The sequence below is a fragment of the Meriones unguiculatus genome, chromosome 2 (assembly GCF_030254825.1).
Source record: "Meriones unguiculatus strain TT.TT164.6M chromosome 2, Bangor_MerUng_6.1, whole genome shotgun sequence".
NCBI lineage: Eukaryota > Metazoa > Chordata > Mammalia > Rodentia > Muridae > Meriones > Meriones unguiculatus.
Genome location: NC_083350.1, coordinates 12309589 through 12431484, shown reverse-complemented (window position 1 = coordinate 12431484; position 121896 = coordinate 12309589). Strand labels below are relative to the sequence as shown.

Genomic DNA, 121896 nt, shown 5'->3' with positions numbered 1-121896 from the left:
GAAGTGAGTGATCTCCATGGATTAGATCTCCCTGGATCTGGAAGAGGGGTGACTCTCCAAGGAAACCTCCAGACTAGCTCCTATATGACTTTCATTCTGATGTCCGTGACATCAGAAGGCATCACCTGAGCAATGGGCAAAGAGCTGTGGGCAGGCCCAGCACAAAAGAAAGCAGACCACCTCACAACTCCTTCAGGACATCAAGCCAGAGTCAGGCTTCAGAGCAGGAAACTGACAAAGGAAGATGGGGGTGGGGGAGGAAGAAAAACCTGAACAGTGAGGCTGATTTTCAGAGCTAAGTTTCACCATGTCTTCAAAGTCCAGGTACCAGAGCTGTGCAGCTACGGTTTTCAGCAAGAGAATGGAATCTCATGCTCAACTAGGAGAAACTGTCAGGTGCTTCCACTGACAGCAAAGTCTGTCGGTTCTGTTGATGGCCAAATATCAAACTCAAAGCAAACGATGATGGTTTTTGGAGGCTGGTGACAGGAAGCAGAGCTGCCATCAGTGTGATAACAGGCCTGAGAGTGGAAATGAAAGCAGAGCTCTGTGGGCTGAGGACCAGAAAGGGCTTTCTCTTCAATTGCGTGGAGCATTATTAGTTCAAGGATCCAAAAGTGTGTGTGCTGAGCCAAGCTCTGGCCAATCTAAAGTATCCAATTAGTTTCCTTACAAAGAAGGGGGATTGGGGGACAACACATCTACCCTTCCATAGCAAACCTGCTCCATTTATCATGAAGAGCCTACAAAAACCCCTGACGTGGCCCTGGAACTCAAACTTTTTTTCCCCCACAAATCCACTTTTAGTTATTTACTTTTCATTAGTTTAAATCCGGGAAGGGTACAGCAGCACATGGCTTTTGTGTCCAAGGGCCTTCGTAGGAAGGTTGTTTTGAAATTTGGCACGAACCAGGCCACTGTTTCCATGGGCCTGAGTTACTTTTCCCCAGATCACTCTGGTTTTGTTTGGTTTGCTCACTGTATTGTTTTTTGCTTCATACACATAAGCACATATCTCTTGCCTAAGTAGAATTTAGTTTTATCTTGGGCATAAACACCTTCAGTTTTAAGAAGAGCTGTGTGTTCTCTTTGGTTCCGGAGACGTTGCTTGTAGTCAGCAACCATGGCCTTGCACCACGGCCTTCCGGAAACATCTGCTGCTTAGAAGTCCTGCTCCCAGCAGGCCTCCACAGGCGCCAAGATGGTGGAAGGAGCAGACTCAAACTCTTAAGGTTCTACTCTTCCGATGGATACACCTAGCCAATCCAAGTGTCCCACCCGCTGATGGACTAGAAGTCCCTGCTGTTGAGCTTGGTTCTAGGGGATGGGAAGACAACACAGGGTCCCTAAAAAATGGAAATTTCATCCTTCCTCTGGTGGGTCCTGTGCCGGCTGACACAATGCAGCCAGTTAGTTATATGCACAAACCTGAGATTCATGGGCTTTCATGGAGCTGGGATGCTAACAGCCCTTAGGCAATTTACCAAAATGCTCAGCCTTTCAGCGCTGTGCTCCCAAGACCATAATGCCCCCGCAGTCTCTGTAGAAGGTCCAGTGCAGTATAAGACCTCCTGGATGGCATCAGTCCTGCTGGGGCTCTCAACTGCAGCACAACACTTCCAGAGATGGAGAGGGGCTTTCTTCTCAAGAATCAGGATTGCTGTGAGAATTCATCTCTGCTCACTGAAGAGAACAGAAGCTGTCCGCAACCTTCACAGCTGTGTTTGCAAGAGCCAAAACAGAACTTTACAGCACTGGAACAGTCTGTGTGCTTCTAACGTGTGTGAGCAACGAACACAGTAGAAATGCTGTCGTCTCCAAGTGAACTGTGTCAGGCTCCACAGGTTCCACTCCATCGCTGACCCCTTCAAAGGCAAAGCTTCCTGGAAACAGCAATAGCGTTTAGGGATGCGTGCAGTCGGTTTCCTGTGTATCTTTCTATTAAATCTGATTATCTTGACTCTGTTGACCCATTGTAATCTGACTCATTACAAAGCACTGAAATGCTGTACAAGAGATATTTCTTAAAGCTATATTTAATCTTTCTTAATAGATACTGTAGAAATCTGCATACAGCTTTGAACACAGAACTCAAGAAATACTTTTTTAAACAACTACTTTGAATCTAGATCCTTGGGATAACATTTAAAAAATAAAACAACATGTATTTTAGCTTGCTCTAAAACTGTTGCCCCAACCCCTCAAATTTTTAACCTAGGCCCTAAACTGCAATGGACTGGACAGCTATCACTTTTTTTATTAGTACACATCTCAGAATCTCACCAATTTCCTCCTGTTTCTGCCATTTTGTTTCAGGAAAACTAAAGACAATGGAGAAATGGGCTGACCATTTAATGGTACTTAAAACTAGGGCAGGAGCTTAAAGATGTGGCTCAACCCATAGAGGGCTTACCAGGCAGTCACAGAAGGCCTGGGCTTGACCCCAGGATCACCTAAGCCAAGTGTGGTGATGCTCACCTGTAATCTCAGTGTTCAGGGGATGATGACAAGGGAGCAGAAGTTCAAAGTCATCCTCAGCTACATGGAAAGAGTGAGGCCAGCCTAGACACATGAGACCCTGTCTGGAGCAAATGTACTGGGACATTTAGCATCCATTTCATGACCAAAGGCACAGACACCCATCCTCTAACCCCAGTCTCAGTGTTTTTGGTCCTTTGACTCTGGGGTGGCTGTCACGCAGCTTCTGTGTGCTCCATCTTCCCAGATGCAAGGGATGTGCTGCTGGGGACACGGGGACTCACTGGCCCTGCTGTGCTCAGCAGCAGGTGTAAGGCCTTTTGAAGTCCATCTGCAGCCAGGACTGACATGTGATGACGTCTCAGGCTGCTCCTCACTGGGAAGGTTCCCAGTTGAAGCTGTTTAGATGGTCTTCTTCTGGCATTCATCTTTTATAGAATATAGTAGGTGACTATTGCCACACTTCTTGGGCCACTACAATGCCCATGTGAAAACTACGCCAGTTACTTATAGCATCTGTGATCTTTAAAAAGAGTGTTGTGTGACTTTCATAGTTTCGAATACTTCCCTTTTTCAGTGAAAACAAATTCAAATTTGTGGTAAATAAAAATCAGTAATGTCTTCCAAACATTCTATTGTCCCACAGTTACTGAAACTCTGAGAAAGCTTTGGGTGCTTCAGGAAGATACAGCTGTGCTAACTGGAGGCTTGCTTTTGTGTTAGCTGTGCACCTTGTGTTTGAATGGCAAAAAGTACGAGCTCTAGCATGGTTGTTCCTTCTGTTGCAAGTTGAAGCTTTAAGGTTTTGAAGTCCCAATGTCAAAACCTTAAAATGAAGGCAACATGCATTTGGTTAGTGAATATAACAAGGTTTTATGTGTGTGATGAATCTAACCCCATTTTAATGAGTTGGCAATGATGTTGTGAGGAAAACATAAAAGCAGTGGATTTAGACACTCCACAGAGACCCAGAGTTCTGACAGGTCTGAGCTTCTGATTTAGACTGCATGGAAGCCAAGAGATAAAAGTGTAGCTTAGGGCATTCATTCTAGTTTGTAAACTATGATTCCATGACCAAACCGCACAATTTAGCTTGTGGTGGTCAAAGCTTATGCTGCTCCAAAAATATAGACATCAACAGTAGCAGACAAGTAGATTCATATATGCAACACACACAGAGACAGAACATTTTTATGCCATCTATGTCATTTCTTTTCTGTGTATTTATTTGATGTGAATGTTTTTAATGTGTTAAAAAAAAGGTTAGGAAGTATTTTTAAAGGCCAATGAAGCAGATACTATTAATTATCCCAATTTTAATCAATGGAGAAGTGAAGAATAGAGGGTTTAAGCATCTTTCCCAAAATCACATTGTTGACATGGAGGTGATTCTGCTGGCCTGCCCTCAGGGACCCAGCAATTGCTTAACTCATCACCTGGTCTCTGCCAGGTACGCCAAGTGTATGCCTGATAAAAGGACCTGCCTGCCACCCCAGCTCTCTCTGTTCTAGCTCTCTCTCTTTCCGTGTCCTAGGCACTCCCCTTTCTCTTCCTTCCTGCCCCCCCTCCTTTATGGCTAGATTGCTGCATTTCCCCTATTCCAGGTCCTCACTCTTCTCCCTTCCTCCAATAAACTTTCTTATACTGGATCTGCTGCATTGCATAATTCCTCGGGGGCATACCTTGGCATGGGCCCACCATGATACCCCCTTGCTGCATTATATTTTATAACATACATAGCTACCAGGTAGTATGGAAGCCCACAGGAGGGCAGGGCTTCTCTTCAAATGAAATGTAGGAAATAAGTTCCATCCATAGTTCCAAAACTAGGAAAAGACAGTAGCTGTGGTGGGCTGGGGAATAAGGAGAAGCTGCCAGGAAAAGAGGGCCATTCAACGCTATGGATGGGTGGGCAAAGTCATGCATTTGATACAAGACAGCTTGGAAATGGGAAGGGATCCTGGGCCAGGAGAGCTGGGGCAGCAGCAGCTGGAGGCAGGATGTGCTGCTTCTGGTGTGTCCTGGAGGCACCCAGGAGGCCCAGGACTGAGAAAAGGCTTTGCTCCTCCTCAGTCTGAGGATCATTATAGTGGCCAGAGTCCAGGGAGCTGGAGAGAATTCTCCCACGTGCATCCTGAGACACCGCTTTCCTCCTCACAGTGCACTGGGGGAGCAGGAGGAAAGGCCAGGAAGACTGAATGGGTGTTGAGTAGGCGCCAAGTCCAGAGGGAAAGCTGCTCCCTATTCCACCCACCACCACAACCACACTCTACCCTGCTTCTCTTAAAATATAAACGGGAGCTAGAAGGAGCTGGGACTGTGTAGACAGAGAGCTAGAGCTAGTTGGTGACCCACATTGGCAAAACTGAGACTATGACAAATGACAAAACACAGCAGGCACGGCAGCTGGTAAGACAAGGACTAAGCAGCTTGGCTCATGGTTTCAAAGAAAAGAAATGCAGAAAAACCTCCAGGTAGAGCTTGCTCAAATGGCTCATTGGCACAATGTAATGTATGGACTTTAATAACAATGTGTCAATAGTGGCTCATGTGTTGCACTAATGAGCCATGTTAACACCAGAGCTGGGCAGTGAAGTAAGGGAGAGTACATAGACAATTCTGTACAGCTTACCTGAATGTTTCTATTAACCTAAATCCAGTCTTTCAAGAGAAAAAAAAGTCTGCTGCTTTTTTAAGGCACTTGCTATGGTCTATTTGTAGCTTATGAAATAAAGTGATTTTTCAATTCTCTGAGATCACACATTTTTGAGACTATTCCCTGACCCATGAGCGTGGGCTCTTCTGATGGGGTAGAAACCCGCCCCAGCTATGTAAATCAAGGTCAGTTTTTCTGCAGAACAAGTAAATAGCCCTCGGTTCAAACACAGAAGAGGCTATGTTTGAAAGTTGATCAAAACTTGGAGCTTCCCCCCTTGAAAACCTACAAAGGTTGGTAAACAGGCCAATTAGATGACTGATCCTTGGCTATAGGAAAAAGACTACACCGAGAGACAAAGAAAAAGGGGAAACTGTGTTAACCAGCTCTGTTTTGCTGTGTCAAAATGCCTAGGTAAACAGCACACAAGAAGGGAAGTTTCTTTGAGTTCATGGTTTCGGGGGAGTTGGTCCACAGTTGACAGCCTGCTGCTTTGGGGCCTGCAGAGGAGTAGGATAGTACCAGAGGAGAGAGTGGCTGAGGAGGTTACTGCAAGCACGGAGGCCAGCAGGTAAAGAGAAGGAGACGAGGTTCCCAGGTCACTGTTGGAGGATCTAGACACAGTAACCTAATACCCTGCACTAGGCCCCACCTCATAAAGGCTCCTACATCTCAGCGCACCTACTAGGGGACCAAGCAACCCCTGAGCCTTTGGGGACACTGGCCAACTGAAGTTCTTCTGAAGCTTCTACACATGCACCGAAACAAAACAGGCTGCACTCGTGAGCTGTAGTTAGCAATGCAGTTCATTTTTATTAGTTATAAATAAAGTACAAAAAAATCCACCCAAAGTGAATCTAAGCAGTTACACAATTCCTAACGTCTCCGCCTGTTCATTGATGCACTATTGCTTTAATAGTCATAATAAATATTTTTTCTAGCTTTCTGCTATAAAATAGTCTATGTAGCAAAATGTTGCACAGCACAACAGAACAGAACAGCAGGAAGATTACAAAAAAAGGACAATCAACACTGGGGATAATCCCTTCACTTACCAGGGGCAACAAACGGCCCCTTGGAGAGCCTAGTGTGGCCCTCTCCACAGCTGACGGGAGAAGACCTTATCCCACTGAGTGGGGAGGCTCCAGGGTAGGGCATTGCCAGCCAGAGCATAGGGCCCGTCCTACTCTGGCCCTACACAACAGTGTAGCCCATGCGGAGCCCTGCAGGGGGCAGTGTCTGCCAGGCCTGGCAGTGTGCTGATTGTGCTCCACTAGCATGGTGGGGGACTCCACAGGCCATCTCCGAGAAAAGCAAGGCTCCAGGGCAGAGGCAGAAGAGAAGCTGGGCAGCAGCAAGCAAGACGCCTCATCAGAAGGATGGGGCTGAGGGACCACACCCGGTCTAGCCACACAGGTAGGTGGTGTGGCTACCCAGGGTCTCCATTCCCTCCTCTGTGCCAGAGCTATGCAAACCCATGGGGCCTCCCGTGGAGGGTGGAGCTACCCACCAGGCAAAGGCAGTGATGTCAAGAGCCAAAAAGGGGGAGGGATGAGTTAGGAGAAGAAGGAAAGAGGAGGGTCAGCATGCCAGGGGTCCAGCCCACTCCCCAGGCTTAATCCAGGGCCCACTTCCTCCAGGCCTTCTCACTGTCACTCTCACACAGATAAGTGAGGCTGAAGTCATAGCTCTCTAAGTCCCCAGCAGCCCCTGTCTACAACCCCTGTCTGCAGCCCCTGTGGAACATAGGCAAAGGGAGAATGCTGAGGAGAAGGCATGATACAATTCTGGGTCCCAAGTTCTTGTCCAGACAAAATAGGGGTGGGAGTGGAGATCCATAGAACACCATAGTCTAGTTCTAGCAGCTACTCTCTCAGGTAATACGAAATGGATCTCAGCTCAGTCTCAGAACGACCGACTAACCTTGAGAAAGTCCACGTTTCATACGAAAGGACATATTTACCTAACTGGCCTCCTTGCCACCTGCAGGATGCCATATTTAAGAGGACCCTGCTGGTGGCTGCTTTGACCAGATCACTAAGGTAACTCTTAACTGGCTCCCTCTGCTCTCTATTTCTCTTCTCGCCTTCCTTCCATCCTTTCCTCTTCCATCTCTGCTGTGATAAATGAGAGACCCATCCTTGTGGTCTCCCTGGGACTGTGACATATTCCTTCTAAATCAGGAGGACCCAAGAGATCACCCTTCTTGCCTCCCTCTATCAGAAGAGGCATTCAGGAGTCCAGGGACTCCCTTGATCACAGGGAGGATGCTGTGGGGCTGGTCTGGAAACCCAAGCCTTCTGGCCACCACCTAATGGAGCAGGCTTTCTGATCAAAAGATCATGCTCAATTCGTCCGAAGGACCCCAATTCTGGAACCTTAGTGAGTGGGAGCCCAGATATGTCTCAGTAACCTCCAGCGCCCTGAAACTGTCCTCAGGGGATGGAGGATGAGTGGGCTTGAGAATGTAAGAAGGGGAGGGAAGATGGAAAGCAGGTTTCAGGTGGAAAAGGGGCTGGGGGAGGGGGCCAAGGGTGGCAAGTGAAAGGATTACCCCAGTCTGCTGACAAGTGCAAATTATATTTATATATGTGCTAAATACAGTCACTATATTGGAGCTTTTCACTAGATCACAGCATACAGAATCAAAGGTTTGCATTTCGTATGGAATGTATCCAAAGAGGCCAGCACCACAGTAGGACAGCTTGCAATCACACACCCTGATAGTTTGGACAAAATAAAGTTTCGCAGACTTTTATTTAAAATGGGTTTTTTTTTTTGTTTGTGTTTTCGCAGTTGTCATCGTACCAATGCATGCAAAGCATTCCACTCCCAGAAACGACGCCAAAATGAGGTAATAGGAGCAATAAAAAACATTAGTATCCTTTCTAAATAAATAAATTATAATTAAAAATGCAAAACAACTATAAAAATAATTAAATAAGAACCCACGGTATCTACAAGTTAGTCATAAATTATGATTGTTAAATATAAGGCATTTAAACTCACAAAAACCCTGTAAACTAGCAACGTGCCATGTTTTTTATTTTTTGTGTTTTTTTTTTCTTTTTTGTTTTTCTATCAGCTGAAATCGCTCTAGCATTTGCTCTACGCGCGCGCAGGAAATGAAACACAAGGGGACCTGACAGACGTTGCTACAGCCCCACAAGGGGAATGTTTGTCCCGCAAGGGGGGGAGGGGGGCTTGGGGGATTTCTTCAGGAAAAAAAGTCTGGTGCTTTTTTCTTCACCATTGAAAAACTGTGCTTGTTCGTTAGGCGTAAAGAGTTAAGAATGCTTGCACGGAGGCTAGGGGCCTTTGCAAAGAGGAGCTTGAGGCGTCACAGGTGGTGGCGAGGGTGACCGGGGAGCCTGGGGTCCTGGCCAGGTGGAGGAGTGTGCAGCCCCAGCTGCCCGTTGCCTGTGCCCAGCTGGATTCGTGGCGATGTGTTGATTGGTGTCCTCGGTGGGCCTGCTGCGCCATGGCTGCGGTTAGGAGGCCCGACTCGAACCTGGGGCCGCTGTCAAAGGCACTCATGCGTCTCTGTCAGAAAAGGGTCTGAGTCCCGTGAGTTGAGCAGGAGAACTGCATATGTCTCTCTCCTGGAGATGATGGATGTGAGATGCTGAGGCCTGGCCCTCTCCGTCACTGCTCTTCTCTGGCTCCTTCACCCTTCTAGGGACTTAGCAGAGGCACTGGCTTTTCTCCACCCAATCAGCTGCCCTGAAACAGGAGCTGGGAGGGCTCTAGGTGCTGCTCCAGTCCCCACCACCAGGGCGCAGGGTAGATGGGAAGGGGTGTGTGTGTGTGTGGCAGGATCAACCCCTTCCCTGCCCAGGCCCTAATGTTAGCCTGGGACATTCAAAGCGCCTGCACAAACGGGAGCAAGGAGAAACCATCCTGCCCTCTCTTGCTCAGCCTGTGTGCCTCAGCCTCTGAAGCAGGTATATTCGGGCACAGAGGCCTCTCCCCAGCATGGCTGGCACACAGCTCTGCAACTTGAAAGATGTGTTGACGCTAAGGAGAACCACAGGATGTGTGTTGGGAGAAAGTTATCGAGCATTTCATCCAACCTCATTGGGTCTCAGCTGAAGAAGCTGAGGCCCAGCAGACCAACGGGTGCGGGGAGAGGTTCCAGTCCACCTGTGGGGAGCCAGGACTAGAACCTGGGACATTGGTTCCAGTTCCCTCCTGGGTCTCCACCAATTCCCTTTCCCTGCAAGCCTTTCAGGACAGCCTCAAAGGAACAGAGAGTGAGTGGCCTCAGAGAGGAATGCCCTACCTCGACCACCCCAACTACTTCTGAGCCACAGCCATCTTCTGATGAAATCTTGGTTTTCGCAAGGTCACAGATGAAGCAGAGGACCATGAGGCTAAGAAAGACCATCGTCCTCCTCTCCTTCAGGGAGCAGCAGGAGAAAAGTCACAGTTCTTGTGGCTTTTTGTCAGCAGCAGCTCTCTGACATCCTGACTCGAACATTCTTTCCGCACCTGCTGGGTATCCAGCCTTTGCCCTTGGAGACACTGTTCATGATGGCGACCAGAGTCGTACAGGGCTCAACACAGCTGACCCGCGCTGTTCACCGTAAGCACGTTGGATGCGTGCTGCTCCTCTGCTCCTTTCCTAGTTCCACCAAGCCCAGCCAACACTTAGTGATCACCTTCCTCAGCACTCACCCCAGTAGGCACTCAGCAGAGACTTCATGAGATGCCAGAAGATGGATCCTGGGAGTAGCCTTTGTCTGGAGAGTGGACAGAGCGCCATTCCTTCATGATGGTGTCAGTTGTGCTAGAAGGATCTCTCTCTTAAGTCCAATCGGCCTCTGTCATTTTTCATCCTGATTCTTCCTCAGCTCACTTAACTTGGTGGAATCCCTCCATTTATCTGATCTGCATACTATTTCCTGGCCTTACTCATAGGAGGGCACTGAGATTGGCCAGTGTTTGGGTTCTGGGTAGATTCCAAGAGCAGTGCAAACGAGGGAGGGAGGAGGAGATCGAGGAACAGAAGAACAGTACAGGGTGGCAGGCAACCTAGCATTTTCTGCACATGATTAAGAGCTACACTTTGGATTAAAATTTGGCAGATCTTTTCTAATATTCTGTCCTCCCATCTCTCTGAAAAAAATTACAGAGTAGTACAAAAAGCATACTGCAATACAATGTCAGCTGGAACTTTTCGTCTCCTTTTCCTGCTCCAGCCACTAAACCCTCAGAGGCTTCCATGAGAGTAGAGCCCAGAGGGGCTGAGTGGTGTTAGTTCTCAGATCTAGGTGAAGGAGAAGGAATGGGGGAATGGGAACACACTGTTGTTTCTCCCCGCTGGAAGGAGAAGGAACTGAGGCACAGAGAAAGAAAGGAACTTTTGCAAGGTCACAGATGAAGCAGAGGACCATGAGGCTAAGGGAGACCATCGGCCTCCCACCAGTGGTCTCCCAGCCAGGGCCTTCTCCCAGGGACTGAATGGCAGGATCCTATAGGAAGCTCAAGTTACTCCCAAGGTTGTGAACTTGGCCTCACCCCAAACATGCTAGCTGAGAGCACTTTGGCCAAGGCCAAGCGCACACTGCCAATGCTGTTTTCTCTGTATCATCTGGTTAATTTTTTGCATAGGGAGGCAGTGGCTTCATTGCCTCTTTGTGGCAAAATGAGAGCTCAGGCTAAAGTTAGGAACTGGAGTGATCAGGGGAGCTGCTGGCTCCCAGCAACCTGGGGGCAGCTGGAGCTGGAGGCAGCGTCCTCCCTGGCTCAGTTTGGAGCCTAGGAAAACAGCTGGGGCCAAGCAATGAACCTTAGGACTGGGGAGCCCACACTGAGATGGACCCCCTTCAACTAGCTAGGGCTCTGCCCTCCTCACCTTGCCTGAAAGCCTCAGAGACCCAGTGAGACCCAATCTGCTCCTTTTAAGCCCCACCTCCTTCTCAGATGCCCCACCTACACTCCGTGCACTGTAAACATGAGAAAAACAAAGCCCAAGGAAAAAACAAAAACAACAAACGAAAACCCCCCCTCCCGCCTCCCAACCCGGGTGAAAAATTATCATCTTTGTTTTTTTCACCGTAAACAGGATTTGGCTTTTTTTTCTTTCACCTTTGATTTCTTTCTTTTTTTTTTTTCTTTCCTTTTTTTTTTTTTTCTTTTTGCTCATAAAGACGGGAAGATTGGGGCTGTCGTTGGTTGGTTGGTTCGTCAGGCACCAAAACAAGAAACTCAATGAGAAATATTTGGTGCAAGTTCAGTAATAGCGACATGTCCACCACAGATGACTAGAGCACCACACACGACATTTTTCTTAAGCTAACATGCTCCGGCTGCCGTCCACAGAATAGCTAGAGACCCCTACATGATTTCTACGTGGTCAAGAGGTATATACACAATCCTTCAAAGGACAGGATTGAGGGGCCGGTCTTCAGCTAGTACCCTCAAGATCACATCTAGTTCTCAGCAGCTGGGCCCCCCCTTCCCGCCCCTGCTCTGGGCACAGCCAGCTCCCTCCCCGCTGCACAGCAAGGCAATGAGGCAGTCACCATTCCAGATGGGTGGGTCCTCCCTACCCCTTCTCTCCCTCCAACACCGATATCAACTCCTCTTTCCACAAAAAAAAATGTGCTTGCAGGCTTCTTCTCTACGTCAAATGGCTCAGAAGGCAAAGTTTGGCTGCAAGGGCTATGGCCGTGGGGGGGACCTGGTGAAGGAAATGGGGCATCCACTGGCTAGCTCCTCCTTCAGCTGTCGGCTCCCAGTTGTGTCTCAATGTCCACTCGGCAGATGGGGCATTTCTTGCTCATGGCGAGCCACTGGTCCACACACAGTTGGTGGAAGAGATGCATACAAGGTAGGCGTCTGGAAAAGGAAAGAGTCAGGTGACCAGCAGCAGGGGCAAGCGGATGAAGACCACTGGGGACTTGACAAAGAGGGCTCTTAGAACCCAGACCCTGGACTGAGGTTGCGGCTCACGTTGGAAACCATGCCTGGAAGTAAGTCTCAAAGCTCCCTTCCATAAAGGCCTTTGCCTCATCTCAGATCCATCCAAGACAATATCACACTTTGTCTCCACGACTCCATGCTCATGGTTACACCTGTACAGTATTCCATACCTAACTTTACTAGTGCAGCCAGGAAACACAGGAGCGCACTTGCTACCTATCATCAAGCAAGTGCCTCCTTCCTTGAGCGTTCGGTGTAGTGACCAGCCCTAATGCCCATGAGAGTGGGGACCGGTGCTCAAAGGAGTGGCCTCTTACCTCACGTCCTCTCCATCCTCCAACATAGACAGACAAATTGTGCATTTCTCATCTGCATCTGACTCCTCCCCTTCATCTTTCTTGCCCTTGCTGTCCTGGGGTCTTCGCTGTGAATAGAGGGGGGAAAATTAGTTACCTGGTAAAGACTGCTACTGGAAATTTAGCTTTTGCCCACAGCCTCCTCCCACTTGGGTGGCCTCTCTGTTCCCTTGGATTCACCCCTAGCTCCTTACTCTTGCTTCTGGAAAGAGAAGGTAAAAATCAAGTGAGGAAGAGGCCGGCACTGCTGGTGGTTGTCAGGGGATCAGTGTTTGCAGGAGTCAGGGTCCTAGTCACTCTGCCTTTGCAGAGCTATATATGTGAATTTTGACATCCCCTGTCCCCCTCTCATTGTCCCCTCCCTCTCACACACGTTCAACATGTACCCCTGCCTCTAAGTCCGGAATGTTTCCTTCCTCGCTCTCTCTTTTTCTCCCTCCCTCCCTTCCTTCTTTCCTTTTTTCCTTCCTTCCCACATCCCTACATTCCTCTTTCCACTAATGTCTGTCCATCTACGCTCTCATTATTACATGAACACAAAATTTCTCCACCCACCATTAACCCCTGTGATTTGTACCACATGGTTCTCAACTGCTTTCTACAGCTGGGTTTCTCCGTATCCAGAAAGCCCCTCATGATAAGCAGTAGCTCTAGCATGAGGTTAAACGCCATGTAGCTACTGCGCACGCTTCCTGGTTTACACATTTCTATTCCTAATTCTATGTTAACTGTTTGACAGCAGTTAAGCACTATGCGGAAGTTTTCAAGTGTTACACGCGGCCAAGTACAAAGTGTACCATTGCTGCTTCATAAATATTCTGGGGAAGGAGACACCTACCCGTTTAATTAAATCAGCCCACTCTCCATACCCCTGTCCCCTTGCTTCAGATCTGATCGTAAGTCTGAGAGTAACCACAGGAAGCGAATCATCCATTCTGTCCTCTCTCCAGAAGCAAGCAAACTGCAAGGTGGTTTTGCAAAGAGGCTTGTGCAAACACAAGGTGAAGACCAGGGACTGACCTTGGGGCCGGAGCTAGTTGTCAGAACTACCTACTCCAGTTGTAAACTCAAAAGTTCCCTCCTCTGATTTGGTCTGGGGGTGCTCTGCCCCAGGTAGAGCACATGAAGAAACCTGTTGTTTCTGCTCTAGGCCTCTCTCGTGTGCCCCGTGTACCAGCTGCAAATGATGCCAGGCTCCCGCAAAGTCCTTTCATCCAGAAAAACAAGCTGTATCCCTTGTCCTGTGTGTTTGCCATGCATGATTTTCAGTATTAGCAGAGTTACGGCGATGTGCCTGCTGAAGGGCCAGCCGTGTCTGTGGGAGGACTGGCCCTGCAAGAAAAGGGATACCCAGGAAAACAGCGCTGAGCCCCAACCATGTGACTGGTTTCTGCTGCTTTTCTCCACCGCTTTTCATGATTTCCTTTTTGTGTCCTAATTTCAGTTCAACAGTATCGTGCATAGCTGCTTCTAATCTTTATTTCTCTGTTTTCACATCTTATTTTTTATTCTGTCTTTAATCTCTTAGGTCTTTCTCTCCATTATCTACAGAACTTTCATTTTAACTTCAGCTTTTTTTTAGCATTTATTTAATATTCACTATTTATCTACCTTCTCATTTCACCAACTTCTTTCTTTCTTTCTTTCTTTCTTTCTTTCTTTCCTACAATTTATCCCAACTGTAGACCCCTCCCTCCGTGCCTCCCCGTCCCACCCTCTTTTTAACTTTGATCATCTTGATATTTTCTGCTCCTTGGCTTTTCAATACAGGGTCTCACTGTATAGTGTTAGCTGTCCTGGAACTCACTATGTACACCAAGATGGACTCAAGCTCAGAGATCCACCTACCCCTACCTCCCGAGGTCTGGGATTAAAGGCTTGTGCCACCATACCCAGCTTGACAACCTTAATTTAAAATTTTATGTTTTGCTTTTATTCCTCTTCCTATTTCTTATTCCTTTCATATATTTCTATTTTAATGTCTACATTTTCTATTTTTATTATTAGTTAAAATATACTTTTGTTTTATATTGTTTTAGACTCTGTAAAAATTTTTTAAATTGTTTTGGCATTTTACTTGTGTCTCAAAGTTTATGAAAATTTCCTTATCTTACATTTTTTCCTATTCCTTCTCTACAATATTTTCCCCTTGATTTTCCCCTTGCGTTTTAATACTGTTTTCACCAGAGCCTTTTAGCTCACTGATTTAGCACCTAGAGCTCATATATTTAGATGGTTCCCACTCGGTGGAATTGTTTGGGATGGATTGGAAGGCACAGCCTTGCTGGATGAGATATGTCATTGGGGTTGAGCTTTGAGATTTCAGAATGGCATGTGCTGTTCCTGGTGTGCTCTCTCGGCCTCCTGATTTTGGATCAAGATGTGAGCTCTCAGAGGGTTCTGTGGCCGTGCCTCTGCTCTGTCACTGTGGACTCTAATGTCCTGGAACCATAGGCCCAATTAAACACTTTCTTTCATAAGCTGACTTGGTTTTGGTGTTTTATCACTACAACAGAAAAGCAGCAAATTTGATGATTCATGCTCTCTGATGCTGACGCCTGACGGGGGGAAAGAGTCTCCAGGAACGGAGGCTCACATTTGCCATTCCTGAGCACCACGTGGGTACCAGGCCCCGTGTATGGAATGACCTGAAGCAGCAGCCATGTTGAAAACATAAGGAAAGGGCCACAGCCCGCAGTCACTCAGCTATACTCAGAAGAACTGAAATGCAAAACTGGCCACCTGACTTCAGCGCCAAGTACTTTCCCTTACTGCTGTCTCGGGTCTTGTGAGAGCTGATGAAGGCCTCTGGGTACACCATGATAAGTCCTAAACCACCCAGAATTTCCCTAAATTTGCTTAATTTTGATTCAATATTAAACTTTTTGGGTACAGCAGTTCTAGGTTACAAAACACTAAGCAACAGCATGTGTTTCCAACCCCACTACAGGAACCAGAGGAAGCTCTGAGTGATAAAGTCCTTGGCAAGTGTGTATTACGACATATGCATACACAGCCATGTCAGGGATGCTGAAGACCCCAGGTCCATGGGACAACTGGCAAAGCTGTTACCCATGTGGCCCAGGCAAAGCTTCTCTTCACCAATGTATGCAAGGACTGCAGCGCCAGCCTCCTCTTCCTCTTCTATTTACTGCTTGAGCTGCTCACCTACAGAGGCCTTCTACTGACATCAGCCAGCCCCTCCCCCTGTGCATAGTAAACACACTGAGGTTCCAGGCTGGATGGTCATGTTAGAGGACCCCACCTAAGCCCAGCTTCACTATATGGGTGTCTGTCCTTCCTTCATTCCCTCACTCCCCAGGCAGGGGGACCCAAGCCATGAGCAAGATGTGGCCCTACCCCACAGCTTCTCCTTATATGAATATCTCACATTACACAGTAAAACTGTGACAAACGATGAAACAAAACTGACCATTATTAGCCAAAGTCCTTTAGTTTCCATGAGTTACAGTTTGGATCTGAAATGTTAAAGGTTTGACTGCACACTGATGGCTTTGAGAATCGACGGGACCCTCGGGGAGTTGGGCTTATTAATTGATTAATCCATCGATGCACTCCTAATTTGATGGCATTATTCGGTGGGTGACTAGGAGGTAGGACCTGGTTGGAGGAAGTGGGTCGTTGAGGTGTTCCCTGGAAGGGTATGTTCCCTCCCCAGCATCTCTGTGCTCTCTCTGCTTCCTAATAACAGGCCTCAGCACAAGCCCAGAAACAGAGCCAAGGATCCATGGACAAAGTTCTGAAACTCTGAGCCCAAATGAATCTGCCGTCATTAAAGTAGTTTTTAACCAACCTGCCAGGTTTTGGTTTTTTTTGTTGTAAATGCATAATGTCACCTGTTTAGATCACGGTGGCACACAAAATAACTTTCTACACTAAAACAATTCCTGGCACTCTTCCTGTCCTTCCTCCCAAAGTGGCAGTCACTGATTTTCTGATTTTTTGAAAACTTCTTCTGCAGTGTTGTTCTCCAGAACATCACACAGTTCAACGTATACCATTTACAGCCCGTGGGCCTCTCTTCTTTCACTCTCTAGTTTATATTTAAGCGCCCTCCACATCTTTTCACAGCTTATTTCTTTTTGTTGTAAAATAATAAATCACTGTGAATGTTTACTTATTCACCTCTTAAGGAGCATTTGGCTTTTTCCCAAGTATTCACTTGTTTCAATTGAAATAATGTCTTAAGTGCTCAGATTCCTGGGTAATAGCCCTACACACAGATTCTACTTGTCAGGTCAGTGGGGACAGCCATAACTCTGCAACTTTCAAGTGTCCCCAGAAGAGCCTGGCCCCACACAGTTCAGAGGTCCTCTCTGCCTATTCGTCCTTATGCTATTAGGCTTGGAATTACTTTCTAGGGTGAATGTGAGCCTTGTGCGCAGGAGCAGCAGTGCCCACGGGACTGATACAAGCACTGATGTATCTGTTCACCTACACACGCACAGCTACATGCGTGACCACTCTAGCCAACCCCTGAACACTCAGCCTTTGTCCCTTCCCTGTAGAGAGGCCTGACCACATCAGATGTGGGCCAAGGAGAAGATCCTGAGGCACCTGCTCAGCTGTAGAGCATCTAACCAGAGCAAAGGCTCCTGGGCCTGCAGAGTGTCCCCTGCAGACAGCCAGGCTGGCTCAAGCAGACAGCTGACAACCCCCTCCCCTCCCCCAACCGTGCAGCGAGCCTGACTGAAGCCTCACCTTCTTGTACTTGTGGGGGAAGGTGAACCTCTCAATGGTGTTCTGAACAGCTCCTCGGGTCACGTTTCCCAACCTGTCCTCGAGCTGCAGCAGCTCCTGTAAAAAGGAGAAACACAGGCACATGCGCTCAGTGTGTACAAGTACACATCAACACACATGGACACACATGGAAAGGATGAGCAAGGGAGAGGTGAGTGCAGGGAGCAGTCACACTGCCAGCGTGAAAGGACAGAAATTTCTCTCTGTGCTCTCTTTCTCTCTTGCTTTCGAGCCCAGGGCTTCCCACCACCCCCATCCACCCACCAGCAGGGACAGGCAGAGAGAATGGCAATGAACGGTAACAGCTGTCAACTAGTCAGTGTCGGTATCATACAGGGCAGCATACCTCATAGCTCTCGCGAACAGCAGAGGTGTGTCGGCTAGGATTTAGTCCCTGGAGAGCAAGGAAGTGAAGCTGGGGATAAGGGTAGTTTCGAATTTCATGGACAACCTGAGAAGGAGGAGAAAACAGTTTGGATGGAGCGAAGATCCTGGCTTCTCCTAGGACCCAAGGGCAAGTCCTCCCGCCAGAGCCACAAGCCAGCACAGCCTTGACCTGCTGCAGTCAGCAGGGCTGTCCCTCCCCCTCCTGTGTTCTACCCTATTCATGAAGAGCCAGGCTTGCGCATAGACGCTTCGGGAAGGGACGCTGACCCTTACTGGGCACCAGCTACATGGCAGCAATGTTCTGAGCCCTTCCCTGACCTCACCTGACGGCAACTGCTGTGCAATCATAACCCATTGTGATCCCCATTTTACTGATGGATGACTAGGCACACACGTAGATTAACTAATCAGCTCATGCCACAGAAGCAAGTGACAGAGCCAAGGTGCTTGGCTCTGACCCAGGCAGCTGAGTGAAGGCAGCCTGCTGTACTATCTCTAAGAGCAGCAGGATGCTCAGGTCAGCTCCAGGGCCGAAGACAAAACAAGTCAGCAACTGAAGTAAATAGCACTGTAATTCAGTGTCTCTCAGTAAAAACAACATTCTACAAACCCACAATGAGCAAATATTAGTCTGTTAAGTCTACAAACTCTGGTGGTTTGAATAGGAATGGCCGTCAGTAAGCTCAAGCTAGGCCTGGTGCTCACTAGATCCTGGTTCCTGCTGCTGCCTGAGGATCAAGATGTGAACTCTCAGCTCCTTCTCCAGCATCTGCTTGCACACCGTCATGTTTCCTGCCATGACGGTAATGGACTAAACCTCTGAAACTGTAAGCCAGCCCCAAATAAATGTTTTCCTCTATAAGAGTTGCCATGATCTCTTCATATCAATAGAACCCTACCTGAGACACAGACTCCAGTCGCTAACTTGCTTAGTTATTCCATCGCTGTTTTATTCACCTGGCTAGGAGCCAGCCCACCTTCCACCGAGCTGCTCACCTCATGCACTGGGTGCATCTAACCTCTCTGGGCCTCAGTTTGCCAATGTTCAAGGTGGGTGTAATGCCTGACTGTATGGGGTTACTGGAGAAGGAAGGAAGATAGGAAGTAAGGAAGTACTGACAAGGCAAGGCTGGCTAGCCACTAGCGGCAGTAGGTAGAGAGGACGTTCAACCCCCTGACTTGGGCACTCACCATCTGCGTAGACGAGGAGTTCCTGGGGAAGTGGTGCATTCGAGGAGTTGCTAGGTAATGCTGATAGTGCTGAGGGATGGGCCGCACCTGGAACTGGGCAGGACTCAAGCCGGCGTCCACACTGAGATCCCTGCAGGGACACAGCCAGTGAGCCACGAGGTGGGTGAGGCACCACCACGGGGCAAAGTCACAACACACGCTGCCAGCTTTGCCCCTCTGCGTGGGAGAAAAGGCGCCAATAACCCCTCTAACAAGCTGCTTGCCTGCAACCAGCCGTCTCCTTGTCCCTCCTGAACCCTCGTGGAAGACTTTTCATTCTGAGGCACCTGGAACAGCTCAGACCATTAAGCTCTCTCCAAGGGAAAGTCTAAAGTCTAAATGGAGCAGGTCAGGGACACAGCGCAAAAGAAGCAAGCGCCAGGTTGAGGATGGGAAGCAACCATATTTTCACCTCTCGTTAAAGCCACAGCAGAGGGACCCCTCAATCCCTCATCCTACAGGCTGGAAAGTTATCCTATCCCACCCAGTCACATTCCTAAAAGTCTGAGGAAACTCACTTCACTTAAACATAAGTTTCACTAAAACATTTTAAAATTTGATGGAAACTATAAACCCACTGGCCCAAAATGATCAAAAATGTCAAAGAGTAACACAAAGGAAACCACCTCAAAGTACATAATAATCAAAATTTTTAAAAATTAATACAGTATAAACCCAAGATTAAAGAGAAAGGTCCCTCTGGTATAGAAGGTGGGTACAAACTATCACAGACTTCCCATTTAAATGAAGTAGCCGGGAGAGAAAGAGATGGCATCAATAAGAAAAAAAAAAAAAAACCTATCAGACACAAAGTCTGCACCCAGCAAAATTTATTTTCAAAATGAAGATGAAGTAAAGTTTTTTTTCAGATGAGCAAGGCTAAGGAGAAGTAATGGACCAGCACCACAAAAAAAATAGTAGAGAACAGTCTACAGACAGAAGAAAAATGGTGCCAGGCAAAGGCTTAGGTGAACACAAAGAACAAAGAGGAATTGGTGGCTAATGAGAAATGGAGATAATTTGGGGTCTGTGGAGAAAATGCACAGAGATAAAATAGAACATTCTGTCATAACCAAAAGCAGAAACGTTATTAATGTGTGCCAGGGTCATGGAAGAAGGAGCCCTCCAGAAGAGGCTTTCCCCAGCAGTCTTGGTCAACGCACATGTCAGTAACTATTACTGCAAAAAGATAATGAAGCCCATGAAACACATTTATATGAGGGCTGAGCTGAAGCTGAACAAAAACCATCCTCTCTGAAGGATTCCAGGGGACCAGCTCTTTACTCGGAAGACTAAATAGAAGGAATAAAAGCAAGCCCCAAGCAGCTGTCTGTCTTCCTTTCCCTGACTAAGGTACTTCAGGGTAACCAAATAGTTGTTCAGGGTCATTTCTCATATTGAAGTTTCCCAGCAAGCATATAAATAAAGAATTATTAAATTACCTGTCACCAATTTGCATTCTCTAAAGAAATAAAAGACCCAGACAGAGATCATCAATTGCTGCCAACATTACAGAAGGACAGACAACCACACGGTGTACTTTCTGGTAGAAAACACAGTGGTATCTCTGAAGCATTTCTGCTAAGAAAGCAGGGGAAAAGAGAGGTAGGAAGAGGAAAAGAGGGAAACAAAGAGGGACAGAGAGAGAGAAAGAAGAGAGAAAGAGAGAAACTGGGATTCTTTTTATAGTTTCTTAAGACAGGGGCATAATCTGTCACCCAGGCCAAAAGAGCACTCAGTCTTCCTGCCTCATCCTCCAGAATGTTAGGATTGCAGGCATGAGCCGCCATGTGCCACTTTTGAGGAACATATGAAGTGGCATCAGGATGTAACAGTAAAATCCAGATAAGGGGAACGCTATAGGGGGAGAGTCCTGTCACACTGTAAAATCCAGATAAGGGGAACGCTATAGGGGGAGAGTCCTGTCACACTGTAAAATCCAGATAAGGGGAACGCTATAGGGGGAGAGTCCTGTCACACTGTAAAATCCAGATAAGGGGAACGCTATAGGGGGAGAGTCCTGTCACACTGTAAAATCCAGATAAGGGGAACGCTATAGGGGGAGAGTCCTGTCACACACAGTCCTGTCACACTGTAAAATCCAGATAAGGGGAACGCTATAGGGGGAGAGTCCTGTCACACACAGTCTTGTCACACTGTAAAATCCAGATAAGGGGATGTCACACTGTAAAATCCAGATAAGGGGAACGCTATAGGGGGAGAGTCTTGTCACACACAGTCTTGTCACACTGTAAAATCCAGATAAGGGGAATGCTATAGGGGGAGAGTCTTGTCACACACAGTCTTGTCACACTGTAAAATCCAGATAAGGGGAACGCTATAGGAGGAGAGTCCTGTCACACACAGTGAAATCTCACACACACACACCACATACACTACACCCCACATACACACACACACATACACACACACCACATATACACAACACACACACGAGAGAGAGAAAGAGAGAGAGAGAGGGAGGGAGGAGGGGAGAGGGAGAGAGAGAGGCATTTCTGCTTCCCACCAAGTTTTAAGGTAGCAGAGATTGTTTTTCTCCTCCACTGCGAGCCCCTGGAAAACTGGGCAGAATAGCTACAATATCTGCTTTCAGATACCACATGAACCAGTGTAGAACTTTGATCCAAATGACCCTGCAACTCCCTGACCAAGAAGGTCATCCAAACCAGAGATACGCCTGGCCCTTAAGCAGAGACCGGTGTTCTCTTGGGTTGGGGATGCACTCTGTATTGCAGGGATCTGGTTGTGCCACTGTATTCACCGCGCAGCGTTCTGAAGAGGAGGGAGCTGCATCAATGAGAACTCTGGAATTCTGCACTGTTCCCTCGAGTCTCTCCTGAATAACAAGTTATGTGTGTTTTCGGGCTGTGGGTCATGACCCTTTGGGGATCAAATGACCCTTTCACAGGACTCACCCAAGACCATCAGAAAACACAGACTCACAATAGTAGGAAAATTACAGTTATGAAGTAGCAACGAAAATAATTCTATGGTTGTCAGTCATCACAAGAAGAAGTCACAGCATTAGGGAGGTTGAGTGACAGCTCACAGGTTGAGTAAAAGGCACCCATGGAAACAGTGAGTGGTTCCCAGAATTCAGACAGGTCAAGAAACACTTGAATTCTATGTTTAAGAATGAGACTCGCAATTTGATCAGTAGACTCCAGAACAATCTTTTTAAAAAAATTTTTTTTTATTTATTTATTATTTATACAGCATTCTGCCTGCATGTGTGCCTGCAGGACAGAAGAGGGCACCAGATCTCACTATAGATGGTTATGAGAGCCATCATGTGGTTGCTGGGGATTGAACTAAGGATCTTTGGAAGAACAGTCAGTACTCTTAACCTCTGAGCCATCTCTCCAGACCCCCAGAGCAATCTTCTAATGGCAGCCCCTGAGCTCTGTTGGGGCAGATCTAGAGTAGTTGCTGATTTAGGGATATTTGAGATGTGCTGTAGTAAGACTCAACAAGCCTCTAAAGGCTCAAGCAGATCTGCAAGCGCTATTTACCAGAACAAAGCCCAACACCCCACAAATGACTGAAGCAAATCCAGTTACTCAACAATCCACAGCTCATGATATTCATTGTTCATCAGGAAATAGCTGGTCATGATAAAAAGAAGGATAATATGTCTTACAGCCAGGGGAAAATGAGATAATGAAACCCCCAGACACACAAGAGTGGCAATGACAGTGGAATTAGTAAGCAAAGATATCAAAATAGCCATTTTAACCCTAACCAAGCTGGAAACTTCACTGGGGTGGGTGAAGAGCAGATTAGGATCAGTGATTTAAACACACAGCAACAAAGACAATCTGAGTGAGGCATGCACACAAAAAGGAAGGAAAAGTAAACCGCAATGACAATGCTGGAGGAGCAGCCCAACGGGTAAACAGAGCCCCCTCCAGAGGGCTAAGGGAAGATGGGAGAAAGGAAACAGGTCAGAAAAACCTGCAGAAGAGTTTCCAAGACTGTTGAAAAGCAAAGGGCCGCTGATTCAAAGCCCTCTACATATTTCAAGCAAAAACAGAAAGAGGATCTCACCCCAAGATACATCAATTCCTAGAAAATGCTAACGAGCATAAAATTCTAAATCCAGCCCAAGGAAACAAAAGATCCATGAACAGAGATAAGAATTTCAGATTCCCCACTGGGCATAAAGCAAGCAGAAAACATTGTAATGATATTCTTAAACAAACAAACAAAAAAGACTGTCAACAGAGAAGCCTCTATCCAGCAAAAATGTCTTTCAGAACGAGGCAAAATAAGACATTTTAAGACAACCAAAATTGAGAGCATAGCTGACCAGTAAGACAAGAAATACTATAAGAAGTGCTCCAGACAGGGAGAAAAAAAAAGAACAGATAGAAACTTAGATCTACCCAGAGAAATAAAGCATTCTGGAGATGGGGAGCTTATAAGAAATATAGTAGTTTCTTTCCTCCCTTAATTTTTTCTTTGGCATCTGATTAAAAGCAGATACTAGCAAATATTTTCTATAAAGAATCACATAGTGAATATTTTAGGTTTCAAGAATCATTCATTCTCTATTACAACTAATCTTACTAAAATGTAGTGACAAATCATTTGTAAACAAATAGTTCTAATAAAACTTTACTTTAAAACAAACAAAAACAAACAAACAAATAACAAGGATTGGGCTAATTTGACATATAGTCCATAGTTTTCCAGGACACTGTTTTAAATCAAAAATTAAAGTAATATATTGTATCAATTATAATATATGCACATATACACTTATGAATATATATATCTCTACCCATAGAAGAAGTAGCAAAGAACATAAAAGGAGAAATGTAAGTATAGAGTTATTAGCATATGGTTCCATTTCACACAGAGCAATTTACTCTATTTACAGTAGAATGACACTATACTTGTTTGTAAACTAAGTACACTAATAAAATAAGCAAAATAGTAACATAACTATGAACTAACGTTTATTCCTAACTATCAATCTAAAATAAGGTACACAACAGACAAAAAATGACAAGGCAAACAGAAACAAAGCACAAGACTAGATATAGCTCTAACTATATGGATAATTACAATAAATATAAATGTTCTATATATTTCTAGTAACACAGATGTTCATCTGGAAAACAACAGCCAACTATGTGTTATTTATTACATAAAAAAGTAAAAGGCAGCTGGGAATGTGACATGTCTTTAATACCAGAGCTCAGGAGCAGAGGCTGGCCGATCTCTGTGAGTTTGAAGTCTACCTCGAAAGTTCCAGGCTAGCCAGAGCTATATAATAAAACTCTGCCCTAAGCACATTTTTTTTTAAGTTAGAAGAAAAGAAAAAGGAGGAAAAAGCAAGCACCATTGGAAGGAAGTCAGAATGGCTATGTTAATATCAGGCAAAGCAAATTTTGAACTAAGGAGCATAGATAGCCAAAGGTAGAGAAACAAGACTGTTGGGTCAATTCATTTTGAAGACATGACAATTACACATCTTAGTAGGTGAGAAATATATATTCTACTATTTACAAATAAAAGTAAGCGAAAACAAAAACTTAAAAACGCAAAGAAACAATAAGGGAGAGAGTGGCTAGAGTACTTGCTCCTCTTGTAGAGAGCCCAAGTTTAGCTCCTTCACCTACACATCAGCCAAAAACCATCTGACACTCCAGTTCTAGGGGATCTGACACCCTCTTCTGGCTGCCACGGACCCTGCACACATGTAAGCACAATATTCAGACACATAAAACAATCTTGTAAAAAAAAATACATAATTATAGTTGTAGACTACAACCTCCTCCCACAGTTCACAGAAAAAACTAGCGAAATTAATCATAATGAAAGTTAGAAAAAAAAATTCTGTCCTTAAATAGAAATTCACAACTTTATATCCTTATGCTAGAAAAGAAGGAGGATAAGGTGGGTCATAAAAGTCCACTCTAAGAAGCTACAAGGGAGAAAAGGGAGAAGGAAGAGAAAGAGGAGATGGTAAGAAACATCCTTTCGGGGTCGAGACTCACTCAGCCAGGGATGAAGTTCACAGGCTTTTTCTTGTCAATGTTTGAGTTATAGTACAGTTACATTTCTCTCTTCCCTTTCCTCCCTGAAAACTTTCCCCACTCTCCTTAAAATTCATGAGGATTTTTTCACTAATTTTTATTGTATTGATTTACTAAATCAGTATAGCTCCTAGCAATAACCTATAAGCGTTTGTCCTCATCCCCACAGATATGTGTAGTCTTTACCCCTTATCAAGGAAACTTCTCTTTACAACAGATGGAGACAGAAAGCCACAACCAATCAAAATGCAGTGTTGAGCCCAGTCCCAGCAGCTACATCTACAAAGTCAGGCTCTTGATAAGTGTGCAACTGACTTGTTCTCAGAGATAGCATTTCCTGTGGAAGCCGTCATATCCCTTTCTCCTGTTGCCACCATCCCATGACAGCCAAGTTTGGGGGTTCGCAGAAATAACCAAAGATGTCTTTTAGAGAATTTTTAATGGCCTCTGCTGCATATACATGATTCTTTTCCTTTGTATACACCCATCACGCTTAAGTGTATTTCCACCGTCAGTTTTTGTAAAACTTGATGTGGTCTGGTTGCTTACTATGCAGTCTTAAGTTCTTCCCAGAAACCTGTCCCTCAAAGTGCCAGTACCATCCTTGGGTGATTCCAGACTCCAGAGCTCTTGGGATAGGAAGAGGGCTGCCTCCGAGAGAGAACAGCAAGAGGCCTTCATGATCCATCATGCTTTACCTGTGGGGTCCAGGTGCCCGCAGAACTCACTATAGGTAGAGCTGGGAACAGCCCATCCTGGGAGTCAGAGATGCAACTGAGAGGCTAGACCTGACTCAGAGTAGGCCATGACAAAAATGGAGACCCCCGGCCGGTGGCTCAAGTTCAGGGCCAGGTTTTAAACATGGCAGACAATGGCGATCTCTGAGATTTATCTCCCAGGGCCTGATGCTCCCACTCACTCTTAGGCCAGGACATGCACTTGGAGAACTGTTGGGAAGGGTATGATATCCCAAAGTAAGACCTGTATACCTTAAACTTGGGGCTGGACCAGGCCTGGGGCCAAACCCTTAGAATGGCCCAGAGCAGAACTCAGGAGCTTCCGATGGTATAAAGGAAAGGCGTGGGGGGGGGGGGGTTTGGCTGTGGCAGAGAACCCCTTCCCTCTTAGGAGCTCCCTGCCGAGGATTAGAGGAGCCTGTGCTACACTGCACTTCCTATTGTCTGCTGGCAGGTGAGCTCACTTCATGGCTTCGTCGAAGAGGATGGGGGTACAGCTAGCACCGGTGATGGGGAAAGGGGGGAAAACCCTGCCTCACCACTGGGCCCATCCCTGCTAAAGCAGAGCTCATTACAAGAGAGAAGAACCCATTGCCCCAGCGGGGATTGGACACGCAGCATGAGCCCACAGGTGGGGCCACACAGGACAGTGAACAGTGTGGACCAGCCTTGCTGACCCTCAGTCTTCCTTTCTCAGGGCAGCAGGGAATGGGCCCCCTGGGGGTATGGAAAGGTTGGAATGAGAAAGATGAGTTTTGGATAAGGAAGGTAGGGACTGAGCTGATGCGCCACACTGGCCCTGGCTCTTCTGTCCCCTGTGTGCTCTCACACACCTCCTGGACCCCGTGCTTGTGTTGAAGTCGCTCAGCTGCGAACAAGGGTGCTCCGTGTGTGCTGAATTGAATCCAATTGAATTGACTTGACTGCTGAGGGACAGAATTTAATCCAGACTGCAATTAAATCTTCCTAATTTGAATCTGCTAATTAGGAAAAGGCTGGGCTGAAGTTGGCAGTAGTGTGATCCATCTTTTGAGATATTGTTCCAGTTTAACAGAGAGTAGCTGAGAGTGCTCAGAGGCTGTAAGACAACGGAGCATGCTTACAACACTCTCTCTGGCGCTGAGAAGCATGGGAGGTGGTCAGCCACCAAGAACTGTGCTGGGCATCATTCTCAGCTATGGCGGAAGGGGCACCCCAAGCCACCGTGACCTAACCAGCTTTCCTGGCCCGGTGGGTGAAAGGGGATACACTAGCATGTCAGCTTCTAAAAATACCATCCTTCTTTACCATTGAGGAATATCCCATCCTGCTCCCAACCATCTTGTATTCTTTATCTAAAAGTTGCAAGAAAAAAACATAAAGAATTCCAAAATATACTATATATATATATATATATATATATATATATCCCCAAAAGTCACCATTAGAGGCTCCCTGTTTCTCCCTGTGTGTCTCTCTATGTGCACATTAATACGTATATGTAAGTGTATGTACAAATGGGCACACGTATGTAGATATGTGCATCCCTCTTTACCAAACTATTGCTGCCTAGCATTATCCCCTGAACAAAACTGCTGCCATCTTCCTGGCACCAGCTGTGCATGCTTGCCCATCAGTCAGGAGGAGCTGTGGACATTCCCTCAGCAGGAGGATGGAAAGGATCAGTGACACTCCCAGTGCTGCCACTGTGGGGTCACCCGTGCCCCTGTAAGCATCTCCTTCCCTGTGCACTGTACAGAACCCCAGCAAACTCACTGGTTCTCAAGGGTAAACTTCGGTGAAACTTTTGATTTTTTTCTTTTGGATCCTGAAGGGAGAGGGGAGACGCAGCTGTACAGCTACTCAGAAGTCCGCTGCAGGCATGATGTCCTTTTCTAACAATACTCAGTGGGCTGCATGTGTTTGTAAAGCACCTGGGGGGTCTAGTCGTTCCCTGTTAAGAGCAGACCTTTCCTGGCTACAGCTGGTAGTCACCAATGCCTGGAGTCGTATCCACCATCAAGCCCAGCAGTTGTCAACCTGTCCCAAGCACCCTTAGAAGTCTCTGAAGAGGCGGCAAAGTCCCAAAAGTTCAGGCAATGGAAAGGCTACATAAGGACCTCCTATCTCTTAGACACAATATCCTGCATCTTTCTCTTTAACTGCTATCCACAGTCTTAAGCTTACCTCTCAAGCTCCAAGTCATCCTTCCTACACCACTTTGCTTATTTGTTCTATCATTTCTTCGTGAATTCTTCCCTCCTCCCCTTCCAGGAAGCCTTCCTGACTATCCCAGCATCTCTGAATTCTCCTCCCAAGCTTCTTCTAGAGTCCACTGAGCTTGGGAGATGCTTCATATCCCTTCATTCTGGCAGGAACATGAACTCTGGACCCCAGACCTGGGACAGGATAGCGTTCCGTTACACTGAGCTAACTCCTGCAACCAGGCCCAGTAGGTGACTGGAGTAGACTCCAAGGCTGAGTAGACTGAGGACTAACCCGCATCATTCAAAAGTGATGAAAAACTCTATGGATATGGTGAAATCTCCCTCCCTCCCTCTTTCCCTCCTTCCCTTTTTCCCTCCCTCCCTCCCTCTCTTCTTCCCTCCCTGCCTGCTTCCCTCCCTCTCTTTCCTGTTCTCCTGGGTGTCTGAAGACTCACCAGTCAGTGCCCTCAGCCAGATACCGGGGCTGAGGTGTCTGCAGTTGGTGGCCAAAGTCAAAGCTCGGGTGGAGGCGGTGGGGGTGGACAGACACTCGATCCTGACTCCGCCTGTACAGAAAGAAAGAAGGGCCATTGTGCCTGGGCCAGCCAAGTTCCCAGGAGCTCTGAGTGGCGCTGCCTCCACCCACTGAGGATGCCCACTCTGCTTCTCCCCTCAGAACTGAAGTTCCCAAACACCAAGGTATTTACCAGGGGAGCAGAAACTGACCACACCTATCAGGATCCTGGAAGAATTTTCTATCAGGCAACACACAGCCACACATTTGCCTCAGAACTAGAGAGGAAACAGAAACCAAGGAACAAAACCCCCATCTACCAAAGACAAGACCAGTTATCAGCACCTAGAGTTATAATCTTCTCAAACCCAGATGCCTAGAGACCAGGATGAAAACACAATCAGTAAAAGCTGGGACAGTATATCTCTACTGGAGTCCAGCAACCCTACCACAGCAGGCCCTGAGCAACCCAACATAGCTGGAGCACAAGAAGATGTCCTTAAAACAGCTTTTATGAGCATGATAGAGATCCTTAAAGAGGAAATGAATAAATCCCTTAAACAAACCTATGAAAAGACAAACAGCAGAAGGAAAGAAAAAAAGCCGTTCAAGACCTGAAAGTGAAAATAGAATCAATTAAGAAAACCCAAACTGAGGGAAATCTAGAAATGAAAAATTTAGGAACTGGAACAAAAGCAAGTTTATCAATAGAATACAAGAGATGGAAGAGAGAATCTCAGGCATTGAAGACACAATAGAAGAAATGGATACCTTGGTCAAAAAAAAAGTTAAAAAAAAAAAATCCTGGCACAAACCAACCAGGAACTAGCACACTGTGAAAAGATCAAATCTAAGAACAATAGGAATACAGAAAGGAGAAGAAACCCAGGTCAAAGGCACAGAAAACATTTTCAACAAAATCAAAGAAAAATTTCCTAATCTAAGAAGGAGACACCCATCAAGGGACAAGAAGCTCACAGACATCAAATAGAATGGAGCAGAAAGGAAATCCCCTCAGCACATAATAATCAAAACACTAAACATATAGAACAAAGAAAGAGGACCAAGTAACATATAAAGGTAGATCTATTAGCATGAAAGCTGACTTCTCAGTGGAGACTCTAAAAGCCAGAAGGGCCTGGACAGATGTGCTGCAGACTCTAAGACACCACGAATGTCATCCCAGACTACTACACCCAGCAAAACTTTCAACAACCGTAGATGGAGAAAATGAAACATTTCATGCTAAAACTAAATTAGGTAATATCTACCTACAAGTCCAGTCCTATAAAAGGTGCTAGAAGTTAAACTCCAACCTAGAGTTTAACCACACCCACGAAAACACAGGAATAAATAATCCCAGACCAGCAACTCAAAGAAGGAAAACACACACACACACATATACATTCATCCTTCATTCACCAACAAAATAACAGGAATCAACAAACTGCTCATTGATATCTTTTAACCTCAATGGTCTTGATTTTCAAATAAAGACACAGACTAACAGAATGGATGTGAAAACAGGATCTGTCCTTCTGCTGCTCCCAAGAAACACACTTTAACAACAAGAATAGACATCACCTCAAGGTAAAAGAAAGGGGAAAAGATATTCTAAGCAAACTGACCTAAAAGCAAGATTTCATAGATATTTTAAAAGCTGACAAAATGGATTTCAAACCAAAACCAATCAGAAGAAATAAGGAAGGATACTACATACTCATCAAAGGAAAAATCCACCAAAAGGACATTCCACTTCTTAACATCTATGTCCCACAGTTCAGAAACCTAGGAGCACCCAAGTTCAGAAAAGGGAAACTACTATAGCTTAAATCACATATTGACCTCACATACTGATACTGGGAGACCTCAACTCTCACCAGTAGCAGGGTCATACAGTCAAAAACTAAGCAGAGGAATTCTGGAACTAACAGACATTATAAAACAAATGGACCTAACAGATATGTACAGAGCATTTCACCCAAAGACAGAAGAAAATACCTTCTTTTCTACACCTCATAGAACTGTCTCCAAAACTGACCACATAGTAGGACACAAAGCAAGTTTCAACAGCTACAAGAAAGTTGGAATAACACCCTGCATCCTATCTGACCACCACAGACAAAAGCTGAATGTCAACAACTACAAAAATCTTGAAAACTCATAGAACCTGAACAGCTCATTACTGAATTTAAAAAAAAAATGGGTCAAGAAGGGTATTAAGAAATTAAGCTGGACATATTGATACAACCCTTTAATTCCAGCACTCAAGAGGCATAGGCAGGTGCATCTCTGTGAGTTCAAGGCCAGCCTGGTTTACATAGTGAATTCCAGGACAGCCAAAGACACATAGCGAGACCCTGTCTTGAAAAGGAGAAGAAAAAAAAGAAAGAAAGAAATTAAAGACTTTCTAGAATTGAATGAAAATAAATATGCAACTTACACAAACTTATGGGATACAATGAAGGAGGTTCTAAGACGCAAGTAAGTTCACAGAACTAAATGTCTGCATTAAAAAAAAAATTAGAGAGATCTCATAAGTAACAACAGCACACCAGGAAGCTCTGGAACAGAAAGAAGAAATAATAACCAAAGAAGAGCAGATGGTTAGAAACAATCAGATTCAAGGCTGAAATCAACAAAATACAAACAAACAAACAAACAAACAAAAAAACACAATTTAAGGAATTGATGAAACAAAGAGTTGGTTTTTTATGAAAATCATTAAGATTAACAAACCCTAATCTAAATTAACTAAAAGGCAAAGAGAATATCTAAATTTATAAAGTTAGAAAATCATAAGAGGAGACACCAAGAAAATCCATAGAATAATAAAGACATACTTTATGGTATGCCACCAAACTAGAAAATCTAAAAGAAACAGATAATTTTCTCAATAGGTACCATTTTCCAAAGTCAACTTAAAGCAACTTAGACAGACCTATAACACCTAGTAATATAGAAGCAGTAATTAAAAGTCCTCCAACCAAAGAAAGCCCAGGGTCAGATAGTTTTTAGCCATCTACAGATTAAAAATCCCAAAAGAATTCTACCATACTTTCAAAAAAAAGTTAATGTCAATACTCCTCAAATTATTCCACAAAATAGAAGCTGAAGGAGCATTGCCTAATTTGTTTTACAAGACCACAGTTACCCTGATATCTAAATTGCATAAAGACCCAAAAAAGAAAGAGAATTACAGACCAGTTTCTCTTATTTCAAGTTATACTACAAAGCTTTGGTAATAAAAACAGCATAGTATCTGCACACACACACACACACACACACACACACACACACAAAATAGATACATTGATCAATGCAATTGAAGACCAGACATAAATCCATACACCTATGGACACCCATTTTTTTTTTTTTTATAAAGAAGCCAGAAATACACATTGGAAAAAAGACAGCATCTTCAACAAATGGTGCTGATCAAACTGGATGGCTGCATGTGGTTAAATGCAAATGGATCTGTCTCCAAAACTGACCACATAGTAGGACACAAAGCAAGTTTCAACAGCTACAAGAAAGTTGGAATAACACCCTGCATCCTATCTGACCACCACAGACAAAAGCTGAATGTCAACAACTACAAAAATCTTGAAAACTCATAGAACCTGAACGCTTAGCATCCTGCACAAAACTCAGTTCCAAGTGGATCAAGGACCTCAACATAAAATGTGATATAATGAACCTGATAGAAAAGAAAATGGGGAATAGCCTTGAACTTATCAACACAAAAAAAGATTCCCTAACCAGAGCAGTTAGCAGAGGCTCTAAGGTCAACAGTTCATAAACGGGACCTAATGAAGCTGAAAAGTTTCTGTACAGCAAAGAAAACCATCATTTGAGCAAAGCAGCAGCCTAAAGAATGGGAAAAGATTTTCTTTTCAACTACACATCCAATTAAGGGCTAATATCCAATATATATAAAGAACTCAAAAAAACAGATTGTCAAAAAAATAAATAACCCAACTAAAAATGGGGTATAAATCTAAACAGAGAAATTTCAAAAAAGAAAATGCAAAAGGCTGAGAAACACTTAAACTTTGAACATCCTTAACCGTCAAGGAAATGTAAATCAAAGCTACTTTGAGATTCCATCTTACACCTGTCTAAATAGCTAAAATCAACAAAACAAGTGACAGCTCATGCTGGTGAGGATATGGAGTAAGAGGAACACTCATCCATTGGTGGTGGGAGTGCAAATTTGTACAGCCACTGTGGAAATAAATAAGTTCCTCGGGAGCTAGGAATCATTCTCTCTCAAGATCCAAGTCTACTTGGGCATGGATTCAAAGCATGCTTCACATCCTCTGCTACCACAGAGACACTTGCTCAGCTATGTTCATTGCTGCTCTATCCATAATGACCAGAAACTGGAAACAATCTAGATGTCCTTCAACAGAAGAATCAATAAAGAAAATGTGGTATGTTTATAAAGTGGAATGTTACTCGGTGTTTACAAAAATAAATAAATACATGAAATTTGCAGTTAAATGGATGAAAGTAGAAAAATTGCCCTAGGTGAGGTATCCCAGACCAACAAGACAAATAATCGCTTGTATGTGGACACTAGCAGTTATGTCACTGATAACTACAATACATAGAAACAGAGAGGTTAGGTATAGAGTAAGGGACTGGCTGGGGGGATGCAGATAGATCTCATTATGGATGGTAGGGTAGGGAGCTGGAAAAGGAGAATTGGGATGGGGGAGAAGGTAACAAGGGAGGAACACGGGGAGAAACAGCTAAAATTAAGGGTCATTTGAGGGGTAGTGTGGAAACCTAATACAGTAGAAGCTTCCTAAAACCTATATAAAGTTAGCTAAATGAATTGTCAAATAATGGGGGAGATAGACTTCCCCCCACCAACCGGACATCTCTTGTCACCAAATAAAGTTTTCAGCACCAGGATTGGGTTACATGTGATTGCGTTGTTGGCCAAAGGAATCCCATGAAAATCCCCAAACAATCCAGGCTGTTGCCAAGACTGTAGATTGCTCTCCACAAACTGACAGCAAGGCCTCATTACTGAGAACAACACCCACACAACTCATTGGACATTGAAAAATTGAGCTGGTGCCTATATTCTAATGTTTTTGGTACGGGAAGGTACTCAGCATCCTACCAAAACTGAAAAGTAAACACCAAACCAGCCACAAACCCTCTGATCTATAATGCTGTCCTGTCTACCAAATTTGCTAGGGCAAAGGTGTCACAAGGCTTGTGGGAGCAACCAACCAACATCTGAATTTATTTAAGGCCCACTCCATGAGCACTGCTTGGTGACCAAGAACCTGAGACTAGATAGCCTTGGACCTAGGGAAACCCAGATACTACTGTTCTAAAAAACAATAACAACAAAACAAAAACAAAAGCAACAGATAAACAAAACCAGCAATAAAAGGACTCCTAATGACATTCTGATATACTCATAGATGGTTGCCTTGCCTGGCCGTCATCAGAGATGGGAACATCAGCAGCAGATAGGGACAAATACAGAGAACTATTGCCAGCCATGAGAGAGACAGAGAGAGACAGAGAGACAGAGACAGAGCTTGGAACACAGCTCTAAATGGGATGTCTCCATCAAATCCCTTTCCTCAGACCTCAGGGACCTCCGTTGAAGAGGAAAATGTAAGAGCCAGAGGGAATCGAGGACAGCAGGAAAACAGGCCCTCTAAACCAACAAGAGCAAAGCTCACAAGAACGCACAAACTGAGGCAGCATGCACAGGGCCTGCACAGATCTGCACCAGGTCCTCTGAGCACACATCATGGCTTCCAGTTTAGTGTTTTTATGGGATTCCTGAGTGTGTGAACCAGTGGGTCTCTGATTCTTGTGCCTTTCCTTGTGCTCTTTCTTTTTCTGATGTTGGTTTGTTTTGTACAATTCCAACTGTTTGTTGTTGTTGTTGTTGTTTTATCGTATTATGTTTTATTTTGTTATTAGCCCGTAGAAGCCTGTTTGTTTTCTAATGAGACAGAAAGGGGGTGGATCCCAATAGGAGGGGAGCCTTGGGGGGTGGATTGGGAGGAGTAGAGGGAGGGGGAACCATAATTATGTGATTATATTACTGTGAGATATATTATGTGAAAAAAAATTTCTATTTTCACTAAAAGGAAAAGAATTAAAAATTAAAAAGAACATGTTATAAATTTAACATCAGTAGTTTTGGTATTTTTAATGAATTAATAGATACTTTCAAATTTCGGTAAATCCATATAAGCAGAGATTCTTTGCGGTCATTAACGTTTTAGTGTGAAAAAGGCCCTGACGCCCAGAAGACAGAGAAGCACCCAGCTGTGCTCGTCCATTTCTTCCTTACAGCTGAGGCTCAGCGATATCTGGTTATTGCCACGTCAGGATATCTGATTGCTGCTAATTTTATTCGGTTTCATGGGCATACAGCCACAATCTCCAACTAGAGGTTGGCCCTTTGGAGGACAGGACTGGAACCAGTCACTTCCTTTGATTCTGGTGTGGTTTGGGGAAAATCAGAATCAGGCGGCCCTGAGGGCTGGAGGGGACTCGAGAGGCCTCAAATCTCCCACGCTCCGAAAGTCCACCGTGAGCATCACTGGCCACTGGCCACCCAGCCCCTGACCCTGAGCTTGGGGGATATGAGGGGTCACGGTAGGCTCTGACCCGAAAAGAATGCCACTAACAGAGGCAAAAGCCATCCCTTGCAGAGCCGCTTTGTGACTGCAACCAATCCTGGCTGATAGAAGCACAGTCCCAAACCTTGCCCCTGCCGCCACGCCACACCCCTCCCGGGCCCCGCCCTCTTGCCTTGGCCCCACCCCTGCCTACCTGGGATGCGAGACGAGCCTGCGGTGCTGAGCTTCCAGGAGCTGCTGCTGCAGCAGGTATTGCTGGTGCAGGGCCTGAGGTAGGAAGGAGGGACCTGTGACGTCCTGGAACTGCAGGGTGGGCAGCGGGGTCAGCGACTGGTGCAGCGCGCCGCTGTGCTGGTGGGCCGGGGCCATGTGGGCGCTGAGGCCCGGCTGCGACTGCACGGGGTGCGCCAGCGGGAAGTCCGGGGCTAGCTGCTGCGGCTGCGGGGGGCCCAGGTGGAAGTGGCGGCAGGAGGTAGCGTGAGGATGCTGAGACCTTTGAAAGGGGGCACCTGTAGAGGCAAAAGACAGAGTTCTCCGTGAGGACCTGCGAAGGACCATCCCACCTGAGCTGGGTCTGCACCCCTGGACAGCCTGGAGCTGGAGCTTTAATACCTGTGCCACCACTTTTAATGCTCCCATGTAAAGGTTCTGTGCGCCTTAACAGAACATGTTTGCTTTCATGTACAGAGAAGCAGCCTTTTATATACACACGCGTTAAAAGGATTTCGGGGCACCTGAAGCCAGCCTGGCCTTCTTGAATTAGACTCCTCCCAGTCAATTTCTTATGTACACATATAGAAAATGTAGGGCGACCTAGCCAAGCCCTGAACTTTACGGAGGAAGTTCCATTCAAGCATAAGCAACTAGAAATTCTGTGTTGCAATTTTAAATGGGAAGGCATCACAGAAATGACCTTTAAAAATACCAGTCAAGCACGGCATTGTTGGCTCAGGCCTTTAATCCCAGCACTCGGGAGACAGGTGGATCTCTATGAGTTCCACACCAGCCTGGTCTACATAACGAGTTCCAGAACAGCCAGGGCTGCATAGAGAGACCTTGTATCAAAAGGGGGTGGGGGTGGGGGTAAGTTAAAAATTTTTCATCAAGAAATAAAACGTCAATCCATTTATCGTAAGATTAGAATTTAAAGCAAACAAATCCAGGTATAAACTGGATTCCGGTCATATTTAGCTTAGGCTCCAGTATTTTTGTGACTAGGACGAGCTTAATTACAAAGCTTTGCGGGTGCGGGGATACACAACACATCGTCAGCACTGGAAGAGCCCTCCCATGAGGCAACCGGCAGACCTGTCATTGCAGAACGATCCCCATTGACGCCAAGAGCGCAGGAGTAAGAAAAAGACAGGGTCAGAGGGAACAGGAGAGACGATGCCAGCAGGTGTCAACAGAATGGGGAAAACAGGTGGGGGAATTAGCAAAGCTAAGGAGTCAGAAACCCAGTCAGGATCGGAGGTGGCAGCTACTTCAGAAGGCAAGCGACAGTGTGGGTCTAAGCAGAAGGAGAGTGGTGTTAGTCTGCCCACTGCAAGCGGGGTCAGGAGAAAGTTTATTCCAAAGTCTATGGAACTTTGGGGCCACCTACATTCCTCTGTCACCGGGTATGTGACATTGCCCTGCCCTCTATAGAGGTACACTGGACTGGAATCTGGGGTGTGGTGGGGGTGCTTCTTCAAACAAAGTTATCGGTCCCAGAAGTGCACTACAGGTTCTTATGGTTCCAGAATCACCCTAATAAAATGTGTAGGTCCCCAGTGCTGGAGAGATGGCTCAGCAATTAAGAGCACTGGCTGCTCTTGCAGAGGACCCAGGGTCAATTCCCAGCACCCATATATGGCAGCTCACAAAGATCTGCAACTCCAGTTCTTGGAGACCTCACACCCTCACACAGACATGCGCGCAGGCAAAGCACCAATGCACATTAAATAAAAATAAATAAAAAAATTAAATGTGTAAGTCCTAAACAGCCACTGTATTTGGAAGCCCACTAGTTGAAAAGCTATTTCTTGTATATGTGCAAAGACTTTCTAAACAGCTGTTGGTGACTTCCTCTGACTTAAATCAGGCAACCCAAAGATGACCAGTCTTTTGAAAAGGGCTACAAAGTGAAGAGATAGAACATACCAACTTTTATATGAGAAAAAAAAATCCAAGAAAAAAAAAAAAAAAAAAACAAGCAACAAAATAGGAGACTATACTCTAAGGAAGTGAATGTTCCCACACACAAGGCTGATCAGGACTCCAAACAGGTCTGGGAATCTGAAAGTTTGTCTGGGAAAGAGGAGGGTGAGAAATAGTGTTTGAAGGAATTTTGCACACTGACAGAGACTTCGGTAAGAATGTGACCACCGTAAGAAGCAGAGGGGCACTGTTCATCGCCAGGGAAATAAAAAGTTGTGCAAGTGTCATTATTACACATGACTTGGTTCAACAACAAAAACAGTATGTATTAACCATAAAACAAGTAGCTGTTTTGGAACAAAAAAATAAATAATGTGAAGAACATAAACAATGGTCAGGAATTTTAAAATCAACAAAGAGTAATCTGATGGTTTAGTTTGAAATTTACAGGATGAGGTTCATGATACAGGAAGTACCTGCCCAGCTCTAAAGACTTGGAAGCAGAGGGCCACCGCCCTGAGGAATTTGACCGGGGCTGAGGGGGGAGGGGTGAAAGAGGCAGACAGTGAGTGTTTGGTTAAAGTTAGCTTGTATTGAAGTTTGTAAATGATGCACATTTCACAGATTTTTGTAACCTACATATATAAAAAGCGATGAATAAAAACAAAAACAATTTCTGCCCAACTCTAAGTCAATCAGAATAGATTTGTGTAAAATGAATTGATCCGAGAGTATTTGGATAAGTCAGGTCCCTCAGCCTTACCGGGGCATCCAGAAACTGAAGCCTGAGAAGGCAGACACTAGCTCCCCCTTCTCAAGCCACCATCTGTCATCACACACAACAAAAGAGGAGAGAATCAGCAAGACAGGAGAAAAGAAAAAGAAAAAAAAGCCTGCTCAGAAAAGATGCAGGAGCAGAAGATGGGTGGGACCACACTGGAAAGAAAGAAATGGAGCTGCTTGTTTCCAAAGGGTGATTTTGGCTCTGCCATAGAATTATGTGAGACACATACAGGCAATTTTGAATTTCAACATCAATAGAGACAGGTAAACTTAATTAATAATATGTAATAGGATGCCTAAAATGGTCTTTTTAACATGGTCAGTATACGAATGTTTTGAGCTTCATTCTGTCCTATTTCCATACAAGTCTCCACAGTCAGCTGTGCTCTTCCGATGTCTTCCATCCCATGTAGTAGGTGGTGCGTGGCTTCCTTGTGGACCCTGCAGCTGGCAGGAACAGGCCAACACCATCCATGGAGCACAGCTTTACAGGCTTTCCCTCATGATCTTCCCCCAGATGGAATAGGGAGTACTCCCCGTCTTACCTTCGAAACCCAAGCGCCATAGCCTGGTATTTAAGTTTCGTACTTCCCGATTTCCCTAAATCCTGAATGGTGTGGGTGCTCAGTAAATGCCTGGGTGTATGCCTGGTTATGGGAGAAAATGAGGGGAAACAGAGGGGCTGGGGCTGACTGAACTCAAACTGTCTCAAAACTGACTGAGATAGAGAGGAGTATGGAGACCCTGGATGAGCCCCGGGCTTAACAAGGGCAGGCACAGATGAGGCCAGCTGGCCAGTGACTTCTACCTCTGCCCTGCTGGGCCCTGTCTGGCTGCCAGGAGCAGCCACTGCCCCTCCCCTCCCACAGCCCCACTGGGGGAGTTTCACACTTTTGCAGCCTCTAGTTGGTGCAGAGCGAAAGGGACAACAAATGCCAGATACCCTCCTCCAGAATGGGCAGTGGAGGACTGTGGGCTAAAAGCACGTGTCTTCTAACACCAAAGGCAAGTTCAGCCTGCGTAGGCCTCTTCTGTTGTGGGACTAGACATTCCCAGTCACCTCTATCCCCAGGGAATTCCTGAGCCTCACCATCTATACACAAGCATAGAGGCTGGGAAGGGCCCAGCTCAGCCCTGTGTCTTTGCGACAGTGCTAGGTAACAGCTGCCCTTGTTCAGTCTCCAAAAACCAACAGCAAAACTCAGGGGAATGTGGAGTCTGACAAGCCAACAGCCAGCAATGTCTGAACAACCCTGACATCCCCAAGTCCCTCCGCCCTCACTCCCTTTAGTAGACAACCCGAGTTTTTTTCCCATTAGAGTCATTCCATCCCATTAAAAAATAATTTCCAGATGTCCCTGATTCTTCTATGCATTTATCATATTTCCCCAGGGTTAAAATGCCACCAACTGAAAGATTCATCATGAGCTAAACAACATTTCCAGTGAGCAGGGACATCAACAAAATAAACCCCACCATATTAAATAAACATATCAATTACAAGACACAAATTACTATCAGAAGGGGGGGAGATGTATGTCTTAGGAGTCGGAAAATTGATGGTGACAGTCACCACCCCTTGAGACTTGGGCCAGGAACTCGATAATAGGGCCTGGGCTCAGGCGATGCGGGTGCAAGGCTGGGGCTGGAAGGCTCAGGATATCCCTGCACACCTGGGACCAGGGAAGCCCACAGGTGTGTGGCCTACCTGGTACACATGGGACACGGGACAGGTGCTCCACAAATGCCTAGGAACTGGCTGCCTCGTGCCTCTCAGGCAAGGAGCCAAAGAAGTCGGCAGCTGGAGAGTCAGTAGCTCTGAGGACTGAAGAGCCCACGCAGCCCAGTCCGGGCAGGGAAAGAGAAGGGATAAGTGCTGCGGGGAAGGTACAGTGGCATAACAGTGACAACGCTCAAGTCTAAAAGGTTTGCTGATTTGCATAGGGCACACCCCTCTGAGTGAGTGACAGATGGAGATTTAAGTCTAGGTGGCTCCTTTGAAAACCCAAGATGAGAAGACAGGGCAGAGTCCAAGGAACTAGGAGCCTGGACTAGCCATGAAAGAGGCTGGGATCTGAATGCCTGTATGCTCAAATCCCAACCCCCAATGCGGTTGTATTAGGAGGTGTGGCCCTTGGGAGGTGATTAGCTCTCATAAAGGTATTAATATCTTTAGAAAAGAGACCCCAGAGTAAGGGGTCTCGCAGAGTAAGGACACAGCTGAGAGGCACCATCTGTGAAAAAGAGAGCCCTGGCTACACACTGGGTCTGCCGGCATCGTGAGCTTGGACTTCCAGACTCCAAAACTGGGAGTAATAAATGTTTGTTCTTTACAAGTTACGCAGTTTATAGTATTTTATTAGAGTAGTCCAAGGGGTTCTGGATGGGGTCTCCCTCAGGGGATAGTTGTGACAGTCCGTCTTTACTGTCAACCGATGGGACTGGGAATCACTGTGTAAGTAACTCCAGCGGTAGCTGTGAGGAGTTACCCAGACTGGCTTCACTGGGGTGGAAAGGCCTACGTGTGGGTATTACCATTCCACAGGCTTCCCAGGCTGAATACAAAGGAGAGAAGTGAGCTGGGTAAGGCATCTGTCTTTCCTGACCATCAGCACGATGTGCTGAGCCATCTATGTTCATAGCGCTATGCCTTTCCCTCCAGGCTGAACTGAGCCAGAATGACCCCTCCTCCACAAACTCCTTTTGTCGGGTGTTCTGTTGCGTTTACAAGATGATGTAACTAATACAAGGGTGATACAGAGACAGGTAGAGGATGCCCATAGGATGCCTTGCTGTGTCTGAGGACAGTGCAGTCAGAACTGGGCCTAGGTGGGAACAGAGTGCTAACTAACAGACGCCAGTACCAAAGTCCCAGAAGACCAGCAGAAGTTCCTCCAGGGAAGACACAGACAGACAGACGGATGGCTGCACACATCTGCAGTTCATTCTTACAGGCACCCACAAACTTCAGGGCTGAGACGCACAGCATTCAAGTCCTCAACGATGGAGCTGCCCACAGACACTCCAGGCACAAGTCAGTCTGAAGCCTTGTCACAAAATACCCAGCTGCCCTGGATGAGACTTCCTGAACTCCTCCCAGGAGTAGTCACAGGACCCTGGGGTGGGGGTGGGGGAATGGGAACCGGACCCTCCAGGGCCTTGTGGAAGCTGGCAGCCTGTCGCCTCCTGCCCAGGCTGGTTCTCAGGGTGTCTGGTTTCCTGCTGTTCCTAGCTCATTGATCCAGGTCACTCCCCATCAGCCCTGATACAAAACAGGGAGCAGGCACTGGAGCAGAACCCGTGGATGAGTCAGGTGGAGATGAAGGCCAGGGAGCCCCCTCCTCAGAGGCTCCATGCTGGGATGGAGAGGGGACAGGGCCAGCAGCAGGGAGAGAAGGGCCCAGCCTCATTCATGGAGCTCTGTGTATTCCTTTTTGTAAAGCTCACACAAGCGGCTGAGACTGGGTCCTCTACAGAGCTGATGTCTGTCCACAGAGGCCTCTTGGCAAGTCACTTCCAAGGACAGGCTCTGTCCAGTGTCAGGGCTCCATCTAAGATCTCTCCTCACAGTCACAGTGGACTGGGCCTCATTTTGACTTGTGGCCTGTGTATCCTGCTAACAGGGAGCTCCCAGGGAAACCCCATTTCAGCAGGCCTCTCTGCTTATTCACAGGAAAGCCAAGTAGAAGGCACAGGAAGATTCTGAAGAACCAAAAACATGTTGGCCTCCAGGGCCCCACAGCTGGACAGACCTGACCCGGCCCCATGCCACTGTCCCCTGCTGAAAGGAGCATATGATGCCGTGATATGGTACTGAGCATCTGAAGTGGTCACAGGCAGTGAGAGGCAAGAAAAGGCTGTGTTCTGGGGACTGCCACTTTCATCTTCCTGAAGCCCAATTCTGAGCATTCTAGCCACACCCACCTCTCTCCCTGCTCCTTTCCAGTCCCTCTAGGGTCCTTGCCTGCCCTCCATTTTGGCCTGCCCTATGCCTTGGCTGCTCTCTATCCCTGACAATGCCACCTTCCCCCACAGACTGTCACAGCTGATCCCCCCCTTGACTGCTCAGGGCACGTGACAAGAGCCCTCGGAGCCCACCAAGCTCTTCCCAGATGATGAAATCACCCTTGTGCTTGGCCTGGGGAGTCTGCCTGTTGTACTTGGCATTTGTACAAGAACTTTACCTCCAATAAGAGCCATGAAGTGAGCATTTTCAGGGCAAACATCATTCAGCAAATGTACTTTCTTTTTAGGGGCTTAGATGTATCCCATGAGGGACCAGGAAATAAGAAAAAGGAAGAAAAGGAGGTAGAAAAGAGAGAGAAGGAGGATTAAAAACATCCAGTACCTTAGAGAAGGAAAGGATTAAGTTACCATCTGGAAAGGAAATTGATTCTATATGATGTGGTCAAATATTCTAGCTAAAGATGGCGAGGCCTTCACTCCAAAGATGAAGAAGGACCTTGAGTCCATGAAAGCTGGGGTAGTGTGCCGTAGGGCTCTCCAGCACTTGAAACTAGACTTCAGACACTCTGAGTCCTAGTGTGATGTGATCTGCCCTGCTCTGCCTGTCACAGAATCCCTCCTCCCATTCCAGGATCTGCATACACCCATCCATGTTCACACATGGCCTTCCCAGAGATGAATCCTCCTGCAGACCTGGCTGCTTAACAAGAAAGCATGCCTTGACCCTGGGAGTCCATCTCCCTTTTGATTTCCCATGCATCTGCCAAGCACCCCTGGGAATGCACCTATTCCTGCCTCAGGAAGTAGCTGTGAGTTGGCGTATCAGTCTGCCACTGACATCCATGGGGAAAGACAAATTGTATGGCATCTCCAGAAATCCCCATAGAAAAGGCGTTGACACCTCACCATTGACAGAGTTTAACTGATGGGAGAAAAGGGCAGACAGGCCTAGAGTGCTGGGAACCGTTCAGACGCCTTGTATTAAGGTGAACTGGTCCCTGATGATGGGCTGTGAGGCCACTCAAATTACCTGGCATGAGGAATGGATGGAAATAGAGTTGTGAGCAAGGAAGCATTCTTGGAGGTCGTCAAAGGGATGAAGCCCTTCTGATAGGGAGGTTGGAGTCCTCCCAAGCTGATCGCTGAAGATGTCACAGAAAAGGAGAGCGGGTGCCAGCAGGGGAGGTCCTGTTTGGGCTTTCCACGAAGTAACACCAATTCTGTGCAACAAACACCCCCTCCGCCCCTTCCTGAGTGTGGTAGGTTGAGCACAGGTGAAGTTGCCACCTGGTCAGCCTCAACTAAGATGGCCTTTACTGGGGGAGGACAGAGAGAGCAGCTTGGGGTCCTCAGGACTGAAGGCCTGGCATGTGAGCCACAGTGCAAAGAGATGGAAGCTCCTCATTAGAGCTCCTCTGCATGGATTCCAGGAGCCCCCCTTTCCCTGAGACAGTGTAGCTTGGAATCCTATTTCCTATATTCTCCCTGCATCCCGGGAGACATTCAGACTTGGACTCCTTGGGATGAGGGAATGTATCCCTTGTGATTCATTCAGAAGTAGATGTTTGGGGAAGTGCCACAGGAAAGAGGGAGAAAGGTACCCCGCAGAGAGTTGTGAATGACAGCCTCAGGAGTCTGGGGTACATTTCTAAACAACTACTTGACCACAAACCAGGCAAATTGAAGATGAAGAAAATGAAAGTGGGCCATCTGCCCAGAGCCCAGCTGCCTGGGCCTTTCCTCTGGCTTCCCTTGCTTCTTCCAGGTAGCTCTGCTCAGCTGTTGTTCTGCTCTGATCAGCCCTAAGAGGCCGATTCCCAGGCTGAGCCTCTTGGGCAGCCAGATGTCTGCTTTCCTGCTTCTCCATGTTTTGGTTCCCTGTCCAGTGGAGGCTTAGACAGGAAGTGATATGCCCAAAGGGCTCCTTTACAGCCCAGAGCAGCTTTGTGATGCTTCCCCAGGGCCAGTCTTTGATCTCTGATGAAAAGCTCAGCTTCTCCCAAGGAGCTGGATTCCAGCTCTGAAAATGCTGCAGGGAGGGGACTGCAGTCTGAGGGAGCCAATTTGTCCATGGTTTTGAGGCAATTAAGCAGCAAGCCTCCAGCTAGTAGCAAGAGCCAGTGAAAGGAGTCTACAGAGGTGGATGGCCAGAGACAAGATGTAATCACAGAAAAGAAAATACCCTTTCCCCGTTTAATGCCATTTTAGGGTGTCTGTGAGCATTCGTTCCCACTATAGACACAAGAGTACATTTTCTGGAAAGCATCTGGAGTCCAGAGACCTGTGACATGAGCATAGAACTATGTCTACCTCCTTCACCTCCATCCAAGCACCTGACAACAGATACTAGTACACGAAAGCCTCACTAAATGAAGAGGTGAGTGACAACGTGGACGAATGGGCATGCTGATGTGCAGGAAGCAGCACTGGGCTACAAACCTCAGGAGAGTCCGAGCCGATGCCTCCCAGCATTTGAGCTATGTATGGATTTGCAGATGTCAGGGGAATGAAGATAACTCAAGCAGACACGGGCAAGGAGACTAACCTTGAAGAAATGTGGAAAGAAAGGGCAAATTCTTTGCAATGAGCACAGAGTCATGTGCCCAACATGAACCATCAGTCAGTGAGAGTAACCATCAAGTTAGCCCAGAGAAAGAAGTGATTTCAAAGGCAGAGAGGAAGCTCCCGGCAGCCACTCAGGGCAGAGGTAGTAAGGCTGTTCCACAAATGCATTATTGGTGTTATGGTTTAATGATGAAGTACCCCCCCAAAAAAAAAAGAAACCTTGTGCATGGGGGAGCCTTGTTCCCAAGGCAATGCTCAGAGATGCAACTTTAAGGAAGTGATTGGATGGTAAGTGTCTAGAAGCTGTGGGGAGGAGGGGCTGACTGGAGGAAGTGAATTGCTGGGTAGTGGGGGATTGCCTTTGAAGGGTGTATCTCTCTGCTTCCTGGATGACAGGAGATGAGCAGCCTCTGTCAGGAGCTCCTGCATCTGTGATGTTTTGTCTCACTGCAAGCCCAAAGCAACAAAGCCAACCAACCGTGGATGGAAACTTCTGAAACCATGAGCCAAAAATAAGCTTTTCCTGCCTTAAGATGTTTTTCTCAGACATTTGTCCCAACAATGAAAAGCCAGCATGGCCGGCTTACATAAATCAGGAAGTCTTCTCAGGTTGTGAGTTCAGAGAATTTCCTAACTTATACTTAATAAAGATGACTCAAGTTAAGGCTGGATGTGGAGGTACACACTTTCAAGAGGCAGAGGCAGGCTGGTCTCTGTTAGTTCGAGGCCAGCCGGGTCTACAGAGTGAGTCCTGGGGCAGCCAGGGCTACCTAGTAACACTATGTCTGAAAAACAACAAACAAACAAAAACACCCTTCCAAATCCCACACCTTCCCAGATGTGCCTACCTTATATAAACACTGCTCGCTTTACTGGGTGCCCGGAGAATAGAACATGCACAGATGCACTGACACACACACACACACACACACACACACACACACACACACACACCAGCCTCCCTGTGGAGGCTGCCGAGCATGGGTTACACACACACAGACCAAACTGACCCATGAAGGTGAATCAAGCTACAACATCCTCCCTTGGCCTCCACTGCTCCCAGAGAGTTGACATCAGGTTACTGTTCCCCTCTCTGCCTGGACCTGCCTGCTGTGCACTGATAAAGGGCAGCAGGGATGAGCCTTGGCTGTGGCTTTTCTCAGGAGCAGCTGTTTAAGAGACCATGTTCTGGGATTTCAGACAGTAGCCTGGTGAAGCTGCTGTTCCAGCCTCCCCTTCCCCCCTAAAGCAGCTGCAGGGTAGATGGGTATCTAGTTGCCTTTGGAGGGAGTCAGAGTCAGTTAAATTCTCAACCAGTACCTTCCTGGGATACTCCAGCTAGCACTCCAGAGTGTATGCGTGTCTTTGTAAGAGAGACAGCAACAGAGAGATGTTTATAGAAATAAAAGAGAAAGGAGGGTGGGAGAGAGATAAGGTTATAAAGAACCAGAAGGGTGATAACAAAGGCAAGAGAGAAGGAAGGGAGGAAAAGAGGGAGGGTGGAAAGGGAAGAGAATATCTGGGAGCCACAGAGCTGAAGGTTTCTCTGTTGGCAGATCCTGGAGGACAGTCTTGCAACCAGGCCCATTTCTGATCCTCTTGTGTGACTCCATCAGCCCTCTGGCTGTCTCTGTTTTGTCCTGTGACTAGCCCTGTCTTACCTCTCCCCAAGCAGACCTGGGTTAGCTGGACTTTGTTGCTTCTGCTAATCACTTGGAATTCTATGTAGTTATTTCAGGCCAGCATCCCTTCCAACAGGTCACCCAGCTGAACCAAAAGTGCCTCGGGTCCAGCCTTCCTGTTCCCCGGCAGGAAAGCCCTCAAGAGAAGTGAGGCTGCTTATCTCTAGTCCCAGCTGCTGATCTTCAGAGTTAGCCTCTGACATCCCAGTTGTCCTAGGTGGCAGGATCAATGTACCACCAAGTAGAAATGTTTTCAACCTCGGCTGGGCAGCCCAGAGCTAACTTCAGATAACTAGAGGTATCCCCCAGATTATGAGTTCACCCATTCCCCTCTGCCAGCCCCCACTCTTCCAGTCCAGCAGAGGGCAGTCTGCCAACAGCAGCACCCCCAAGCTGGCATCACCTTAGGGGAGAACCAGGGACTCTACTCTGGAAGCCATGGTGCAGTAAGAGCATTCCTGCTGGAGCCAAAACCCAGGAAGGGGGTTGCTGCTTCAGATTAACCACTGATCCTCTCATCCATTTTCAGAGTGGAGATGTGCAAAAGAGGGTAATACATTAAATCTCTACTTTGCAGGGTGGGGGAGCAGGAAACCATGGCAACGCCAAATGAGGTAGCAAGCCTAGGGCACAAAGTCTTGCTCCGCCCCAGCAGCTAGGGATCCAACAAAATGTGCAATAGGTCTCTCTGGGTCACACTGTCATGCCACAGAATTAGATGTCACTCAGAACTTGACTTATTCATTCAGAATAATAAGGTTAGAGGAACAGGGAGGGGCATGGTTGCGTGCCTACTATGTGCAAGTAATCTTCCAGGTGCAAGGAATCCAGCCACAAGCAAAACCAACACCATGAGAAATGTGACCTCCTTCTGCACTGCTCAGGTGGCTACTGCATGAGAAAGGTGCCTGGTTCAACTAATAAGCCATGCATATACCAGACACCAGAGACTTAATATGCACTTACGTAAAAATAAACAAAACCTCTTTAAATTGATTACATATTGAAATTCCATTTTAGATATATGTTGTATATTGTTAAAATCAATTTCAGCTGTTTCTTTTTACTTTTTTAGGTGGTTGCTAGAAAAGTTTAAATTGCAAAGGTATCTTGCATTATATCTTCATGGACTGTGGTCGAGACACTAAATAGATAGAGAAGAACATAAGTCACTTATTGATGATGCTGGTTTCGATGCTGGTGATGGGAGCTACCCAGAAACCTGAAGCAGGAAAGGATGGGGTAAAGGAAGTCTCACTGTAAACAGGCTGACCAGGAGAACCTTCACTGTGAAAGTACCTTTTGCATAAAAAAAAAAAAAAAAAAAAAAGAGCAGATGACTAAGCAGGAAGAAAACTAAGCAGAGGCAGATGAACTGCACATGCAAAAGTGTTATGGTGAGCTCGGGCCTGGCATCTGGCTTCTGGACTCATGCTAGGTGGGGTTTAGGTGAGACAAATCTTGGTGGTGGGTATGGCATCATTCGGGATCTCATTGGTCATTTACATACTGAAATGAGATAAGGAACCAAGAATGATAGAATTTGACAGTTTCCAAAGAAAAAGCAGCAACTGAACAGGACATAATGGTTTATTGGACCAGGGCAGTAATGGTCAAGGACTGGCCATGTCCAAAATATTCTTCTGTTCCAAGTAGAGAGAGCCAAGTTTGTATGTGGATTCAACATGGAACACGAGAGACAGAGGACAAGGAGAATTCTTGATCTCTTTGCTTGAGCAACTAAAACAATGGTGTAGTTGATAATTTGCAAACATGCCCTCCTCCTCCCATATAGTCACCCACCACATCTCTTCCTATCAATAGCTGTTTCCTACCTCTTGAAGCCTGCTTGGTCATGTGACTGAGTTTGGCCAAGAAAATACAGCAGAAATGACCCCATGTCAGTCCTGAGCCTAGATCTCAAAAGACTCTGAAGTTGTCCCTGTCTTTCAGTGTCTCCTGGTCTTCTGTCTCTCCACTCCTTACTCAGCCACCACCATGTGCATAAGCAAAGGCTAACCACTACAGGATGAGATGAAACAGTGCCCTGGCTGAGGCCACCTCAAGCCAGTCTGACCTTGCTACTTAACAGCTGAGCGCAGATTTGTAGGGAGACTCAGGTAAGACTGAAATCACTTTCTAGTCAGCCAAGTCCAAGCAAGCTGAACAGATAGCGGCTGTTTCTGGGTTAAACAACCATTCTGATGATGTTGCCATTTGGTGAGGTGGGTACTCTGTTTTGAATTCTGTGCTAATTGGTCTGAACGTTACATTAATCTAAATACTTAGCAAAAGCTTCATCTTCTCTCCCTAAACACCCAGATAGTTCTCAGGACGGAGCTAGATGGCAAGTGGGTAGGAGTGGATGAACAGGATAGATGGATGATGGATGGATGGATGATGGTGGGTTCATAAATAGATGGATGGATGAATGGGTTGTAGGTGAGTTGGGTGGATGGATGGAAGAATGGTTGGTGAGTTGGTGAACCGATGGGAAGATGAATGAATGGCAGGTGAGTGGATAGATAAAGAGAAGGGTGGATGGTGGGCTGTTTATGAATTGGAACTCTAAATCACAGGCTAGAGCCCTATCACTCTTCTCCTGAAAAAGTCAGAAGAGCAAGTACGTCTTGTCTCCCTGCCCACTGCTCTCTTGAATTTGCAGACAACCCTTGATTTCCTAGAACTTTTAGAACTCACGAAATAGCAACAGAATGTGAAACCTGCAGATCCATGTGTTTTTCTTTAAAACATGAAGTACTGATTTTTAACTTGTTTTGACATTCCACACCCGGCCTCTCCCAGATGTGCTAGCAAACAGACAAATCAATTGTTTTGAATTTTTCTCCCTTTCCACCCCCATGCCATTTTAATTGTTAGCAAAAATGCCAGCAGCAAAGTCAAGAAGGCTGAGGACAAACCCTAGTGCTCAGTAGCCAGCCAGCATGGCGCTGGACTCCCTAACTCTTCCTTCCAACAGTTATTGTGAGTCGCCAGTGCTCCGACACTGTTTCCTGCCTCCATGCTCATCATTCCTCCCGCCCTGGGAGACCAAGGCAAGCTCTGCTTCTGTCCACCCGTGATAGCCTCATTGGCTCACTTGACATCCTAGAAAGCTTCTCCAGCTCTTCTCCACAGCTACCTAAGGCAGCTCATCCCTATTTCAGGGGCAAGATACAGGCGGAAAGGGTCGGAGGTGTGGCCTGGAGCAGGGGCCTGAAACCTGCGGCTCTGATTCTAAGTCTGCCTTTCACTCACTGTCAGCACTGTCAAACCTGTGTCCTGCACAGAAGGTATGGTGCTCCTGGGGCTCCTGGAGCCAGTCACTGGAGGACTAAAGTGGACATTTTAATAGGCCACGTCAGATAAGCACCAGTAGGGCTACTCTCCCCAGACTGCTCCAGTACAATAGGGTAATGCAGCTTTCTCCCTCCCCTGCCCCATCCTTTGGGCTTAGGTTCCAGATGGTACCTGAAGCTATGGGATTCCTGTGAGCCACTTCCTGCTGGAAGTGTTACTTAGATGAGACGCTGATCACTCACATTCTTCTGCAGCCCTGGGTATCAGTCCTGGCTTCCCAGTTACAACATTGTGACAACAGAAAATGGACCCCAGCAGGCCCAGTGGCCTTTCTTACAGCCCTCCCAGCCTTCCCACCCTTCTGCTGAGACAGGATAAGCCCTGGTCCCACAAGCTGTCTGGAGTTAGAGAGAGAGAAGCTGAAGCTAGAGAGAAAGTGAACATGTGTGTGGTGTGGGCACAAGCAGTAAGTTGGTGGGTAGCCGGAGTATCCACCTATCCCACAGGAAAACTAGCCTGCCTAGCGGCAGAATCTTGGGACTTTTTGGTTTTTAGACAGAGTCTCATTAGCCCACACAGGTCTGGAATTCACAATCCTCCTGCCTCATCCTCCTGAGTCCTGAAGATGCCCCTGTACCTGGCTATAATAACTTTTTAATTAAGCAACTGCCCTATGCCAGCATAGTAGAGAGGCTTCCTCGAGGAAGCACTGGGCTGCTTCTGCCTGGGAAGCCAGGAGAGCTGCGTTCAAGTCTAGCCTTACTATGTGACTTTAGCAAATACCTCATCCTGGCTGAACCTCAGCTTCCCAGCCTACAAAACACACACAGTATTCCATCTTCTCTACCTCTAGGACTATTGTGCAGTCAAAAGAGGCATGCTACAGGAAACAACTTTGACATTTTAAGAGACTTACACAAATGAAGCCTGATATCACAGATCCTACCATGAACACTTACCACCCAAGAATGTGGCAGCCGTTGGATGAAGTTGTAGGATTCCCATTGAAGCATGTATGCAGGGAATACATGAGAAAGACCCCTGAGCTCTGGGCACAGTCGTTTCCATGAGGAGAGAAGCCAGTGGCTGGGAGAGGGGAATGTGGGTATCTCGGGAACTTATATATGCCCTTTCCTACTACAACTTTTGGATATATGATTTGGGTTTTAAAATGCTCTGCGTGGGTCTTCAAAACAATAAAAAAGTTGGAGCAAGAGAAATAGAAAAGGGTTTGTTTTCTTCCCTTCTTGCCCTCCCATGCCCTAGCCCAGGTGTCCAAGGTTTCCACAGCAGGCTCTTGACTCTTTCCCCAGACTGTAGCTCCCCACCTCACCCCTACCAATAGAGATAAACAAACTGAGGTTCAAGGGCTAGAGAACCTTGAACCTCAAAGTTCCACAGTAGCTCCACTTGCTGCTGCGCCTGAGGTCTGAGTTTGGTTCCTGTGACCCACACAATAAAAGGAGAGGGTTAACTCCCGCAAATTGTCCTCTGGCCTCTACCTGTACACATGTGGCTTGAGCACACATGCATACACACACACACATATATATGCATACACACATACCACACACATACATACGCACACACCACACACACATATCATTAATTTTAAAAGATAATGTGCTAGCCAGGAGGTGGTGCACACCTTTAATCCCAGCACTTGTGAGGCAGAGGCAGGAGGATCTCTAAATTTGAAGCCATCCTGGTCTCTAGAGTGAGTTCCAGGACAGCCAGGGCTACACAGAGAAAACCTGTCTCAAAAAAACAAAAAGCAAAACAAAACAAAATGCAGCAACAATTAAAAGATGATATACTGAAGTTCAAAGAAAGCAAATATCATTCCGTGACATACCAGTTCACAATGCTGGGTTGATCAGGAATCCAGGGACTTGGGGGTGCCAAAGACTGGGAGTGCCCCGCCCCTTTCAGATCTGATGAGGAAGTTAACGAAAGGCTGGCCCATGGGAGCGTGTGTTCAGACATGTATGCATGGCAGTCACCACAGAGTTCACTCCCTGACAGAGCTGTGCTGCCATGACACTGTTTATAAAGATGCAGCTCACTGTCTTGAGTCAGTCTGTGTATCCCCTCGGGAATAAAAGAGATCTTGCTGATTTAACCAAAGAACTTTGCACATCAACTTAGAGAGCTGTCATTCAAACTGACAAACATTAAAACGAGTCAGGTTTCCCTAACAAGAAGAATCCTGGTCACCTGAAAGCCCTGTGAGATGGGCTATGGGTTTGGAGTGAGTCTTTGTATCCAAAGGCCTCATAACTTCTGCTGGGTCTTCCGGGAGAGGAAGGAGTTCTTGTCAGGGAGAGGGAAGACCTGGCAAAGATCTTGGCCAAAGGCTCCTCTTCGGGCCTTTTTGACCTGCAGTAACAGAATGTGTTATTATATGGCTTATGTAAGGTAGTCACTCAGTGTCAGCCATGAGCCCCAACTCTGTTTCTGGGGAGGGTCCCCTCCAAGGAGGCATGTCTATATCAAAGAGTGGTGAGGGATGAGATAGTAAGATCCACCAGAAATTGCCCTCAGCTCTGCGTGCGCCCAGGCCCTGGGAACATCTCACAGATAAGATGAGAGGAGGTAGAGCTAGAAGAAAGGAAGGACAAGTGAGAAAAAAGCCAGGGGCAGCCTCATTATCCCAGACGGCACACTGACCCTCACGACCCTCTCCCCCTCCCAGGGGCAAATGCAGGACAGTGCTTAGCCCCCTGCAGGAGTGACACACGAAGGGTGGTGGCTGCTCTCTGCTCTGGGAGCCTGACAGGCAGCTGTGAACTGCCACCAAGAGCTGTACACAAAGAGGCAGGCCTGGACACATCTGCTCACAGGCTTCAGGGTGAGCCTCTGGGCCGCCAGTCAGGACCATGGCTTGCCTCCAAGCCAGCCAGGAAGCAAGCTCACATCTAGATGCGCCATATCACGGCCCCCAGGACACACCCCCACAGAGTCCACCCTTCCACAAACCAAGAACTGTGGTCTCTCAGGGTTCATGAGTGGTTGCCCAAATCGGGATCTGAATCTGAAGGATGGGAGGGAGAGCTGTGGGTTGGGAGAAGGGGCTGTGCTCTGATTCCCTAGGCTGAGAGATGAGCGGTTCTCTCCCGCTGAGCTGGAGCTCCACGCTTGGGGAGAGAGGGCGTTTAAAAATAGCCCTGACTGACTTGAATACCTCTGCGCCCTGCCTGCTTCAAGTCACGTCCTATTACTCTGCTGACAAGAGGCTTTTAGCCTGGAGAGCTTGGATCATTGGTGCCACTCCGGGGGACCGGGCCCCAGGGTGCACAGTGTTCCACCGAGCTGCCAGGGGTCCTGGACAGAGGGCTCAAGGAAGCAGAGTTCATGCACACGGCCCAGCCGTACACCATAGTCTCTGTAGACCAGAACCTCTTTTCCTCGCCTCTTTGTCTTGCATTGGGTGAGCAGCCCCAAAGAGAAGGCCCCTGACCGAGACTTCACTGACTGAGCCTCATGCCTATAGAATACAAAGTTTATCAAGGTATGCTTCTAATATCCAGTGCCCCTCGCCCGGTCACAGTCGGAGCTGTCAACAGCAGCTGCCGGAGTCCTGCAGGTGTGCTCACTTGCCTCAGTATGACCCCTGTCACTTTCCACACCGAGCTTTGTCACAAGGAGCCCTGTCTTAGAAAGCTCGCAGGGTAGTTCTCTGCAACCCCGGCCTGGAAAATGTGTCATAATAAGTAAATGTGGGAGTGCAGAGGGCATCTCCTCAGAGTTTCGCAGACATATAGAAAGGAGTCAGGGATCACTAGCTGGCCACTCTCCTGGGCATGGACAGCTGAGGAACTGGTGTAATAAGCAAACCTGCCTGCCATGAACCAGCCGCCTCGATGGCAGCAGAGGCTGCGTTGCCTTTGTGGTGGACTTTCATCTCCTTGTTGGTCATTATCACTCACCCTCCCACCATCAAAACCCAAAGACGTTGGTGATGCGTGATCTGGGTGTCTTAAGGCATAGCTTCAGAACTCAGCAAGGAACTACGGCCTACCAGCAACCTCCTGGAGCGAAATCCCCTTCAGGTGTCAGGAGCCTTGTGTGAGCTCACAAGTCGTGACACTCCTGCTGCAGGACACTGAGAGCCCAGGACGCCCCTCAGTCACACTGCCTCAGGGTGGGGTTCTGTCCTTCACCGTGAGACATGGGCTAGACGTGCCATCCAGCCACCGGCAGCCATGTGTGTGTGCGTGGAGGCTGGATGCAGTGTAGTGGCAGGCACAGCACTTCCACACTGGGACGTCTCTCTCTCTCTCTCTCTCTCTCTCTCTCTCTCTCTCTCTCTCTCTCTCTCTCTCCTGTTCCATAGCTAGAAAACAGGAAAGGAAGGATTGGAGCTTCAGGTGTAGGAGAGCAGGATGAACCAAGCCTGGCTGAGCACTTAGGACCTGAACAGGGTCTGAGGGCCATGTCACCTGAAGGATCGAGTTGTCTTAGAACATCAACAGGATGCCTGCTTCTCACCCTAGAAATAAATCAGCCACACCCACGGCTTGCCAGAAGTACTACAAACTGAAGAGCAGTTTGGTAACAGCCATGTTCAGAAGGCTTAACCCCAGTCAACTGACAATTCCACTTGGCACAATCATGACACAATCATGTACAACTTTATGAAGCCAAGCATACATGTGCGCTGCAGCTGGCAGTGTGACCAGCAGGCCCTTCAGCAAAGGGAGCGCCATCAGGGACAACAGTGCCACTACAATACATAATGTCCATGACCCCCTTCTTAAAGCAAAGAAGGTAAGATTCCAACAGGGCCTTTTACTGTGGATCTGCAGTTTTCTAAACAGGCAGCCTCAGACCTAGAGTGAAAAATGAACGTCAGAAAGCCACACCCTGCAACCAAACAGGCCCCAGTGCCGGCAGCCCTCCACCTCACCAGTTTGGCCTAGTTAGCAGTGGGTGGGAGTCTAGACCCTCAGTCTCTCCTCCCATGTTAGGGATCTCTGTTCTTGTTTCTCCCCATTGCTAGGGACCAACCCCCTGGGCCTCACACCAGCTCCAGAGCTGCACTCAACAATGCCTGACTGCAGGGGTGTTCCCGGTGCCTTTGCCCATGGCCTTGATGGAACAGACTGAGAATGTGAATCATGGATTTCTGGCTCTAAGTGTGGAGCGTTTGCAGTCATTCTAGTGCTTCAGGAAGTCACCTTAGGTGGTATGCCAAGCAGATACCTGTTAGATCAGCAGGAAGCCAGGACAGTCCAAGGCTAGCTCTGGCTCAGGGAAGACAGTTATGGAGACGAGAGACCTCCTCCAGAAAGATGTACTCACCTTCTTTGTGGCTGTCATTGTCCCCTGCAACAAAATCAGATACTTCCTGTTCATCCTACAAACTGACTTGGTTGTCGCAGATGAGCCCGAGCCTCTTCCCCTAGAAAGGCTTTCCTCTCCACCTCACTGGATCTTTGCCACCCTGGACTCCTGAAGACACTATCTACCTCCAATGCTTCTCAATAAGCCAAGCAGGCCCCCGGGTGGGCATGTGACACTGTTGAAGAAGTAATGCCTGGGCTACTTAGGTGGGCGGATCTTGTAGGATGCAAATTCCTTCTTTGCAGGAGTTACTTGATATGCCTCAAGGTCTGGAGTCCCATGCCAGTTCCCAGCAAGGGCTCCCTTGCTCTTAATTTTAAAATCCAGCCATGAATAACAGCTGTGACTCATTTCTCCCCATGCAAGCCACTGCTGGAGCCCCAGGTCTGAAAATGCCCTCAGCATTAGAGGGGATTAGCCTCCAGCATTAAGAAACCAACCAAAACAAAACACACTGAACTAAACAAGCCCTCATCTGCCTGGGGAGAAAATCTAGACGGAAGAACGCTAACAGGCTGATGTGGACCCGCTGGGTGATGGGATTAGAAGTGATATTTGTCAAGTATCTTGATCCATGATTCTGTAATGGGGAGAAGTAAAGCCATGAAGCCACAATAACAGCAATAGATTGCCTATCCCAGAGAGGAAAAACACGGCCAAGCAAGAGTCAGTCCCAGGCCAACCATCAGCAGCCATGTTAGAGTGCTGCTAAAGGAGGAAACAGAAACCTCCAAAGGCTGGCAGGAAGCTGAAAGTGGAACTTCCGGGCTAAAACTGGTCCCCCACCCCCCACATTGTGGGTTAAGGACTGCAAAAGCACTGAGAAAGGCTGACATGAGCCTGAGGCTCAAGCCCCAGGACTTCAGATAGATGTTCAGATGGCAGTTCAGGCTGAATGAAAGCCAAACAGTCAATAAAATACAACTTATAAGACTCCTCTCCCACCAGGCGGTGGTAGGGGCGAGGGCAAGTCAAGGGCACAGAAGTTTTAGATAACTCTCAAGTAAGAGTTCTGTAGTCACTTTCAAAAGGAAACTTGGCTTTCTAGCAGCATGACAAGGTGATGTCAGGAAAGACAGTCACCCTTCACCTAGTCCATTTTTGTATATTCCCGTCAGGTCAGGGATCCTAGGTGAAGGGACCAGAGCTCAGACACCTGCTTTCCCTCACATTTGCCGGCAGCTGTCCCACACCAGACACAGAGCCTGCTCGCCGCAGGGCAGGTGGGGACCACATGCGGCCCCACAGAGTGTCCTGGGCCTCACCCTCACTAGCTGAGCCTACATCTAACCCCAGCTTGCCGGGCTGGTACTCCTGCCGAAAACAACAAATATCTGGGGTTTCAGTCCCCAGCTTGTCACAGCCTGGCAGGCCTTCTCTGAACCTCAGTGCCCTCAACCTGCACACAGAGCCAAGTGAAGACTCTGCAGAGTCTTACGGAGATTAATTACATTCTGAAGCCATCTGGCCTGGTGGGTATAAGAGGCCTGAAATTGTAGACGAGAGTGCTTCAAGCACTCACAGATGCTCCTCCGCAGCTCCTGTCCCCAGCCAGAGTCCTGAAGGTCACGACACTGAGGAGCTGGGCTAGCCCACTGTGGACCACTTAGCTGTTGCTATGTCATGGCTTCCTGGCATCAGTCCGCTAATAATGACCACTATCTGAGGAGGCTGAGAAGGGAGGAATACACAGAACAGGAGCTCAGTAGGACCTGTAGTATGTGTCAATGTATGTAGTATGCATGTGCACCATGTGTGAATTGTGACTGTGTAGGTTTGTGAATGAATGTGTACAAAGGAGTATGGGAGTAGGTACAGGATATAAAAGGCCAATACACATGTGTGCGAGGGGAATATTACTCGGGAGAAGCAGGAAGCATGCAGTGTGTGAATGGGGGTGTGTAAAGGTAGTCATGCTGAGAAGTTGTGCTGGTGAGGCTGTATCAGACGGTGAGTACATCAACACCGCCAAGAAGGGCTCCCTTCATACCAGCATCCCTGAACTGTCCCCCTCTGCAGGCCTTAAAAACCTCTGCTCTGTCCCACATGTAGATTAGCCTTGACTGTCCAAAGCAAACTGTAGGTCCCAGTTCTTTCTTGGGATGCAGGAACCTGGATCCTTCTTAGGGTTTCAGTTTTGCAGTCTCATCCTCTCTTTCTGGCCAACTCTTCACTAGCTTTCATGTTTTCTTCCACTTCCTGTAACCATCCCATCAACCACCACACACACACACACACACACACACACATACTCACACGCACCCTGCCTCAGCTTCCTGTGCTTCCTCAGTGGCTCCACTGTCACAGTGGCATGCTCAGCCAGTACACCTTCTAACTGCCAGCCCTCCCTGCTTTCCAACAGCTGCACAGATGGTCTCTCGAGCCCCAGCCCCCAGCCCCACCCTGGAACTTCTGGAGAATCCTTAGCGCTCAAGAGTGACTTCCCAGAACTTGACAGAGCAGCTAAATCCCCGTGTGCCAGAGAACACACAACAGATGTGTCCAGAAGTAACATGCTATCATTTGGGGGCAAAGTCCTCCCTAAGAGAGATTACATGATGGGCTCAGTCTAAAAACAGGAAACAGGATAGCCACAGGACACTTGCTTGAAGTTAATCTCTACACTGTGGGTACCATGAAAAGATAAGACACTTCATAGCCCAACAGAGCTGGATGGGAGTTCTGTATCTGCCGCACGGGCACACAACTGTGTCAGCTGAAGCACCTCACCTAACTCCTTCAGCCTCAGTTTCTCCAGCTCTACAATGGACTAACACCCAGTGCTGCTTTGTTCTGAGAGTGAGGGGGTGCCATGTATCCTCACACCTGTCAGAACTTCCTCCATCCTTGACCTGTGCTCCCCACAGTTCCCTAGTAAGAATTCAGTAACTGAGTGATGGAGAGACGGAGCCATCCAGCACCAGGCTGCATCCGCACCTTCCAGCTCGTGCAGCCGCAGCTCACGGCCAGGAAAGAGCCTGCAGGTGTGCCTGGGTCCACCAGGCCATCCCTGGGAATCAAGAATCCTGCAGGGGCTGCAGACTCTAAACTGTATTTTAAATTTTCTTACAGGGAAAAATGAGGAAATCCAGAACTTGCTGTGGGGATATAAAGCATCTTGACAAATGATGAAATCTGAAATGGTTTGTGATTATTTCAAAAGAGGAGCAGGAAGGAACCAGTGCTTGCCAGGGGCCGGTGGAGCCCCCCTGAAGCACGTGCCTTTGTGATGGGGTCACCCAGGTTGGTAGATAAAGGACACTAAACTGTAATGAATCTGACTTTCACCAGACAGCTGGCACATTGCATAAGGAAGCTTTCAATAAAGTCGCTGAAATGAATGAATCAGAAAATTGAAGAAGACTGGCCTGAAATGTTTATGGATAGAAATGAGCAATGCGGTCTGGGTAACAGCTTCCACACTTCAGTCAGTGTGTATGGGTTAAGGTTCACAAAGAGGGGTGATGGAGAGAAGAATGGGGGAGGGAGAGAAACAGCCCTGGGCTGCTGGGCTGGATCAGGCTCCCGCCCATGAGTGGCTGAGGACCTACACGCCAGGTGGATCCAGTTTGTCTATATTCCATCCCGGCAGAGTAGGACATTTTATTAGGTGACAAGCTATGACTCCCTGACATTCAAATAGCCAGGAAGTATGACCAAACCAACATGATGAGCTATCACAGGCACAGGAAATGCCAAGCCTGTGGGGTGTCCAGGGTCTCCAGAGGCCAGCCTGAAAGCAGCCCCAACACGGGTAAGTCTGGAGTTTAAGAGGGCTGCGCTCAGCAGGAGCCACGGGACATGGCTTAGCAGAGCTCATACAGCTGTGGCAACTGTTGGTGAGACTTGACCCAGAAGGTAGAGGGATGGGTAGGGCAGGTGTCTTCAGCTCCCAGGTCTTTGTTCTCAGGCAGAGCTTGTAGGAAGCAGCTTTGCCCTTTCCCCTAACCAGGACCAAGCCATTCCCAGGAGCCCAATGCACAGCATCCCCGGGCTCCAGGCCCATGTCTGTGGCCCCGAGAACTCAGCCTGGCACAGAATTAATTGCTCCTTGTTCCCTGAGGGCAGGTCTTCCTGACAATGTCGGCATGAGGCTCAGTTTGGGAGGGGCTGTCTACCTGGGGATTGTCTGTTCCTCATAGCCACCCTCTGTCCTTCCACGTGGCCAGGAATTAATCAACCTAGAGGAGACTAACTTGTAGATGCCTCCATAGGCCTAACCCCAAAGCCCTGGCCGGGAGCTCATTCCAATGAAAGATCAAGAGGACAATCAAACGCTGATGCATTTGATTTGTATTTGGGCCATTTTGGAGCACAGCAACAGGGCTGCTGAAAGCAGCTGTTACAGAAAGAACCCTTCCCAGGTTGTGTGGCCACAGCGAGGGTGTGTTAAAGTGCTCTGCAAATACCATCGGCAGTGAGGAAAGTGAACTCCTACCAAAAAAAAAAAAAAAAAACCAACCTGGGAAAACAGCCAGAAAGCAGAGAAAGCAAGGGAAGGCCTGGCCAGGGAAGGACACAGGCAGCCAAAGCTTTATGATATAGGTCACAAACAGGGGGAAAAACTGAGCAGAGTCCAAGCTACAGTGAAGGGTGCGGCCCTGAGCGAGCCTCCCTGCTCCTTTGGTTTCCTCACTCACTAAATCTTCCATTGTAGCTGCATGATTCCCAGAGCTCCGATGGTCCTCCCAAGGGAAAAGACAAGGGCTAGTCCAAGAGGAACAAAGGACAGTGTTCAGTTCACAGCTTAGCAATCAAGGCCATGTTGAAACGTAATCATGTTCATTAGGGGGCTGCAGTGTGACCCCAGATTTACCTGGTTTCCTCCACTCCTAACGGAAGTCCCTATGTCTATGCCCAGAACAGGCAGGGATGTGAGACAGGAACAATCTAGTTAAGGCCATTCCTTCATCTTCTATGCTGGGTTGGGAAGAGGTGACATCTCCTGGCCAGCACCAAGCCTGAGCCCAGGCCTGGCCACTGGGAGGTGAAGCTCGTTGACTCCTGGCAGGGGCGGCCTCCTGTTTCTAAGAATCTGGGATTTGAAAGGCTGTGCTGCCATTGCCACCTTCACACACCAGCATTTGGTGACTCAAGTGTCTCAAATCTCCCTTCCAGAGCTCTCAGGCCTTCAAAGGAAAGGAGAGCCAGGACGCTGCTTCAGACACTGCTGGATTTGGCTCTAACTAAACCATCTGAAAGTCCACTCAAGCCACACTATGCCAAGATCTTGCAAAGAGTTTTCCAGAGACTTGAGCCTCTGACACACCCCTCCTCTGACAGCTCAGGCTGTCTTGAGCTGTGCGGAGTATGCTAGGCTGGCATTACCAAGGCTGTTCAAATCCCTTCCCTACGGCCCCATAACAAACATGATTCTACTTGGACATGGTCTTGAGAGCCAGACTAAGGACTGAGCTGAATCCCACAGACAGCAGGGACTAATAAGGACCTCTGAAATCAAGTTATATTGAAGTGAGTTGATATGAATGAACTGGATTCAGTTTACGCTTAGCCACTATTAGCAAGGACTCTGCCATGAGCCAGGCACATGCTCGGTCTTAGTATTTACATTGGAGGGTGAATGTTGAGGGGACAATGACCATACCCTCATAGAGCTTCCATCCTGAGGGGCGACAGGTGGCAAGAATCTCTGTAGAGATGTTGATGCCTGCTGATATTTCCCTTACCTGTTGCTGATGGGCCCTGAGCTTCCCATGCCTAAACCAGAAAGCCAGATGAGCATTTTCAGGACAACATGGCTTCATCCCCTCCCTACCCCGCTGGCTGTAATGTGACTCTTCAGCTTCCTGATAAGGAGAGGAAACTTACTGGCTAGTAGAGAAGGGCAAAAACTACTCTACTTGTGAGCCTAGGCCTCACAGCATCTTGCAGCCACCATTCCTCTCTCAGATTCCTGCTCCTGCCATGTGAGCAAGGCTGAGCTCACCTACCACACCAAGGAAGTCACATGGAACAAAGCCAAGCTGCCATGCCATCTCACCTAAGGCCATAGGCACCAGAGAGAGTCAAGCCAAGGCCAGCAAGCCACAGCTGCATGAATGAGCCCCACTGAACAAGTCTGAGAGGATGAGCAACAGTAATAAGTGTGTTCTTAGCCATGGGTTATTGTTCAGCATTATCATGACAACAGTTACCAATGTGAACCCAAAGCCAGACAGCCTACTGCAGAAGAACAGCTTCACCACCCACTTCTTCCCATCTGCCCCTGGAAAGGCCCTGAGGAAGAGAATTCAGGACTTGGAGCTCCTGCTCTGGGCACTAAATAAGCCACACATCCCAAATGCAAGCCTAAGCAGGTTCTTAGGTGCATACGGCCGAGATCCTCTGCTCCATGAAGATTTAGTGTGTGGAAAGAGCTAGGAATCCTGGCCCAAATCAAAAACTTTTGTAGAGAGCAGGAGGTCTGGCTTTGTGTCATAACATTCATGCCGTGAGCCAGAGGAGAGCGAGTTGAAAATGGTGACCTTGAGAACGGTGTGAGCTTGGTTCAATGATGTGCCCAATGCCACTCTGTGGAGCAGGGAGACAGGACCTAATCTCTGTGGTCTTTTTAGATGGAAGACAGGCCAGGTCACTGAATTCTCTCACACAGATGCCCACAAGAATAATGGCATCACCTCGGGAAGAGGATACACTGATGAAATAGTTAAAAGTCCCAAAAACGACATCCTGGAACAAAAATGATCTCTCCCGGGATGTAAAAGGAGAAGAGGGCAGGCCTAATTAAAGATCTAAGGCCTAATTCATCATAAAACAAATGCCTGCTGCCTTGTGACGTGTACCACAATTTAATTTATACGCCAGAATTCAGACCATGAACGGCTAACAATAATTTTGCTGGATAGTCCTTATTTAAGTAAAACTGGCTTGCATTAAGTTAATATGATCTTTGTTTAAAAATAGCAATCCCAGGTCCGTAAATATTATTACTCCTAATCCCATTCTAAAGATAGGGGTGCACTCAATTAGTAATGTTTGACTTTCTGCAAAAACAGGAGATGCCACTCTAAAACTTACTGAAGATGGCTTTTATACTTACATTCAGATGAAGGTTATGTGAATGTATTTAAACCCGGTGGGGGGGATTTCTTCACTATGTCAGAACCAAGCAAAGGGTTGGCCTGTGCTTCCATTTGTACTCATTTACCTTTATCAGCAATGGTGTCTCCACTGTTCTTCACTATGCCATTTAAACTGAACTCTCCACATCAAAAGACAACACCTTTTACCTCTGAAAGCCATTTTAGTTTGGTTATGCACAGTACCAAATGAAGAATATTTAATACTTCTCACATATACATAAAATCCACAGACCAGCCTCAGGCAGACTCAGATTTGAGCCCCAGGTCTGTCGTTCACTAACCAGAGAGAAGCAATGCAATGGGTTCAGCCATGGAAGATTCATCTGTATAGCAGGGGTAATGCTGAGTTTAGGCCTCAAAGCTTTGCCATGAGGATTACGTGTAGCATATATGACAGACTCACTCCACACTGTACACTCAGCTAGGACGGAATGGTGCATCTCCAGTAGGGGTGACTTAGTCCCCAGAGAACATCTGGGAACATCTAGGGACATTTACAGCTGTTGAAACCAGTGCACATATGCCATTGGTGTGTAGTGGGGAGAAGCCAGAGATGCTGCTGAAAACACCACGATGAACACCACAGACCTCCCAAACAAAAAGTTACCCAGTCCTAGTGTCCGGGTGGGGTCATTTGAATAGATACAACCGCCATAAGTGCATATGTTTGAATGCTTGGCTCGTAGGGAGTAGCACTACCGGGAGGTGTGGCGTTGTTGGGGTCGGTGTGGCTTCATTAGAGGAAGTGTGTCACTGATGGGGCAAGCTTTGAGATCTCCTATCTTCAGGTTAAGCCCAGTGTGGCACACAGTCCCCTTTTGCTGCCTGCGGATCGAGATGTAGAACTCCCAGCTCCTTCTCCAGCACCGTGTCTGCCCACTTGCCGCCATACTTGCCGCCAGGCTCATGCCATCATGATAATGGACTGAACCTCTGAAACTGTAAACCAGCCCCGATTAAATGTTTTTCTTTTATAAGAGCTTCCATGGTCGTGGTGTCTCTTCACAGCAATAAAACCCAAACTAAGACAGCAGAGTACCAAAATAAAGTAGCCCAGACCCTGGAGCACAGCAGAAAGTTACGGAGATGGTGGCTCCCTGTAAATGTGGGGCTAGGGAACCCCCACGTCCTTCCTGGAGGCTCAAGGAAGACTAATGGACAATATGCTGCTGCAAAAGCTGCCTTGTCTTCTACCTCTTAATCCACGCATGCCAGAGCCTGAAAAACAGAGTCCAGTGAGTCCGAGCTGATTTTAAACAGGACAGCAGGGAATATCTCCAAGGACCACTTAAGCATCAGGCAGCAGACTATTTGGGAGGCAGGGAGAGAGGTATAGCAGGACTGGATCCAGCACTTTAGACTTTCAGGGACAGGTGGCAGGCTAGACAGAGGACAATGTTCCAGGCTTAGGCAGGAGACATGGCTGGCCAGGGCTACAGATCCCCAGATGAGGGCTGTGCTTGCTATTGTCCCAGAGACTGCAGCCACAGTGACATCAGGGAAAGTACTGTCACTTCAGGACCCCATTCCCGTCATGTTTAAAGTCTCATCATGTTTAAAGGGGATGGAGTCTGTTTGCCTCACCATCTCTAGTCACTTGCAGTTGAGTGAGAAGAATATTCTGGAGGCAGGAAATAATGCTAGCCTGACCTCCAACAACATAGTTGCACTCTAGGGGCAGTAGGAGGTTGGTGGGGAAGGTGGCTCACCTAATTCAGAGCCTGTCTGCTTCCTGTGGTGCTGAAGACAACCCAGTGGGGCCTTCCATTGGAGCTTCCCATGTCCCTGCCCAGGAAGCGTGCGTCTTATCTCCGTAGGCATGTGTGGTGGTCACGCATCAACTGTCAACTAAAATCACCAGGGAGACGTGCTTCTGGGCGTGCCTCGGGGAAAGGTATAACAGACTAATTAAGACCCACCCTAATCGTGGTGAGGACTGATTTCTTGGTGGGAGATCCTGAGCTACATAAAATGGAGAAAGGGAGTTCAGAGCTCTGTGTATTCGCTGTTCTCTTCTGGTTGCCGCGCCTGCCTCGACTTTCCTGCCATGATGGGCCATGCCTCGCGCTGTGAGCTAAAACACTTTCTCCCTTACGATGCTTCTGTCAGAGTCTTTTATTAGAGCCATGAAAAAAGAAGCTAAGACAGCGTGGCAGCATTGGAAGGGTTACAGAGCCACACAGCTACTGAGCAGGAGACACGGGGTTTGCATCTGGCCTTTTGGGTTCCAGTCTGGCCTGGTGGGCTGCAGGAGTGCTCACGACTGCCAGTCTCTCCAGCATAGGCATCGTGTCTTCTCTACCTATGGGCCATTTCCCCACGGACTCCTTACAGAGCAGCCAGTGTTCCGGAACACTCCAGGTGGATGTCTGAACACCTGGAGAGCTCATCAAGGTTGAGGGGCATTTGGAGTGGGTGACAAAGGGTCACACAGTGTGAGGACAAGCTGCAGTCCTGCTAGATGGAGAGCAAGATGTCATGGTCTGAATGGGAAATGAAGCTGTGAAATAAAGAGGAGGGACCCCCCCCACACACACACACATTCATTTTTAAATCCCTGAGGAATAAAGAAGATGCTATATGAGCTTCCAATGTGTCCTTCACAAGTTTCTTCTGTACGGGCAACCTGCCTCTTAAAGAGAGCCCCTGATGGGCCAGGTGGGGTCTGGGCAACCACCCTTATCACCTGAGACCTGGGCTGTCCTCAGGCCCAGCACAAGGGCTGGGAATGTTCTCACACACCATGGGTAGTGGTCAGGAAACAGAGGTTTGACAGGCTGTCTTGCAGAGGTTAGCATTCATCACACAATGCCTTTTCTGAATGGTGCTTTTATTTTGTTTACTTCTTGTTTTCATTTAATCTAGACTGGCCTCAAACTCACAGTCATCCACTTGGCTCAAGTGCCATAAGCCCTCATACCTGGCTCTGTAGTGCAGCTTTTAAGTATATATTCACAACGTAAGTGACCTTACACGTGACAGATCTGCACATGCGGGACACCCAGGGGAGATTGTGCGTGCCGCATTCCAAATGACTCACCCTGCCACTATGTGGCTGTGGTTCTGATCCCTCTTTCCTCTCTGGGCCTCTGCATCGAGGGAGAGCAAAGGCTCCAAGTTCCTACATACCGTCTCTCCAATTCCTAGAGGCTGGGCACAGGGGTAATCAAAATGAAGACTCCTGCCATAATGTCCAGGCCCGTGTTATCTTGTCATTTCAGCTCCACAAAGGTGTATCATCTTCAGAATCACTGAAGCAGTGGTGCTGCCCCTTCTAAAGGCCCCAGACTAGCAAAGCTGAGCAAGGACAGTACTACTCCCAAGCTGAGGTTAGACCAGCCTTGACCTCAAGTCATGGGTCTGCACTGGTGAACTGACACATCATTCTATACATGTTCTCCCTAAAGAACCCATGTCCACTGCCCAGCAAGACATGGCCACAGACCATAGGGAGACTGGAGCACTGCTAGTGCTTCTCATGGGGCCCTCATATTCTCATACACAATAAAATACCATGTATGCTGCTTCTATTTCCATCAAATATGGCCAGAGAGGGACTGCAGGCCTTTGCTGAGGAGTTTATGGGCTGGACAGGTGGACCACACAGGCAGCAGGAAGCCCCAAGCTGAATCCTATCAAATACTCCAGTGAGCACCCGGGAAGTGGAGGGATCACCATGGACTAGAGTAATGCAACCTTTGGGAAAGATGAAGATTCAAGGTGGAGGCCAGGAAAGGTGACAGGGCGAGACAGAGGACAGTGGTGTGAAAACAAGCATGGAGGCAGCAGTAGAAGCTGTGTGTGGAAAAGGGGTGCTGTGTGAATGAGGGAGTCAGCCCTGGAGAGGGGAGATGGCCATGTGTTACAACACGGGAAAATGGCTGGTGACCATTAATCAGTTGTGTCAAATTATCTAATAGCTACAGAGCAAGGAAAGCACCTCACACTGAGGAAAGTGTGTGTACCTGCTGCTTAGACTGGCCCTGCCTCAAAGGCTGATCCCCAACGAGGCCCCCAGGGCCCAGGACTCTAAGGATTCACTGCACAAGACTGAGTCTCCTACACAGACGAGCCAGTGCTGGCTGTGGAGCAACAGCCTGAGAATCAGTTCCCTTAGCTCGAGAGCATGTGGTGACCCAGCAAAGAGCAAAGTTCTCAGCTGTTAAGCCTGACCTCTGGTTCTCAGGACAGCTTCCAAGAGCTCATCACTCTGGGTAGACAGAGAACCTGGCATCATCTGCTCCTTGCACCCCTATGCAGCATATCCCCAACTTATGGATGAAGGGAAGTAAATAGAAAGATTAAGGGTACCTAGTCCAGAAGTGGGAAGGAGAACCAGATCCAAGCCAGTCTAGAATTCAGAGTCACCATGACCCCATTTTCCTTCCTATCTCCCCACTCTCTTTGTTTACACAGAAAATATGTTCATGAATGGGGGCTGACAGGCTTACTGCTCTAGCCCCCCCCCAAAAAAAACAAAATAAATATAAATGAAAAGAAATAGAAAGGAGGAGAGGGGAGGGGAAGGAAGGGGAATAAACCAGTCTATATCCATCACTCAGAAGTGTCAAGGGGACCCTTCTACAGGAAACTGGGACTCTAAAAGCTACAAACTTGAGTCCCACTAAAAACAATGTATGATTGTGTTTCTGTGTGATGTTGAAACTAGCACAACACCATTCCAGGACACAGGAGCAGTAACCCATTTCATCACTGTCATTGGCTGTGAAACCAGTTATGGCTGGTAGAGGTCAATGACCATTCACTGAAAGACAGTTATCCAGCTCAGTCTCCATGATGCCCTCTCTCTGTGCCAGGGCCACCCTTGGGACTAAGAAGTACAGACTCTCAGGGTCTGGAAATGTCAGGGAAGGCTGTGTTCCAGCCAGGCATTGTTTCAGTCAGGAAAGATGGGCCTGCTTATCTAGACAATGATGTGAAAGCAGAAGCCAATATTCTGGGTGAAGATTCAAGCAGGATTCATCCCACGTCCTACCCAGACTAAACCAGTGTGATCCAGTCCACCAGAAGGCATCAGAAGAGTTGGTGTAGGCAGGGGTGAGAGACATGAGGGAGAAGCAGAGATGAAAGGGTCACTGTTGGAAATGGCCTTTTTATTTCTTCGAGATGGCTTCTCTGGCTTGAATAAAATCTAAGGAGAATGCAAGAAAGCCCCTGGGCAGGCCCACACTGCCACAGCCAGGAAGCCCATGTTTGCAGAGGTGGACAGGGGCAGGTGTAAAAGCCCCCCACCACAGTCACCCTTGACAACAGCATACTCTGGATCATGAATGGGAAACTCCCTGTGAGCCTTTGGTTAGGTGTCTCCTCTGAGCCCTACCCAATGCTTCTTTGCCTACCAAACAAAGAGCTGAATTAAATAACTGACATGTACCATTTTCTATAATATCTATCCTTCCAGTAGGAACTTGTCTAAAGCATCAAGAACTTACAGGGAATGACAGTGTGTTTATCAACATTGTTAGGAAAGTCACATAAGTAAATTTTCCCTTGTAGCAGAAACACACCCACTTAGTGGAGAAAGCCTTCCTAAATGCTCACTTGCTCATTCTTAGCTTCTTGGGCAGGGAACAAACATGGTGGACTCATTTTAGTGGAGTTTTCGTTACCTAATGTTGAGCTGTGATACAGGGGAAGTAGGTATGAGTCCTTTGTTGTCAGTCCTAGGGCCCCTAAGCCTGTGATTCCCCTTCCAAGTGGTCGTGGCCCGTTTCTTGTGGGCTTTGAGGCAAGAGGCAGCTCTGGCTCTGGTGGAGCTCCCCGTGAACTGAAAGTCAGTACACTACAAAGGAAACCCAACAAACCGTCCCAAGCTAAGGGCGAGGGCTTGCCCTCCACGTCAGTGTTCCCTGCCCTTTCCTTTCTAACCTCTGCATTCCTATGTCTGAGCTGACATGTTCACCTTTGGTAACACTGGGGGTTGAACCCAGTCAGGCACATGTCCTACCTCTGAGCCACCTCCCAGCCCTTGGGTCTGTGTGTGGCCATTCCAACTCGCCTCCCCACACAATCACATCTCTACAGTCTATCCCTTACTCTACGAGGTGCAACTTTCTTTAGCTTATCCTAGGAGCACCTTCTCAAAGAACCTATTTTTCTTGACTAGAATGTGGTAAGTCTAACCTACCAGAGCCAAAAGAAGCTGTAAAGAACTGTCCCACTCCTCATCCTGGCTGAGGGCAACTACATTTACTGCAGATGCCATGCATTTTCTGAGTCTGTGCCTGTGGGCAAAGCAGACTCTGGGAAGGCACATTACCTTACACCCGTCCTCTTGCTTGGCCAGAGGATTCCATACCTCCCAAAGCAACAGCTTCTATGCCCCTGAAAGGCCCAGGACTAAACCCAAATTGACATACAGAGTCTAAGGAGTAAACCAGGTTCTTCCACCAGCTTTCCAAGCTCTTGATGAATCACATAAACAGTGAGCCTGTAAACCAAGAGGCTGTTTTGAACAGAATTTCTCAAACATACCCAGCCAGAGAACTCAGCTCCTTTTGTAAATCCCACCTTACTTCATAGCTGCCTCCTTTCCCCTCTCAGCTCTTATTCGTAAGAGTCATGTGACCCTGGGCAAACCATCTCTCCTCTCAGGTTTATATTCCTACCATGTCAGATAATGAGATAGAGGCCCAGATTGGAAATGCTAGAGAGATTTAGCAGGACTTCATTCACCAACTTGAATTTGGGAGAAGTCGCAGCCTGGGGGGCTATGGAAAGGGCCATAAACAATTAGGCTGTTGCAGTATCACGAGCCAGGCTGTCAGCCTGAGTGCCCAGCATCAGCTGTCCCTGTGACAGACAACCCCTTAGGTTACCTGTGAGTGCCGGGGTAAGCCAGCCCTGTGATCTCAGGTCCCGGCATTTGCCTCTCAGCATTTGTTTCAGTCACCGAAGTTTCTGGCACAGCCTGAACCCTTCAATTCAGGGTGTCAGTCTGGTTCCCCATCTTCCATGTCTACACAGAGGTGGTGCCAAGTAGCACAGAAGCATCCATGTCCTGCACATCCCTATGGGGAATCTGGGGTACTCCGTGTCCGATCATATGCCCTGTCCGCAGAGCTGATTCCCATTTGGATGCTGAATTCTCCCAAACTCTCCCACTGTCTTGAGGAAAAGCTGCTCTCCTTATTTCAGAGTGGTACCCATTGATGCCTGGGAATCAAGGAGGGGCTTGTTTTAATGGAGGTCCCTTACCCCTAGGTCTGAATGGGACTCACCGGACCAGGCAGAGCCTAGTATCTTTTTTCACCTTTGCCCTGTTGGGAAACTGATATTTGAAGACCACAGAACTTCAAGAAACTTGTTTCCTGAGATGGCCAGACCTGTCGGCATTCATTACCATGAAACTTCCAGAAATCTGTTTCCCTGGCCTGCCTACTTGTCCAGGTCACCTCCCTCCAGCCACTATGAGGAATAAACTAGACAAGACATATTGGCAGAGGATATGATATGGCACCGGTACCCAAAACTACCTGTGTCCTTCACCCCAAATCCTGCCCACCATGTGAACAGTTTTGAAATTGGAAGCTGAAAACCTCCCCGCTAAGGGTCCCCATCCAGTCATCTGTGGGCAGAAAGAAGAACGAGGTGGTATGAAGCCAACATACTGTGCTTCTCTGAGAGTCTCATGTCCAGGCTCCCACATCACACCCAATCTAAAGGCAGCATGTTCCCTGTAAGAAGGCCTCTGCTGAACACAAAGCTCCTATGTGAGGAGCAGGCCTTTGCAGTCACTACTGCTATCTACATGGTAGACATGAAACACTCATAATTATCTGTTAGATAGGATATATGAGTGTATAAATGGATGGGTGGATGGGTGGGTGGATGGATGGATGGATGGATGGGTGGGTGGGTGGATGGATGGATGGGTGGATGGGTGGGTGGGTGGGTGGGTGGATGGATGGATGGATGGGTGGGTGGGTGGGTGGGTGGATGGATGGGTGGGTGATGGATGGATGGGTAGGTGATGGATGGATGGATGGATGGGATGTTAAGACATAATGCAAGGCCAGGCATGGTGGAACATGCCTTTAATCCCAACACTTAGAGGACAGAAGCAGGGGGACCTCAGTGAGTTCAAGGTCAGCCAGGTCTATATAGTAAGTTCCAGGCTGCCCAGTCAGACCCTGTCAGAACAAACAAAATATAAAGCAGTCTAGAAAGAAAAATAGATTCAAGTTCTGGCCCCAGTGCTTGTTTTTCTGAAGAGAAATTTATTTATTTTTCTGAACCTCTTTCTTATCAAAATAATGACCATTGTAACTGTTCCAGACTCCATCATAGTGAGAGACTATCTCAAGTGGAATGGCAGGTTAGACTGTAAACTATCAGACTGTGTGTAGTTCAGAGGCAATAGTGATGTCAGAGTTCACAGCATGTGGACAGAGAAGGCTCTGTTTAACACAAGAGCCAGAAGAAAAGGCTGCAGAATGGTAGGTACCGAGTCACATTCCCCTCACTCACAAGGACATTCTGTCTGAACTGAGACCTCATGAAGCTGTGAGTGGACCCCAGTACCTCCCTTTTAGCAAAATAACTGAGGAAGATGCTCAGATTTGGAAGCAACACTTTCCTGCAGACCAGCGACTCATGAAGCTAGTGCACCAGGTCTGGCAGACGCCACCACGAGACAGTCAAGCCCTTGTATCTCATTCTATGGAGACAACATTGCCATCTTCTTGGCATGGATAAATAAAAGCAACTCCTCCAGCCCTAGACACCTCACCAGGCTCCGCTGAAACACATCACTTACAGAGGAAACACTATCACTTTTCCAGGAAGATGGCAAACACTGATTTATTAATTGATTGCCTCCGGGGGATGGGAAGCGGGGGTCCTGCCAAACCACAGGGGGAGAAGAGCACGAGGGAGACTGGGTTGATACAGAGAAGCTGTGGGAGGAGGTGGGGTGCTCGGCTCACCCTCCAGGGGTGAAAGCTGACACTTACAGCTCAGGGCTGTGGCCTGGGTGAGATTTTTCTTCTGTATGCATTTGAAAAGCAAGCCTTGTTCCCGCTGCCACACACCAGCAGTTAGGATCAGAACATCAGCGGAGCCACCATGGAAAAATCTTCTGGTCTCAAAACTGACACTCTCAACTAGACATCACCTTCCTCTTCGGTGCCCCTGCATGTGTGCGGGCATGAGCACGCACACACACACACACACACACACACACACAGAGCCCTCCAGACAAGACAATGTGTTGTCAGTATTTACAGCCACTTGTGACGATGCGCTTCCACATCTGTTCCCCAAGGGAACTGGCAGAGTGACTCACATTACTGTGCTCTTGGATTGGGGCCTAGAAAGCAACCTTATAATTCAGAGCAAGAACGGCCTTCCTCTGGCCCCTGACATCACACATCCTCTTTGGGACAGCATCTTTCCCACCCCACAAGATAACATTGGCAGCAGCATGGTGAACAGGACCCTGGAGGAGGCACACCAGTGTTGCCTGGGCCATCTTCCAATTGGTAGTAGAAAGGTTTGCCAACTGAGAATCTGAAGGGTCCCTCGAGACCACTCCAGAAACCTCCAGGGGAGGGGACAAAGCCACCATTTATAGACGTGCTGCCTGCTCAGTGCACCAAGGTACCCAGCAAGGAGAGAGCGAGAAGGAAGCCCTGGCTCAGGGCCGCCTCTGTGAAAGGAAAGGGCATTTCCTAATATGTGCAAAGGGATAGGGATAGGCCAGACACAGCCCATGCCGAAGGGACAAATGAGAGCCTCTTCAACTGTGTTCCTCTCTTGCTGCCACAGCACGCCTAAGTAAGTGGATTTCCTCATGGCAGGGCTCAGGCTGAGACTGATGGGGGTGTCCATGATGAAATTTCAAGGAAAAAGCAATAGGTTGGAAAAGCTCAGAGAACAGGAGCCAGGCAGCTACCAGGGAGTCTCTGTAACAGGAGACACTGCACAGAGACACAGAGCCACACAGAGCCAGCAGGTCCTCCAGAAGACTGGGCATCTCTAAGACCCCTCAGTGAGGCCATCAGCATCTCTTCATGAAGATGGACTCATCTTGAGGTGATCTTGTTTCACTGACCAGAGTAGAATTCCAGTCAAGGAATTTTTGGAAAGGATCATAGATCCTTTCAAAGCCATGCTAGCAAAGGGTCTAGCAGACCTGCCTGAGGGTGAAGCCACAACATCGTTTCATTTGCCTTCTGTTGAGCCAGACTGTACGCTGAAGAATGGATCTGGCATCAGCGGTTTCTGTCCAGTGACACTGAAGAGGATGGTTTCTTTGTCACCTTTGATATTAACCATTTTATGCATAATTTCACAGTGGTGTTCCAGCACCCTTTCCCCCAGTGTGTATGAATTTATACACATGTTTTTTATATCTTACTTTCAATTAAGAGAATTAACCTGCTGACTTCCTATCAATTATCTAATAATTGATTACTCTTCTATTTGTAAGATAACTATATAATAATTATACTTCTTTGCCGTTGGTGCTTGTTCCACCTGACCCTCTGGCTTCAGCCTCCAGAGCACTCAGCCTTCCCTGACTCGCTGAAATCTAAATCATCTCATTGGAAGGCATCATGGTTTGAGCTGTGTAGCCTGCGTCCTTCAGGCCTGATCTTAGCTCAGCACTGCAAAACAAAAGGAAGCACCAGGCAGGTTCTGGTTAGAACTCTAACTTGTCTAGCTGGCTGGTGTGTATGTACCATTCCAGGCCCAGGGCTGGGTTACCTCAGAATGGCAGGCTCTTCCCCTGCTGTGTCCCATTTTCACCAAGAAGGCAATCTCACCCACTCCTGCCTCAACATGAAAGCTCTGCCACCTCCCTTTCCCTGCAGGCAGAGGAAATCACACTAGCATAACCTCACAGGGCCCTATTCCTCCAGCCACTCACCTGGACACATCTACTTACACAGCTCTGCTTTTCTGAGGGCAGGGGGAGTGGATCATCAGGCAACAGACATCCCTGCTGCTGGGGGTCACATTGCCCAAGAGCTAGAACTTGCCATATTGAAGCTCTTGTAGCCTGTCATTCAAAAACTAAGCCCCCAAAGCCAGCCCCTAGGCAGGAAGCCCAGACTGACAGTCAAAGGCCGTCCTGCACCAGCCACACAGCTGGCACTCATAGTGATGAGACCAAGGAACACCTGCTCCTGAAAGCAAGGGGAAGGACTCTGCTGGTACCTGGGCTAAACCAGGGCCACAAAGCATCTCTCTACCTGCTTCAAGTGGCACCTGCAGGCACTGGAGAATTGTTCCTTCTGGAGGACCCTGACAGAGGTCACACAGTGACCACAGGGCTGCTGCAACTTGTGGTCCAGGCTGGGACAGACTGTGATCTGTTGGGACAGATATGGGCTCTTTGACTGCAGAGATAGCAGGGCAGGAAGGAGGACAAGGTAAAGAAACACAAAATGATCCTGGCCCAGGTTATTGCCTCCTGGATCTGGGATTGCTCTTGTAGCTTCAAAAAAGAAAGCCCTAACCCCTCAGAGACCATGGAGAGGACGGCAAGTCAAGACGGGGACCAGGTATGAGCCTCATATCACACCCTTGCCTTTCTCGCCAGTCCTGGTGGCAAGACAAGGCCACCTTAACTCTGAGTGTTCTGCCGCTGTCACCAGTGGAGCTCAGAAACAACATTGTCCTCCTTTTGCAGCTGAGAAGTTGGGACTCAGCAGAGGGCACAACCCTTCGCTGTCATCCCCTGAGGATGGGAGGCACGAATTTTTGCCAGACAGCCAAAGACATTCTGTACCTCAGATTGGTATCTGAGAGAGAAGCATACGGGTGGCCTTTGCTCTCCAGTCTTCCTTTCCTTCCATCTCCACCAGGGGTAAGTTCTGGGGTCCCCAAGACCAGCAGGAAGGGCAGCTGGCCTGTATGGGATAGATGCTCCCTCCCAGCCCTATGCTCTTGGCAAGTGCTACCTAAACATCCAGCCCAGAACACATGGGCTAGACTCAAGGCTCCATCATCTTAGATACTGGATGCTGGGGAGCTCAGAGGTTGAAGTTCCTATTCCCAGGGGACACTCCAGGGCTCAACAACAGTGTGCTGACCCCCTGAAAAGGTAAGCTTACAAGAACAGAACACTAGAGCCAGAGGAAGGACACAGGTGCTCTGCCAGAGTTCACAGAGGTGAAGCGCTGTGGGCAGTTCCTGATCCAGCTCACACAGGACTCAAGCGTCATCAGCCCTCACCAATACAGTTAATGGCCTTTGAGGAGGTGGGCGGGAGTTTCATTATTACTTTCACTTCCCAATGAAACCTTAAGCCAGCTTCGCCAGGCCTCCTTCAGAGCAAGTAATGCCCCTGCACACTATCCATGTCAAGGGAGGACAAAGAATGTCAGTCAGTCTGGGCTCTGTCCCCTCAAGCCCAAAGTGGGAGAGACTGGCTCAGCAGAAGAGAAACACAGGGGCTAGTATGTGCAGAGACCTTTCCACTCCAGCCTTCCACTTCACGTCAGAGAAAACTGAGGCGGGCCAAGGACACACAAGGAAAACAGAAGTTCAAGATGCCGCCCTCTTTGCACTCCGAGTAAGCAGTTTTTAAAAGACGCAGAGAAGGAAGGTGGCTGATGAAACACAGTTCAGCTCACCGAGGCTAGTGGTCCAGGGGGACTGGATGGCAGAGACCTTGGCTGATGGCTTACATCCCAACTCATCACAGTCCCACCTAAGATGGGGACACACTAGAGGTGGCAGGACCCTCTCCGTGGGCCAAGGCAGGAGTGGGCCCCATGGAGGACTGCTGCAGAAAGTTTGGTGACAGCAACATGCACAGGGTGGCCTCCACATGTCTCCCAATGGGACCCCGAACAGATCCTTGGCTTCAAACCCTTCAGTCACAGGCTCATGGAGGTTAGGAAAGTTCCCCAGCTCCCCAGGCGGAGCATCGAACCAACCACTTCTGCTGGGGGCTTTGGAAAAAGAACGGGTCCCAGGCACAGCTTAAGACAGTGTTGCTGGCCAAACCACAGTGGGAGTTTGGGGAAGTTCATTTTGCCCCCCCCAAGATCATCTCCCCATCTATAAATGTATGAGGAAGAGCAGTAGATATGGAGACAGGGGTTTCCCTACAGTCTGAAAAATGTGGTTTCATGCCCAGAACTTTATCTTACAGATCTGACCTGTTCTTTGAAATTTCAAGTTGAGTTTTAAGAAGAGGGTCTGGGGTCTGTCAAAGTGGAGCCAAAGAACTTAAAACTCTAAGATGACCATCTAATGGTCATCTAATTTTTAGATGACCCCCAAAAATTATTTAAGAGCTTGGTCCTTGCCTGAGTCAGTAGGTAGGGCAATAATGCCCTAGCAGTTCTTTTATGATGGGACAAAAAGCAGACATCCTCACATAAACTGGGGACCAGCTCCAGCCGCGGCCTCTGGTGTCTCCTCATCTCTCTGTCCAAGTACGGGACACTGGGGTCAGCATCTTGACACACAGTTGGTTTCAGGTGCTTCTTCCCCTGAACCACACAGAGCGGGTAGGCTAAATGCTCAACAGGAAAGACACTAAGCCTGACTACAAGGTTCCTAAGCCCTTCTAGCTGGGATGGCATGGAAAACTTACAGGAAGCAGGGCAAAGCCTTCTCTTTCTGTGGTGTTCAGAGGGAAGAAGGGTCCAGAGTGGTGGTTCTCAACCTGCCTGCTGCTGTGACCCTCATGCTGTGGTGACGCCAGCCATAAAATTACTTCATTGCTATTTCATAACTAATTTTGCTGCTGTTGTGAATTGTAACAAATATCTGTACTCCCCAATGGTCTTAGGTGACCCTGTGACCCAGAAGGGGTGTGACCCACAAGCTGAGAACCACTGGTCAGAGGTTGTTTTCCAGGCTTTGAAGTCTTAGAACCTGGCTGTTAGTCCTGCACTGGCCTAGCCTCGACCCAGTCAGCCAGTTATCCACCTCCCTTTTCTCATCTTTGTCTTGCTTTGAACACCAAGCTCATGGATTTGTTTTCTGCGACAAACTGATGAATGATGGGAAGAGGTCTCTGGGGCATGGATGAAATCTGATAGAAGCTGGTAAAGAAGCTAGCTCAAAAGTGAACCCCTGAGCCCCTTCATCTCCCAGTTGTACCCTAAATCTACCTTTTCACTCCACGCCTCCTCTATCACCCAGCCCAACAGCACCCATAGCAGCAGCCTGCCTTCCACAGAAGCCACCTCTGATGCTTGCTCAGGTCAAGCCCCACCCACTTGTGCCACTGGTACCAACATCTGCCTCACTGTCTAAATATACCATGCATTTAATGGTTCATACCACTTTCTCTCCATGAAATGTTCTCAAACTTTGCTTAGTGAACTCCTTTTCTTCATCCCACCGTGTCCCAAATGACAACTCTAGGAAAATTCTATCCTTTCTGCCTCTACCCTTGAGCAAAACTAGTTACACCTTTCTCTGACCTCCCAGACCTTGTCTACAAATATACCTTATTCTCAGACATCACCAGTCCCCAGGCCCGTGTCCATGTAGTACCCAGAGTGTTTCTTACATGCCCCTAGCTGGGAAAGACATTTTGGAACTGTGTTGACCTTGCCTTTTGTTTGTCCTGTCCCAACCACCTCACTGAAAACTCACATTTATTGTATCCAGCGCAATGCCTGAGGCATAACGTGTTCCAAGAAGGAGCGAGCCAGCAGGTGAGCTAATACTGTCAACAATTTCTTAGTTTCATGAAACATTCTATCCTGTCCCTTAAAGTCTACTTACTGACATTACAAGGTTGACTGGTTAGTGTGTCTGATTGTTTGTTTCAGTTTTTCACTTTGTTTTGTTTTGTTTTTTGGAAGAGGAGCTTGTTATATAGCCCAGACTAGCCTCAGCATCATGATTCCCTGCCTCGATGTCCACAGTGCTGGAGTGCTGGGATCACAAGGGCACCTTCACGCCCAGCTTTGATGCTGTAAGTGTAAATGTGACGCATGTTCTAAATTCTTAAGTTCTGGCATGTTGACCACTAGAGGAAAATCCATGGCCAGGCCATGTGCTGTTCTGGGGTTTGGACATTACAGCATACAGACTCTTCCCTCATGGCAGAACAGTGACAGCTGTCTCCTCCCAGGAGCCTGGAGGCTCCCAGAGGTGGAGCTGATTTCAATTTGGAATCTCTCACATACTCTGCATGTAAGTGACCCTTAGCTGGTGCTTGTTAAATGAACTTCAACTGAACTGAACTGAGACCTCGAAAGACATTCTTATCCAAGTCATGAGGGCCTGATCTAGCAGCACCCTACAATGGCTGCCCTAATGGTTCAGCCATTACTGCAGAGGTGGGCTCTATTGCCCCATTAGGGTCCTCAAAACAAACAAACAAACAAACAAATAAATAAACAGAAAAACTAGAAAATACGTGCCTGTTATGCTTAGGATCTGAAGTGTTCCCCAAGAGTACTGGTGTTGAGTGAAGCTTGGTCTCTGCTGCAACTGTGTTCAGAGGCAGGGAGTTCAGAGAAGTGACTAGACTATGAGAGCTCTGCTTTGCCTCCAGTACGCCCTTTCTCTCTCCCTCTCCTTCCCTCTCCCCCTCTCTCTCTCCTGGTGTGTATGTCTATCTCTGTCTGTCTCTCTGTGTGTCTCTGTCTCTGCCTGTTTCTGTGTCTGCCTCTGTCTCTCCCTCTCCACCTCTCCCTTCCCCTCCTAGCCACCATGAAGTGCCGGTGTCCTGCACCACACCCCTGCCATCATGATGCTCTGCCTCATCCAGTCCCCAAGGCAACTGGCATGGAGTGACACTGTGAGTCAAAACAAACCTTTCTTTCCTTAAGGTCACTGCTCTTTGGCATTGTGTCACAGCAAGAGAAGACGAGTTTTTCCCGGGGCTGCATTTTCTGGTTCCTCCATGTCAACACTCCTCATCATCACTGGCCAGGAGCAAAGTTCTGTTTGTCTGGGTCTGTCTGGGTTGCCCTGGGCTCCTTACCCACCTTGTTCATATGGTAAGCATGTTGGCCCACAGATAAGGTGGCCAGCTCCATGTGGGTTCCATGCCATCAGCTGCGTTAGAGAGAACTGAGTTAACAGGTAACCACTTTGCACTAGGCTGGTAAAAGTCAGGAGCCAGTGGGTCCATGGGGCAGCCTGATGGCCCTCAGCCCCAGGAAGGAAACACTCTGGCAGCCAGCGCTGTCTGTGGCTGACATTGGCCCCCACCTCATTGTGGGCTCTGAACAATGCGAGTTCACTGATTATATAGTCAGTGCTATTATCCCATTTTGCAGACAAGCAAGTGGAAACAAAAGAAGATGATGTAAGTAGCCCCAAATTACAGGCTGTTGTCAAGTGATAGGACTAAAACTGTTCTTCTGTGCCCTCAGCACAGAGCTGGGGCTGCCATTGACATGCAGCTGTTTGGTGGAAGCAGTCTATGGTTGCTGGAATGAATTCAGGTCTCAACAGATCCTCTGCCTTATGTGCTACTCCTATCCCATAATAGTGTCCCTGTCTTGCCAATTGCAGGGTCTGAAATTCCATGTGCAGTCTGGACCTTCACAAGAAACATCTGGATCCAAGAGTTGTGTGATAACACGGAAAGCCCGCAGTACAGTTGATAATGGTGGGGAAGTGTGTGGGCCACCAAACAGGCATTTCTGATGAGAAGTATGACAGAAGACAGGAGCCGAGAAGAATGGCATCTGGCCAGCCCTGAAGAAATGGTAGGCTCCCAGGACAAGCAAGGCTTGGGGCACATAGAGGACACTGGGGTGCTGTGAGAGCAGTGGGAAGGGTCAGATAAAGCCAGCCTAGACAAGATATGTATGAAAAAGTCCCCAGGTCCCCAAGCAGTGGACGCTGAACTTCTCTCGGGACCTCTTTTCAGGTTAAAATGGTCTGGGGATGTGGCGGGGGCCTAAGTCTGGAAGCAGGCATGGAGGGGAAATACTGGAAGCATGACAGTTGAGGATTCTCCTCAGGGCCCACAATTGGGCTCCATGACCTGAGGCCAATCAAATAGCCTGCCTCCCTTTCTCCAGGACATGTGGACTATTAAATGCAGGAACCCGGGAGCCCCCAGCAGGTATCTCCAGAGATGCCAAGGTTGTGGTATGGGGTCCTCATATACCATAATTCCCTCTGCTTTCATATGGCCCATTTCAGAGCCCCTGAGCAAGAGAAAAGGCATCAAGCCACCTGGCTGGAGAACACCTGCAAGGACACAGATGAGCCATTAAGGCACCATGGTGAAAGAAATAAGGCAGACACACATTTAGACTCTTACACGGGTCTACATCTATGAGGGACCTGGAGAGGGTGAATCCCTAGACAACACATAGAATAAAGTTTGCTGAGGAGAGGTGGGCAATGGGAGTGTATGATAGGTGGAGCTTTGGCTTGCAGACGGATGGCAGGGAAAGTTGTACAACCCTTGGGAATGTACTTAATGCCACTAATTGCGGTATTTAACATGCTTTTAAAAGCCAAATATACATTCTATAGATTTCACCACAATAAAAGTATAACCATTTCAGTGACCTAGACATCACCTGGCTAGTACCCAAGTCCTTTAGTGGCCCCGGCAAGCTTCCCATGGCTGGTGCTCTCCTTAGTGAGGAGGGGAGGTGGGGGACAGGGTAACAAGAATGGCCCTCGCCCAGCTTGTGCTCACACCACGCAAAGAAAAGAACACCAGGAGTAATTAGAAACACGAGGGGCCTGAACTTACCATGGGAACTGCAGCACAGGGTGCCACAGCCCCTTTGTGGGAGCCTCCATCCATCTGCTTCTGGGAAAGCAGGCAGCTGCCAGGAGGGCTCAGAGGCACAGGCAGGGTCCAGGAGCCCAGCAAGCCCCAGCTCTGCTCCCTCAGGCATTGAGTTACTCTGAGTTCAGCATCCCTGTGTTCCGTGCAGATAATAGCTCCTTCTGTTCCCTTGGAGATCCTCGGAGGGGCTGAGTCCCAGGAAGAACCATGGTAAGCCAAACCTACCAACCTTGGTGGGGTGCTGTCCTCAGAGCCCAGGCGGTATGACTGGGTGTTCAGCCCTCATCCAGGTTGATGTTATTAGGGTTTATTAAGCCTGCCATAGTGACCACTGCATTTTCTCTCTTGCCACATCATTTTCAATGGTGTGTCTGTGGCCAGAGGCACCATAGCAAAGGCCGCTCATGCCCTGGTAAACATCAACTCTGCCTGCCCTTCTGCCCCAGGACTTGAGGGCACTGGTACCCAGAAAGCCTGGGGAGATCTCACTGCTCCCTGGCCCCTCTAGCTCAGGCCCCCAACCTCCCTCAGAGCCTCATTTTTTATCATGAGCCTGGAGGGCTGGCTGCCTTTCTTGGAAATCTGGGCATGAGGAGTATAAATGGAAGCTTCCAACGCACTGTAGCCACACAAGGGCTGGAACCACATTGCCAAGCTCAAGGCCCTGAGGTCCCAGGAGGCCTTGGAGGAGAACACAGACTTCCAGGGCCCTCATAACCAGGGCAAGAATCTCTTCTGCTCATTTTAGTGTGTGTAATGGGAAGGACGAAAAAGCCCTCTATCCATTTGTCACCAGTAAGGTTTAGCCCATTCTTTGCACATCCTATACACACTCACACATATGCTAATACACATGCTCTCTCTCTCTCTCTCTCTCTCTCTCTCTCTCTCTCTCTCTCTCTCTCTCTCATGCACACACACACAAGATTCCGAGCAGGAGGCTCCCCTCTATCACGGCAGCTGTACTGGTGCCGTTAGGAGGTTGTGGGGAAAGAAGGAAAAAGCGAAGGGGTGCAGTGGTGAAGCTTCTTTTGCCTGTGCCCTGGTGGTTTCTTGGACCCCAGGCAGTCTTAATAGAACAATGTTGTGGTATAAGGTCAGAATAAGGGGACTAGATTTGTGTCTTTCCAAATGTATATAGCTGAACAATATGAACAAAACAGCCTGGCCGGGGTAATGATACCTGTTTCCATAGCTGAGCAAGAGGCTCTCTCTCTCACACTCCCAAATCCTAACAGGAGACAACTCGTACTAACCCTTTATGAGAATCCCCCCACCCCGAGAGGTTAGCATCCACACCCCTGCTTGTTACAATGGTAATGGGAACTTGGATCTACAAATAGTGAACCTCTTTTCTGAAAATTTGGTAAGCCAAAGGAAGCTGGGAATGAGCCTAATAAGGTGGTCCCACTTGGTGGTAACAAAACGACAAGGGCGTCCTTCACGTCACATAGCACTGTTTTCAGGCTTCACTGTGGACATTGTTTCTTTTGGTCCCCACGTGGAGCACTGGAGGTGGTGGCAAGTTTGCCCCAGCTAAGGAATGACGGAAGCCAGGCAGGGAGGACTGGAATGAATGATTCAGGATGCGCTGAGTGGACTGTGGCATTACGCAGCTTAGCACCAGATGCTGAGTGGCTTTTGTCGGTGCCCTCTGAGGAGCCCTGCTGTGGACAGCCCAGGTGCCTCCCAGTGGGCACCACTGAGGCATGCAACCTCAGCTATTGAAGCAACCCCAGCCGCCAGCACCGCCCTCTGGTAGACTTCTGAGTAGACACCAGTCCCGTGTGTCCCTAAGGGCACAACACCTTCCTTAAGACCCATCCACGGCTCTGTGCTCAGCTTGCAAAAATGACCCGTGGTCAACTCCAGTTCGTTGTGAGTCAGTTTATAATACACAGCTGTTGGACAAGTAGATCAGGGTCAACAATGAGCCAAAGGGCGACCCATCCACCTCTGAGATCTGTATGTTCTGCAACCTTGCTGAAAGGACCCTGTGCCCATCTGTCCTTCCTCACCGTGACCTCAATGCTGGTTCTCTCATCTGTACCACTGGGAACAAAACCCATGTAAAGACAGCTTTCAAGAGGGTACTTCAAGAGGGTGTGTGAGGGGGGTTCGTAAACCATGAGTTCAGCTCTCAGTTCCCCCATCAGTAAAGTAATCCTGCTGCCTGCTCAATAGCAAATACCAGATGGGGCTAATGCCCACACCATCATCCAAAGCTACTGTTTCTTTAAAACCGTTTTGTTTGCACATCTTCACAAACTACCTACTTCCCTCAAGCTTCCTCTAACCTAGAGAGCATTGCTGAGTTTTACATGTGAAACTGAGGATCCAGCAAGGGTTTGTGTCATGCCTCAAACTGTTTTGTGGTCAGACCCCAACATGTAGCCCCTCAACCCAGCTGTGTTAGCCTTCCCACTCACTGAACTCCTCCGTACCCCTGTTTCTCCCCTGCAGCTGTCTCTTCTGTTGGCTAGGAACTTGCTAGGTCCACTCCTGCCTTTGCTGGCCTCCCCTCCTCCCAAATGCCCCTCCCCTTCCTGTATCAAATTCCCACTAATCCTCCAGAGCCTACGCTGGCTCTGCCCCATGAGCTCTGCAGTTCTCTAGGCCAACCTACTGCACTGTGAGTCTCCGTCTCATCACAACTGTCCCTCCAGCCTTGTCACCTAGACAAGTGACTGCAGAGAATGGTGGGTCTCTTTATGGCTGGCACGGGTCAGGGTCCGGAGTGGCTTTCTCCCACATCTAGGATGCCCATGGTCAGAGATGGAGAAGGAATCACTAGGGAAACTAGCCGGGGGCCAGATATTGAGTTTGAGCATGATTGTTTTTCTCTATACCCAAGACAGGAAAAGCATCAGGAGACCTGATAAGGGAGTGGTCTTTTCCAGCCTCCCTTCACCACCAGGTTCACAGAACCGGGGCTATGTGAAGAATTAGCCCAGGCCGTGGCCTCTGAGCACTGATCTCCTTCACACAAATTCTGCCTCCACTCTTTATTAACTGCCTTATCTTGGACCAGATAATGAGCCATCCCTCAGTCCTCTTCTCTGTAACATTATGTATTCTGTCTCCCTACCTTCTCCGTGGAGAATGTTATAAGGATAGATGAGAAGCACACTGAAGAAGTCAAGGCTGGGCCATTACAGTCTGTCGTGTTTTATTATTGTTGTTTAGTGTTTCATTTTTTTCTTTTTTTTATATATATGTATATATATATATATATTTTTTTTTTAAACTTCTAATAACAATTTACCATGACCAGCTGCAATGCTAGCTGACATTTTCCCAAGGTCATTGTTAAAGTTACCTATGTCTTTTTGTCACCTTCATTCTGGCACTCTTTTTTTTTTTTTTTTTTTCAATGCAGTTTATTCAGAAACCTTGAACAATCCTCGGACCCTAGGGAAAGCCAGCCCACAGCTTAAATAGCCTCTGGGTAGCCAACCCAGGCGTGCCACGTGGGCAATGCAGATAGGTCCACATATATGCAAAAAATAATGAAGGACCCAGGTAGACAATGCTGGAGATGTTTTGAAGGGAAAGGAGCAGCAAGGCCTTTTCCAGTTTCTTCCCCTTGACGGGCAGTCGCAACAGCAGGAAGCTCCCCTGTCCCCAAAGATACTGTCAAACCACGTCCCAATCCAGAGCCTGAGTGCACACTTGCATGCACATGCTGACCACCAATAGCTGTCCCTGAGGTGGGCTATGCTGGCTGTTCGAAGAAGATGGCCCTGAAAGCAACAGGAGAAACGTGGACACAGGCTCCCTGGCCTCTTGAGATGCAGGGGTGAAGTTTGACTTTATCCACTGGAAACTGAAGCATGTGGAGAAAAGCTGAGTCCATCCCAGTGAGACTAACTAGAAAACCACAAACCACCCCATCTTAATGCAGAGCTGTCGCCAGACTAACAGTCTGGCTGAGTTTTGCACTGGTTACTAGGGGAGGGGAAGCCCTGCACACCTACAGCAACACCTCAGCAGCCACCTTTCGAGGCACCTGCCACCTCCCCTGGCACTCAGGACGCTTGCTCCAACATTCCCAGGGGCTCCCTGTCTCACCCTCTTCCACTCAGGACGCTTGCTCCAACATTCCCAGGGGCTCCCTGTCTCACCCTCTTCCACCCACCACTTCCTCCTCGTACTGTCCTCATCCTGGTCCTGTTATGAGCTCACACACGTGTTCATGTGTACCCACACATGAGAGCACATACATGCTAGGCTTCTACAAGCCCCTCTTCTCAACCTAGCTTCCTGCTTCTCTATCAAGTCTAATACAGGCAGCTCCTGACTCAAGCTGGCCCACAGGAACATAATCTAGCTCTCTAGCAGGCTCACAGGTATCTGTAAGTTACATGCTGGCTCTACATACAACTTTAAGACATAGTTCCTGGCTTTCCACAGACACTCACACTTAGAAGGAAAAACGTGGACTCTAGTCACAGGAGCCTTATGTTTGAATCTGTGTACTTTGTCTCCACACTGTCATCCCAGCTATCACATAGACCTCACTGGCAGCTGAGGCACACACGTTGCTCCATGACTCCATGAAATGGAGCTAGACTCATCCCTATGGAGTTGTTCTTATAAAGAAAAACTGTACTGCCGTAGACCAAAGCTCGTGTGGCTTCTCCTACACAGCCAATGGGGACATGAACGAAGCCCAGGCCAGGTTGATGACAGGGATGTGTGTCACCTGTGAGAAAGCTGGGGGAACTTGTGGGCATCTTCATTCTCCTGAGTCGCACAACCAGTCCTTCACCAGGGAATTTTGTATTCCCACTCAGTGGTCACAGGAATTTAGGGTGGTGATGTGGGCAGAGGGAGGAAGGAAGGAAGGAAGGAAGGAAGGAGGGAGGGAGGGAGGGAGGGAGGGAGGGAAGCAGGGAAGCAGGGAGGGATGGAGGAAGGGAAGGGAGGGAGAAAAGAAGGAGAGAAAGAAGGAAGGGATATGGAATGTAGTGTTTTCAATGACAACACCCCCTGTAGGCTCATATGTTTGAATACTTGGTCCCCAGTTGGTGGAATTGATTGGGAAGAATTAGGAGGTGTAGCCTTGTTAAACAAAGTGTGTCACTGGGAGCAGGCTTTGAGGTTTCAAAAGACTCATACCATCCCCATTTCTCTTTCTACCTTATGGTTGATTGCTGATTGAGATGGGAGCTCTCAGCTATTCTGTTGTTCTGCTATCATGGACTCTAACCCTCTGAAATGAAACCATAGGCCAAATTAAATGCTTTTCTATATAACTTGCCCTGGTCATCATGTTTTATCACAGAACAGAAAAATAACTAAGATGAAAATGGGTACCAGGGAGTGAGTTGACTTTTTTTTTTTTTTTTTGGAGGAATATGCCAGACTTTGGACTAGGTAAGCAGTTGAATGCTGTGAGTGGGGTTTACTGGGCCATCCTTTCAGGAACAGGGAAGAGGGTAGTTCTGAGAGCCACATGAAATGTGGAGGCCCAGCACAAGAGGTTTTAGAGGGGAACAATATTAGAAACTGGGCTAGAGATCATTTATGTCATATTTTCATAAAGAATGTGGCTGCTTTCTTTCCTTGCCCTAAGAATTTGCCTGAGACTAAATTCAAAAGTAATTGACTAATTTCTCTGGTGGAGTAGGTTTCAAAGCAGCCTAATACTGACTCTGTCTCATGGTTATCACTAATCACTCTTATGCAGGCTTACAATAAAAAGAAGAAAATGAAGCAAAAATGTACAAAATGTACAGTTTGAAAAGAAAAAAAGAGCTCCAGGAAATTTAAGAGACAAGATTTCTGTTGAAAGAGATAAGGACAGAACTAATCCTAAATGGAATTAAGAAAGGGAAGCCATCAGGGAAAGACCCCAACCAGCTAACAGTTCAACTTACAAAGGAAAAAGGCCTAAGAATTTGCTACTCCTAAAAAGCAACAACAAAGAACAGCTGCTCCAAGGGGACCAGGCTCCATCCCTAGTGGGCAGCTGACCACCAGTGTTGTGGTTGTGGTTCTGGCTTTGAAGGATGTGCAAGTAAAGGGGCTGTGAAATCTCCCTCTGCGTTTAAGGAGCGCTGCTAAGGCAAGACAATGTGTGTCAGAGCAGTCCCTGCCTAGAGTCCCCGAGAGGCCATTGTGTGAAGTGGTGGAAAGGAAGAACCTGTGACGTTAGAGGTGCCAGAGCCATGGGATATCTGCCAAGAAGATCTACTTACAGAGAACAGAATCAGCCCAGGAGAGATGGCACAGTCAGCAAAGCCAGAAGGACAGAGCAACTGAAGCCCTCTGACATCAGATATGGAGCTAGAGGCTTAGGAGCGTATCCTGCAGGGTTTCAGTCTCCCTCTGGTCCAGCGTTTCCTCACTATGCCCTCACTCCTCCCTTTTGGAATGGTAATATATATTTTGTGGCATTTTATGTTGGAAGTATGTAATTTGCTTTCTTATTTTGTAGGGGATTGCAGTTAAGAGATTGCCTTGAGTCTCAGAAGAGACTTTGGACTTAGATTGTAAAGGGCTATGGAGACTTTTAGAGATGGATTTTGCATTATGATATAGCTACAAGCCAATGGGGGCCAGAGAGTAAAATGTGATGGTTGGAAAGAAAATGTCCCCATAGGCTCATATGCTTAAACACTTGGTCCTCAACTGATGAGACTATTTTGGAATAATTAGATGTTATGGCCTTGTTGGAGGATGTATATCATTTGAAGCAGGCTTTGGAGTTTCAAAAGACTCATGTGATTTTCAAAGTCTCTCTCCACCTTGTAGTTAATTGTAGATCAAAATGTGAGCGTTCAGCTGTTCCTTCCCTCCCCAGTAATGGACTCTAACCCTCTGAAACCATAAACCAAATTAAATGCTTTCTTCTATAAGTTGCCTTGGCCATGGTGTTTTTTCAGAGCAATAGAAAAGCAACCAAGACATGGAGAAAGAGTTAAATGTTTCATCAAACACATTTTGTTTTCTATTTAGGTCTCTGGAACCCATGTCCATCTTACCCAACAGAACTATAGAGGCATAACCTCTCTCTCTCTCTAATGATAATCCGACTTGGTGAATTCTAACAGACTTAGCACAGAGAGGATTTCTCTCATCAAATACACAAGCTCTAGAGATTCAGAGACGCAAACAAGGTCTAGAGCAGTGGTTCAAGACTATCAGTGTACATCAGAAGAATGTCCACGTAGGTTCTCAAGCATGATCTCAGAGAAACTAACTCAATAGCTCTGAGGAGAGGCCCAGAAATACACCTGTTTAACAAGCTTCACAAGTGGGAATGCTGCATCTAGGAACACAGTGGTCTCAAGTAGTGGTTCTCAAACCTATCTGGGCATCAAAATCATGTAGAAAGTGGTTAAAGGTATAGATATCCCAGTAGGAATCAAGTCAAAGTACCTTTTCCCAAGAAGCCCCAGGAAGAGGTGATACTTGAGCTGGGTATAGAATAAAAAAGAAGGGTTTGCTTGGTGGAAAAGTTGGAAAGGAACTGCAGAAGAAAAGCAAAGTTCTGCAAAAAGTAACTGGCCTTGTGTTTATGAATAGAGGATGGAAGTATGTAGGAAAAGAAAATATATACCTGTTCCTAACCAAGACTAGCTGCAGTCAAATGATTTCTTGTTTTACACATTGAATAAAATGCTTGAGAACTAGCCTCTAACTTTATATCCAGGGGGATTAGAGTAGGTCTTCATTACAGTACAAAGCCACAAGTTGCAGGTAGAGTAACCTAAACCAATTTGGTAAAGTATATTGCCAAGAGTCGTACAAATACAGCTTTCTCTGTATCAGAAGTTTTATGCAGCATGGGATTAAGGCTTATATAGAGGTCCATCTTTTCACTGAACAATCTGATTATGAGTATACCAGGCACTGGGCCCAACAAACCTATCTACCACTAAGTAACCAACTGTCAACCAAGGCTTTAGCACAAATGAACAGAACTAGAACTTATTTCTCCTAAACAGAAATCTGCTGCCTTCAAGGCCATTAGTATGGACAAACTGTATCCATTAACCATGCATGCAGTACTGCAACTAGAGCCCAGATCCCAGAGTCTTCTGAAACATACACACACACACACACACACACACACACACACACACACACAAACCTTCAAATTGTTGAACTTTAAGGCAGACAAAAACATCAGGGGTCATCTGGTCTACCCAATGTCTGGGATGTAAATACAGGAGTCAGTAATTAGAAGAAGCAAGACTGGGCTCTCTGGATGAGAAGCTAAACATCCTAAAAGGCCCTGCTAAACTCTGTAACTGTAAAATGACATCCATGTTCCCTAGCAGACAGGCAGTCTGGGAGGAACCTTTCATCCACTCAACCTGTGTCTTCTTGTTGTTTGCTTTAGACTATAAAGAATGTTTTGCTTGGTTACTTACTTCCTTTTTCTTGAAAGTTAAGTATATGATGAATTTCCTCTTGGTGTGAATCCCAGAAGTGTGACAGGAGGACTGGGCCCTAAGCCAGCGATAGGAAATCTCTTATTTCCAGGAGGACACAGAGGACCTTTCTCCAGACTTGGATCTTCCTGCTCAGAGATGCCTGTGTTTACTACTGCTTGCCCTGGCCTATGCTGGAGGCGAAGTAGGCACCCTGGCCATGTGTACTGAGAACGCAGTGCACAGGTGACTGGGTGCATAAATGGATGAAGAGGCGAATGGAGTTGAATACGGTATGGATCCTGAACTTCCATAACACAAGCTGCCCAAGCTTCACTGGCCAAAGCTTACAAACTGTGTCTACAAATGGTAACATTTTGAGGCTTTTCTTTGTCCAACAAGAGGGGCCTGGCTAAGCCACTGTCTATTTGAGTGAGTTCTGTATCTTCCTTCAGGGTTCCTAGCAACACTAAACCCTGGGCCACAAGTATGGCATCTAGAATTGAACCCCAGGATTTGGTACAGCAGCTCGAAGCTCCTGTGACCTGCCAGGATCCACAGTGCTCTGCAACCCACTCCTTTATGTCAAGCCTCTTGAGAGAGAGGTTCCTTAGGAGCATCCAGCATGCATGCAAACCCTGCATGTAAAAAACTTATGAGGAAAACTGGCTTTTCCAAGAATTCATCCCACGGACCTGCTGAGCCCAGGCCATAGCCTCCAGAGAGAAAGCTACTGTTTGCCCTAATCTGTTTCCCTATCTTGGACTTGCCCCCAAGCAAGCCCAGGGTGTCCCTGTGGCACTCCATTCATGAGTGGATCTGGGAACAGGAGGGGTTGCCTTTAGCAAACCAACCATAGTCAAATTCAAGCTCCATTTTGCTTGCAATCTGGAAATGCCTTTGAAATCCTTCAGGGACACAAATGAGCTATTATCTTCAATGCTGCTCTATTTCTAATTTCTTTAAGTGGGGAAACGGGGCATGAAGTAGATAATAGGATCATGGAAATTTGAGCTAAAAGGGATCTTCAAGAGCGTAACACCCAACCCCCTCTCCTGCTAGTGCAGAAGTCTAAGGACTAGGAAGAGACAGGGAGTGTCACCCAGAAGCACACAAACAGCAAAGAAGAGGGTGACTGGTCTCCGGTGTTTCTAGCTTATGCTTAAAGAGAAGGTGATCTTGGCTCTGTGGGGGAAGGGCTCTTCCACACATTGTCAGCTTGTTGGCTTCTTTCACCCTCTTTCTATGATCATGTGTGCTTAATGACAATACTGAAAAGAGCATTAACAGAGATCAAAAGGGCTGAAATGGAACAAGCATGACAATATTTGGAAAGGTCCGTAAGAAACTTTGGGGGGAGGAGTCATCTAGCCCAGAGGAAGAAAATGTTGCTTGTCCACAGTGCCTGTCATTAGAATATTAATCTACGTGCCTATAATTCCCAGTCAAATCTTAATATACACATACAGAACATACATATGCACCCACACATACAATGATTTCCATGCCATTTTAATTGTAAGAACCTTAAAACAGTTCTTATTTCTTGTTCCTTTTAGAGAAGCAAGTGTACAGGTATTGGATTGAAATTTTGTTCTAAAGAACATGGCTAAGTGATGTTTTAACATCTGGAGCTGAAATGAAATGTGCAGTTCAAAGCATCAAGATCTGCTAAGGGGCACCCAGCAGGAAGCCCATACCTGATCCAAGCTGACCAGAGACAACAGAATGTGAGAGGTAGAAAAGCCCTCACAGTTCACATCTAGAAAAAGGCACACCGCACCCTTGTCACCAGCTAGTGACAAGAACTTGGGTAAGTTGGCCTTCTTCCCAACAGTGTTCCATCTATCCCGCTGCTCCCTGAAAGGCTTAATTCTACATCCAGATGTAGAATTCCACAGAAGTCCTCTTAGAAAGTGACAATAAAGACACCTGTTGTGGAGCTAAGGCCCTGCTCCCCAAAGCTCTGTAGTCCAGGGTGCCCCCAGAAGCAGTCCAAGGCTGGACATGTATGGCCTTCCCCTACAGAGTGAGCCCTGTGACTCTTCCTGGTACTCCTGGAAAGATCCCTACACCTGGTTTGTGGGCTTGAGGGAGTCAGAGAACACAGGCCTGTGGAGGCGATAGTGAGGCAGACCTGGGCTAGAGGACTCATCCATGGCAGCTGAATCTCCTTCCTCCAATGACACTGACAATTTCCCTAGCATGATAAGAACCTTTTCCTCGTGCACCTTGTGCATCACTCCTCTTCCCTACAAAAATGAGAAAGGAAGAAAGGAAGGATGAGTTGGAAAACTAGGATTGCTGTGGAAATGTCTTTGAGGAAGACACAATCCCCCTTGGGTTTCTAGAGTGTTTGTAAGTGAGAGGTTCCAGACTCCAATTGCATTTTCCTGAGGAACCCTAAGCCCCCAGGGCAGTCCACAGACAAGAATGCTGCTTTCTCTGCTTAGTCCCCTGGAAACACCATCCTCTGTGTTCTTCCATGATGAGTTGCCACAAACACATCAGTCCTCCTACTCTTGTCCTAGCAGCAGAGAAGCTCCCAGCACCCTCAGTAAAGAATTCATTTGTATGGAGAAGAAGCTGCTCTTGCATGAGGCACATGAGTGGGTCATCCCGGCTTGAGCTAACAAAGAGTCAATGGACTTTTGATGCATTGCTAGCTAGTCTAGAGCGAGAGCACCCTTTGTCAACTGAAGTACCAAATCATTGACAGTGGTAGAGGCTTTGGGTTTCCCTCAACATATTCCTTTCCCTCCTTCCATCATAACAGGCACACAAATATCTAAAGTAAAGATGTGTTCCCAGCTTCCCTTGCAGCTAACTGTGACTAAAACCTGTGCATTAGGATTTAAGGGGAAATGGTGCTAACACTTTCTAGAAAGTGTCTTCATTTCTGAAGATATTCTCTTCTCTCAGCTGAAGAATTTTGCAAATCTAACAACTGCAGTCTTAGCAGCCATCTTGGTCATGAGTGACTTTGGGAGTGGCTATTTCAAATAGCAGAGCTGACCATAGAAGCAGAAGAATTATGAGAATCTGACCATGTGGAATGTCACACCAGTCCCAGATTGCTACTTTTTCCTAAATAATTTCAAACTTTTTCCTAAATAATTGGGTAAAAGAAACTAAATTTTCAATTGAATAGAATTATTAGTTGCTAATTCTTCTGGGTGGAATACCTCTAGATTCTCTGATGTCAGTTCTCAGGCTGTCCTTGCTCCAGACCCTCATCTGCTCTCAATTCCAGCCATGGGCAAAGAGGCCAGAAGCGCCAACCACCCAGATTTCATAGCCTCTTCTGAGAACTGTTCTCCCACCGTTAGGCTGCTAGTATCACTTCATCTCCCTCTTAGGAAGCCTACTTGACATGTTCCTCTGTTATGTCTTCTCAGAGCTGCCCATGTCCTTCCTTTGTAGAGTTCCATCACTTTGTAAACTCCTTACCTAGGACTCACCTTTCCCAGAAGGCTGACCATAACTCATGAAGGCAGGGAACAGCCAAGCACATCCACCTTGAGTCAGTCCCTGGGCCCAGGTATCACACTTGAGTTGCTGGGCCAACACTCACATGGTAGCACAAAAATGCACCACACATGCCAGTTGCTCACAGCTGCTGCTTCTTTATGTCAGGCAAGCCTTGGGTGGATCTTCCTACCTCCAGTTCACAGAGGATAACTGAAAGCCAGGAAGGGACAGGACTCAGCCAAGATCAGTAGCAGGACTGGAGCCCACAGTGAGATGGATGCAGTGGTAGGGTCTGGAGCTGTGCAAGAACGAGAACAGCGAATAGGGCGGCTGAATTTGTTGTGGTCTTTAAGTCAAAAGTAGAGTTCTGTGAGCACACTTAGTGCAGAGGCCACCAGCATAGTGATAAGGTTTCTCCACAGACACACAAAAGAAAGGAAATGGAAGAGAAGCGTGGCCATACAAGAACAAGGAAAGAAAGGGACAGTCCTAGGTGTTTTGAGAATGTCAAAGGCCAGAGGCTCCAGGCTTAGGCAAAACATGTCAGTTCACTGTATAGTCCAAGTCACAGTCGTTCATACTTCTCTGTGGCCACCCTACCTATAGACCAGGCACTGGAAAAGATCACAGAAGCAAGTGCGTGTGCATACACACATATGCACACACACACATAGCACAACGCCTCCTGCAAGGGAAAGGCAAATGGATGGCCTGCAGGATGAGCGGCAGTTGCTGTTTTACGGCCTCACTGCCCTTGCCTTACAGTCCCGATCGGTAGCTGAGGGAGCCAGGAGCTTCTCCTGTGGTGTGCGCACCGTGTGCATTTCTAGCTCCACCGTTTCATTCAGTCGCAGTCACTTTGCTCACCTCCCTCTCCACGTCGCCGGGATATACAAAACTGGAGGCTCCCATTCCTGGAGCCTACTGGGACCCATGCCCCCACTATTGAGTCTTCACCGTCCGTTTCTTTCCCTGTCCTTCATTGTCCTCATATGCTCTCTCACACCCGAGTCTGCACAATTTATCCTTTCTGTGGGTGGAGCTGTGTTGCCCCAAAAATGGCACGTGGAAGTCCTACTCCAACGCTTGTGAATGGGAACTTCTTGGGAAATAAAACCTTTGCAGATAGAATCTCATAAGGTGAGATCATAATAATGAGTGCATTATACAACCAGTAGAGGCACTGAGAGAACACATGTAAAACACAGGTAACAGTGGAGTGCTGTGTGCACAAGCTGAGGGACCCACGGACTGTTAGCATCAACAGACTGAGAGATACTGAAGGAGTCGGTTAAGTCCCTGAACTTAAAAAGCATCAGGACCTGTTGGTCCCTTTAGCCCAGGATCCTATCCTCCAGGGCTAGGAGAGCATTTCTGTTGTCTTGCAGCACAGTTTGTGGCACTTTGTTATAATGGCCACAAAAAAAAAAAGGACAGTCTTCCCCATGGGTGGTAGATGTCTTTCTTCCCAATTTGAGACTGAAATTCCACAGCATCGGGAGGAATGTTGCTCCCCATGAGCCCCAGGCTTCAAGCCCAGTGCTCTTGAGTGAGTAAATAAAGGACTGATAGCTTAATGGGAGAACCTGAGCCCTTCGAAGTTCCTTCACAAGCACAAGGAATTCTGGATAGGTCAGAAAATTTCATCCTGACTGCCACCTCCTCCAGCACAGCCTCCAAAATTAGGTCAGCCTTACCAAAGTATGTTCACATGAGCACGCATCTGTGGATCGTGCGCTTACTGTCACTTCTATGAGACTAAGCTCCGCTAAGCTTTGTGCCATGCCTCATGCTGGGCCGGGTACTTGATAAAGAATGCTGACAACTGTCAGCTCTGGGAAAGGGCCTGGAAGAGGAAGGAAATGGGAGGGGATGGGAGCCAGCAGAAGCCTCTGTCCCAATCGGACCTTAGCACTGGAGCAGGCATGCTTCTCCAAAGGCTCTTCTGCTCGGGAGGACACATCTGCACCCTTTGGAGTCCCAGTTTTTCCTTAGTGTGAGGCCTGTCACCTGAACCATATCTAGAAGTGACCAAATCTAGACCTGAGGCAGGAAGCCATAGAAAAGAGGCCACGTGGTGAGAAAAGCCCAAGGCCAGAACTTAGAGAAGGGCATAGGAAAGAAGGAGCCCAAAGAAAGGATATGGATTCCTAGAATTCTCTTAGCCATCTGTGGCCAGCATCTTGGGCTGGACTCACGGAGGCTTCATGAGGTCTCTCTGTGTCTCTGTTTCTCTCAGTCTCTCTCAGTCTCTCTCTCTCTCTCTCTCTCTCTCTCTCTCTCTCTCTCTCTGTGTGTGTGTGTGTGTGTGTGTGTGTGTGTGTATGTATGTACTTCGGATGAGCACAGCTGTTTTTCACTGTTTCTTAGGGATTGAGTTTCAGTACTCACCCCCAGCGAAAGTCAAGTCCACGTATAAAGTGGCATAGTATTTGCATATAAACCAGGCACATCCTCCCATCTACCTCTTGATTAAAATAGCAATAAATACAAATGTGCTGAATAAGCAGTTGTTAAATTGCATTGTTCAGGGAATAGTGACAAGAAATAAAAGTCTGTTTGTGTTGAGTACAAAAACAATATATTTTCCAATTCTTTTCTGTCAAAGGAAATGAATGGTTGAATCCTTGGATATGGAACCACCTGGTATGGAAGGTTGAGTAAAGTGTCCAGTCTAGTCACAGCATGTCACACTCTGACAAGACCCAAGGCTCACTGTTGATGTCCACAGGGATCCCTCTTGCACTGCCTAAAACTTGAGGGCTCCAGTGAACACACCATCAAGACATAAGAGATGGCCTGCATGTCAAACAAGGCAGGTACCTCTGTCTACCTCCTCACAAGTGACACATCTGCCTTGCCCTGTGCCATTTCATATGGTCACACATGTGACTTCTGACACACTACTGACCTGTCTACTGCTGTCCAGTAGAAAGCAAGTCCATAAGGTCAGGAATGCTCACTGATGCATCCCTAGAACTAGACCATGCTAGGAATGGAGCAAAGGCTGCAATTGATATTTGCAGGAGATGGGAAGGAAGGAAGGAAGGAAGGAAGGAAGGAAGGAAGGAAGGAAGGAAGGAAGGAAGGAAGGAAGGAAGGAAGGAAAGCAGAAGGAAGGAAGGCATGGGTGTTCATAAAGCAATAGCTTTTCCAGCTCCTGCATAGTCTCTAGCAGAATAAGGCCTTAGTAAACACTACAGTAATAACTAAAAGTGACAATAAGAGTGATGAAGACTTGGACCAAGGGCCAGCAGTGGTTAAGCTCATCATGGCCCAGGGCAAAGGGCCACTGAAACTCTGCCAAAGAAAAATCAGACTAGTGCCTGGCCCAGCAGCTCTGTCACTTAACTCACTGCAGAGCCCTCCTATACCATCATCACAGTCGTTATCACCATCATCCATGGTGATCATCACCCAATGTGACAAAGCCAATCTGGATATGCAGCTGAAAGTGACATGCGGGCACGGTGAGCCATGCAAGAATTTGCTCGTGTGTGCAGAGTTGAGTTTGGGAAAGGTTAGAGAAAAGTGAGCACCTGACAGGTAGAAAAATAGAGGACATGGGGGACAGCAGGGACCTAAAGGGATGTTCCAAGATACTCAGAGATCATTGTTGCTGAGGGAACAAGAACGGGAGAGGAGAGGGCCCTTTTAGATTGGAGACTGGCCTTCTGACTTAATGTAGGCACAGGAAGGGGACTTGGTAGACAGTTTGTGGGGAGAAGGACGAAGTTAGTGCTTTTTCTGGAGTATTAATTCTGGGGCATGTACATCCTCTCCAAGCCTTCTCAACAGCAGGCATCTTCTGAGATCCTTCTTAGGGGGTATACAGCAAAGAAGAAAGAGGACATGCATCCTTGGGCCAGCAAGAACCTCTAAGCTATGAGAGAAGAGAACCAGGCTGGCCCTGGTTCTCCAGAACTTTCCTCCTAACCTTCTGACTTCCCACCCACTTTGATGTGTTCAGCCTCCAAATGCTTGAGTCCAATTACACGTCACAAGCATGATGGATGAGGATGAACACGGTAAGCAAGAAATCTGTGTCTTAAAAACCACAAACTCAGCCACGTTTGTTTGAGGATTCTATGGATTTGTGGTCCCCAAATTTTGTGTATGGCTGGGTCCATAATAAAAGAATATGAAATGGTGTCCATCCTAGAAGGCCCTCAGTTCCACCATTTCTTTACAGTCCCCTGACTTTCAGGAGGCAATTAAACCAGAATTCACTGTCATTAGAAAGCATAGCCCAATTTCTAGGGTGAAAGTGTGAATACGTTAGAATCATATGCATGTAGCAGCTAACAGGAGTGGAATGTTCTTTGAAAGCCCCAAAGATGATCAGGTAGAGACCCGAGAAGTAGTCTAACTCCTGTCAACCAAGTCTCTCATAAGGGTTTTCCTACAGAGCTTATAGGAAGAGCACACCACCACCCTGCCTAAAGCGCCACTGGCTTGAGCAATCGCATGCTTCCTGCTTGTTGTATGTTCTGTGTTAAGGTTTGGCTATGGAGTGCCTCATCCCCTACCGTGGCAGGCTTGGTTCCTAGATTGTGCTATTGGGAAGTGAGGATGGAGAGAGCACTAACATTAGTGAGTTGACCCATTGATGAGTTTATGCTAGAATGGGTTACAGGGAGGTGGGGCCCAGTTGAAGAAAACGCCTGTGAAGATTGCCTTGCCCAAGCCCCTTCCTGCTTCTGCCTCTGCTTCTGAGGTGAGCCAGGCCCTTCCACCAGGATGTTTAGCTTCACAGTAGCCCTGAGACAAGGGAGCCCGCTCAGCACAACTGCGCCAACATAAACCTTCCCTCCTTTAGCTTGTTTCTCAGCTACTTATCACGAGTGATAAAAGACAACTCAGAGGCAGGAACCTTAGCTTTGTTACCTGGAAGAGGGAATTGCCCCAGACAGTTTGCGGGTCACACCACCCCTTCTACCGTAACCCTGGAGACTGTGTCTGACTGCCCACACTTGCCCTTCAACATGCATCAGTGAGCTTTGGAGCTGGCCTCTGAGCCCAGGTTCCCACTTCCTGACCCTGAAAATCTCACCACCCCATCCTCCCCTCTAGAGGCCTCCTTTCTCCACTGCTGGCACCTCCACTGATAGTTTCTTTCGGAACCACATGAGAGAAAACAACAAAATACAATGATCTGTAGTTGCAGGCAAGAAAAAAATGGAGACATGCAGGGTTTGGGGTCACTGAGATTTCTGCCCTTCTGGTTCCGGCTAGAACTCAGACTGACAAACCAAGACCCACGTCTTTCTCTGCTGAGTGACCCTGACCAAGTCCCTTCTCCCTCCCATAAAATGAAGGGTAGCAGGCCAGTCTACAAACCCTGAGAGCTATGTTCTGGTGGACTGAAAGACAGGATGACCTGGAACCCAACCAAACCACCCCGCCCAGAGGCCCTGCTAGTCTAGCCCCCAGCCCAGGGGTCTGCATTCTCCCCAAGGGCCTCTGGTGTCGGCTTATCTCTGGAGAGCAGTCTCATTCCCTTAAAAACAAACAAACAAACAAAAAAGTGAAGACCTGGGCAGGAGTGTGGGGTGATGGACACAATCCTAAGGATCTGGTCACCCAGCTGTCAGCACTGTGTCCTAGGCCTGTCATTCTTGCTCCCTGACTCTTAGAACATGCCCCTTACTTCCATCTGCAGACAAGTGGGGTGCCGTTATAATGGCAGTGAGGCCAGAGACCGTGAACAGACTAACACTGAGTCCCTAAGATTAGCTAAAAGCAAAGCGGATCACATTTAATTCTCTCAGTGGTTGACTTGGGAGGTTTCGTGTATTGGGTCTCACACAGAGCCTGACCCACAACCCGGACGCTGTACTGGGCACTTCCAACAGACTTGCAAGGAATGTCTCCAGCAACCCAAAGGAAACGTCACAATTCTACACCGTTCCTCGGAGGAGAAAACTGAGGTATTACAGGTAGCTTTGATGAGAGTTGTAGTGCTTTGGATGAGAATGGACCCCACAGGCACATCTATTTGAATGCTTGGTCCCCACTTAGTGGAACTGTTTGGGAAGGATTAGGAGGTCTGGCCTTGTTGGAGTATGTGTGTTACTGGGGGTGGGCTCTGAGGTTTCAGAAGCTCACACCACCACTCCCAGTTAGTGCGCTCTCTCTCTCTCTCTCCCACCCTCCCTCCCTCCCTCCCTCCCTCCCTCCCTCCCTGTCTTCCTCCTTCCCTCTCTCTCTTTGCCTAGAACCTGAGGATAAACTTCTGCTCCAGGGCCTTGCCTTGCCAATGGCCATGCTCTCTATCATGATCATGGACTCTAACCCTCTAGAATCACGAGCCCCAATAAACTCTTTTATACATTGTCTTGTCCATGGTTCTCTTCACAACAATAGAAATGTAACTAAGACAAGGGTCTGCTTATGCCAGTCCTGGACTGGCCATTTCACACTCACCATCTCATGTTTACTCAGCGCTACATAAAGTCACCTCCACAGGCCAAGCCTGGCCCAAAGCAGCCGTGTAGGAGCCTGCACTCCTAGAGAAAGATCTAGATTCTGAAGCCAGGGTAGTGACTGGAGAATGGGAGGAATTTTTATTTTATTTTATTTTATTTTATTTTATTTTATTTTATTTTATTTTATTTTAGCAAGCTTCTCTGGATGATCCTTCCAGTGTGCAGGTTGAAGAAAGTGAATTCTCCCAACCAAATAACTCCCTCCCTCCCTAGGGTCTCTTTCAGCAGAGATGGCTGTGCACCCTGCCTGTCCTGCTCTCTCTGCAGAACAGTCCATCTCCCAGGGCTTCTCGGCACATGCGTGCTAGGGCTTGCCTAGTGGGAGCTGCTGGCCTCCAGTCTCAGGGGTGCCAGTGTCGGCCATGATTTATGACTGAGACTCCCACACATACTCTGGGCCAGAAAGATCCAGAGGGCTGTTCACAAATTAAACCCAGCCCTCCTCTCCTCCCAGGTAATGGGTCTATCTGATGATGGAAGAGCTTATAAACAGCTCTCGTCAAATTAATCTCGATGTTGGAGAAATCATAGCGGCCATAAAGAAGACCGAGTGTGTCTGGCTCGCCAGCTTGTTAGGGTACTTCATAAAACAAGGCAGCAGCATTAGCGTCGCTCCGTCTCTTCTCCTCGGAAGCTGGGTGGCAGAGGTGGGTGGCCACCTCAGTAGGGGTCAGGACCAATGCCTGTGGCAGCGGGGAAATGCCAGCAATCTTTCCACCTCTGTAGACTGTGCCCATACGATTGCTCAGCCCCTAGGACTGGAGCTCCTAGACACGGTAACTCTTCCTGATGCTCCTTATATGGTCTCTACCCTCAGTGCCCCCTTTTTCTCTCTCCCTGCTGACATGGAGCATACCCTTTGTCCCAGCTCAAGATTCACCTCCTCCTGGATGCCCTCCTGGGCTACTCACCATCACTCAAAGGCCTTGTGATATCTGCTTTACCCATAGTACTAGAGGCCACAGCAATCAGCTGGGCCACCGTAGCACCCCATCTCCACCTCTCCACCTTCACAAGGGTTTGTGGAGACAGCAGAGCCCGAGGACAGTAAGAGACAGGTGTGCAGACCTTAGTTCTGGGGCTGACCTGGGCATATCAGCATGGTTAGCACGGTTCGGCCTGGAAGTGTCCCTGGCTGATGACCTCTGCCTCTCTATTGGGAATCTGGGGGTGGCAGGCTGAGGGCATTGCAGGGCACACTGAGCAGGTGAGAGAAGAGGCAGAAAACCCAGCAACAAGAACTAAAGCTTGAATTCCTGTGAATAACGCGCATGTGTGTGCACACATGCAAGGAGGAAGTGGTAAATGTGCGGGGTCCCAAGGGAACAAGACTAGCGGCCTCACAGGAGCCCTTCCTGCTTCCTCCATGGGCATTCACAGAAAAGGGGAAGTTGTCAGGAAGAAGACCCTCTCCACATTGACACCCAAATGCTGGACTTCCAAGGTTCCAGAACAGGAAGAAATAAACTTCTGTTTTGTTCTTGCAGCCGGAATAGGCTCGCACAGTAGCTAAGGTTGGCACCACCCCCAAGAGGAAGATCAAGGCTCAGGAGACCTTGAGAGGTAGTTACCAGTCAACATGGTAACTCAGTATAGGGGAACTCCCTTTGGCCAGCCTTGAGCTAGGTTCCCAGGCTAACAGGTCCCATGTCGTGTTCCAGGCATCGAGTTTAATGGATGTCTCCAGAAGTCACACACTCTCACTCACATATGTGTGCACACACAGAGCGCAAATGTCTGTGGCTGGAGAGTTTGGGAAATGCTAGTGAAGGGAAACTCAAGATCTCTTTCATGGCATCCCTTGCAGAGCTCTGAGCCAGGTAACCCAGGAGGCAGCTCTTCAAGACAGGGACATTTGTGCAGCGCTGCAGGATTGTGGGCACGTGTAACTTTCCCACAAAAGTCCTTCTAGCAGCAAAGGGCCCTGGCATCCGGTGAAAGGCGTGAGAACTGCCACCCCACGTTCCTATGGCGAGCTCAGTGCCACTTGCATCTTCTAGAAGTCTCTCAGACCTACCTCAACCTCTTCCTCTCCTCCAAGCCCCCACCCCACCTCCCACCGAGTATGCTAACCCCATTACAGAGAGTACCAGCCATCATTGCTCTCTGGGAGACCGTGGGACCCTGGCATGTTTTCATGGTCTTCTAGAACAATAGGCAGCTCACAGCAAGCCTGGACTCAGAGCAGACTGCGGATGTGATTCCTGAGGTAAAGGCAGTCTTGTTCTGTGATGGTTGGGGTGGATAGTGAGGCCTGATAATACCCCAGGTCACCCCACCCTCAACAGGGCTCCTTCCCTGTTGCCCCTTACTTGTAGCATGGTTCCCCCATCCCATCCTGCCTGGTGCACTTCCTTTAACCCTTGTTCAGCCAAAGCAGCTCCACGCCCAGAACATCTGTCTCCAGGCTAAGACAACACCAAGTAAATACCTTGGGCGCGTCCACCCATCCATTTCCCACAGAGCTCAGTTTCTTCAGGGCACATAAGGGACTGGGGCCATGCCTGGCACAGTACACGGATATGTCTGTTGCTGTTCTTGTGTTGGTGTCATCATTTTGTCCCCAGACTTGAACAAGCTCAAGTCTCACTTAACTTGAGCCTCCTTTATAGCCCTGTTAGGAGGCCACTGTGATCCCATTTTGTAGATGAGACTGCTGAGGCTCACAGAGTTCTTCCTCTTACCATTTTCAAGGTGGCAGGAAGCAGCAGAGGGTGGCCGCACAGGGCAACCGCTAGCAGGCAGCCACGCGTAGCCGTGAGGCCAGCCTGCCGGGCACCCGGTGTCACGGCAGGGGCAGCATATCCACAGCTTACTTCACCACGGCAGGTAAGGATGGCAACTCTACCGTCAGAGGCCAGAACCAACGGCCTAAAGTGTCGAGCACTTCGGAGGGAGACCTCGAACATCCTGTCACCCCTCACATGACTCTTCTGAGAACACAGAGACTCCCGCCCCCAGGAGTGCTCAGGCAGGTGCAGACCAGCAAAGGGAGGACAGTGAACCGGTGAGAGGGAGAAGCAGAGAACCACCCGTGGAAATGGCCAGGCCAGTGGCAAGGGCAGGAGAAAGAAGGTGGATGGAATGGGTGGGATGGCAATGAGACAAGAGGACCTGATACTCCAGAAAAAGAAAAGAAAATTCAGACAAAGGTGACAGCCACAGGACTCTGACATTTACCTCTTGGATTAGATTTGGGCCAGAACTGGCTGACAGCTGCAGTGTGCAGCCCTCCCTCCCCCGGAGGGCCCACAGACTTCCGTGGGGTTTAGTAGCCTCTCCCCATCCAAGATGACAGTCCACGCTGCTGCCCAGACTGACCACTGATTTACTTCTGGTTGTTGGTGAGGTCGGGGGGGGCTGTCTGTGCGTTCTCTACCCATTTCAGGAGTGTCCAGGGTGTCCCCAGGGAGGCTGTGGCCAGAGGCCATCTGTGTCTCTGTTGCCCACACTCAAAATGGAGGCTGCTTAGACAATTGAGCTATATGCAACATGCCTGGCCTTCTCCTGCCTGCCCAGATACCCCTGTGGACTCCCCATACCCTGGAGATTGTTTCTGACCTGGACAGGCAGGTGCATGTAGAAGGGGAGGGGCACCTGGATGGGGTTAGGAAAATGACCGTCTCTTGCTAAGTACTTCAAGGGTCTTGTGTATTTACGCTCCATAACGCATCACGATTGGCTTCTATCACCGTCTCATGGCGCTGATATGAAGTCAACACTACCCCATCTTTTCAGAAGAGGGGATTAAGATCCTGAGAAGAACAAGTTGCCCAGCTGGTAGGTGGTAAGCCAGATCCCCTGAAGGCAAAATCTAGGCATTCTTGGCTATCACTTTGTGAGTATGATGTGCGTGTATTTGTGTGTATTTGTGTGTGCGCATGTGTGTGACTCTCTCTTCTTCTTCCTCCCTACCCCTACCACACACACATCACCACCACCACCCCTCCCTGAAGCTCACTCAACGAATACAGAGAACCGGGGTGGGGGGTATGCTAAGGAAGACTTAGTTCGAAGTGACTCAAAAAAGGTCTGGAAATAGCAAACAGTGATGCCTGCACAACACTGTGTGTGGGTATATTTAATACTATTGACTTAAGAGGCACATTTTACCCCAATAAGAGAAAAAAAGACGATCTTGGTGCTCCAGAAACAGCTCCAGGTGAGCATCCCCTCAGGAGGCCTCCCTCATACCCCAACCGTGACTCCATCTCTGAGCCCTAACTTCCTTCTGCCCAGTTACACCCCTATTTTCTTCAAGACTCACCCAGGCACACCTGCAAACCCGCACTTAGCGGCCCACCTGCAGGCGGTGAACTCACAGCACTGTCCACCTGGCCTTAGGTCAAGACCCAAGAACCTTCGGAGTCGAGAGACCTGGCTCCCTGGGGCTTTGCAGGGTCCAGGCTGCAGCCACTAGATAGCTTGGGTCTCCAGCACGGGGAGGAGTTAGCCTTGGACCGACCAAGTATTCCCCACCAGCTCCTGAAGTGCTCACATTTCTGTGGGAAGTAAAGCAACCCCCACAACTGGGGCATGGCCTAGATTGGGAATATCATAAAGTTTGTGTAAAGTCAAGTCCCTTGTTTGTCTAAAACTCACTTTTTCTACAAATTCAGGAATCAAAACTAGAAACTGCAGTCCGCCCCACATTAAGTCCAGGCCCTTTTCTGACCCCAGACTCAGAGTTCTGGGTTCATCCAAGCACAGATCTAGTTCCCCTGAAGTCTAGAGGCTACGTGAGGATGAATACCCACTTGCCAGGGGGAGGGCCCTCAGTATGGGCACAGACCCAGCATATATAGGACTGGTAAATGGCCCTGCTGATGGGAGCCTGGGGGCAGTAACAATGGAGCTGGCTTTGGACACCTCTCTTACCTTCTCATCCTGTTCTTTATTTCTTCCACGTCTCTCTGGGAAGGCACAGGGGCATTTCAGGAGAAATGCCACCCCAGGTTACTACCCACCTCACCTCCTCTGTCTGCCCTCACTTGCAGGCATGACCTGGCTTGGACCCCCTCACTCGAGATGGCCTATCCTCTTGCTCATTCCCCTGCTTCAGCTTTGCATACTGTCTTACTGCCAGTCTTTGGAGGCTTTGTGGCAGGCAACACTTTCTCTGGGGTAACTGCAGCACCCCTCAATTTCCTAGCGCTGGGGTGCCTCCCTCCTGGCCTGGCCTGACTTCCCTCTCTGCCCATGAGATGAGGCCAAGGCTGGGGCTTGCTCGATCTGGCATCCAAAGAGGCTCTGGCGAACACTGACTAAACCAGGACAGAAGCCCTGTCCAGCTAGCTACTTCTGTGGTCACCCTCCATAGAAGTTGGGTACATTTTAGTTTGCGGGTGATGGTAGTGCAGGAAGCTGTAAGAAGAGATGCCTGGGCCTAAGTCTTCCCGTCTCTCTACTCCTTCTGCAGAGTGCGATCTTCAGCTCTGTTCAGCAGGCCAAGGCCTCAGTGGTTAAAGCGGTAGGTAGTGCGGGGCCCTGTGGTTTTTCACACCAGGGAATGAGTCCTGCCAAGCAGGCTGGGGTTTCATGGAGAGCATCTTTGGGCCAAGGAAAGACACCCCACAGTGGGAATGGTCACATGGTTCCATCAGTGCTAACAGAGCTAGGGAGCAGAAGCTCTGAGATGGGGGGCAGGCCAGAAAGCCTGGCAGCCTAAAGGGGCCCCTGAACTGTCAAGATGGGGACAAAAGGGATTCGGGCAGCTGCGGAGGAAAGCTGCAGCAACTTAAAGCTGTCTGGAGAGACAGGGAGCATGGCACCCCACCTCCGGCCCCACATTAGAGGGGAGGGGACGGAAGCAGCAGCTGTCTGGGTTTCTTCCATCCTTGAGACAGGTGCTAGCTGAACCCTGCTCCCTCCTGCCTGGGGTTCCTAGCCCTCTACCTCCTCTCCGACACTTCCTCTCCTGGACTGGGGAGGCCAGCGCTAAGAGCTAGGAAGCATGTGCTGGCACTGTCATATCTAAGCCACCATGTGGGTGATGTCAGCATCCCTTTCTGGATGAGAGGGCTACCCATCCCAAGGCAGCACACCTCATTCGTGTTTCAAGTAAAGTCACCTCCTGCCCAACACTGCGCCTTCCCTGCCTACAGCACCATGTAACCTGCCAACAGAAGGGCACGCGCCCACAGTGAGCCAAGGCACAAATGCCTGCCTCCCAGAGAAAAGGCAGAAAAGGGCAGAGGAAGTACAAGTTCACACCAAGAGGAAATCATGGTTTTTCAGAGCAGGAAGGGTAATTAGGCCGATTATCTCCTTGGCAGACAGGAAGTGAAGTCGGACAGCCCTCGGCTTTGGCCAGCCTCACAGGGCGGTTAGTAACAGAGCGGGAGGGAAGCCAGGACTATTTCTACTGAGCTCCGCAAGGGCCCTTGTTACTCTTGCCTTCAGCTGGCTTCTCTGCTCATTTCATGCACATCACTGCATGTGACAAGCCCCAGAAAGCACAAACTACAGACTCACCGTCTGATGGACAGGGAACCAGACTGATGCTAAGACACACTTGCTCAAGACCAATGTCCACGTTCCTGGCAGAAGAGGGACCAAGCCCTGGGCTGCTGCTGACATCATCTCAGCTGCCCTCCTCCATGAGCCCTTAGCCTGTGTCTTCACTGAGCCTTGGTGAAAAGGCCTGGTAGACGGCAGGAACTATCATGACTTTGCCGGGTTAGGCCTACAACCCATGACACTCATAGTGCGCAGATACCACCCGGAATGGCTCAAGAGAAATGCTGCAAGGCCACTAAAAGGAATGCCTGTGAGAATAGCACAGGAAACCGCTCATAACATTAAATAAAGATGGGCCTGGTGTCGAAGGCCTGTAACCCCAGCTACTCTGAGGCAGGAAGATCCAAGTTTGAGGCCAGTCTAGACAACTTGGGAAGACTCTCTCAAAAATTTTTTAAAAATTGAAAACTAAGGGCTGAGACGTAGCTCAGTGGTAGAGCACTTGCCTAGCATGCATGAGGCCATCTCTGCTACTGAAGGCATAAAAACTCCACACACAAGCACATACCACACACATACAAAAATGTGGAAGGCATTTTCATGCATGTGCTTAGTGGATAGAAGCAGGGCAAATGCCCTGGCTTTACTTTCTAAACTCCCCAAATCGGGATTCCTTCATCTCTGTGATATAGGGTGTATCATCTGTGAGGTCACCGCAGCACGGACTCTCGACAGAGGAGGCACCTCTCAGAAGGGGCAGCCATTCTATCTGAGGAAATGAGGGCACAGATGCCTGAGAAGAATTTACCATCCCAGGACACAGCTCCCAGCCAGAGGTCCTGTGGGCACTTGAGTCCCCCCCAGACAGCCTAACCCTGCACTTTAGAGTTCCCTTGTGGGCCTACAGGCTCAGTGCTGAAAACATAACCCCTTCTTATTGACAGCCCCCTGTGGACACGGAGCCTGGCTTTCTGAGTTGCTCCCACCAGATGCAAATGGCAAGCAAGGTTTTCTTTCCTGTATTGGGGTGGGGGTGGGGGTCCTTACAGTAGGCAAACTATAGAAATGATCATGTGCCAACCCTGAGGCCACACCTCACTTGTCAGTACCCTCCTTGCTGTCATTGCCATACCCACGCCTTTGAGTTCCAACTTTGCTCCTGAAGATTGGTTCCTTCTAGCTTCCTCTTCCCATGGGTACAGGTGAATCTGTCTGTCTGTCTGTCTGTCTCTCTCTCTCTCTCTCTCTCTCTCTCCCCCCCTTCCCCAAACCCAGCTAGGATCTTGGCACACAAATGCCCTGTAGTCTCTTTTCTCAAGGGTTGAAATTCAATAAAACTTCAGACTGTGACATCTGGACAGAGTGACGCAGCTGCCAGACAAGCTGAGGTTTTGAGGCAGGCAGCTCCCAAGGAGAGCCCAGCAGCTGAAGATACATGTGAACAAGCCAGTAAGGGACACCAGACATGGGGAGAGCATCATGACAACAGAGCAATTGTTACTACTGAGGCTTGTGTCCTGCTCCCACTGAAAGTGAAGAAAAGCCCTATAGGTCTCTGTTCCCAGACATCACCACAGTCCCCTTCTCTCTGTCAAATTCCACGTTTATCCACAAACTGGGTTCGTAGCTCACTGTTCCCCTCATCTCCATTTGTTTTTGTGATCTTACACTGTCCAAGGTATACCAAAGCCCTACTGTCACTCAGCCCTCCACATTGACTTGATCCTGGCCATCCCTTCCTCATGGCAAGGCCCATGACATAAGCCTTCATCTCACTCCTTAGAGCTGGGATCTGAGCACGGCAGAACACACTACCCCTGTTTATTGGAAAATCAGTGGCCAAAAAAGCAAGCCCAAACTGTCCCAAAGGCCTGAGAAACTGGCCTCAAAACCCCTTCCAGACTTGTCTACACATTCTATAGCCCTTGTGCTGTGTGACCCTGGAGTTATGATTCGGGGAAAGACTTATTCAAACACAGGACCACTATCCTGCTGCTTTCTGCACATGTCTCCCCACCACCCCCGTGTGCACAAGCCATATACATGCCCTGTCCCCCACCCCACCTGGTGCGCTCTACCTCGGCGTACATGCTACCTCCGAGGCACACACACCAATGCGCCAGTGTTGCCATCCCTGACCCAATGTGATCCTGATCCTTAGGACAGTAGATGCAGACGGTTGTGAAGGGGAGGAGCAGCTATCTAGTGTGTCCTTGACACCTGCTGTGTGCCAGGTGCCTTTGAGCAGTTGAAAGACACTCTATGAGGTCAATTTCACGATGGTCATTATCCAGATGATGCTCAGAATGGTACCTATATTTTCCCCTCAGGCCAAGAAAGCCAAGAGTCAAGTCCTAGACTACTCCAAATTAGATCATGCTGGCATCCACTTGGGCCCCCTGCTCAGATGTCTTGGGCAGCCTCTGGTTTTCTGAGAGATGCTCTCTGCACCTCAGCATGTGTCTTAGGCCGTCTCTCTTCTGCACCCCCTTAGCGCAGTGTTTGGTCAAGTAGGGATCTAATGAATATTCATTAACTAAAATGAATGAACAAGTAAGAGAATGGAGGAATGAATGAGTGAGCATATGAGGAACAGGCATTGCAAGTAGTTCATCAATTATCCTGAGCCTCTCCAAGGAAAGCCCCTCGGTGACACTAATTGCCAGGAATTTTTAAAAGCTATTTACATCCTTAGTGAAAGTGTACTGTACCCTGGGTAGCAGTGGTCTGGTAGACTTGAGAGACTCACAGTTGTGGGTCAGAGACAAAAGCCAATTGCCCTGTGGCCAGCTCTAGGAGGGCTACACCTAATTCCAGATATAGCCCGAAGCTGTGACTTCACCTTCCTAGGAAGCCATCAAGTTTCCAAAGAGAAATTCCGGGCTGCTTATTTAAGGAGAGAAAGGACAAAGGGAAGAGGTTGGGCAGAAGGTAAGACACGACAAGAGAGGCTGGCCTGTCATCTGGATTCAAGAGCATCAGCAGTCTGGACAGCCTTACCCCGCGTCTTCAAAGTGTAATTCTATTTGCTGTTTTGTGGGGAAATTCTCCTCAAGAAAACTCATTCATTAAGTGGGGCTTATCTGCTACTGGTCAGAAGGGGAATCCAGAGCAAACTGGAGCAAGAGATGTGTTTCAGCTCATCAGAGAGCTTGGGGTTCCAGATCCATTTATAGGCGACTTGTTCAAAATCCTGGAGTCAAAAGTCCCTACAGCAGATAGGTGTCTGAGTGAATAAAAGGACAATGTGCGATGGCTTGATGGTTGCTGGATTGTAAAGTTGGGGGAGAAGTCTCCTGAATGCGTCAGTTTTTTAGCTCTGATAACCTGGATCGTATAGAGTAGAGACTCAGTAAATTGCTAAGGCATGGTTGCCATCAAGCCAATTGCTTTCTGTACTATTACTGGCTCATTGAAAAACCATCCTTGAAATAAATTGCTGAAGAATTCTGAAACACTGGACATTAAAGTTGAAAAATAAAAACTTAGCATTGGTTAACACTGATCTGTCTTTATGGGAAATGAGAGTTGTCACCCAATTTGTTTTGATTGTTGTTGAGGTTAGATGAACGTGTTATTTTTGCTTTGCCAGACCTAGGCTTCAAATAAGCCAAAAAGAAAGTAAATTAAAGAAAAACCAGAAAACCTTCAAGGGCCTGGTTTCACAGACCTATATATCTCCCTCTGCATACACCATAGCACAAGCCTGTGCCAGGAACATCCATGTGTGTCCATGTGTCACAGTAAATCAGTTCAGTTTTTCCACCCAGGCTGGGAAGAGGCGAACAAAGGACCCGAGTAAAGAGAGCGGCCCTTGGGGGTGGGGAGTGTCTCCTGAGGCCACAAAGAAGGCAAAGAAGCACAGTGGTCAGGCAACAGTGAAGTGGCAGGGCCATCCACCCTGAGGGGACCATGGGAGGCCCTCCCGGAACAGCTTAGAGGAGCCAGGACTAAGCCTGTCTGCCAAGAGAAACAGCCTTAAAATGATGACCCCTTGAAGGAACCATGAATTTCTTTAATCAACTGATTTCCTCTGGTGTCTAAAATGCCTCATTTAACAAGGCTTGTTCTGGGCTGAAATTGACTAGATGTAATTGACAAATGCTTGAATTTGGGTTCCACTGGGTGGGTGGGGGGATACTTCTCTTTTGGCTTTTCCAGAGCAATGACAGGAAGGGGGGTGGGGGGATACTTCGAAGGGTTCTTGCAATTCAATTTGGACATAGGTCCTGACTTCCCTCCTGACCTCCCCACCCCCACCTCAACGAGCACACACTCTGAGACAATGGCCAGATCTCGTTTGCTTTCTCCCCAGAGAGGCCCTAGGGCCGCAGATGAAGCAGCTGTCAGGCAAGCAGGCTATAATCAGCTTTAACTGGCTCACAGCCTACAGAAAGTACAGACTCTTATTCCTACAATCCCAGGTGGGGCTGCCAGCCCTAGGATGGGGAGGGGTCCCAGGCGTTTCCATCCCACGCATCTTTCTTACGAAGGATCTAAATGACGATCTTACACTGTAGGTTTCAAGAATCTCAATATACACATAGAAAAGGATGTTTTAGCGCTTTGGATCATGGCTTCAGCTACATGTCACGTGTAACACCCCCCCACATGATTTATAAGGACAGTAAATCAATGAGACAGTGAACAAAAAGTTAAGACACAACTCAAAATGGGTTTTTTCAGGTGAGTCAATACTACAAGATTGCTAGTTAAGTACAGTATCCCTTTTCTCAACCTCAGTGTGATTTCTCCTTCCTTCCCAGTGCCTTGTCGCTTGGACACTACGATGAAAGTGGAGGGTACTGAGTGCACAGGTGGCCAAAGACAGGGGGTCTGTATGAGGTTGGGCTGTTTCAGCGTGACAGAACAACTGACCCTTCCCGCGGCCCTGGGCTTCTATTGTTATAAGATATGGAGTACATGAGATTAGAGTCACCATATCTATACCACAAAAAGGGAAAGAAAAAGAGGGAGGGGGAGGGAAAAAAGGAAAGTAAAAGAAAAGGCATTCACTCAAATCTTACAATGGGAGGTGGGGGTGGTGGGTGGTGAGCTTGAGGACAGAAAAGCAAGGAGGCTCTACACAGCAGGATACGACAATAAATGGGAAAACAGCAAGAGAAAAAGCACACTAGGTTAATATAGGAAAACTAGTTCTTTATTGAGATTGTATATTAGTATTAGTGGATTCTGTGTGTAACAATGTCATCATGCACACGATACAAAAAAAAAAGGAAAAAATAAAGAAAAAATAAAGAACAGAAAAGGCTGGGCCCACCATGCTTCGGAAGGGGAACAGAACAAAAGCAGCGTACAATGAGCAGATGGCCCGGGCCACACGGCCACGGTGCGGTTCGGCAGGGTAACATCTCTAACCGAGGCTGTACATTGTCAACTGGGGGATGTAAAAAATACAGACCATGCTTTAGTTTTAGTACAAGAAAAGGTGAAAAGATACACAACCAAAAAGATATCTGATACATAAAAAATTACCCACAAAATAAGAACAGGAAGTAATTAAGCACAGCAGAACACGCTACCCCTGTTTAATGGAAAACCATTTTGCTGAGGTTTTTGTCTTGAGGACTTTTTTTTTTTTTTTTTTTTTTTTTTTTTTTTTGCTGTTTTGTTTTGTTTTACATTTTTCTTTTTTTCAGATCGCCAAAGGCTACTTGGTACTATTTCCAAAGGGCCCTCAAAGTAGGCACCTTATTCTTTGGTGATTGCTGCTGTTTTGTTTCAGTTTTCAAGCAGGTCTAGCTGGCCAGGCAGCAAAAGGGAGCTGGCTGTTAAAGGGGTAGCCCTGAGGGCCAGAGCAGACATCCAAAGATGGCCCTAATGTTGTACAATTAAACAATTAGGACCCTATGGCCACAGCAGCTCCCCTTAAGCCAGGGACCTTGGTGCACCAATTTTTCAGAGACTGAAATAGCAGCAACTGTCATTTCATTATAGATTTTCTTTTTAATAGATATTTAATAAATTTTGTCTCCATCTACATGGTATGCCTGGGTGCTGCCAGGAGGCCAACTGATGGTCACCCAGACAAGTGAGAAATGGGCTGCGGCAGCCTCCAAGCCAAGGCAAAAGGAATCCACTTAACAGGGATTTACAGAGCAATGTACTCAGCTAAACAAGATGAAGATACAAAAATGGTTATTTCGCTGTATCTATTCTGAAATGGCCCTACACGCTACACTACTACAATGGAATCTAAAGGAACAGGCTTAAGCTAGCAGACTAGCTAATCTTTTTACAAGAAAATCGTGGTTTAGGACCTTTGAGTTAAGCATTAGTATCCTCTATCGGAAGGTCATGAGTTCTTAGCACATTGTGGTAAATTTCACCCGCAGCCCAACTCACCCCTCAGACCCTAAAAATTCCTGTGGGCGTGTTTACCAGGAAAGTTTGCCACTGCAATTCTGACAGGCAGAATTGGTTTGGTTGGGTTTTTGTTGGTGGAGGGCAGAGTTATTAAAAATAAAATTTAAAGGCAGCTGAATAATTTGAATTTCAAAACATGGAACCAGCATGCTGCAATGGTATTTAGAGAGTGGTGGTATTAATGAGGATGATAATGATTTAATCAGGATAATTATACTTTCAGGCTCAACATCCTTCTTAATCATTTTTGAATTTCTGCCTAGTGTACTGTTCCACACCCGTTTTAAGAGGAAATGCCAAGTAATAAGAGATAATTGTGTATTGGGGAGAGGGTGGCATTTCGTGATCTGACCTCCCCTCTTACCCTCCCCACCCCAAGCTGGCCTGAGATAGGGGATACTGCCGCTTAAATAGCAATGCCTTCCTCTGATGGAGACAGGAAATGGTTAAGAGGGGTGTCACAATACAGCTAAATGCGGAGGCAGAAGGGTCACAGCGCACACAGCAGCAAGTTGACCATTCACTGAGCTACACGATGAAGAAAAAAAAAAGATTTGATAAATGCAGAATGTCATCGTTCTATCATCACACAAAAAAACTGCAGTTCAAACAGGCCTAAGGGGCCAACCTTGCCTTTCTTTGGGTTTCTGGGGAGAGGTGCCAAAGGAGGGAGGGCTGGGCTTTCCTGGCCTGCTGCAGACTGGCCCCTGGAGCGCACTAAAGGACTGGCCCTGCGACCCCTCCCCTGCTCTGACTCGGAGGACCCGCGGGGTCTGCAAAGGGAAGACATCATCCTTGTAGGTGTTGGGGGGACTTAGCCAGTAGGGATTTAAGCAGACGTGGAATGGGAGAGAAGAAACATTTCCAAGAGAAATGTGAGTCCAGAGGCAGAATACAAAAAGAAAAAAAAAAAATGAAATGTATCTCAGATTTGCTTTGGGAGGTGGGAATTTTTGATTAAAAGAAAATGGAAGAAATGTGGGGTGGGGGAAGAAAAAGGGGAAACCAAGCTATTGTTGCGGGGGAATGTAAGGAAAAGGGGTGTGGGGAAGGGGTACCGTGCAAACACACCCCATATACAGCAGTTAAAAACAAAGACAGCACCAGCCTGCTGCTTGGTCAACCCCTGCCCCGGGCAAAGGCCTGGCGAATGGGCAGCTCCCACCTCATTCTCACGCACAGCTCAACACCCAAGGAACACACAACCCGCTCCGGACCAGCCCAGGGGTGCAAGGCAGGAGAGCAAGGCTGCGCACGTCTGATTTCCGAAGCGTGTATGCACACGCGCACATATGTATACATGCATACACACGCGCGCACGCGTGCGCACACACACACACACACACACACACACACGCACGCATGCACACATACAAGCCTTTTGAACCTATAAATGCAACTGTCACACAAAGACAGTTGCGGAAAGAGGTGTGAAGGGGCACAGAATAAGGGCAATAAAACCAAAATAATTACATGAGAAAAGAAAGGGACAAGAATGTGCAGGAGAGGGAAGGGGTTGGAGCATGGGATGGGGCTGATGCTCAGATCCCAGCTCGCTGCCCAGCGACCTTAAGGCCCCCAAAATGAAAAAATACAAAACACATATGTGCCTTAAAAAAAAAGGCAAATCACAGAAAATCAAATCAAACCTATTCTTTCTCTCTCTCTCTCTCTCTCTCTCTCTCTCTCACACACACACACACACACACACACACAAGGCATGCACCTCTCTCCTTCTTTCGGTCACACGGGGCTAGGTAGGGGAAGGGGCTGTGATTTGGAGGAACCATGTCCGCCGCAAATAATAATTTTAAAAAATATGGGGCTGGGGAGGAAGGGACCCAAATTCAGCAAATCCTAACTTCACTACAAAAGCTCCCGCGAGGGTGCCACCCCACATTCGGGGGTCTCCCCAGAAGGGGGTGGGGAGCGGCACGGCTCGCCTCGCCCCGCGGCTGTGCCTGCGCCCCCGCCCGCGCGCCCGCCCCCGCCCCCGCCCAGTGCCTGCGGCGATCAGCGCTCGGAAGGAAGCAGACCCCGAAAGGAAAAAAGCGATACCTCTGTTTCGCACAGAGCCAAACACTGGAAGCACGAGATAGCCGACGTGGACCAGGACCATCCTGGCTCCTCGCGCAGCGGCGGCGGCGGCGGCTGCGCGCGGGCCCTTTGTGGCGCGGCTCCGGGGCGCGGGCGGCGGGGCTGCGGGAGCCGCCGGGGCGGGAGGCGGAGCGCGGGGCGCGGGCGGCGGGGCGGCGGCTGGCGGGGAGACAGATGGCCCATGGAAAGGCTCCCTTCCCGGCCCCTCTCGACATTCAAAGGCGCTGGGGCCGCAGCTGCCGCCACACAAAGGCGCGCGCAGCCAATGGGAGCGGAGCGCGGCGCGGCGCGGCCTCGCCGGAACCGCGGGGGACAGCGGGGACCGCGGGCGCGCGGGGCGGGGGAGGAGGTGACGGCTAGAGGAGCGGGCGGCCAATCGCGGGCCCCGCTGCGGTGCGCGCGCTGGTGGGGGGGAAGGGGAGGAGTGGGGCGCGTGGAGCCTGGCGCGGTCCTCCGGCCGCAGCGCGCAGCGCCCTGAGCACACACACACACACACACACACACACACAGGCGCGGGCGGCGTGCACACGGAGCGTGCACACGACGGGAGACACGCTCCCGGACGGGTGGAGGTGCGTTCATCAGCGCAGAGGCAGGCAGGGAGTGCACACGACCCAGAGGTCCCCGGGCACCGCACGCGGGTCACTCGGGGACGTGCGCACAGAGGCTGGCGCACGTGCAGAGCCTGACTGCAGACGCAAATGAAGCTGGAAACCCAGCAAGCAGCCTCGAACAGGACGCGAGCACTGCCTGCCGCACAGACTTGCACACAACGAACAAACGCCTTGTTAAAGCAGGGCGCGTGTCCAAAGACACAGAAGCGGACACACAATACCGACGCAGGTAGAACAGCACACTCCATGCTCCCTGTCTGACACTCTGTGGTCTTGCAGAGCACAAAGCTCCCCAAATCTTGCTTCATTGAAAACCGCACATTCGCTGAGCACACCATCAGTACAGCGGTACGCTGTCCGGAAACCCTAGTCCCCCTCTCCACCGTTCACCTGCTCTGACACTGGCAAGTCCAGCCGTTTCACAGGCACGCCCACTTCCACATTCACAGGCAAATAGGTGACTCGAGGGTTTTTCACATTCGCACATGGAAGCCCAGCTTTCATGTCATGCGTGGCCCTTGGCCGGCCAATTGGATACTTAAAAGAGAGAGCAAAGCACTTTCCGAAAGTGTACCTTCAGACACAGTCAACCTATAGGAGGAAGCTGCTCTGAGAAGGCTTGCAGCCCCTACGAAGGCCAGAGGTCACTTGGCCACACACCTGCTCGCAAGACAGTACGTTTCCTACAGCAGGTTTCTCTTTGGAATCTAGTGGCTCCTTTAATCAATTAAGCTAGTACGGACTAGATGGCAAAATCATGTATACAAAGTGGAAGGAATCGAATCCCTCACAGACCGGCAGCTCTGACGGTTTGACCTTTTCACAGGCCTTGCCTAAGACCATCAGGAAACACAGATGCTTACATTACGGCTCACAACAGTAGCAAAATTACAGTTATGAAGTATGAAGCAAGGAGTCAAGAATCGAGTATACTGTCATGGTTGAGGGTCCCCACAATCTGAGCTGTGTTGAAGGCTTGCAGCGTTAGGAAGGTTGAGAATGTCTGATCTAGGCTTCAGTCAAGGTACTGGGTGGTGATGCAGAACCCAAAGCTCCAAGCCCAGGATGTGTCAGCAATGCAAAGAGGAAATCCCCCCTTGAGCCTCGTGCCCCAGAGATGTTACCACTGGGCATTTGCTCAGAAAGGGAGATGCCTGAGAGAGGAGCAGAAGCTAGGGGAGCAGCTAAAAATGACTCCAAGAAAATGTCCCGACACCTTGAGACTGGACAGCTCCAGCGAACTCAGGGATGAAGGCAGCAGAGGGAAACCTACTAGCAGTCCCAAGCCTTGCCCTCCCTCGGATGATCCGCTCTATCGAGCCAGCCAGCAACTACTTCCCATTTTCAGTGTCTACTAAACACGCCATCACTAAAACGACACAGAACACCTACCAACTAGAGTTTCTTCCTGTCCTCTTCCAGACCCTGCCTGCCACGCCCATGTGCATACAGTGTTCTCAGAATCTACATATTTTTACATTTGACACATGGCCCATTGCTCCTGCCCTTTAATTGTCCCGCTAGTCCTAAGTGTCATCAGAGTGGCTTCACCCAGCAACTGATGGAAACAGATGCAGAGACCCACAGCCAAACATTAGGCGGGAATCCTGGGAAGAGGAGGAGAAAGGAGCCAGAGTCATCAAGGAACCCACAAGAGAACCCACAGAATCAACTAACCTGGGCTCCTAAAGGCCCACAGAGACCGAAACCCAACAATGAGGGAGCCTGCATGGGTCTGACCTAGCCCCTCTGCATATATGTTAGAGTTGTGTTGCTTGGTCTTCTCACGGAGCTCCTAGTAGTGGAGTGGGGGCTGTGGCTGACTCTTCTGCCTGCTTTCGGAACCCTTTCCCTCATAGGAGGTTGCCTCATCCAGCCAAGTTACAAGGAGAGGCGCCTAGCCTTATTGTAACTTGATATGCCGTGTTTGGTTGATATTCCTGGAGGGTAGGGGGGCAGAAGGGGAAGAGGGAGAGGAAACTTCAATAGGGATGTAATGTGTAAGAGTATGGCAGTCAATTATATAAAATAAAATAAAACAACATTCCAGCTACTGAGTGTATTGTGAAGCTACTTAATCATAAGTTACTCTAGGCTGCTGATTTGTTCCCAGTTTTCCATTATTACAGAACATGGCCCCCTGCGTTGGTTGCACTACAAGCTCAGAGTAAACTTCTGGATCAGCATTCCTCATACATCTTGCCACATACTGTTTTTTAAAAGAAAATAAACCTATTTGTCAGTGCTACAACAATATATATTATGTTCACTCCACTGTCAGGTTTCTAGCCTTAGGTAGGCGTTCTTCTTTTTTTTTTAACATCCTTTTTATTACAGTAGCTCACGAGGGTTTATTATTATTCTGTCTTCACATCAGCGTGGTAAGGGTGCAAACTCTGAAATCAGATTGCCTGGCTTCCTGCCCTGGCTCTGACACTTAGTAGTTTGGACAAAAGTATCCAGCTCTCTTGTTCATGGTTTTAACATCTGGGAAACGGTTGCACAGATAGTGGCTTTTCTCCTAGAATGAATAAGAGCGAGTGTGTAGATGCTGGTGGAGTACACAGGGCAGGACCTGGCTGAGCTGACTATTTAGCTTCTTCTCCAACCTGTCCTTATCTCTTGGCCCATCACCTCTTTCCTTCCAGTTGATGGTTTATGATTTCCTATTTTTGGTTGCCTATATTATGCATTCAGTGCCAACTACAAAACAGAACCTCCAGCAGACAAAAGTAATCAACACAGTTAGAGCAGCAATCATGGATCCCTCTAATAACTATATACTATATGCTCTGTAGTCACACATCAAAGCAGCCTGACAGACAGATGCCCCTGCTCCATTCTACCAACACCCACTACAAGCACAAGCCTTCTGTTAAGGAGAAACTATGCAGAGTAGGAAGGGCAGTTTCAATCTTAGTGAAACCCTGACAACCAAGGTTCCTCAGGCTCAACATTCCCACCTGTCTAATGGGTATAATATCCCCTGTCACATCTGTGTTACAATGGGTTTATCACGAAGAAAAAAGTGAGCAAGTAGCTATCTGTAAATAATACAAGGAAATATGAAAGTATAAATTCAGTAGTGGCTACAAGAATGAAACATGGCTACTACCTTGCCAGCATATGCTTTCTGAATAAGAAGCAAGCTCAGAGACGGAGCAAATTCACCATCATTCCTGGCTGAGCTAGAACTAGAACCCAGATCTCCTTAGGTACAGCCTACTGTAACTCCCACATCTCCTTCTCCCTCTCCCTCTCCCTCTCCCTCTCCCTCTCCCTCTCCCTCTCCCTCTCCCTCTCCCTCTCCCTCTCCCTCTCCCTCTCCCTCTCCCTCTCCCTCTCCCTCTCCCTCTCCTCTCTCTACCTCTCTTTCCCTCTCACTATTCTTCTCTCTCCCTTTAAAGAAGCCCAAAGCGGACTTGCGATCCTTGCAAAACTAGCACAGACCCAGAACTAACCCAAGCTATGAACAACCATGGCCTTTGAATCAACAGATGGAAACAATCTACCTACCACAGCAGTCAAGTAGATAGAAAACTTGGTGAAGTCCCTACTCATCTCTATGCTCTGCTGGTATCAAAATCTGTGCAAAACAGCCATGCTTCTCTCAGGAAACACTTTCCCCAGGACTGGTGGCACCACAGCTCTGGGTTGGGCAAGATGGGGATTCTACATGCAGTCTGTCAGAGAAGGAGGCTCAATTCCGGAAGGTCAGGCCATAAACGCAAGAAAATAAGAGTGATCAAGAAGAGCCTCCCATACAGTCCAGGCTGAGAGTGAGGTGGACTGGAACAGTCAAGAAATCCTCTTAGTGGGTCAGGCTGAGATGAAGATCCAAAATTTAGGTCTATCTAGACAGGCTGAGAAACTAGGTTTGAGTAATGGAAGTTTGGGGTTCTTTGTAACCCCAGTTATGTTATGTAAACATGTTTTTGTTTTAATGCCCAGTGTGGAATTTTAGTTAGGCTATAGTCTGTCTAGATTCCACATTTCCCAGATTCTACTACAGCCCAGTATGGTTCTTGGCTCACTTCTGACCAGTGAGATGCAAGCTGAACTTCTAAGAAATGTTCTTCAAGGCAAGGAATTACACCTTTCTTCTTTTCCTTATCATCTGTACTAATTCAAAGGCTATCAGTACTCTCAAGCTTTTGCCAGCTTGTGACAGCCTACCTCGTGCAGCAAGGACAGAGGTGTGGTCTAGAACTCTGGAAAATATAAGTTTGGGAGCCCAGAAGAGAAGGTATGGTGATGGTGTTGGCGTATGTAAGTTTGGAGAGACCAGAGAGATGGATGGTGCGGCTGTGAGCATTAGTGTGGAGGATCAGGACAAGCCATATAGCTATGCACAAAGTAAGCAGGGCAGTGGATCAGTTCTAGGGCCTGGACATCAGTTAGGTGGGTTTGGAAAACCAGTTCCCAGAACAGTATGTTGAGTATGAGTGTTAGGATGGAACAGAGGACACAGCGAACATTCCTAACCAGGGAAAAGAATGTTCTACCAGCAGCTTTCCTTGTGACACCAGAGATTCCAAAAGCAGTGCCAAACCCATCTGTTCCCAAATGCTGAGTGGCACCATTCAAAGGACTTTCAGACTCCTCTCTGAAAGGCAAGCTTTCCTCTTATTCCCCTTATAGTGGTTTGACTCTCAACATGCTCTGATCTCTTCTGATTTGACGTGAAGAAGACCAACATGGTGCCGAGGGACTGCCAGCAGCCCCCAGCACCTGCTCCACTCTTCTTTGTTGCTGAGACAATCTCTTGCTCTTACCTGAATACAAAGACTACATTTCCCAGACTCCACTACAGCCAAGTATGGCTCTTGGCTCACTTCTGCCTAGTGAGAGGCAAACTGAACTTCACGTACAACGTCTAAGAAATGTTCTTCAAGGCAAGGAATTACACCTTTCTTCTTTTCCTTATCACTGGCACTAACTGGAAGGTGGCTGTAAAGGCTGGGACTGGAGCAGCCTTTCACAATAACGTGAAAAGGATAAGCTAGAGATGCTCAGGGGATGCTCGGGGGGCAGATTTGGAGAAATGTCTTGGCTTCTGAGTGATTTCACACCAACCCCAGGACAGTATTCCTGTGACTTCTTAAATGCAGGAAACAAACTTCCATCTCATTGAAGTCATAGTTATTTACAGCTTTCTCTCACTGTCTGCCCCCTGTAAACCAGTTGTCATAACAGCCCTTCCTCCCCGTGTCTGCACTAGACAGAAGTGACATGTTTTGACTGTGACACAAGACCAAATGCAGGCCTTTGAAATGTGCAAACTGCAAATTCACAGGTGGCTCCCTGAAGCTCGCTGGCCATCCAGTGTATCTAATCAGTGAGTTCTGGGCTTAGTGAGAGACTCTCGGAAAATAAGGTATCGCACAATTGACTGCCAAATCTCCTGGCCTCCATATGCTCATTTAAGCACACCTGCATGCACACATGTACACATCACACAAACATACACATGCACTCATCACACACACACACACTTCAAAAGAAGCATCCTCAGGTCTCAGCCCCTGAGACCCAGGGTTGGACCCTAGAACCTGCATATCTTAGCAAGCACCACCACCATCACGCAGATAACCGGGGTCCCTCTTAGAAGAGCATAGTTCCGGATTCTAAGCTTCCGCTCAAAGTGCGGTGTTCCCGCTTTGCTCTGCACCAAGTGCTCAGCACTCAGCGAACACGGGGTGCCCAGCGCCAGTCTGTGGCAATAAGGATCCCTGTGTGTTCTTGAACAGAGTGGCCTGCAGAGCATCTCTGCCTCACTGGGCTCTGACACCCTGACGTCTGCGAAGGAAAAACCAAAAGATGTTCTAATGCAACAGGAAATGAGGATTTTTCTCCTTTTTAAACATCAGAGACTCTTAGGCCAGCGTTTGATCCTGCAGTGGTTCAGCCTGCTTTCTGTTTCCACACAGCCCTTCTGCATGACCCTGTAAGCTGTGTGTGTTAGTGAGTCATCCCTATGGAGACAAGGCCTGAGGTATTGAAAGTCCTCATCAGAGAAGCCTTCCCCACCCCCTGCCCCCAGCGGATGACAGTTAATACACAAACGGTCAAAGCGGAGAGAATGTGTGTCTGTGGACTGCTCAACCATAAGCACTATATCACACCCCTTCCGGGCAGAAAGACTGGAAAAGCCAGGGCCCAGAGAGAGCCATCGCAGAGCAGCATCCTCTGGGCACTGAAGGCTATTGTACTCGTGAACTCAGGAGTTGTGGCTGCCTCCGTAAGAGCCACACAATACCAAGCCAGCCGACATTTCAGCATGGATGAGGAAGCGCTCACAACTCCCCGTCCCTAGGTGAAGAGCGATTGCCATTGGAGGCTGCTGGGACAGGCAGAGTCCATTTGCAAGGCTTCTGGTGACAAGGAGCTTCCTGCTTCCTGTGACTGTCTTTCTGAGTCCACCTATCAATCCAGGGGCTCATGTAGCCAGCCAGTCTCTCTACCTGTGCCAGCTCTCAGATTTCACCAAACCTGCACCGTGTGCAGGCCAGACACATGCTGTGCCACATCGCTAACCATCTTTAAACCATCTTTAACAGGTGTGTGTGACCACCTCCAAGGAATCTTGAGGGGTTTTTTTAAGATTTTATTTTATGTGTGTGAATGTTTGGCTGCATGTATAAAAGTGTACTATAGACATGGCATTCAGTGCCCATGGAGGTGAGAAGAGGATGTCAAATTCAAATTCCCTGGAACTGATTGTTGTGAGCTGCTGTGTGGGTGCTGGGAACTGAACCAGGGTCCTCCACGGAAGCAGCAAGTGCTCTTAACTGACGAATCATCTTTCTAACCACTCCAGTCCCAACTCTCAAATTCTTAAGCTCATGGCAGCAATGTCTGAAGGCGAAGTCTGACACGTGTTAGGGGCGCTTTCACCTCAAGGCCTGTTGTGTGCAGCTTGCTAGCCTGAGTTTCCTTCAAAGACTGGCTTGTCTAAAAGTCTTCGTGATAGCATGGCTTGTATGAGAGGGGCTCTCAGCTTTTATTGCTTACTCTGGCAGGGAAGGGCCTAGTGAATCTGGTCAGTTTCAGGGACTTCCTGAAGCTATTTTGAGTTGAATTAAGTGATTATGAGACACCCAGAGATTCCCAGAGCAAGGAGTACAAGGGGCGCGCAGTCTGATGACGCATCACACCTGCATCACAGCCCGGCAGCTCCAGCAGGGGTAGAGAGGCCATGGCCTTAGCCATCACACTCCTGGCTGAGGCTCTTGCCTCATCATCTGCCTGTCCTGAAGACTTGGGTATTTGCATCCTCCTGACTTTATCCCTCTTTCACAATTGTCCCAGTCTCCTTCAACTCCAGCAGTAGGCCAGGCCAGCTTGGGTTACTAGTTTGTTTGTTCTTAAATCCCTTCTCCTGCTCTGAGGCCTGGGACCTGGAGTGTCCATTATCCTGTTCTGTCACTTTTATTTCTCTTCTGTGCTCAAAGGGAAGTGCAGCCTGTTCTCAACAAATGTAAGCCAAACCTGAATCTCACTGGTTTGGTTTGCTTTGCTTTGGTTGTTTTTTGTACTGAAAATGGTAGAACACAGATAATGTAATGTCGCTATGAATTTGCCCATTTGGAATTCTGTCATGTAAATAGTCATAAAATATGCATTGGGGCTGGAGAGACGGCTCAGCAGCTAATAGCATGGTCTGATCTTCAGCAGAGATCCTGAGTTCAGTTCCCAGCGGCCACCTGGTGACTCACATCTATACTGGTACCTCCTGCCCTCTTCTGGCATGTAGTTGTACATGCAGATAAATCACTCATCTGCACAAAATAAATGAATCAATAAATCCCTTATTTTAAAAAAGAGTACTTGTGGGGGAAAAATGCATCCTTTTTCGTCTGGCTTACTTAATGTAATGTCTTCACAGCTCATCCATGTTGAAACGTGTCAGAATTTCACACACACTCCTTCGACTGGAGAGCAGTCCCTTGCACAGTTATATCACATTTTGTTTATCTATTCATCCACTTAGGATACCTGGGTTGTTCCTACCTTCCAGCCATCATCAACAATGTGTGAACATAGGAGCTTAATATCTAGCTCCCATGGGCAGGTTATTTTCGATGTATATCTAAGAGAAGGGTTTTCTGGGTCATATGGAAATTTCATGTTTAACTTTTTAAAGGAACCTTCAAACCGTTTTCCTGAGTCTTGCTTTTAAATGCTGGGAAAACATCAGCTCCACTGTGAAGCCTCTCCTCTGTGCTCTGGGACCTCCTGAGCATACAAAGAACTCAACTCATTACACTAGTCTCCGACGAGATGCATTCTGGTGTCTAGCTACAAGCGCCTTGTAGGCACGGGTAGCGTCTGTGTCCACCCTCATGTCCACAGCATTTCCCATTGTCGAATTTACACATGGTAGGTCCCTTTGCTAGCTGACTAGGCAGCCAGTTGCTCCCTTAGCTGCCCAACTAACCGGCTGGCAAGAGGACTGAGCAAACATGGCACCTCT

General features: G+C 48.1%; 1 protein-coding gene and 1 pseudogene across 1 annotated transcript; both read right to left on the bottom strand.

Annotated features, from left to right (window-relative positions):
• Positions 1-826: 826 nt before the first annotated feature.
• Positions 827-9521, bottom strand: LOC132652251 (large ribosomal subunit protein eL33-like; annotated as a pseudogene).
• On the bottom strand, positions 5923-112928 carry Ark2c (arkadia (RNF111) C-terminal like ring finger ubiquitin ligase 2C). Its single transcript, XM_060377013.1, has 8 exons — positions 112768-112928; positions 35120-35435; positions 28239-28349; positions 18757-18886; positions 17525-17629; positions 17140-17235; positions 12379-12485; positions 5923-11977 (listed from the first exon to the last, which is right to left on the bottom strand). Exons 1-8 carry the CDS (start codon positions 112826-112828, stop codon positions 11860-11862), a joined length of 1044 nt encoding a protein of 347 aa, XP_060232996.1. The 5' UTR covers positions 112829-112928; the 3' UTR covers positions 5923-11859.
• Between the last annotated feature and the right edge of the window lie 8968 nt (positions 112929-121896).

Excerpts from the sequence above, each read along its gene's own strand:
- Ark2c (XM_060377013.1), bottom strand. The coding sequence starts at position 112,828 with ATGGTCCTGGTCCACGTCGGCTATCTCGTGCTTCCAGTGTTTGGCTCT. Across the intron at positions 35,436-112,767 it reads TGGCTCTGTGCGAAACAGAG|GTGCCCCCTTTCAAAGGTCT; the intron begins GTATCGCTTTTT and ends TTGCCTCTACAG. Across the intron at positions 12,486-17,139 it reads TCCCCCACAAGTACAAGAAG|CGAAGACCCCAGGACAGCAA; the intron begins GTGAGGCTTCAG and ends CTCTATTCACAG.